Genomic DNA, 144,179 nt, shown 5'->3' with positions numbered 1-144,179 from the left:
GAAATTGCAGAACAAATTGTATGGTGGGTTTTCTCTTTTTATATTTTGGAAATGTGTAAATTTTGGTGCTAAATGAACGTATAAGGGAACAATATGACCATTCTAAATTTCACCTCCATTTTGATTCAATTACTATGAAGATCTCAAGGGGTTAACAATCTTCGTAAAAGCTGTTTCTGATAGCTTGAGGGGTGCAGATTTGAAAATGGGTTGGTTATATAGGGGGTTTTGATGCTAAATATGTAAAATTTCATTCAAAACTGTATTTATCCCCAAAATAGTCAATTCTGAAAATCCGGAAAAGCGATATTCTATTTGCAAGCCGCGTGACGTCAAAATAAATTATCCAGATATTTCAGAAATTATGAAAATGTAAAGTAGACAAATGGGAAATGTTATTCAGCAACTTATTTAGCTGGTAAATCTATCTGCCTGAAAACGTGATGATTTAGAATTTCAAAAATGGCAAATTTTTCAAAAAATTCATCACATTTTCTTTTTTTTGTAAATAAACGCAAAACTTATCTGCCAAAATTTACCACTAAAATGAAGTACAACATGTGGGGAAAAAACAATCTCAGAATCGTTTTGATAAGTAACAGTGTTCAAAAGTTATAACCATATAAAGCGAAGCAAGTCAGAATCCAAAAAATCGGGCTGAGCCTTAAGCTGTAAAATGGCTGCGTCCTTAAGGGGTTAATCATAGTTTTTAATGAAGTATTTATTTTGGGTGGGTTAACTTAAATAGCATCTTTAAAGATAGCAACAACTCAGGAGATGAGCAGACACCAAAGCCACTGGTCATGACTATTAGAAAAAAGTTTTAAAGTATTATATTAAAAATTATACATAAAGTGATACAAATAGAAATATAATAGGGCATTCACGTACATTGCAATAAACTCCCCATAACAAATATTCCCCATAATTTTCTGCAAGGTCATGTATCAGTAATTGAAGAGGAAAGCATGGACCTCGAAAAGTGTGCTAGATATCATCTGATAACTCAGATAATGTTGATAAGATGATGACTCAACCCAATGGCTACGTGACTAGTACCACATGTACAGGAAATTATAAACTATTGCGTAGGAATCATGCTGGGGCAGGAGTCCAGGAACAATGCCTTCAGGGCCTGGGCTGGTCTTAGCTTATATGACTCTGTGTATACAAATGTTTTATAGTGCCCAGGAGAAAGTAAAATAAAGGGAAAAGTAAATAAAAATATTGTTTTTATAGCCTTTTTAAGAGGCTGTACCAAGTACATTTAACTGTCACTTTTCAGACAGTCACCCTGTTTCATTCTACTCCTCGTCCTGAGGCCTTTTCTTACCTCAACACATAGTGGAGGAGGGGGGAATTAATCACAACTGGGCTGATGGCTAGTTGAGATACTCTCTACCCTGTCAGAATCAGGGGTAGTGGATCTTTTGTACCACCGCAGACAATGACATAAGCCGACACCTGGGACCGGAGTCTAAGTGGTACCCAGTTTTCACCAGCGCCCGCCATAAAGCAGGTTGGGTGTGTTGCGGTGCAGTAGCACAAGGTCGTTCCACAGGCGCAACTTTGTCTGCGGTGTCGGCCAAGGCGAAGTACATAATCATGGGCAAACTCGTGGTTGGGGACAGGCAGAAGGTCGAGACAGGCAGCACAGGATTGGAGTTGGGGATGTAGTGGTAGGTCAGGACAGGCAGCACGAGATCAGAGTCAGGAACAGAACCGGGGTCAAAACACATGGAATAGCTTTCTCAGTGGCACTTGTCACAAAGATCCAGCGGGGAATGCTGGGAAAAGCAGGCTTTTATCAGTTTCCTGGAAATGACCAGCACCAATTAGTGGTGCACTGGCCCTTTAAATCCCCAAGTGCCAGTGCGTGTGTGCCCTAGGAGACGGCAACGCACGTGCCTGGCTGCCAGAGCAGGAACGTGGACAGGTAAGGCACGGAGGGGAGCCGGGGGCAGAGAGGAGACACGGGTGTGCTTGCACAGAGAGAGGCATGGGTGTGCCTGCGACTCAGAACCAGTGACAGTACCCCCCCCCCCCTTTGGCCTCCCCCTCTTCTTGGTTTGGAGGAACCTTTACAGGAGGCCACGGTCCAGAATGTTATCATCAGGCACCCATGATCTCTCTTCAGGCCCTCTTCATGTCCAGAACCTCCTTTACCACAAACACATCAGTGGAATCAGAAGGAGTTTGGGATGCCCATAGTCGGAGGAAGGCGGAGTTTATATGCAACAGGGTTTATGTGCTTTACCATCACGAAAGACCCCAGAAAACGTAGTCCAAGCTTGTAGCTGGGGAATTTCAGCTGGATGTATCTGGATGAAAGCCACACCTTGTCACCCGGACAGATGTCTTCTCTGTCCGGGTGACAAGGTATGGCTTTCATCAAGATCTGTCTGGCTGAAATTCCCCGGGAGACCTGCGTTTCTCATCGGCCTGGGTTTTGGTGTGGGCAGACGCCCCCGGAGTAGAGATCGACGAGTCTGTTCCCAGATTGATCTGAGGTCCTGCACCAACTCTTCTACCGCAGGAACATCCAAGGGAACGGACAGAGGAAGAGGTGGGCGTGGAATTCGTCCGTAGACGCCAGTGAGATGGCTTATTACAAGCACAGGAAGTGCAGGAGCCCACAAAATCCCATGTCGTGGACCAGATCTGGCCACCAATAGTAATGGGAAATGAGGGCTACAGAGCACTGCACCCCAGGATGCCCAGCCACACAAAAGCTATGTCCTCAAGTAAAATTCTTCTTCCGAAGGGCTGGTGGGACATTGGTCTTGCCAGGTGGGAGCTGCCTGAGGTCCAATGGAGTGGCCACAATCATAGTGGCCGAGGAGCCGGTTCTTCCCCAATAACATCAGAGGCACAAGAGAGAGCATCTGCCTTTATGTTCTTCCCAGCAGGACAAAAATGGATCAAAAATTGAAATGTGAAAAGAAAAGGGACCAACGGGCTTGTCGTGGATTGAGATGCTGAGCTGAGCAGGTACAGGAGATTCTTGTGGTCAGAATATACGATGACCGGGTGATGAGCTCATTCTAGAAGATAGCGCCAATCTTCCAAGGCAAGTTTAATGGCCAGGAGTTCCCGATCTCCTACGGAATAATTCCTCTCAGCCGCAGAGAAGGTTTTAGAGAAAAACCCACAGGTAGGTGTACAGCCTTTTGGCTGTGAGAACAGCTCCAGCACCTACCAAGGAGGTGTCAACCTCAAGCTGGAACGGTTTCTCCAAATCTGGCCGTGTCAGAACAGGAGCAGAAGAAAAGGCAGACTTTAGTTTAGAGAATGCTTCCTCAGCCACTGGAGGCCAGAGTCTGGGATCAGCGCCTTTTCTTGTTAAGGCCACAATGGGAGATACGAGAGAAGAGAAGTGTGAAATCAATTGCCGGTTATAATTTGCAAAGCCCAGGAATCTCTGTATGGCATGAAGTCCTGCAGGGCGAGGCCACTGAAGTACCGCAGACAACTTGGTTGGATCCATCTGTAGGCCTTTATTGGAGAGGATGTATCTGAGAAACGAAAGGCTCTTTTGATGAAACTGGCACTTCTCCAATTTGGCATTTGAGACGATTGGCCCTTAGGCGCCTAAGAGCTTGTCGTACGTGGACTTTATGAGACTCCAGGTCAGAGAGAACACCAAGATGTTGTCTAAGTAGAGTACGACAAAGGTGTATAGCAAGTCTATGAAAATATCATTAACAAATTTCTCAAATACCGCAGGCACCACGGAGGTGGTCAAAGAGTTCCGTGATCAAGGGCAGTGGATACCGGTTCTTTACTGTCACTTTCTGCATACTCTCCTTGATATAGGCCGACATGGCTGCAGTTTTGGGCACGGACAGCGGGTGAACTCAACCTCGTGGAGTACAATGCGGTGGTAGGGTCTCCACTTGCTTTTCAGAGAAGACATCAGCATAGTCCAGATAAGCAGCGGGAAGACCCTCCAGAGACTTGAGAGACGAGGAGGAGGGCATAGTAGAGACTGGATGGAGAGCCATGAGACAAAAAAGACTGGCATTCAGGATCCCAGTGAAGAACCTCCCCAGTCTGCCAGTCGAGGACAGGTGCGTGTTGCTGTAACCACAGAAGTCCCAATAGGACGGAGGATGTGGAACGGGGAAGTACATAGAAGGACAGTCTCTCTCTCTATGCAAGGCACCAACTTGCAGACATAGGACTGGGTCACAGATTATCTAGCTGCAGCGTCTTCTCTAGACGAACCACTAGGAAACGGTGCTGGGAGACCAGAGCAGCGTCCATGAAATTCCCTGCAAAGCCGGAGTCCAGGAAGGCCGAGACTTGAATCAAACCACTGGTTCCAAAACTGAGCAGAACAGAAATATGAAGGCGTGAAGATGCTTTGCTCTCACCTAGGGACACTTCTCCCAAGAACCCTAGGTGAGTGCGTCTCTCTGGACGCGAAGGATGGGCTGGACAAGTCTGCAGAAAGTGTTCTGGACTGGTGCAATAGAGTCAGAGATTCTCCAGACCTCGTCTTGTCCGGTCTTGATGAGTCTGTCGTGTTCTATCCACCTGCATGAAATAGAGGTGGACTTTGAAAAACCAGGGCCAGGCGAGGAAGGCATCGGGACTTGACTGGCACTTTTAGGCGCTCAGAGAACTGGATGTCTATCACAGTAACCAAGGAGGTAAGCTCACTCATGGAAGACAGCAGGTCTTGTGCAGACAAGGCGTCTTTGATCAGTCCGGAAAGTCCTTTTTTAAAGGTAGCAAGTAAGGCTGCTCTATTCCTGTCCAGCGCGGATACTAAGGTACAGAATCGAACCGCGTAGTTACCAACAGAAAAGTCCCCTTGGCGTAAGTTCAGCAGGGCAGTCTCAGCAGATGACGCCTGGTTTGGTTCCTCAAAACCGTAGATAAGAAGAAAAAATTGTTTCAACGGCTCGCCTGCTTCAGCCTCGTGCTCAAGAGTGCGTCCGGACTCCGACTTTTGCACTGATAGTATTTGAAAACTTAATTCACTCTGGCACTGAGGATCTTAAGCTTCAAATCTTTATTGTTTCATAATCATGATAAAAACAGACATCCAAAGTAGTATCACCACGTGTTCTAGAAGGACCCAAGCTTTCACGTTTGTGAAAACAATCTTAATCATGCCATGATCGGAATTCTGTGAGGAACGTGGTGAAGTCAACCGAGACCGAGTCTCTTCTGTCCTAGAGAGGAGTAGCCCATGCCAGAGTTTTCCCAGATAGAAGGCTGATTATGAAGGCCACCTTCGACCTCTCTGTGATGAACTGCGTGGGCATAAGCTCGATGTGCAGTGGGCACTGCGTGATGAACCCCCTGCACAACTTGGGATCACCATCGTATTTGGATGGCATGGATAGACCCAGTCTAGGTTCTGCAGAGGCCAATATGGCTGCAGTAGCGGAGGGTACCGCAGGAACCGGATGCTACTGCTGCTGCTGAGATGACAATAGCTACTGTAGCATAGCGGAGACTTGTCCGAGTTGCTGACCTTGCACGGCAACTTGCTGGGTCTGCTGAGCCACGATGGTGGTAAGATCAGCCAGAACATGTAGCGGAACCTCGGCGGGATCCATGGCCGGATCTTACTGTCAAGATCAGTAGTGTATCCTTTGTACCACTGCGGACGATGACATAAGCCGACACCTGGGAGCAGAGTCTAAGTGGTACCCGGTTTTCACCAGAGCCCACCGCAAAGCAGGTTGGACTTGTTGCAGTGTGGTACCACCAGGCACGACTTTGTGTGCACTGGTGGCCAAGGTTAAGTACAGAATCGTCAGGCAAACTTGTGGTCATAGACAGACAGGAGGTCAAGAAAGGCAGCACAGGATCGAGTTGGGGACGTAGTGGTAGGTCAGGACAGGCAGCACGGTGGCACTAGGCACAAAGATCTGGCGGGGAATGCTGGGAGAGGCCGGCTGGTTTCCTGGAAATGGCCAGCATCAATAAGCGGTATGCTGGCCCTTTAAACCCTTGATTGCTGCCACGCACGCGCCCTAGGAGATGGGGACGGAACACGGACAGGTAAGGCATGGAGGGGAGCCAGGGGCCGCATGGAAACACAGGTGTGCACCTGCACAGAAAGGGGCACAGGTGTGCTTGTGACCCGGAACGTGGGTCACCCGTGACATACCGACCAATGTGGCAGATTTATTCTGTGCTAGGATTGGCAGGGAGTATAATTGCTCTTTAACCTGCACCAGGAAACTATAGTTTATAGTTTGTCAGTCTGATGCGTCCCTGCCCACTTGGCGTGAGGGTGGTATGGGGGTAAGTCTCATTTTCTTGTCAAGTATCACTTGGTAATTTGAAACCTTGCCAGACATGCTTGGGGGACAACTGCAACTCCTGAATGCTCTTATCACATCCCTGGTAAAAAGAAAACTAGACAAAAGGAATCAGAACAATCAAAAGCTTTTTTATTTGAAACCATAACTAATCACTGTGCAGCTTTTTAAATATGTACCACACATGAAATAAGAGCTGGACAATAATTGGTAGCTACAGGTAAAAAAAAAACACAATTATGTAAGTAGGAAACTGCTTGCACGTGTATTTATGAAGTGTTTCCGCCAGTATTGTGTTGTGGCTGCACTATGCACACCGCAACACAATACAGGTGGTCCCTTCCTTAAGTCCCCCGACTTACAGATAACCCCTAGCTACAGACGGACCTCTCTGCCCACTGTGACCTCTGGTGAAGCTCTCTGGAAGCTTTAATTTAGTCCCAGGCTGCAATGATCATCTGTAAGGTGTCTGTAATGAAGCCCTTGGGCTTTAAATTGGCTGCATTCAGCACGATAATAAGTGTGGGTCACTATGTCACTCATGGGCACAATTTTCACTTTCACAGGTAAAAATCAAGTCCTAAGACATGTATACAGTGGGTATGGAAAGTATTCAGACCCCTTTACATTTTTAAAAAATGTTTTCACACAGCCGCAGCCGATAATGAGGTAGGAGCAGTTTACGTAAGTCTTTGCTAGACACAACACTGGGTATTTCTCCCCCAGTATAAAATACAGTTACAATATCACTATTATTACCTGTACATACACAATTAGAGATACAAAACTGTCAGCGCTGACCCATTGATAGTATAATGCATTTTTTTGGATACACAGACTGTAGCGTGCTGCAATATAGATTAAATCCTAAGTATATCTCAGGAGAATGATGCTCAATCCCTCAGAAATACCGGCTAATAGCTGCTAATGAAGTTCCTATTGTACAGTTTAAAAGACAGCACAGAGAAAACCCCACCTAAATCACAAAACAAAGAGTATTCAACTAGTGGTCCTAACATTCCGTAGGATGTTACATGCATAAATCACATATGAGTAGTATCCAAAGAAGAAACAGACAATTAGTTTTACCTTTCTGCGTCGATGAACCATGCTCACAGTATCCTTGTGCTGGGTATCTGTTTGGTATGCGTTATAGGGGAGCCTGTCCTCTCGTAATCTTTGTTGCTGGAGTTATTGTGCTTGTGGGCCTTTTAAAATGCTACTTGTTTCTCATCAGATAGAGTAATATAAAATATGATAAAATCCATAGAGGAAAAAGCTATAGACTACAACACAAGGGCCGTTTCGGCAGGTAGCTATGCCTTGGGGAAGCTGTTCGAGTGTCGTCACTGGAGTATGGGTAGTTAGGATAATCAAAAAGACTCCTGCGTGTTTCAAAAGCTAATGCTGGGTGCCCACCTGAGTGAAGGTGGCCCCCCCACCTTGTTCAAATCAAACAAAATTGGTGTCAAACGTTTGTGCTGGTTTGTGCAGCAGAAATTTTCGTTTGTGCCGCTATCGTTTTTAAGATTTTAATGAAAGTTTCCAGAGGTCATCAGAGGTCAACCAGCCCCCCCACATTGCCCAAATCAAACAAAACTGGTGCCGAACAATTCTGCTACGTTTGTGCTGGTTTGTGCTGCGCAAATTTTTGTTTGTGCTGCTTTTGTTTTGAATTTATGAACAAAAAATTAAAGTTCAAAAGTTCAAGCAGCCCCCCCACATTAACCGAATCAAACAAAACTGGTGTCAAACATTAGTGCTACGTTTGTGCTGGTTTGTGCAGCAAAAAATTTCGTTTGTGCCGCTATCACTTTTAATATATTCATACTTTTTTGCAGAGGTCATCAGAGTTCATTTCTTCCAAAGTACAATGTGTTTGCTAGCTCCCCCTGGTGATCAAACCAGGGAAGTGTCACTAGGTTTGTTTTTTACCAGTTCATCCTAAACACCTCAAACACCTGAACATACCTTAAAAACTATAGCGGCACAAACAAAAATTTTTGCTGCACAAACCAGCACAAACGTAGCACTAATGCTGGAAACTTTCATTAAAATCTCGAAAACGATGGCAGCACAAACAGAAATTTCTGCTGCACAAACCAGCACAAACGTAGCACAAACGTTTGACACCAATTTTGTTTGATTTGAACAAGGTGGGGGGGCCAACTTCACTCAGGTTGGGTGCTCTATGCCGGAATACTGGTGCAGACTGCTGGGTAAATGAGAAAAATTAGACAACTTAGATTACAACAACAAAAAAAAAAATAGATATACTTTACAGAAGCCACATGGACCATCCAACATTTATTGACTATGGAACTAGCTCTCTGGTCAGTGATAAGGGGTTGGGGATGTAAATAAGCTGTGATTATCACTGTCCAGTTTCTGGCTATTGTCAGTGATGATGATAATAAAAGAACTGCTAGAAAGGGATTAGCACAACAAGAACCATTGGAAGTAAGGCTAAGTTCACACAAGGTTCAAATCTCTGTTAAAAAAAAAGTTAAAGAACCAAGGCTAGGTTTAACATATAAGTTACAAATCCCTCTGACATCAATGTAAATTATTGTCATCTGTTCAATTAGGCTGTTATCTGTTATCCATGTATTTTTTTTTCAAACAGAGGAAAAGTTTCTTCAGCCACCTTCATTTAAAAAAAAAAATGCATTGATAAAGGAAGCCTGCATAAACGGAATATAATTGATGACACAAAATCAATCAATGTCAATAGGATTTTTAATTGATACGTTAAACTGGAACGTTGACTTAGCCTAAGGAATTCTTTTAAATAACGTGAAAAGAATAAAAAATTCTTTAATAATATGTTTGTATTGTCAATGATATCTTAACAAATTTGCATGAATAAATAGAAGTCAATTGGGTTGACCACCTCTCCACTATACCATTCTTTAACTTCTTATCGACATGTGACGCACTACTACGTCACATGCCGGCTGCGGGTGTATGGTATATTGCTGGCACCGATAGTGGGTGCTTACCATGTAAATGCCTCTAGCAAAGCTACCAGAGGGCACTGCCACCTTGGAGGTGATTGCGGCCTCTGTGAGGTCAGGTAATGACATTGTAATAAATGATGAAGAAAATCCCCATATACAGTAGTATGGTAGTTTATGGTAGGATCAAGCAGACAACCTAGGGTTAAAGTACCCTAGGAGGTCAAAATAATAGTAAATAAAAATAATTATATTTAAAAAAAAACCTCAAATACAAATTCCCCTTTCCCTAGAAAGTAAAATAAACATAAAAATCATAAACATGTTAGATATTGCTGCATCCCAAATTGTCCAATCTATCAAAATATAACGGAAAAAAAGCTGAAAAAATACCACTTTTTGCCATTTTGAAAAATATTAAAAATGCTATAAAAAGTGATCAAAATGTTGTACAGTGCTAAAAATAGAAGCATTGAAAACTTCATCAAAAATCTCAAAAATGACACCTCATACAGCTCCATGCACCGTTGTATGAAAAAGTTATTAGCGCCAGAAGATGGCGAAATGAAGATTTTTTTTTTTGTACAGGATGTTTAAATTTTTCTAAATGTATGAAAACATTATAAAACCTGTACACATTTGTTATCCCTGTGATCTCACCAACCCAAAGAATGAAGTAGACATGTCATTTGGGTGCACAGTGAAAGACGTAAAATCCAAGCTCCTTGAGAAAATGGCGCTTCCCAGTACATGGCATGGAATATTAAATACAAGGCCTCATACGGCATTTTACATGGAAAAATAAAAAAGTTATAGATTTTTGAAGGTGGGGAGCAAAAAATGGAAACACAAAAACAAAAAAGGGCCTTGGTGTTAAGTCTGAAGATGCCTTCATTTCACCACCACTGTGGGATCTCCCTGATTCCACCACTTCAAAATAATTGTAATGTTTTAGGATTCTATCATATTTTGTTAAAAATATGTAAAAAAATAAACTTATTACAAATGGCAAAAAAGAGTTAAGTAGGAAGAGCCCCATGCATGCGTCTCTGTTTATACATATTTGCCAAACTGTTACTTATTGCATTGTAAAAAATATAAGAAAAACATCAATCACCTTGAGATTCTATAATGACCTGAGAGGTATTTTGGCTACATGCTACATGTTTTTTCCCCAAACTAAACCTGTTTGTGTTTTATAGAGGTCATTACACGTTCTCTGATAAATGAAGATAAGGAGTAAACTTGGCCAGGACTCTCTAGCACCTTGTCCTTTTTCAAGGAAAAGAGGGTATTAAAGAATTCTATCAATGATGAATCAAGAATGGGTTAAAAGGCACATCATAAGACATACAAAATAATAACTAAAAAGGTAAATGTAAAACATCTGCCAGATTCTCACTAGCTTGACCAAAACCACCTCACCCCAATAAACAAGCACCCAGCATTGAAATTTCCCTCAATGTGGGGAAGGGAGTAAGATGCTTTCAGACATGTCTGTACAGGTTTAGCCCTACGAAAAACAAAGCACTAGGCATCTGAAAGAGAAAGCTGCTTATCACCCCCCGAACAAATTAGACAGGTGGTTAAAATGGGTATATATAACTATTACAGAAATCACCTTTATCTGGTCCACCTGGAGACCCTTGTCCGACACCACAGGGCACATTTACTTACCCAGTCCCTCAGAGTTTCCAAAAGTGCATTGTCCATACCTCCCAACCGTCCCGTTTTTGACGTGACAGTCCCGTTTTTTGGGCTCTGTACACGCGTCACAGGCGGTTGGGAGAATGTCACGGCCCCCCCTCTCCCCTGCTTTGTCCCGCCTCCTCCTGGCCCCGTAGATAAGAGCTGCAGAGCAGCGGAAGCATCGGAGCCAGGAGGAGGCGGGACCAGCCCCTGGTACCTCCTCACATGATGAAGTCATGTGAGACAGTAGCTCCGCCCCCGGCTGGCCCCGCCCCCTCCGCGAGTCAAGTCGGAGCCCGGGAGAAGGAGATAAGAACCTGAGGGGACAGGGGGCCACAGGAAGAGGGGGCCAGGAGGAGGATACAGGACAGGGAGAGCTGGAGGACACAGGTGAAGGCTGCAGGGCACTGTTGAAGGCTTCTGGGGGACAGGAGGAGGCTACTGGGGGCAGTGAAGGCTGCTGGGGGACAGGAGGAGGCTACTGGGGGACAGGAGGAGGCTACTGGGGGACAGGAGGAGGCTACTGGGGGCAGTGAAGGCTGCTGGGGGACAGGAGGAGGCTACTGGGGGACAGGAGGAGGCTACTGGGGGGCAGTGAAGGCTGCTGGGGGACAGGAGGAGGCTACTGGGGGACAGGAGGAGGCTACTGGGGGGCAGTGAAGGCTGCTGGGGGACAGGAGGAGGCTACTGGGGGACAGGAGGAGGCTACTGGGGGGCAGTGAAGGCTGCTGGGGGACAGGAGGAGGCTGCTGGGGGACAGGAGGAGGCTACTGGGGGACAGTGGAGGCTACTGGGGGACAGGAGGAGGCTGCTGGGGGACTGGAGGAGGCTACTGGGGGACAGGAGGAGGCTGCTGGGGGACAGGAGGAGGCTGCTGGGGGACAGGAGGAGGCTACTGGGGGACAGGAGGAGGCTGCTGGGGGACAGGAGGAGGCTGCTGGGGGACAGGAGGAGGCTGCTGGGGGACAGGAGGAGGCTGCTGGGGGACAGGAGGAGGCTGCTGCGGGACAGGAGGAGGCTGCTGGGGGACAGGAGGAGGCTGCTGGGGGACAGTGAAGGCTGCTGGGGGACAGGAGGAGGCTAATGGGGGGGACAGGTGAAGGCTGCTGGGGGACACCGGAGGAGGCTGCTGGAGGACACCGGAAGAGGCTGGAAGACAGGAGCTACAGGAGGAGGATGGAGGTCACAGGAGGAGGATGGCGGTCACAGGAGGAGGATGGAGGATACTGGAGAAGGATGGAGGACAGGAGGCCACAGGAGGAGGATGGATAACAGGAGGCCACAGAATGAGGAGGATATAGAACTGGGACCACACCATGTGAGGAGGGGTGGGGGTAGGGGTACAGATAGGATTATGTATAAATTTGGGAGATTTAATAAAAGTGGAAAACCAAATATAAAGGGAGGATAAAATTAAAGAGGTGTTTTATATGTTGCAGAGTTGCATTAAGTGTAATTATAAGGGTCCACGGGGGGTGGGGGGCAAAGTAAGGGGCATTGTTCTATGTGGGGACCATCAAGGTCAATATTATATTATGCTTGTGGGTGTGGCAATGGGCGTGGTTTAGAAAAAGGGGAGGGGCTTTTTGTCCCTCTTTCTCTCGCCCAAAAGTTGGGAGGTATGGCATTGTCCAACGACAATGCACTGTGCAGCAATTCACCAAGATCGTGCACCCGATATCCTGCATGTGTTCGGCGGGTCCCGAGGGAAGAAGAAGTTTGCGGACCGGCGCTTCTGTTTCCAATGATATAACGCACAACTATATGCGTTTAAGTAAAAATCTTTTATTCATAAAACTCGCGACGCGTTTCTGCTCCGGACTGGAGCCTTCGTCAGGCATAAAATGACAGACATAAAATGACAGGCCTGTCATTTTATGTCTGTCATTTTATGCCTGACGAAGGCTCCAGTCCGGAGCAGAAACGCGTCGCGAGTTTTATGAATAAAAGATTTTTACTTAAACGCATATAGTTGTGCGTTATATCATTGGAAACAGAAGCGCCGGTCCGCAAACTTCTTCTTCCCTCGGGACCCGCCGAACACTATTGTATACACGCTCCCAGGATCCTGGTCCTGTCTAGGAACGTGGTTCATCAGGACCGGCTGCTCTGCTTTTGTACATGCTATATCTAAGCAACCACCAGGTGAGAGTCTGCTGATACGTTAATGCACAAATTCAATTACAGTAACTGTATCACACGAGGTTGCGCTCCTCCGCTTTTTCTTTTCTCTCCTCCCACTCTCCCCCTAACGGGGTCACCCGGAGCTTTTTTAAGCCCCCCTTCCCAGGCCATTTGATATCCTGCATGTGTCGCTTCCCCACTCAGGTACACCGGAGTTCACCTTCTTCTTCGTGGTGCATGTAAGTGCATTGGTTGTGACCCAATTTTAATCTTAAATCCCGCGCTCAGTCCGAATCAGTCGGATCGTCCGATGGCTCGCCCACCAACTTCTGTTCCATGAAAGCCGGTGCTGCTGCGCCAAAATCTGATGACGTGTGACACAATCCCCTACTAAATCTCTGTCCCAGCGTTGCAAATCCCGAAAACCATGAACAGTCCAATGGAAATGTGAGGGTCAGACTTTCCAACGTTTTCGGGTTTTGCATGGCTGTGACAGGTATTTAATAGGGGTCTAAGCTGGCATTGTGTTGCACGTGAACGGATTTTGGCACAGCTGCGCTGGCTTTCACATGACAGAAATCGAGGGGCATGCCGTCCGACTGATTCGGACTGTGCGCAGGATTTCACTTTCAAATTGTGTCGCAAGACAATGCACTTACATGCACCAGGAAGAAGAAGGTGAACTCCGGCGGACCTGAGCGGGGAAGCGACACATGCAGGATATCGGGCGTACAATCTTAGTGAATCGTGGCACAGTGCATTATAGTTGGACAATGCACTTTCAGTGAACTCCATGGACCGGGTAAGTAAATGTGCCACAATGGGGCTTATTCACTAAGGGTCGCGCTGCTCACTTTCGTCAGACTTTGCTCTGTTTTCAGGTTTTGTGCGGCTTTGAAAGGTATTTAACAGGGGTCTGCTCTCGGATTGTGTCACATGCAATCTTTTTTTGGAGCAGATGCTCTAGGTTTCATGCGTAAGAAATTGGGGGGCATGCCATTGGATGATCCAACTGATTCGGACTGAGGGCGGGATTTAACTTTCAAATTGTGTCACACTTACATGCACCAGGAAGAAGAAGGTGAACTCGGATCTGAGCGGGGAAGCAACACATGCAGGATATCGGGCGCAAAATCTTTTTTGAAACATGGCAGAGTGCATTATCATCCAACAATGCACTTTTTGTGATCTCCTCGGACTGGGTAAGTATGTGCCCCAATGCCAGAATTCTGGAGTAATTTTTACCTGAAGTATAAAAGGAAATTAACCACATGGATTTAGTGGTTTTAACCCCAGCATACTTACAATGGGCAGACCCATAAATTATTTCACTCTTTATTTCATTGCCACCAATTGGTAAAAATGTTCTTTTTTCGCTCATTAATGTACACTCTCCACACCATATTGACAGAAAAAAATCTGCTCCAATTAAGTCTTCTCAAATGTACAATTTTTAAGTTTGGCAAACACATTATTACTCCTTAGCTGTGATATGTCTGCAGCGTGTCATCAAAGGTGAGAAGATCAAGATGTCAAGGACCCACACATAGGTGTACGGGTCCACAAATACTTTGTTTCAGGTCCTCTGGGAACACAGCTGGGGCATTTCACAGACCTAAGTTTTCCACTAGATACTTTTATGGATACAGAAGAAGATCCAGCTTTGTGAAGAATTGGCTAGGAGGGAGTGGGAGAGATGAATACATCTTGTCTAAGAAGAAGAAGAATCCTGCTCTGTCTGGAGAAATAGACAACATACACAAACTGTGTACCAGCTCCGGTAAGAATTTTGCCCTGAATGAATATATCTCTATCTAAATCCATTATTGGCACATTTATCTGAGCTCCTTAATGACCTGTGGTGTACCAAAACTCTTGCCTGTTAAAAAACGAGTCTTATATATTGCATAGCATTCCAAGTGGATGGGCTAGTAAATTTGACAATTTAATAAGACAAAAAAGTCACTTTATTTTGGTATAATAAAAGTGACTATTTTTCTTGTTACACTGGCGTTTTGACAACCCATTCCGTTTGGCTTGGGATAGATATTGGGTTAAATTGTTTTGTGGCTAATTACTCATGGTAGTTGATATTTTTAGGGTATTCATCAGAAAGGTTTAACATATATTCCTTCTGTATGTAACGTTTGTTGCGACCATACTATTGATCCCTTTTGGCTTTTCCAACATTGGGAGTGTAGCTAGATATAATGTGGATATTAGCTGCGCTCGAAGATTACCTGGTAGGCGGAGTAAGGTGGCTACTGGGGCGTGGAGTAGCCGCGACTAGTAGCCTCATGTCCGGCTACTCCATGCCCCAGTAGCCGCATAAAAAAATTTACATATGCCTGCAATAAAGTTTTCTAAAAGACACCCGGGACGTGAGGATTAGCCCAAAAAAGGGCTATCCTCACGTCCCATTCATCCACCTACCACCCCTTCTACCTTTATAGGTAGAATCGGGTGGTAGGTGCCCTTTAAGGGGTGTAGTTTTAATAATGGGGTCATTTATGGGGTTTTACTTTTATTTAGGCCTCTTAAAGTGACTTGAAAAAGGTCCTGCAAAAGCGTGATTTTGTGTTTTTTATGAAAATGTGAGAAATTGCACCTAAAGTTCAAAGCCCCATAACATCTTACAAAAATGAGAGTATGCATAAAAAACCATGGATACATAAAGCAGACATTCGGTTAATGTTAGTTATCAAGTTTTTTGATGTTATGACTATGTATGGAAAAAGTAGTACATTTTCAATTTCAAAAATCGAGATTTTTTCCAAATTTACACCAAATATCTGGGTTTTTTTAAAAATAAACGCAACACATACCACCTAAATTTTTCAACTAACATGAAGTACAATGTGTCACGAAAAAAACAATTTCAAAATCACTTGGATATGTTAAAGCGTTCCAAAGTTATAACCACTTATAGTCACACAGGGCAGATTTGAAAAAATGGGCCGTGCCAGGGAGGTGAAAAGTGGCTTCAGCGTTAAGGGGTTAAAAACACTCATATACAGAACAGTAATTCTGGAACAGCCACTGTTGAGTTCCTGCAATAGAAAATTAGCATGAGAACATTACTTACATGTGCTTTAAACATGGTTTTTACACCTTATTATAAAAGTAAAGCACACCAAACTTGCACAGAATTCTGAAGAAAAACACAGGGATCCACAAAAGCCTTCATATTACAATAAGGAAATGTGGCTAATGTTCTACAAAATAGTTTTTTTTTCTCTGGACTGAACTGCAGTAAAAATTTACAAATATTGAGTTGATGTAGGAATGATACAGGATATAGATGCACTCGGCACAGACCTGCTACTGGTATCAGGCATCATTGCTTTTTATCTAACAAACAGTGACCTCTGCAGTATTTCAGCTGCTACTGCAGGAGGCATTGCTGTAATTCACAGTAACATAATAAAATAAAATCCCATTCAAAAGCCTTGGAAGTGTCCAATGCCAATATACACCTTTCTCCCGGATTGGATGGTACAAACTGCCAATTAAAATACACTCTGGGGATACTTTGTGCAAATTGGCACAATATGGGTCAGATGTATGAGATTAAATTCTAGGTGACGTGTGTTCTTTTATGTGTCTGATTTTGTATACGACAGTGCCACCATTCACCTGAAGTCTTTAAAACAAGCTGTGATTAAAACCTTTGCATATAATCCTTTCACCACTAACACCAATCAAACTGAAAAATATATGACCTATTGCATATGTATGTAACTGTTTTATGCTCTCCAGGATGGAATATGGGCTTCAAAGCGGAGTATCCAGATTGAGATCCAGAAAGCTGTACACAAAATATATCAGCAACTTTCTGCCACTCTAGACCGGGCTCTGCAGACAAACAAACACCATGTGGGTGAGTTCTTTCAGGGTCCTTGAGAATGTAAGCTCCTCTGTACCACTGAGGAATATACAGGCGGTCCCCTACTTAAGAACACCCGACTTACAGACGACCCCTAGTTACAAACGGACCTCTGGATATTGTTAAATTACTGTACTTTATCCTTAGGCTACAATAAACAGCTATAACTGTTATCACAGGTGTCTGTAATAAAGATTTATTATTAATCCTGGTTCTTATGACAACCCAACATTTTTAAAATCCAATTGTCACAGAGACCAAAAAAATTCTGGCTCGGGTTACAATTATAAAATATACAGTTCCGACTTACATACAAATTCAACTTAAAAACAAACCTACAGACCCTATCTTGTATGTAACGCGGGGACTGCCTGTATTTACAATTGAGATCACAGTAAGGTTTCACAACCCTGTTCATGAACATGTGTATGTCACGGCTTCAAATAACAGGCTTGTAGTCTGTTGTTTGTGGTCCATGTATCATCAGTGTGTAGGATTCACTCACATTCCAGTGACCCCAATCAGGGTCGACTCCAGGTTTCAGTAGGCCCCTGGATGACAGCAGGGGTGTAACTAGGAGAGTCAGGGCCCCATAGCAGGCATCTGAATGGGGCCCCCCTTCCCACTAAAAAAGTATACATATCTGTATACTCACACATGTTACAATCACACATTTATAATGTCATACACACACATGGGGCATGTACAGACACATACAGTGATATATACTAATTTACAGCCTATATACACACATACAGTACATATACACATACAGCATATGCACATCATGGACACACCATATATACATCACATACAGTATATGTTATATGCATATTATTCTTTACAATCTGCAGAATAATATGTATGTATTGGTGTACATCCTACGTTATTTAGTGTGTCAGGTCAGATGACGGGGCCCCTTGACACTGTGGGCCCCATAGCAGCTGCTATGGCTGCTACCTCTGTAGTTACGCCCCTGGATGACAGAGTCTTTCCTGTTCATTAGTTTATCATACCAACAGCCCCCCCCCCCCCATGGTTATTTTGTATAAAGACCCACTCAGCACCTATGGATTAATTAGATACAGCTCCCCTTACCACCATGAATTCCTTGTATACATAACAAAACCCCGATGAAAAACCTAGAATCGGGGCCCCCATATACCTAAACCCTCACTGCGCGCCCCATATATACATGTCCCACAGACATATGCACACATGCATGCATCACATCTATACATCTATCTATATATAAACACATCACATCTATATATAAACATAACACAGTGTATACTCTACACACAATGGGGCAGATTTATCAAGCTGCCTGAAAGTCAGAATATTCCTGGTTGCCCATGGCAACCAATCACAGCTCAGCTTTAAATTTTCATGAGCACTGGTAAAATGAAAACTGCGCTGTAATTGGTTGCTTTCAGAGAGCTTGATAAATCTGCCCCAATATGTATACAGTACAGATACAACAACAGCATATATAATAAACACTGAATTAAAGATGTACATAAATTAAATACAGGATTCATTATTCCCCCCACTCCCTATTATTATATACAGGCGCCATTATTTCCTCCACACCCTCCATTATTATATACAATAGCCACTATCCCCCCATCCACTTATTATATACAGGAGCCATTATTCCCCCCACATCCACATTATACACAGAAGTCATTATTCGATTATCCCCCCCATACCCCCCTTTTCAGCTCAGCCACAGTGATCTTGGGGTTTTTCTTTACCTCAATCACCAATGCTTAGTTTGCTTAGTTTGGCTGTATGGCCAGTTTGAGGAGGATTTGAGGCTGTCCCAAACTTCTCACATTTAGGGATTATGGATTATTAAATAAATGTTCACGGAGCCTGTGATGTGGTTCAGTGTAACCAACATGCAAGTACCAAGACTTGTTTAAAAATAACAATTTTTGTATACTTGAACCTCCTAAACCTTGTGTTGGAGCTTAAACAGTCTCTGGACCGATCCAGATGTACCAGTAGCACAGCTGGTGAGAGCCTTTGTCAAAAATCCAACGATACCTCCTCATGCTGCTGGTTTCTTCCTATCCTGAGGTATAGGGCTAATAGATATATGAGGCTATCTGTAAAACACTCTCGGCTTCTCTTGAAGGGGGCGGACTTCCTGATTGTGGCATCAGCTATGGGCAATAATGCCAATAGCACTCAGGGTATTGATGTGAACATGCACAAACAGCTCAGCCAATCAGGATACAGAATCTGTTTCCCCCCTTGTACAGAGATCTAGTGCAGAGCAAGGCAGGGAAGACACAGATCACTGGAGCTCTGCATTATACAGTTATCTACTGCATCAAAAGAAAATTACGGTATCTATATGTTAAGGGTGTGTTCACACGTGTAATTAACGCATACCTTTCAAAAGAACAGCTGAAAAGAGATTTGCCTGATTACATAGCTGTTAACATTGTTTTAATAAAATGCATGCGTTATCGCATGTATATTAACACCTATGCAAAAGTTTTTATACTTTATGGTTTTGCTTTAAGATTCTCTTCTATATTTTAAAAAAATATTTACGTTATTACACCCATTTAGGGATAACCAAATGTAGTCTCTCGCCTTAGGGTGGCATCAACTACAGGAAAGGGGATGGGCATTATCAGGGGCACAGTTGGCTGCTTCAGCCTCCAGGAGAAAGCTCAGTGGAGTCTGGAAAAGCACTGCGGTTTTTAAAGGCAGTATGATTTAGGTGCTCAGGAGGACAAAATGGCGAATCTGAAAGAATTTTTATTTATTTTTACATTTAAACTGTCTATTTTCAAAATAAAAGAAGGCAAGCTAAAATATATCTATTTCCCTACTTATTTTGTAAAGTGTTTTATTTTAAACACTGTACATAAATAGCCCATTTCCAGGAGCAGCTGAGGGAGACAAGCTAGGTTTGCTAATAATACCGAAAATTTGAGACAATTATAACAAGCTTTGGATTAATGGTAACTATGGAGAAAGACACACACTATGACCAGCACACTAAGAACTCACACCGAGTCTTCTTTTATTGATATAAAGCAGTGGTGGCGAACCTATGGCACGGGTGCCAGAGGTGGCACTCAGAGCCCTCTCTGTGGGCACCAAGACCATCACCCAGCACAAAGGTCACCATTCAGGACTCCTCCTCTTGCAGTCACAGGCAGTCCAGAACGTGCCGTGTTCAGCACTATTTTAAAGTGACTTGAAGAGTAAGGGAGGAGTAAGGAGGTGTGGACAGAGATGGATTATCATTGAAGCCCCTTCTCAGGGCCTGTGATTCATCCTGTTAAGGTGACCTTAGAGGGAAGCTACAATAATAATCCAAATTTCTCCATCTTTCTGCTGTATTGGTGTCTGCGGATGCCAATACGTCCGTTCGAATCTGTGGCACAGCAGGGAGCAATAAGTTACATTAAATTGGCATTTGGCACTTTGTGAAAAATATGTGGCTTTCGGTTGTAGTTTGGGCACTCAGTAGCTAAAAGGTTCGCCATCACCGATATAAAGTATTCATGCAGCCTAGCATAACAAATATCAACAAGTTTTGTTTGCATCATGAATACTACACGTCAAAATGCATTGATCTTTGGACACTATTATGCTAGGCTGCACGAAGATTTTATATCACTAAAAGAAAACTCATTCACCATACCCAGTGTGAGTTCTTAGACCCCTTCCACACTTGCGTTGCAGATCACGTCAGAGTTTGATCAGGGTGCGATCAGGGTTTGGTCAGTGAAAAACGCACATTTTGCATCAGAGTGCAATCAGTTTTCAGTCAGAGTTTGTTCAGTGTCTCAGTTTTTCACGCGCGTTATCAATGCAATTTCAATGCGTTTTTCACGCGCAGATAATGGGGCAGATTTATCAAGTGTCTGAAAGTCAGAATATTTCTAGTTGCCCATGGCAACCAATCATAGCTCAGCTTTCATTTTACCAGTGCTCATGAATATTTTAAAGGGGAGCCGTTATTGGTTGCCATGGGCAACTTGAAATATTCTGACTTTCAGACACTTGATAAATCTGCCCCAATGTGTCTCAGAGTGCAATGCGTTTTTGATGCGTCTCCATAGACTTGTATGGTTTGTTTTTCAAGCGCGTGACTTGCAAAAGTAGAGAATGCTGAGATTTAAACGCGCGTTAAAAGACAGAAAAAAATTGCAAGTCTGAAAAAGCCCATTGATTACAATGGGTCAGAGAGCAATGCAAGTTCTGCACGTCAAAAGCACGCACAGAACACGCGCGTGAAAAACGCAAGTGTAAAAGGGGCCTCAGTTTTGTCAGAGTTTGTTAGGTGTCTCAGTTTTTCACTCGCATTTTCAATGTGTTTTTCACGCGTAGATAATGCGCATGAAAAGGACTCAGGACTGAGCTCTATCTATTCTATGGCAATTGCTGCGTGAAAAACGCATTGCACTTGCATGTGTCTCAGAGTGCAATGCGTTTTTGATGCATCTCCATGGACTTGTATGGTGCGTTTTTCACACGAGTGACTTGCAAAAGTAGAGCATGCCGAGATTTAAACGCGTTAAAAAAAAAAATGCAAGTCTGAAAAGACCCATTGATTACAATGGGTCAGACTGCAATGCAAGTTCTGTGCGTCAAAAAGCATGCGCAGAAAACACGTGTGAAAAACGCAAGTGTGAAAGGGGCCTTAGTGTTCCAGACATAAATTACAAAGTGGACTGACCGCTGGCAGTTGTACTACACTATGGACTGACCGCTGGGCAGTTGTAGTACACCATGGACTGACGGCTGGCAGTTGTACTACACTGCGGACTGACCGCTGGGCAGTTGTAGTACACCATGGACTGACTGCTGGCAGTTATACTACACTGCGGACTGACCGGTGGCAGTTGAACTACACCGTGGATTGACCAGTGGCAGTTATACTACTCCATGGACTGACCGCTGGCAGTTATACTACTCCGTGGACTGACCGGTGGCAATTGTACTACACTGCAGACTGACCGGTGGCAGTTGTACTACACTGCGGACTGATCGCTGGCAGTTATACTACACTGTGGACTCATCGCTGGCAGTTGTACTACACTGCGGACTGATCGCTGGCAGTTATACTACACTGCGGACTGACTGCTGGCAGTTGTAGTACACCGCGGACTGACCGCTGGCAGTTGTACTACACTGCGGACTGACCTCTGGCAGTTGTACTACACTGTGGACTGACCGCTGGCAGTTGTACTACACCGCGGACTGACCGCTGGCAGTTGTACTACACTGCGGACTGACTGCTGGCAGTTGTACTACACCGCGGACTGACTGCTGGCAGTTGTACTACACTGCGGACTGACTGCTGGCAGTTGTAGTACACTGCGGACTGACCGGTGGCAGTTATACTACACTGCGGACTGACCGCTAGCAGTTATACTACACTGCGGACTGACCCCTGGCAATTATACTACACTGCAGACTGACTGCTAGCAGTTGTGCTACACCGCGGACTGACCGCTGGTAGTTATACTACACCACGGACTGACCGCTGGCAGTTGTACTACACCACGCACTGACCGCTGGCAGTTGTACTACACCACGGACTGACCGATGGCAGTTGTACTACACCACGGACTGACCGCTGGCAGTTGTACTACACCACGGACTGACCGCTGGCAGTTGTACTACACCACGGACTGACCGCTGGCAGTTGTACTACACCACAGACTGACCGCTGGCAGTTATACTACACTGCGGACTGACCGCTGCCAGTTGTACTACACCACGGACTGACCGGTGGCAGTTATACTACACCACGGACTGACTGCTGGCAGTAATACTACTCTGTGGCCTGACCAGTGTTAGTTATACTACTGTAGTCCCAGTACAGACTGAATGGGGGAAGGCCCACCAGCCCTGATGCGGCCATGACGGTGAGGCAGAGGTATAATAACATTTCTATACTACAGGTGACTCTAGGTACAGACATCCCGCGCCGCCCCGCAAGGCAGTGACTGCTTAGTACAGAGACAGTGCGCAGGCGCAGGAACAGCTCCCGCATCCAGTCAGGTACAGCGCACAGTTACCATAACAACCACCAGGCTGGACGCAGTGGGGGCAGTGATATGAACTTGCGTCAGAAGGCCACGCCTTCATGTTGCTATGGTGGAAAAAGTCCCGGTTTACTGTGCTTTGTCTTAACCTCTTGTGTTCCTCCGCACCGCCATGGAGTGCCCGCACCTTACTGCAAGTGTCTGCATTGCCCCGGACTCTGCTGCTTTCCCTAGTGGCTGCCCCTCCTCGTGGTGCTGCAGTGGTGAGTTGTGTTACTCCTCCCTGGGCTCCACCCGCGGGAGATGCAGCGCCGCCTGGCTGTAGAGCTCAGGAAAGTCCCCGGCTCCGCGCACGGCCTAGTGTGGCTTTCACCATTGTGTAAAGAAAGAGGAGGCGAGGAGTCCATAGAATACAGTGTACAGAGGGTAACTCCAGTGCCCGGGAGGGAATGGCGACAGTAGTGACAGACACCGCACATGGAGGCTGTCGGTAATAATAATAATCCTGTGCATCACCTGCCCGGCCAGGAGCACAGGACCCCCTGATGTTACGTCATTATCTGGACACCCCCTCCCCCGACATGATATTATTATGTGACTCCCTCCTGACATTACAATATTATGTGGACTCCCCACTCCTGACATTACAATATTATGTGTCCCCCCCCCCTCCTGACATTACAATATTATGTGTGTCCCCCCCTCCTGACATTACAATATTATGTGTGTCCCCCCCTCCTGACATTACAATATTATGTGTGTCCCCCCCTCCTGACATTACAATATTATGTGTGTCCCCCCCTCCTGACATTACAATATTATGTGTGTCCCCCCCCTCCTGACATTACAATATTATGTGTGTCCCCCCCTCCTGACATTACAATATTATGTGTCCCCCCCCTCCTGACATTACAATATTATGTGGACCCCACTCCTGACATTACAATATTGTGTGTGTCCCCCCCCCTCCTGACATTACAATATTATGTGGACCCCCCCCTCCTGACATTACAATATTATGTGGACCCCACTCCTGACATTACAATATTATGTGGACTCCCCCTCCTGACATTACAATATTATGTGGACTCCCCCTCCTGACATTACAATATTATGTGGACCCCCCCTCCTGACATTACAATATTATGTGGACTCCCCCCTCCTGACATTACAATATTATGTGGACTCCCCCCTCCTGACATTACAATATTATGTGGACCCCACTCCTGACATTACAATATTATGTGGACCCCACTCCTGACATTACAATATTGTGTGTGTCCCCCCCCCCTCCTGACATTACAATATTATCTGGACCCCCCCCCCTCCTGACATTACAATATTATGTGGACCCCACTCCTGACATTACAATATTATGTGGACTCCCCCCTCCTGACATTACAATATTATGTGGACCCCCCCCTCCTGACATTAAAATATTATGTGGACTCCCCATTCCTGACATTACAATATTATGTGTCCCCCCCTCCTGACATTACAATATTATGTGGACTCCCCCTCCTGACATTACAATATTATGTGGACCCCCCCTCCTGACATTACAATATTATGTGGACCCCCCTAATTCATTATTTGCATAGACAAGTTTTCACAATAGGACTGAATTCATGAATTGCAAAAGTTTTGGTACAAATTGTTGCCAGTCCCCACTCTGGTCTATGTGCTGCGACTTTTGTTAGAATTTTGCACCTTTTTATGTGACTGTTGCATACACCCCACATGGTATAAGACACTTCCAGCAGAATTATCAAGGGGCAAAGATACTTTAATGAATCTGAAGGCAGCAGAACTGTCACAATAAGCTGCCTAATGATAAACCACCACCAGTGCGTCTATGAAATGGTATTACTTGATCAGATGGTGACTTCTCACCTCCTTCCAGACTGTGGCATATGGGCACTATTCATATCTCTGCCCGTGCACATATAAGGTGGAATGTGTTGCAGACAGTGGTCCTGGGCTTTCTTTAGAGAAAGTTCTTTGTTATGTGCTGGGGCTAGTAGAAGGAAATCCCTAGGTGGGGGTCTGACTACAGAGAGGACATGTGAACACGTTCTTATTGTTAGAAGCCGTGCACTGCAGTGCTTGCGGTTCCTGAATCCTGATTTCCTTGGGCGAGGCTGCTTGTAGTAAGATTGCAGAATGCATTGTGGTAACCCTTCCTTATGTTTTGTACTTGCTTCTTGAGATTATGCGTGGTTCCTTGTACAAGCTAGTGTAGTAGCAGATTTATTAGTCTTCTGCTTCTTCTATTAAATTTGCAGAACAGATCTATTACTCAATTAACCAGCAGTCTCCCTGGCAGATCCTCTAGCTGCAATTCAACAGGATGAGGTTTTCCTGCCCACACTTTATCTCTTGAAGCAATGCATGGAAGAGTTGTGTTTGTGTTGAGCTATGATTTCATCTTGTACGGATGGGCCTGACTCTGGACTCATGTCCCTATATTGTACACTCAACAGTAGTACAGAAACAGATGCATAGCACTTTGTTACTGCAGCCCAGGAATAAAAATCTGTCTGCCAAGGTGGCAGCTCTTTAACCCATTGCTGATGCTGTACAACAACAAGTCCTAACACCAAAGGTGCACAATGATTTTTGGAGTCAGAATTCTCTTGACAACATGGCACCCAGACCTGCACAGAGACTGCTGCGCTCGCCATCTGTTAGCATACAATAACAAGGAGAGGGGTTGGCATCTGATCCACTCATACTCTGTGATAGGAGACACCCTCATTTCTAACTTTTTATTTTTTGTGTTTTTTTTTTTTTTAGTTTGTCGTTCTAATAAAAGCCCATGGGTCTGTCTTACTTGCTCCAGCGTCCACTGTGGACGGTAAGTACCTTAAATTGTATATATATTCAGCAATGAAACCTATTAAGGACTATTAAATATTCAGCCACTGAACAGATGTTGTGAAGCTTTAGCTCACACACGAAAGCTCAGCAACCAGAACTGAACTCACATACTGAGTTCAGTTTTGGCTGCTGGGCGTTCGGGCCAGTTGTTCCAGCCAGCACACGATGTGAGTTAGACGCATCCAACTCGCTGGTGTGTAAGCGCCTTTAATAAAGTAAGTTTTGTCCTTGGCTATCCTAGTCACTCCCATACTGCTCCCCCATGTGACTGCATATCACATTCTACACTATGGCTGGGTGATTTAGCCCCAAATGAAAATCTATTTTTCTTGCTTCAAACTGAAGCTCTGTTTCTGATTTTAACATACATTTCTTTTTGACTAAATCTTTTTCTGCCCCATCTCTTTTTCTGTTCTATTTATATGGCTATATTTCCTCTCGTGTTGCTATGGCTCCTATGACCCTGGTGGTGGAGCTAATACAGACGACTGAAGTTGGTCTATGAATCGCAGACCTAATGGTTTCCAGGTTTCATGGACCGGCCACAGTACCGGGGAGGGCACTCCAAGCATCATAGTGATATGTGATAGAAGTAACCTCATCTCTCCATAACAGCAACACTGAACTATAATTATATTACAGAGCTGCTGTTCTTAGAGACCCTTCCTCTGTACTGTGTTTGGTCTGTGATTCATGGTAGTCTACAACAAATCTTACTTCTATGTGGGATATAAGAGCAGATGATGACTGCAACTCCTGGCTCCAATGGTGGGCATTGCTTATATTTATTTCATGATACCGATAAAAAATTCAGAATATTAGTGAACTGAATAGCTAAATTAATAACCCAACCCAACTCCTCTGTGCCTCAGCATAGCATTACATGACCAGGGAGAGATTCAACCACCCGTGCTAGCTGGGAGTGGGCGGCCATTATCCGCTCCATCGCCTATAACAATACAGTCAGGAAGGCTGAACTATAAACTTCTTAAACTGTGTGACCCACTGTTATTATCTGTGATGGGTGTCTCTGCCCATGTAAAATAGTCCATGCAATTTTTAAAATGCTATAAGATTTAATGTCTATATGATGCATATACTTAGGTTTAAAGGGATTAGTTACTTAACCTCATGTCGTTTGTGTGGTGCCAGGATATTAGCTAATTTACCAATATACATCTATTTTTACCTCATCAGTCTGACATTCCTGACCACAAAATGGCCGCAGATGGAGGGTCATGTGATCTCTAACTGTCCATGTACAATTGTCCTGGGACCTTATGATGGTATTCATGAATATAAAATCAAGGTATTGGCAGGCCAGTTGTTCAGGGACAATTAGAAATCACATGATTCTCGATCTGCAACCATTTTATGCACAGGAAGGTCTGGTTGATGACGTAAAAGACTAAGGAGGCTTCACTTTAAGATATCAAGAAGCGGTGCACAACTTTTCATAGCATTGATAAATTATCTAATACCTTGCCCCACACACTAAGACGCATGTTACAAAAACATGAGGTAAAGTGGCCGTTAATTTACCAGGAGCTCTATAGACTGTGAGCACAGATAGATTCACTGCTCCTAACCTGATATATAGGGTTAGAAACAGGTAAACACTTATGCATTTTGCATCTGTATATGTAAGCCCTAACCACAAGGAGGCTTAAAACACAAAAAGATGGATAAATCTTCTGATACTTTCTTGATGAAAAAAAAGGCAAATACTGTTGTGAAATTGGCCATTGACCGTAGGTACATGCAACCTGCCATTGTGTGTGAAATTTCTACTGTGGATAATATGTTACTAATGTTAAGAAAGTGCTGCATATACATATATGGCATGTATACTTTAAAGTTGGCCTCTTTATTGTTGGTGAAACCTTTTCTGATTATTTCCATGTGATAAACAGATATGTGAATGGCCATGCAAAGAAACATTACGAGGAAGCACAAGCACCCCTTCCCAACCACAAACAACAGGAAAAGTCAGAGAAAGAGAAAACCCAGCACACGGTGTGTATGGACTGCAGCAGCTACAGCACATACTGGTAAGTCTTATAACCTTAGACTCGGCCTTCCATGAAGGACTTTGGACATCTTTGACCAGGAAACAATGATATCCTGGTCAGAGGTGTTCTAACCAACTAAAACAGATGTATTTTGGTGATGTTTGGGAATCTATCCACAATTTACCTACCCAATGTAACTTCTATGACATGTAGTGCTGTGCCCACACGTGCACCATGTTATTGCTATTATTTGACTGCTCATTCCTTGCCAAAACCTCACTTCAGAAATATGTTAATTGGGCTGAAGTGCTTTGGGGGGTGTTAACAGACCACCTCAAGTCTCCAGCTTCACAGCAAAAACAACACCCGCTACTACACTTCCACTACCCAGCACCTTCTCTCTTTCCCCTTTTAAGATGTGTCATCCCAGGGTCCAGCAAGATGTGTAGCTGGAGCCCTGTGGTGTTCTGCCAAAGCTCTTGAGCCTAATTTGGGTGGAAGGGAAGGACATAGCCCAACATAACATGTCACATAGCTCAGGTGAATCGTGGTCATGGGTTCCCCTTGTCTTTTCTCCGATCACAGAATATGTCTCGATCTACTCCATTTGGAAAAATAGTATTGCTAAATTTGCTGCAAACAGGGAATATAATACAATGTAAAAGTGAAATTTTATTTGTTGTTGAATAAGAATGATGCACAATTATTGTTAAAACTAATACAAAGACTCGTAACTCATAAAAGTGTGTCTTTCTGTTTCTTGCTTTCAGTTACCGCTGTGATGATTTTGTGGTTAATGACACAAAGTTATGTTTAGTGCAGAAAGTTCGGGAACACTTGCAGAACTTGGAAAAGTGAGTAGAAAAGTAAAACTTTCCCTCTTCTCTCTGGCACTTTATTTAATAGATTAGATTGGAAAGTCTGACTCAAGACCAAAACCCATGATTTTTATGGTGTGGATATGACATTTGTTTCTTTTGTTAGCTCTGCTTTCACAGTGGAAAGGCACAGAAAAAGAAAATTCTCAGACAACTCTTCATTGAATAAGAAAATGCTGAAAATAAATGTAAGTATTTAGCATTTCTAGACCATCATAATTCACTTTACGCAGCTTTTTAGTTGTCAAGTGCAGACAGTATCATTCAACAGATGCATTAGAAAAAAAATAGATTTCTTTCATATGGTTTCTGGAAGGTGTGTAACTCTCAGGTTAAGGCAGCACATACAACATTTGCAGCGATTACTGAGAGTAAGAAGCCTGTATAACATGCAGATTTTGCTCTGGGCGTACCACATATTTTTTCCCTCTATATAAAACTGCAAAAATCTGCTATATTTTCTGTCTGCAACTATCTCTCTGTAGTTTGTAGAGTAAGCCTCTGCACGCTAGTGATGGGTTGTTCACGAACGAGCCTGCTCTTCTGTGTGAATGACAGGAATCGGCTCACTTAACCCCGCCACTAATTCGGTAACCTTGCCCCCTCAACCCTTTAAAAATCATGTTAAATGTGGTGTGTAGAGGGGTGACTGGCTGGACTGAGACTCATTATTATACTTTAGTAGGAGACAGAAGAGCTGTCTCTTCTAGGTGAGATGGTATTGTAATGCAGGGGCGGACAGGAGGCCGAGAGCACTGCAGTGTGCAGACAGGAGACGCTATTCCTGTGGAGAATCCAACCATAGTCACAAGATTTACGGTTGTGTACACCAGGACTGATCGACAGGTTGGAATTATATCTGTGAAATGCTGTATTTTTCTTAATAACAGTGGATTAGAGAATGGGTTATTTTGTTATTCTGAGTATATTTAAGGGTCTTGCCTTCCTGGGAATACCGCTTGAAATAATTCTGAAGCAATTTTTTTGCATAGCCTGTGTTGGGCTGTATCCCAATTATTGCCTTTGAATATTTATGAGTAGACAACTGGTTAGGCACCATTTCTGTTGGTTTTTTCTTATTCGAGGAGAGATGCAGCGCTTTTTTTTGTCACAAATAACAGAAGTTAACAGACACTACTGGAATCCATAAAAGTCATTGAAATCAATTGCCATACTAATGGATCCTTTAGACTGTTATCATTCTAGTGAAAGAAGATAACAGTGGTCTGAACGCAGGTCTGAAATGTGTCTTTCGAGGGGTGACGGGTGTTGTACATGTATGTAAAGTTTCCACATAGCATTTCTACATATTCATTTTTCCTTTCTTTAAGGGAAGTACCTCTGCTATTTGTGCCACTGGTTTGCGAAATCTGGGGAATACCTGTTTCATGAATGCTATACTTCAGTCACTCAGGTAAAGACATATCTATGCTACATGGGACCTTTGAAGCATGTATACAAATTATGTGTGTGTGTATATATATATATATATATATATATATATATATATATATATATATATATATATATATATATATATAATGTCAATTTGTTTGGGATTCTAAAACTCTACTTCACAGTTTGTGGAAGCTGCAGTTGGCCTTCTTTCCCAAGATGCAGCATTGAATGCCAGCCATGCAAATGAATGGCTGACTTGGTGTGAATGTTACAGGCCAGGCAGATCAATAGACATTCTATTTATATTCTGAAGAGGTTGCACAGTGTTGTCCACTAAGGTGCCCCCTATTGATAGGGCATTTGGAAAGGAGCAAAAAACACATTTTTCTTCTGTTCTTGTTTTGTACATGATGGTTGGCATTATAAATTACATGGTTGGTTATTTTCCTTTCTCCCTATCTTTTATGTATTCATACAGTAACATTCAACAGTTCAGCTGTTATTTTAAAGAGCTCCCGGCAGTAGAGTTGAGGAATGGTAAAACAGCTGGCCGACGGACTTACCACACAAGGAGCCAAGGAGAAGTAAATGTGTGAGTTCTGTCTGAAAGAACAAATTCTCACTATTGTTTTTGGTCACTAGTGATATTAAATTTTGTCAATTCAGTGATTCTGAGGGGAACCTCTGAAAATAATGCCTCATCTTGCTGAACCACTAATTCTGCGGCTTCTTCTTTTTGAACATGGCTCAATAAGCCTTTGGATTGCTGAGGATACTGGTTTTGAAACTCTTGATTTGGGCCATGGGTTGACCAAGTCGTCATAATAGAATCTGTCTGTGCTGGATCATGTTGTTCAATTTTTTTTTTTTTTTTTTTTACAGGGTACTACAAGTCTATTTTTGTTCTTTTACACTCAAGTGAATTGTATTGTATATTGTAGTTTTTATAAAATTTAATACTTTGTCGTTTAGGTCATTGGTTGAAGAGTTTAGAAAGACTTTGTGTTCATTGTGTCAGGGTAACCAAACTGCATTCAGTCCGGAATCATTATTCTACGTTGTTTGGAAAATCATGCCAAGCTTCAGGTAATTGTGTTTAATTTATAATAAATATGTTTTGATTAACCTCTATTATCAAGATAGAAGTGTGTTTGACCCACATCTATAAAACATTTTTGCATATCTTATGGATATGTCCTATGAGAAAATCCCTTTTATGTGAATAGTGGAAGAACAATTAAAGGGGCTGGCCAATTTACATCAGGTTTTCTGTAATGTAGGGGGAATGTTGGATATTATGTAATTTACCAATATCCATCTATAAAAGAGTTCTTCACTGCTCTCTTGAAATGTAAAGTTAAGCCCTTGGTTCAGAAATATCCTTCCCTCATCAGCCAGACATTCCTGTCTATAAAATGGCTACAAATTGAGGGTAAAGTGATCTCTAACTGTCCATGACTAATCTACCTTTCAGGACCAAATATTGTATTGACAAATACCATCATAAGGTCCTGGCAGGGCTATTGCTCATGGACATTTAGAGATCACATGACCCTCCATCTGCAGCCATTTTATGGACAGGAATGTCTGGCTGAGGAGGTAAAATACAGGAGGCTTCCCTTTACATATTGAGAAAGCGGAGCAGAGCTTTTAATATATGTACAGGCGGTCCCCTACTTAAGAACACCCGACTTGCATACGACCCCTAGTTACAAACGGACCTCTGGATGTTAGTAATTTATTGTACATTAGTCCTAGGCTACAATAAACAGCTATAACAGTTATCAAATGTGTCTGTAATGAAGCTTTAGTGTTAATCCTGGTTCTAATGACAACCCAACATTTTTAAAATCCAATTGTCATAGAGACCAAAAAAGTTCTGGCTGGGATTACAATGATAAAATATACAGTTCCGACTTACATACAAATTCAACTTAAGAACAAACCTACAGACCCTATCTTGTATGTAACCCGGGGACTGCCTGTATATTGGTAAGTTGCCTAATATCCTGCACCCTTCGCATTACAAAAATAACTAGATGTAAGATGCCCAATCCCTTTTATTCTAGTGAAATTGTCTTCATACTGAGTCTTTAAAGAAAGAACAGTGTATACCAGTCTAAATCTTCACCAACCCTGTATGATCGGATTCTAGTAATCTAGCTAATGTAATTACGGTAGCTTGCAGGGAATTAGATTTTCATGACCCTATTATCCAGCTAATTATTGGGGTCAAGAATTCCTAGGTGTGGTTGTACCTGAAAAGTGGCCCATGCAAAAGTGGAAGAGATCACATTAAAAACAAACAAATGGCAAAAAATGCTAACTTTTCACCCAGTGTTAATCTGTGAGTTCCATCATGTATACTATTGTTTGCTGCATTTAATCACCAGGAAAGTCAAATAATTATTCCTTTATCCTGCCATTCTCCCTCTAGGCTTATAAATGGGGATGACACTTGCTACTTGTGTATAGATTTTACATTACAGACGGGAGACACTTCTGTAGAAAACACCAAGAAATCGTTATCTTCATTGATGTCACTGGCTACTTACTCCTCCTATGTACACACCGCATGTCTAGAAAACTCTTCATAAGCCTCCATAGTGGAGATTTATCAAGCTTTCTGTGCCAGTATTCTGGACAGTGATAAAACTTTCTGAAACCGCTTTCTCCACATTCGTTAAGGGTTTTACATGGTTTTTAGGCACTCTGATTATTAATGTGAAAAGGGAGGTGTTCTATTTAAAAAGGGGGCAAACCTAAAAGTCTTTGCTCCAAGAAACACCAAAACAATTGTGCTGTGAACTAGACCAACTAATAGACAATAGGCAATGTCAACTTTGACAGTCATAAACCTTTTGTCATTTTTTTGTTTGTTTTTTTTCATGGTACGAGACGTTCAATTGATCAAATCATTTTAATAATAATCCTTTTTTGTTATAATTTGCAGACAAATAACTAAAACTGTGAAAAAAGATTTTTTATTTTTATTTTATTCCCTTAATTTATTTTTTATAATAACCAGATAAATTGTATAAACCTTTACCAAAATATGATATATATATATATATATATATATATATATATATATATACAGTCAATACATCACCATTTCCCAGGTACAGAAGCAGAAGGTACATCCGTCTGCACTTTGCCTTCAGATAACAGGCCGGAGGGGGCTCACTTAAACCGTCCTCCAGAACTGTGGCATGAAAATTTTGGCCATGGCAAGAGGTGATTTCAGCCTGAGCGCCTCCAGCTCATTTACAAAAGAAAACTAAAGAAACAAGCATGTCATGCTGGACATCTACCACCAGTCATTTTCTATAATATTTGCCCAATTTAATTAAAAATAATAAAATAAAAAATGTAGAGAATTATTATTAGGAACGTCTATGGAAAGGAGGGCTTCAGTAATGGCGTTGTATTTTTCTCTATAGTTAAAATGCCCTGAAAATTACTATTTGAAGATAAAAATGTTTTGAAATGTTAAAATTTTTTAATTTAATTCCTGCTCTTTGCTTATCGTCACCCTGTTTTTAGGGGCTACCAGCAGCAAGATGCCCATGAGTTCATGCGATATTTATTGGACCATTTGCATCTAGAACTTCAGGGGGACTCTGATGGTTCTAGACAATCTCATATGTCCCAGGAAACCTCCAACAGATCCTCCGGCAGCAAGTGTTGTATGTAAGTGTTTTTCTGAGCAGCTGTAGAGCATTACATTCTATATACTTCCAGTAATCTAATGTGGACTGGCTCTAGTTACAACCTGAACAGACCCGGAACGGTCACACCTTTTGTTTGCTGTGTCCTTTATCGGATAGTATTACATTTCAGCAAATGTCTTGTTCTACACTCCACCTTAGAGGTGGAGGTTTCCCGCTGTATACATGTTTATCTCCTGGTACACCACTCTATTTCCTCATTATTCATCTGTAGTCACTTCCTTCTGGAAAATATTTTTTTTATATATTTATGGTTATTACATGAAGGTTGCTAGTTTGTATTGTATTCTATATTTCAGCAATGGAGCAAACACGGTGGTAACATCTGTATTTGGGGGTATTCTGCAGAATGAAGTCAACTGCTTAATTTGTGGAACAGAATCTAGAAAATTTGACCCATTTCTGGGTATGTTTTCTTATGTTATCCAATGAAAAAGTACTTGAAATTTTGTTGAATTCATGCAGTATTGTTAAATAAAGTGGTGGCATAAAGAAACAGAAAGCCTAAAGCTGCCTGTACACATACTGTAGAAAAGATGACATGGCAAAGATTGCTTGCTGGTCGGAATATTGGTATGACCAAGGGATAATACAAAATGCTGTCCTGTTGGCTGCAACCTTTAAATTTAGTCTCCATTTTCTCTAGATGAAACTTATTTATACAGTTTGGTTAAAAATCCAATTTCTGTCTTAGCCAGGATCATATTCTGTTTAGACAAACAGCAGAACACCACATAGTAGACCTTGTGATAATAGTCATGCTGGACCACGTCATTAAGGTGCTTTGTTATAGACTCTGTAGCCTCTGCTTGATTTGTCATATTTGTGGCCACTGTTTCTCTTGCTCCAAACTAACATTAATGATGTATTGTGTGGATATTGAGAAGGACTCTGCTGTGTATTTATGCACTTTTTGGGGTCTATTTAGCATTTTTGATACAGAAACTATGATAATTGGTTTCTGTACTGTCAGAGGGGTGGGCCTAAGCTGAAACTGACAGCCTGACAGTAGACAGCCGAAAATATTGAAACTCTTCTTTCTAGCCCCCAAGGTTTGAGAGAGAATTCTAACCTCGATGCCTATTACATTGAATGCTGAAGATGGTGTATGCATTGCTTGGAGACTTTCATTTATCTTGATCGTTACTTCTTTTTGCAGATCTTTCTTTAGACATTCCCAGTCAGTTCCGTAACAAACGTAAGAACCAAGATAATGGACCAACCTGCAGTCTTAAAGGTGTGGATTGAAGTCAGAAAATTATGTATACATATTTCATCTTTCCAGTCTAGACATTATCATAAATGTTATAGGGATTTATAGTTGCTTGTAAACACTTTCGCACAACTATCATACATCCAATTTTATGGAGTGCTTTACAATCCACCCAAAACAACTACTAATTAAGATATCCGAAAGCCGTCCTTGTTCTGGAACCTGTTTGGGGCTTCATCAGAGGCTTAGTCCAGCAATGGGAGAACCACAATCCCCACTGGTCAGAGAGTTTCCTTTCACTTGTCCTTCCCATTAAAAAATATTGAAATGGAGTAGTGCAAGCACAAAGTATGAGGAGCCTTATTTCATTGCTGTATGGCACAATACTAGATAAACTGTTGGGTGACCAAATGAACACAACGCGCAGGAAATGGGACCTCGAGGTAGGAGAACTACCAGATGATGAATGGGAAGAGATTCTGGAGTTTACAAGTAAATTGTCCCTAAATGTAGCGCAAAGGCGTTCCCAATTATTTTTACTACATAGGGCATATAGGACTCCGGTGGTATTGCATAAAATGCGATTGAGGGAAGATACATGTTGGCCAAGATGCCGGGCTGAGGGGGCTGACATATTACACGTGTTCTGGATTTGCCCGAGGTTAAAAGGGTTGTGGAGTAAGGTTCAGCGCTTAATACAGGAAGTGTTTGGAGTTCAAATTCAGCAAGATCCCAAAATCTGTGTGTTAGGATATGTGGGTGGAATAGATGTCACTAGGGCAGAACAAATGGCAGTGGCAAAATTACTGTACCAGGCACGAAAGACCATCGCGAGGCATTGGTTAGATGTAGACCCGCCGAGAATATCAGAAATTAAAAGACTACTAAATAACACCATTAAGATGGAGTTGGGGGTATATCTAAAGAGAAATGCACTCAAAAAATTTGAGAAGCAGTGGATTAAATGGCTTGAGTGTCCAGATGTAGGGGCTGATGATGTGATACGTAGGTGGCAGAGGGTCCGTCCTGAGGGATGGCCAGAAATATGAGGGGAGAGGAGATAGGCGCTGGGAATGATGATTCTGGGGATACTGGAACGAGAGGCAATCTTTGGGAATCGTGAAACAGCCAGACCTAAGGGGGGGGGGGGGGAGGTTTATATTGTATAATGCTTCAAATTAATTGTACATTACACAGAAGTGTTTTTGATTTCTATATGATAATACTGTGAAGTTTATATGCTTAAATAAAAGTTACCTGATTTAAAAAAAAAAAAAATTGACATGCTGACATTTTGGTTTAACTTGCCGTTTAATTTATGTCATCTCTTTTCCCATTTAAGACTGTCTTCGCAGCTTCACAGACCTTGAAGAGTTGGATGAAACCGAGCTCTACATGTGCCTGAAATGTAAAAAGAAACAGAAATCCACCAAAAAATTTTGGATCCAGAAACTACCAAAGGTACAATGTTAGAATTCTGCTACGTCTGAGGCTGCCTGGTCAATGTTGTTGCGATTCCTCTTTATTGTCCATGATTGCCATGTTGTGAAACAATAGCAAGTAACTAGAAAATATTTCTGATTTTAAATAGTTGTGAAGCCCTCAGCCCACAATAGGCAGAATTTAGATTCTCAACCTTGCAGTTTCACTTCTTGCCGTGCCTAAATTATAGTGACTGTGGTCTTGTATAAGGTGACCCACTTATTATGCACACAGAAAATCTAGTCTTTGTCACAGATGATTCTATAATTATATTGGCATTTTAAATTTTTTTCTTGGAAAAATATAATGCTGCATTGTTATGAATACACAATTAGAGGGAGAGTATTTGCTTTGAAAGGGGTGTTGTATTGATAACTTTAGTGTTTCTAGCCATCAATAGCTTCTAAACAAAACTATATGCACATTTAAACTATGACCTCCACAGTTGACCAAGATAGAAGCCTATGTAAAACTGAGTTATCAACAGAAGTTGATCACAATCTCTCTCCATTAGGGGGTGGTATAGAAAGGGAATAATATCACATAATATGGAAATTTATCACATACTATAATTTGGTAAAAATTATGGCAATGCAGAATCCAGAAAAACAAAATTTCCCCAGGGGTATGGTTAGTAATTGTACACCTTGCTGCTTTAATTTGGGGATCCCATCTGACTATTCTCACGCATCCTTATTAAACCAAATGTCTCGAGTGAACTGCATTGGACCTAAGTGCAAAATGTGTTTCCAACTGGCCCCCATGCAGTGCCTGGTCACTCCAATATTATTTATGCCTTACCTTACCTTTAATGAAACTGGAACTCGACGAGACACCTATAACATTAGATCTTTTATTGTTCTATCGTGCTACTCATCATGATACTGGTTTTGGCTTCAAAAACTGCTGTAACAAAACTTGTTAGTGTGACTGCTGCTAAAATAGAATATTTAAAATTGAGTGTCTTGAAACCAGTCCTTCCTTTCCTTGACCATTCTCCTCGCTTGTACATCTGCAGGTGCTTTGCTTACATTTGAAAAGATTCCATTGGACTGCTTACCTTAGAAATAAGGTGGACACATACGTAGAGTTTCCACTCCGTGAATTGGACATGAAGTGCTTTCTACTGGAGGTAATGCATCTGACATAAGATTATTATCTGGGCAGCTAAACATACCAAGCATTATGTCCTTCTTTTATTTTCTTCTTCACAGCCGGAAAATATGGGCCCAGAAAGCTGCCTTTATGATCTTGCAGCTGTTGTAGTCCATCATGGTTCAGGGTAAGTGAAAAGTTTGTTTATCCATGTGTTGTCAGAGACAGTTGTCATTGCAGATGCATTGCACACTTGTTTCTTCACCTTACTAATGTGATTGTCTGAAAGCTGACACATGCTACATCTTCTAATATATCTTAAGTGCCAGATGCAGTTCTTTTTTTCTTTTACATTTTAAAATATCCAAACACAACAACATATTGTTGTGCTTTCTCTTCCTGACTCTGGATCCAGGATCAGAACTATGGTAGCTGAATATTAAGTGCTGCTCCCTGCATATTCTGATTTGCCAGCGCCGGACTGGCCTGCACATATTAGGGCAGATGGTTCATTTTTTGCAGGACTGAGATTTATTCACAGTCTGTAATTTTCGGTGGGGGGGTGGGGACCTGAGATTTTTATTAATTGATCACCTATTCTCAGACGATTAGGCATTTCTAACACCTCCTACTATCAGAAGTTTGAAGTGTTCATACCTGCAATACTTACATACCTGCCCCTGCAAAAAAAAATAATGAAATGTTTTTTTCCAGTCCCCTGCTAAATATTTGATAAATCCTCTTTTATGACAGCAATATTATGAAATAAATATATTGAACATAATATATTAACAAAATAAGACATTACAGGTAATACACTCGTCATCTGGTGAAATGCTAGGAATGATTGCTGCACAATCTATGAGAATGATATTAACCTTCATATTTGTCTTAATTTTTGGACAGTGTTGGCTCAGGCCACTACACAGCCTACGCAACCCATGAAGGACGCTGGTTCCATTTCAACGACAGTACAGTAACCCTGACAGAAGAGGAGACTGTGATGAAAGCAAAAGCTTATATTTTGTTCTATGTGGAGCGGCCAGTCCCTGCCACTCCAGAGAAACTTTAAATACCTCCTTTCATTCCCTGAAACGCCACACATGCCCATCCCACACTAATACTTGATTGAAAAAAAATGTTTGGTTTAATTCATGCACTTTCACAGCTCTTTGTTTGGCTGTCATTGATGGAATAAGCTGTACTGACAGAACTTGATTGACCCCCCCCCTTCCCTTTGATGCTGCCAAAGAGGCCTGCAGTTCTTGTGTTCCAGTGTAGAAGTCCTCTAAAACGACGATTAAAGATGAAATCACTATATGCACAGACATTTCAATTAGGCAAAAATCTGAAGTATTCAGTCTAATTACATAGAGCTTGAGATGTTTTAATTCTAAATCTTTGCTGGTATTTGGCAAGGCCCCAGTTTTCCTTTTTGGGAAAAATCTTCATAGACCCTTTAACTTTTAAAGTGACTTTTTAATACATGGCTGGTAACCTTCTAATCAATGTTTTGTATGATATTGGCTTTTGAGCTCTGTCAACTGCACTCGCAGCATGATGACCTCCCCCCACATACCTCCAACCAGCTGTAATGGGGTGGCCAAGACTACAGAGCAGTCAGACTTTGTAGTCTGGACCTCCCCCAATTGCCTCCTACCAGCTGTAATGGGACGATCCAGACTACAAAGCCTGACTGCTCAGCAACAGATGAGTCAATTGACATAGCTCTGAAGCTAATGCTGATTTTTGGATAGAATGACATCTGTAATAGAAAGTGATGTTTTGTAGGTGTCTGCACCAATTGTAGGCGATAAAGGATGTTTTGTACAGTGTTCTATTAAGGTTTGGCAGATTTATGTGTGTGTAGAACACTGTGAAGAAGTGGGTTAACACCTTCCTGCCTGGATCCTGGATGATTGTCTCTCCATTAGATTGGTGTGTCTACTGATCAGGAGCCTATGATCCCAGAGGTGCCTTTTCTTTGAGGTGCCTGAACAAGAAGTTTGATAGTTTTCCGTTCTTCTCTTATCTCACCCTGTAGATGTCTTTATACACATTCATTTGAATGATTTCTATATTAAAATGGTGTCCATTGCATTCTATTTCAGAACTACCATCACATTCCTTTTATTAAGCTTTTCAATTGTAGATGGTATATTGTTTAATTGAAGAATCATGCTGTGTTATTCAGCGGTTAATATACAACTGGATACAGCAGCATCCGTGTCTCTGGTCTTATTACTGCGTTTTCCTATGTGTTGCACAACACACATCCCAGGGGGCATCACAGGACCCCATACATAAGTGTATCAATCATCTTACTACATTGTTGTATCATGGGATGACTCACTTAAAGGGAACCTGTCACCACATTTGCACATATACAGCCAGATAGGCTCCTATAGAGCTTTGTTAACTGACTGACCCCCTTCTTTCAGCTAAAAATTGTTTCGCTTACTTCCCCATAAATCACCTTTAATCTTATATTACCTGGCATCAGAGGGGGCGTGTAAGCCAGGCTTACATACATCGCCGCATCTCGGAGAGCCGTCAGCTTCCGGCTTCTCCTACAGGTCTCCGCAGACAGGGGGCGTGGAGGGGGCGTGGAGGGGGTGTGTTGGCTGACCCCCTAATGAATAAGCCGACTCCCTGGACTCAAGATAGGAGAATCCGACCTCTTATTTAGTAAGAGGTCGGATCGCTTTAAAGCAATTTAACACAAATAAATTTAAAAAAAAAAATGTCTGGGGAGAAAGGGGCTGGGGTGAGGAGTATGGGGGGGGCACATTTTTGGGGGGTGACAGGTCCTCTTTAAAGGGAACCTACCACCACGAATCTACCTATAAAGGTAGATCGGGTGGTAGGTGGATGTAAGGGACGTGAGGATAGCTCTTTTTAGAGCTAATCCTCACGTCCCCGCTAACTTTAGGTACACTTTATTCCCCTAATATGTAGATTTCGTTATGCGGCTACTGGGGCGTGGAGTAGCCGGCACGAGGCTACACAGCGCGGCTACTCCACGCCCCAGTAGCCACATTACTCCTCCTACCCGGTTGCTTGCAGCGCGCAGCTCCTCGTAGCTGCGCGCCCTCGTCCGACAAGCCGGCTACTGCGCATGCGCAGTAGCTCCGGCCTCGGAGCTGGGCCTGCTCAGCCGTCGGCCGGCGTTCTGCGCATGCGCAGAACGCCATCATGACGGACGAGGGCGCGCAGCTACGAGGAGCTGCGCGCCGCACGCAACCGGGTAGGAGGAGTAATGTGGCTACTGGGGCGTGGAGTAGCCGCGCTGTGTAGCCTCGTGCCGGCTACTCCACGCCCCAGTAGCCGCATAACGAAATTTACATATTAGGGGAATAAAGTCTACATAAAGTTAGCGGGGACGTGAGGATTAGCTCTAAAAAGAGCTATCCTCATGTCCCTTACATCCACCTACCACCCGATCTACCTTTATAGGTAGATTCGTGGTGGTAGGTTCTCTTTAAGTAGTGACATTCCGGTGGTAATACAATGGACCTTCTTCAGACATGGTTTGCAGGGAATAAGACCGAAAAGGTTGCGTATAGCAATGTATAGCGCTATTGGAAGATGAATGGTGGTGCTTTCTTACAGGGCATCTACCACTAGGATGAAGGACTGTATGCAAATGAGTCTAAGGGGCTCCAGGCTTCACAGGTGTTAATGGAGCCTGGAGCCCCTCAGACTTTGCATACAGTCTTTCATATTCAGACTTTGCATACAGTCTTTCATCCTGGTGCCTGATGTCCTTTAAACAGAAAACTTTTTAAGTCCCTGTATATCTGAATATAGAGATGTAAAGGCTATATTTTGTTGCTGTAAGTCAAATTGTGTACAGGTAGTAAAGTTCTGCCACCAAACATCACATATTCGCATAAAAGGTGACGCTTATAGCTTTCCCTGGAGTGTTCAATCTGTGGACAGTCTCCCCTGCTGCTCTGTGTACTTCTCATCTACGTATATATTGTTCATGATGTTCAACTCTCAGTGGAATGTATCATTTGTGTCACATCTTTTTCCATCCCTTCATTGTTTAACCCCTTAACGCTGAAGCCACTTTTCACCTTCCTGACACGGCCCATTTTTTCAAATCTGCCCTGTGTCACTATAAGTGGTTATAACTTCAGAACGCTTTAACATATCCAAGTGATTTTAAAATTGTTTTCTCGTGACACATCGTACTTCAGGTTATTTGAAAAATTTTGGTGGTATGTTTTGCATTTATTTATGAGAAAATCAGATATTTGGTGAAAATTTGGAAAAATTTTAGATTTTTGAACTTCAAAATGTTCTACTTTTTCCATACATAGTCATAACCGCAAAAAAACGTAATAACTAACATTCACTAAATGTCTAATTTATGTGGACATGGTTTTTTATGCATACTCTTATTTTTGTAGGATGTTATGGGCCTTTGAACGTTAGGTGCGATTTTTCACATTTTCATAAAAAACGCAAAATCCTGCTATTCAGGGACCTGCTCTGGTTTCAAATCACTTTGAGAGACCTAAATAAAAGTAAACCCCATAAATTACCCCATTATAGAAACTACGCCCCTCAACGTATGTGAAACAACTTTTATGAAGTTTGTTAACCCTTTAATTGTTTTACGGGGGTTAAAACTAAATCAGATGCAATTTTGAAAGTAAAATTTTTTTGGGTAAATTAATATGTTTTTCAAAAAATGTACAAATTGTCATTGGATAAAATACCAAAACGCTCCACAAAATTTGATACCCAATCTCTTTCGTGTATAATAATACCCCATATGTGGTGGTAACCTGCTGTATGGGCACACGCCAGGGCGTCGAAGGGAAGCTGCGCCATTCAGAGCAGATTATGCATTGTCAATTTTTATTGGCTATACAATCTTTATTTTTTTGGCAATTTGGACATATAAGGGCTTATTTTCTGCGACATGAGATGCACTTTACAAATACTTCATTTTAGTGGGTCATTAGCTTATTGATGAGATTTTATTAACTCTTGAATGTATGGGTGAAAAGAAAATTGTCAATTTTGGTTTACTTTCTTTTCGTATTTTTTGGGGGTCGTACACCGCACACTAAAAATATTATATTATCTTCATTCTATAGGTCACTACGATTACGGTGATACCTCATTTGTATAGTTTTTCATTTAGTTTTACAATTTTACTGGATAAAAACTAATATAGAGGAAATCTCATTTGTTTTTGCATCGCCATCTTTTCGGAGACGTAACTTTAATATTTTTTGGTTGACAGAGCTAGTTTAGGGCTTATTTTTTACGTGTTGAGTTGTTCTTTTCAGTGGTACCATTTTTGCGCACATAACTTTTTTTGATCACTTTTTAGAACATTTTTGTATAGAGATTTTATGAAAAATTTACATTTTTGGCGTGTTTTTCGGGTTTTGTTTTTACGGCGTTCACCGAGCGGGTCCAATAATGTTTCTGAGTTATTGTACGGATTGTTACGGACGCGGCGATACCAAATATGTGGGTTTTTTTGGCGATTTTGTGTTTTTTTCACTTTATTGCATGTGTATAGGGAATATTTGTGTTTAGGGGACTCTAAGTTTATTTAATTAATTATTTTTATTAAAAAATTATTTTATGTAGTGTTTTTAACATTTTTATTAACTTTTACAGGTTAGCTTGAACAAGTGATCCACTGATCACTTGTTCAAGCTCTTCTTCACATTACACAGTGTAATACAGATGTATTACACTGTGTAATGTAACACACTGAGCATGCTGCGCATGCTCAGTGTGTTACAGCCGGGTCCTGTCAGAAGGCAGGACCCGGCTCCCGGCAGGAGGATCGCGCAGCCCCGGGCACCGGCAGTCCCGGGGCTGCGTTCGGAGCAGCGGACCCCCCCGGTAAGCGCCGCGGGGGGGTCCGATTCTTCTGAAATGCCCCTTGCACGCCGCGGTCAGCGCGACCGCGGCGTGTCAGGGGTTAACACCCGCAATCGGAGAAATCTCCGATCGCGGGTGTTAGAGGCAGGTGTCAGCTATAATATATAGCTGACACCTGCAGCTTCTGGCGCCGGCTCCGTTCAGGAGCCGGTGCCAGAAGCATGACGTAATAGTACTGCATTTTGCGGGAACGCACCTCCCGCGATGCAGTACTATTACGTCAAATGTCGGGAAGGGGTTAACACTATTAGCTAGCGAGTAGTCTAGACTGGTATGAACCTGTTGCTGTCCTAATAAGAGCAGAAACTTGATGTTAGTGAAAACTTACTTCAGTTATGAAATCAGCATGACTATTGAACTCTAAAACAGCACAACAATTCAATAGGAATTGAGTTTGAGCTATGGGGAGGAGTAGAAGTCCATGGAATCACGCTGTGATTTCAGGTGATCACATACATACTGTACATGGGCTAGACATTGCAAATCTTACTGGGTAAAGAACCTTAGATGACATGACATGCTGAGAAGAGGCATGGGACATGAAGAGGAGTAGATGGGAGGGGGCCGGCCAAGCAGGGCTCATCCCCACTGATGCCAGGTACCATAACAAAGTTGATTTATGGGAATGTACGGGATGCAATTTTTAGCTAAAAGAAGGGTGTCAGTTAACAGGGCATTATGGGAACCTGCTGTATTTGCAAAAATGTGACAGGTTCCCTTTAAAGTGGTATTCCCATGAAGACAAGAATCTTAAATAAACTCAGGATAACAAAATAACACAGTTTCTAATTCAATGTTAATAACAAAAATACAGCACCTCGTTTCAACCTTTAACCTTCTGACTTCAGGGTGAGCAGAAATATTGCTCTCCTGTCTGATGCTGCACTGATCTTCTCTCTGCCAATAGCCCTCACCCATTGCATTCCAGGACGAGCTCACACACACTTCCTGGAGAGTAAATCTACAAGCTACAGGCTAGTGAGCTGGCTCATTAGGCTCCGTCCTCAGTCTTGTGGTTCTGGAACAGCTCCCTATGACATGTATAACATGTATGATAGGGAGCTGCAGTCACCCCATTGCACACCACTTTTAACCCAATTGTATTGGGTTTAACGGGGCCTGGTGAGACGGTTAGGAGAAGAGTAGTTTTAAACCCGGCTCATTTGTGAATGACACATCACTACTACAGGCAGATGAAGGTCTTTATCCAGGGTAGGGGAGGGAGGTATATAGAAGAACTTGACAGTATATGTATTGGCTCTTCTTGCAGAGCTGAGAATGTCATGTGTAATATGGATCTCATTTCTGATCTGTCTCATCTCTCTTTCTATGTGTCAGATACTAGTGAATGTTCAGAAGCTAAATGTAAGTGTATATCAAGTGTTCCCTGATAATCTAACCACACTGCCAGCTCACAGAGGTAGGTGGATCATGAGGTGTCTGCTTAGAGAGGCCCCTCCCACACCCTGGGATTTTGCATTGACCAGCCTAGGGAGTGATAGGAGCTAAAACAGCAATAAAACAGAGTAAAATTGTAAGGGGTTAAAATGATCTTTATTGTGTTAACATTCAAGGGAATGAAATTTGAGAGTTTTCTTTAATGAGCAACTATGGTAAGGTAACTATGATAACTGGTGTACTCCTCAAGTTCTATATCAGATGCAGCAATTACACAATGCCTAGTTCTCAGTTTATTAGATTAATAGATTTTTTTAAGAGGAATAGGAGACACAGTGCAACATAACCATTAGACAAGATGTTCCTGAAAGTTATAACATTAGAGAATTTAAGTGTTTGTTTTTTTGTTTTTTTAATGAAAATAGACATGTCCGTTGTGACCAGGTCCTCTTTGATCTACATTAAGGTAGTATTCACACACAAGATACACTGCAAAAAATGTCAGAATATTCTGATTACAATAAGTTATACAACAGAAATTGTGTGGCATTTTTACAAAAGGTGTCAAAAAATATTACATGGAGTCTTAAACTGTTCCACGCCAGATTTAACTTTGCTTATTCTATTTTTTGGCTATTTTATAACAAGTATGGTCGTCACCTATAAACTTTTCTATGGGTCCTACCTAATATAAACACAGAAAATGTCTTATCTGGTCGTTGAAGAAAAGCAACTGTGCCATGTATCAGACTAGTTTAAAGAGCCATATCTGGGTCTATATATAACCTAGTGACAGCTGTGGTCCTTGCTCCCGGCCATATATGTCCTTAGTAAATCTGACACAGGAAAGATCTAGGATTTCTTTTATCGTTACACAGACTATGCAGAGGATCCTATGGAAAGTTCCTGCAGTTCATTGCAGAAACTAATCTGAATTTCAGTGACTGCACCTAAAAAAGCCATTCAAGACTGGAATTATCTAAGAGCCTGCAAAGGTATTTATAGCAGAATGAATCTACAGTATCAGAAAAGTGTAGGACAAGCTGGGCAGCCAGGCTGTGTTTTTATGTGCTACTTGTTCACTGATATTGTACTGAACTGGGAAGCTACAGTTGCTCTTTCTTGTAGGTTTTGTATGGATTTTCAATTTGTGGTGCAAATGATAACTCCTTTTATTCTTTGAGTTTTTATGTTTAATAACTACAGATAGGCTGACATTTTCATTGATACTATTTTTAAAATTTTCCAACCTTTTCATACTTTGATGCCTTTTTCGTGTTTTACAGAGTAGTATTAGGGATTATTAGCTGCAAGACAAATTGTCCTTCCTAGTGTCCGTATTTAATATTCCATACTATGCACTGGGAAGCTGGGAAAATTTTTCAAGTGTAGCAAAATTCAAAAAATAAAATATGGTTTTAGGAGTGATACATGTCCCTCTTGGACATTAAAAAAAAAAAGACTGTATATTCAGGTGGCATGATATTTATGTGGGCACAGCAGAATCAGTTGTGTTTTTAGGAGAATGCACTTTTTAGGAGCACAGATATCCAGGGGACACTATACTGCAAGTCAAAGTGGTATATTTAGGGGCGCTGTGTGGAGGTGTAATGCAACAAGGCAACAACATCTGCAGGCAAATTCAGGAAGTCAGATACAAATTGCTAGATGCCACGTCTTGCGTTTGATCAGTACTGTAGTGACTGAACAACTGTCTTTTGTGTATTATAATCATAAGTATGTGATATGGTACACAATGGTAAGCTCTTATATATGCTGGATGCGCACTAAATTTACAGTATATTAACATACAATTCTCACAGATATTGCATGTCACACAGATAGTGAGAGAGTCACAACAAGGCAAGGGGTCACCTGTATCTACATCAAGTAGAAATTTTGTCTACATACATTTATTTAGTTTCTTTTCCTGGTTTCATACAGATATGATTAGTCCAAAGCTGCATTCACATGAACGTGGCTCACACCTCCTCTCTCCATAGAAAATAGTGCCACACAGCTGTTCTTACGGCCAAAAGATAGGATGCTCTATCTTTTATGCAGCCACGAGTGCCCACCGTACCGACCATAGGCAATGTAACAGTCTATGGGGGACGTATGTCAGATAGCAAATTATACTTTAGCCCCATTCAGACGACTATTGGGGGCAAAGAAACACAATCCATCTGCTCTCCTCATTAACACACATCCTTGATACCATTAGGATAAGGTGTCCTGTCTGTGGAGAACATTAGCTGCACACATCCGTGATATACAGATCTGAGGGGGCCACAACAGACTTCTAGCAGCCTTCAAAAGACCAATGGTGCTGGTGGGAGCTAATGCATACAAATGGAGTTCTATGTTCTGGGATCTATGTTAGCATCTGGAGTAGGACATGTGTTGCCAATGAGCGAGTTTGGGTCTAGAAACTTGCTCCATGCACTTGTGGGATTTCCTGGAGAAAAATGAACTCAGCATGTCTGTTTATATCAGTGAATTGAGGTTAAGGTCATGATTTAATGTCCCAAACACAGTCAGTTCTTTAGTTATACATTTGGGCAGGTAATTCCTACATGGAGTTTCGATTATTTTGAAAGGCTCCACCCCCAACCAAACTTTTAATTTAACATTCCGTTTCAAGCTTGTTTAATAAATGCTCAGGAGTGTTAGCTCTGCGTGTAATCAGGGTTGGAGCCTTTCAATTGCGTTTCAAAACGCAATTGAAACGTCATGTGTGAACGTGGCCTCACACACACAAGGAGAGTCCTCGCCCATTAAGCCGGCAGCACACGTGGCGTTTTGAACCAGTTTTTAAGCAGCCCATTAAAAAACGCATCTGTTTTTGACCAGTCTTAATTAAGATAATTGGTAAAACCTGTCAAAAACAGATGCGTTTTTCAAAAACACAAGCGTTGAACGGACTGCTTAAAAAAGGCCCAGAAACGGGTACAAAATGCCACGTGTGCCGCTGGCTTTATGCAGTTTCGGGCTCTTTCACAATAAAGAGACTGGTGCACATCAGCAAAGATCCCATCTTTTGGTATGGTAATACACCTCTGTTCTCCAGAAGCATTTGCACACAGATGACATAATTGCTCTGTACATTTCTTGCGGATCCATGGACTAATGTGGAAGGCTCTGATCTTCATTTTAGGCGAAAAAAAAGCAGATCAGAGGAAAAGGAATCAGAGTCAGAATACTATTTTAGCGGTGAAAGTCACAAATCCTCTGCATTAATCCTCTGCAATCAGGAGCTTGTTATTGGTGCTTCATTTTCATCAATAACTGACATATCCTAATGTACACACCAAGGATCTGTATCTAATACAATGTGATCTTTCTACAGACCTCTTCTTGGCCCAAATAAAGAAAGACTCCCGGACCTGAGAAGCAGTTGTCAGTTTTACCATGCCTGGAGTTCTCACAATGAACATCACAGATCTAAACCGCGAATGTCTTCTCCACTTGTTCTCATTCCTAGATAAAGACAACAGGAAAAACTTATCTCAGACCTGTCACAAACTGCAGGATGTTTTCCTGGATCCATCTCTCTGGACTTTATTGAATTTTAGCTCTCCTCCAGAACTTACGAAAAAAAACTTCATTTTAGGTCCCGCTTTGAAATCACTGTCAATTTGCTGGTATTCAAGCAGGGTCAAAATCTGCAATATTGAGGACTGGGCAAAAACAGATCTCCAAAAATCCATGTGCAGCCCTCATCTGAACACAGTCAGTGACTTCCTTCAAGAAGTTTGTGAAAGGTAATACAGCTAATACTGGTACAATGGTACATTTATTAAATGTACCATCTACTTACATGTTAGGCATTTTTTTTTATTGCAGATTTTGCAAGTTTTTCTTAGACAAAGCTAAAAGTGGGTTAGCATTTGATAAAAAAAACAAGGAAAATCTTATACAACTCCTTCACTCAAACTACAGAACAATCTGCTTTTAGCCTAAAGAAGTAATATTTAGCTAATTTCTGTCTTGTAGTTATAGTAACAAGAGACATATAAGGGCCCATTCACATCAGTGATTTTCACCTGTGCGTTCTGCACGTGTTATTTGCAGGAATTTCATTGGACTCTCACGCATCATATTCAGTATTTTGATGCAGGTGAAATTGCAAAAACGCAAGATAATTCTAGTAGAAAATAATTAGAGCCGAAGGCTGTACCTCTAATGGATTTAACTATTGAACTACAGCTGCTTTCTGAATAATGCATTGAGTTTCATGCCTTCTTGTGGCCGGCAGCTGTCACGCAATACTCAACAATTGTCAAGATACAACAAGCTGCAGTGTAGCCATGACCTTACAGACACAAAATGACACTGGTTTTAATATTTATGTCAACTATTTTTCCTGATTAGCTAGAGTTATTCTCATGTGTAGAAATACAGCGCTATAACAACAATTCCATTCATCTTAAGCATTGATGACATTCCCACAGTATATGTCCTAAGCATGATAGATGAGGGTCACCCACATTTATCTCCCCCTCCTCCTCTCCTGTGTGCCGATGTGTGCATGGCGCTTTAACCTCTTGGCGCAAATTGACGTACCTGTACATCCAAGGCTGCAGTGTGTTGCCACTTTCGGATGGACAGTTACGTCCACTGATCACACAGGTACAGAAGATGTGCCCAGTCCTACAGCCGGACAATGACTGGGAAGGTCTGTCTCCTGCTGAAAGGAGAAGGGAGGACTCTTCTCCCAAACCATGAGCACCCTCAGTGGTTGTTATCGCAGCTCAGAGAGGACCCTGGGGCTGCCATGAACTAATGACTATAAGGATTTGCCAATGCATTATAGAAGTGTTGAAAGGATCGCAATATGAGTTTTTTGTCCATCCTCTCATAAAAACAGTTAATAAAAGTTATTCAATAAAAATATTCGACAAATATGATGCAATTCAAAAACACAACTGATCCTGCAAAAAACAACCCCTCATACAGTGACGGCAAAAGAAAAATTAAATGGTTATGGGCTTTGGAAGATAATGAAAAATTGAATGAAATGCTGTCACTAAGGTGAAAAAGAGTCAAGGGGTTAAATCTACCATACTCCGACTATAAAAGATGTTAAGTTCCATTAGGATTACATTCAGGGAGCAGCAAAAACTAATTACAGATGCAGTCTTATCTTAGTACAATACAATGTCTATACTTATTACATACATATTGTGATTGCCTGATAAGATCTAATTTTTACGGGAAGATTCTTAACTGTACATTTTTTTTCTCCTCATGCACTTTCTTAGATGCCCAAATCTCCGGACATTGACCCTCTCTGGTTGTGCCCATATCGGTGATGAAAATCTCCTCCACATCTTAAGACATTGTCCTCTCCTTGAAAGTATTAAGCTTGAGAATTGCTCTGCAGTGACAGACCGGACACTGGCAGTGGTTCCCCTTCTATCTAACAGACTTCACACCCTCCATGTAAACTTCTGTAGAAATATAACACAGAAGGGCCTCTCCCTGGTGCGGCAGGGGTGTCCGGGGATCATCCTGCAGGCAGACAGGAGCGCAGATATGATCGCTGACAGAAAGCCCAACGATATCATTTCTCTTCAGCGAAAATTGATACTAAGATGACAACAGCTAAATGCCTTCTGTTCTACTTCAGGAAAATCTACTTTCACTATCTTTAACATAGATCTATTATGGCAGCATCTGTAATACTATCACACAACTGGGAATCCTGGGGGAAGAAATGTATTTTCAGGTATATTTTACATCTGAAAAAGTAATAGAACAGGTATGTCAATATCAAGGAGCAAGTATCCCACATACATAATTTTATAGTGAAATATAAAACCAAATAAGGAGATGCAAGTGTAAATGCTGTATAGACAGGAGCCTTTCTCCGGCACTGGGTGACGAAAATGTAGAATGAAAGAAGCAGATGAACTATATAGATATATGATCAGGCCGGCGTGCCTCAGCTAACAGCAGTATTGTGTTGGGGCTTTTTATTTGGGTATATTTACACACATTGCGCCAAATTTACTCTCTAAAAAATGTTTTTTAAAAAGCCATGAAAAAGGACGAAATGACTCATAAAAAAGGCCAAAAAATAAAAAAAATGGTGCATTTTTTTCATGCAGTAAGCAGAATATGGAAAAAGAACCAGCTACTGTGTTCTATAAAATAGGTTTATACCAGGAGCACAATTACGGTTTGTAAAGTTAAATATTACATTATCCTAAATACAGGCCATATTAAAGGAAACCTACCACTTTAAAATGACCCTTCTGACCCACAAATACCTTAAGCTAGCTCAGGATGAGCTGATGCCGGACCATATTTTCAATTAAACCAGAAACCGCTGTATTTGTAGAAAAATTATTTTCTTGTGGTAGTAAAATCTCTCTTCGGCGCTTCTGTAAGCGTCATGCGGCGCGCACCCCGGACCCTGCTCCGCGGTCACGCTCTCGTCAGCGCCGCTCCCGTCACTAATTTTGCTGTGCCCGAGAGCCGGTGACGTCACCGAGCTCTCGGGCACACTAGCGCATGCGCACCACCTCCTCCCGGCGCGTCGCGGCCGGATCCCATTGCGCGAAGTCCCGAAGCCTCGTAGTATCGTGAGGCTTCGGAGAGAAGACCGAGAAGACCACCTCCACTATGCTCGCTGCTATACTTCGCCCATGCGCAATGGGATCCGGCCGCGACGCGCCAGGAGGAGGTGGTGCGCATGCGCTAGTGTGCCCGAGAGCTCGGTGACGTCACCGGCTCTCGGGCACAGCAAAATTAGTGACGGGAGCGGCGCTGACGAGAGCGTGACCGCGGAGCAGGGTCCGGGGTGCGCGCCGCATGACGCTTACAGAAGCGCCGAAGAGAGATTTTACTACCACAAGAAAATAATTTTTCTACAAATACAGCGGTTTCTGGTTTAATTGAAAATATGGTCCGGCATCAGCTCATCCTGAGCTAGCTTAAGGTATTTGTGGGTCAGAAGGGTCATTTTAAAGTGGTAGGTTTCCTTTAAAAATGTTACTGAAGCTGCGGTTACTTTTATCTTTCAGATTTTTCTTTTAAAAATGCAAAATAAAAGAACCATATGTAGAATTAGAGCAGGTCAGTAAAGCCATTCAAGAAATCTCCTAGTATGATGAGGATAATAAAGGGATGACGTGGCCCAGTATGTACAGCAAAGCTCTAGAGTGACCTACAAAGGGCAGTCTGTTTTACCTACCCTAGCGCCCAATGTGAAATCTGAACATACATGTGTGCATTTATGTGGGTTGTGACATTAAAAAAAAATAATGACATCTGATTGAAATAAAGCCATTTACTGAAGAAACCTTTAATGTGCTTAGCAGTAAAAACCAGTAATTGATTCCTTCCAACAATTGCAATTACAGGCGGTCCCCTACTTAAGAACACCTGACTTACAGACGACCCCTAGTTACAAACGGACCTCTGGATAGTGTTAATTTACTGTACTTTATCCTTAGGCTTCAATGATCAGCTGTAACAGTTATCAAAGGCGTCTGCAATTAAGCTTTAGTGTTAATCCTGGTTCATATGACAGCCCAAGATTTTTAAAATCCAATTGTCACAGAGACCAAAAAAATTTTGGTTGAGGTTACAATGATAAAATATACAGTTCCAACTTACATACATATTCAACTTAAGAACAAACCTACAGAACCTATCTTGTATGTAACCCGGGGACTGCCTGTACTAAATTCCCAAAAGGAAACAGTAAATTTATCATGGAGAAATGAACTCCTTGAAAGGCAATTAAAAAGGGAAGGCGGCCTTTTTTAAATATTCATTTACCACTTCATTAATGGCCATTTTTGGGGTTTTCTGTCATCATGTGCCCTTACTTTGTAATGGTATGAGGGCTTGGTTCTGGTTGTAACATTTTGGGGTACATATAAACTTTAATTGTGCTGCTTTCCATGATGCATAACTTTTATATTTTTTCTGTCAATAGCAGTGTGTGAGGGCTTTTTATTTTTGATATTGTTACTGTGTATAAAGTAAGAAATGTGTTCACATGCCGTCCTTTTGGTTTTGTATACACAAACAAAACCTCATAACCCTGCAATTTTGGATGCCATGTGACACTGCCAACCCACTAACAGGAAAGCATATACGTTGACACATTTTAGAGTCATCTTCTCCAGGTAAATACTTGAATGTCCGGTTCTACAAAGGCTTATACACTGAAAGATGTAATGGATCTTTCTATCGAGCTTTTCAGCAGTAACTGCTTAAGTATCTCTTCCATGGGACGGAATTAGTCATCACTGCTCATGGGCATCAATGTACCCTGTGTGCCCCAGACTGTGTTGCTGATTTACCACATGTTCTTGGCAACCTGTGTCAACTCTAACAAAAGTGAAATCTTTAAGAAGGAACCACACAACAACCGCCAGCACTTAAACCTTCTGTTGGGTTTATTATTTTTCCTGCATAACTAATCCTGCACAGGCAACTTCCAAATTAAAACAAAATAAATAGGAATAATCATGTAAAACTGTTCTTGGGGTGAACAATAAGTGCACCAATGTACAATATTCAAGTACAGCACTGACCGGGTCACCTTGGAATATATTACCAAGTCCCTGGGCCATTTACCCTGTCCCTCAAGAGAAAGTCTGCTCTCCATGCAACTCATACTCAGCGAGTGAGGGAAGGGCCAGTTCACTTCACCTTAATTTACAAAGGACACAGGGAGAAATTAAATTAAAACAAGTTTTTTCTGTTATTAAAAAGAAAAAAAAATTGCAGTTGTTGTAAAATGCCTGGTGGAACTTCACGCCTTCACTTCTGGAGGGTGGGTATTCTAATATGGAACTTAGTAGTCTGTGTCTGATCCTTCAGTATTATCCACATTACGGGATAACATATAATTGTCCATGTCAATAGATCGGCAGTTGTTGATTGCATAGCGCAGGCGTTCGGCCATCACTGGCTGACTTGTGTAAGGAGGGAGTCGGAGTTGAAAAAAGCATGTCTGTGAGGTAGGCAGACTGTCATGAGGCTGTAGATGGAAGACAAGTAAATAGTGACTGTGTATGGTCAAAGCAGAACCACGAGTGAATCAAGTGATATACAGGGTATATACTCACCCTATCAACCTTCATGATCTGGAAGCGCTGTGAAATGTCTGCTGTATTCGCTGGAAGTCGGGACCTGCCAGAAACAAACCTCATAAACAAGACTCGCTCCTCATTAGAAAATTCGTCCAGCGTCTGCCAGAACCACTGCACCAGCTGGTGTTGTTCATCGACCTCTCGGTATCGCACGACTTTCTTCAGAACTTCCACCGAGATCTCTGGCATCCCGCACACCATTTGTTCTAGTTGCCTGGCAGTGAGAAGCGAGAGGAGGGGAACTGGCACAATCCAAGACATTCCCTCTCGCACTGCTGCCACCTGTCACATAAAATAATGGAATATTTTTTGTACATGTAGAAATGAGGGCTTCATGTACAGCTCACATGATGGTGTAGTAGTATTTATCAAGGAGCAATTATTGGAACAAAATACGTTGCAGTATCGGAGAGAGATGCCCATTATTATGTAAAGTCATGAAAGATCTATAGAAAATGTCATTATCTCTAGTCCCACGTAATAGGGTGTCTCACCTGCCGGTCCATTTCATGCAGCCTGTAATCGATTGCTCGCTCTACATATTCCTTGCGGTTAGAAAAGGTCAGGGGTATGCTGTTCCCTCCAGGGATAATGGGCACCATTTTTCCATCAGCGCTTTGACCCACAAAGGAATCGAGGGGTATCATCTACAATGACAATATGGATGCCAATTAACTAAAGCAACTTATAACTTAAATGGATGATCCTTAATTTAAGCAAAGCTTTTGATATATGTGTATTGGATATATGTGGTTGAATGAAAGAACTGTATAGTTTTATTTTTGCATTGTAAGTATAGAGGTTTTCTGCTGTAGTGCAATGGTATTTTTTTCTTAGTGGGAATGTAGTACCTCGTGGAAGGTCTCCTCAGTGATGCCGCTGTCTTCAATGTGAAGAATGCTATTAAGAGTCTGCACATATAGCAGATCGACCTCCTCAAGGTCCTCTAGGGTTAGTGGGATACAGCACAGCTGTTTCCATACCAGGGGGGCCAGGTGTAGATCAAGCGGTTTTTTTGTGCGGATAGCCACACCCATAAGGATACCAAGGAACTTGAACTGCATAAGGTGCTCATCCAATCCAGCAGATGGGTTAAACAAGAACCTGTGTAAGGAAGACAGGGGTGAATTCATCTTCCAGAATGTGCAGCACTTAAATGTAAAATCAAGACTACAAGAATACTACATTATTTTAGCATATAGTATAGAAAATGAGAAGTATTTATTTACTTTTAGACAATACAGTTTTTACAGTGATGCAGGACAATTATTTTTACAAACAGCAGCCCCCATCCCCAGTAGATAATTCCACTATTGATTGTGTCCGATATATTCCAAGGTCTATGGCCCAAAAGTGGAAGATCATATTAAACAGAATCAGGTGACAGCAGTGAGGTTAGGCTTTATTCACAGAGGTATAAATAAGACTGGTGCTCCCAATGTATAAGCCCCAATGCACCAAGCATAGACAAAGAGAGTCATGTTGGCATAACTTTTTACACTGTATAGCAAAATGTAGTTTACCAGGCTTTACTATGCAGAAGGCTACAGTCAAGTGAACACCCTTGCATATAACTCTAAGGCTCAAATTATGTAGTCCACAAATAAACTCAAAATGATGATCTTATCACAGACTTGTGTATAAATTGCATCTGAATGAGCACATGACCTATAAAAGGTCAAGGATGCTAAAAATAAATAATAGACTGAGACCAGGAGAATCAAACACCAAAATGAAAGCCATCACAAAGTCAGTTTTCCACTATTATGAAAGTAGTAAGAGAAATATTACCTGTCTCTGTTATAACCCACTTCAGCAGTTGCATTAGGTGAAGGAATAAGAAGATCGACTACTCCAGTTTCCAGCTCCTACCAAAAGCACAATACAAAATATATGAAATGATTTATATGCGAAGCCAAAATATTATATTTAACATAAGTGAAATATAAGTGCAGTAATATTAGCCAATGGGATAAAACCCCTTACCTGGCACATTTCAGTTATTGTATCATCAAATACTCCCCCTGCATCATCTGCCCCCTCTCCCACCAACTTCACTTTCCAGGCCCGAGATGGGAGACGCAAGTCTGATGCATTCAACTTCACGACCTGCCGGGCAATCTGCACAAATATGGGTTTACATTTTCTACCCCTGAGAGGTGAAAAGATTAAAATTAGAAGATGTTTAATGAATGTCTGTAGGATACAAACAAGTCAAGCAGTGACAGAACAAACCTGGTGGAGATCCTCTTTACAGTGATTTGAGGTCCATAGTTCTTTCCCTGGACCATAGTTTTTCCAATAGATCGGACCATGGGAAGCGTATACACTCTGGGAGCCAACAGTGGCCTAAGCTGGCCCTGTACTATACCCCATGTCCCGGCATTGTAATGGGATGTACTACTCTGTAAAGATAAACAAAATTGTATTAACCACTTAAGGACGGAGGGTTTTACTCATTTCTCGCTCTCAAACTTAAAAAATCCATAATGTTTGCATTTTTCCGTGTATAGAGCCGTATGAGGGCTTTTTGCGTAACAAATTTTACTTCACAGTGCCATTATTATTTTATGCCGTGTACTGGGAAGCTGGAAAATAATTCCAAACTTTCACTATGTGCTCCAAATTACACCTCTGCTTTCTTCTTTGGTTTGTTACAATCAGGGCGATAACACATTTATAAAGGTTTTATTGTGTTTTAATACATTTTCAAAAATTAAACAAATCTTCTGACGCCAATACCTTTTTCATACTATGGTGTACGGAGCTTTGTGAGGTGTCATTTTTTGCAAAATGAGCTGACGTTTTCATTGCTACCATTTTGAGGACTGTGTAACCTTTTGATCATTGTGGGGTTCACCACTGAGAATAACCGGTTTCCTATTTTGATAGATCGAGCATTTTGAGACGTGGTGATACCCAGTGTGTGTGTTATTTGTTACTTTTTATAACAGTTCTAGGGAAAGGCCGGTGATTTGAACTTAACCCTAAATACAGTAGTATTGCAGTATGTGGCATTTTTGCAAAATATTTATTACAATGAGCCACTGAATCATTGTAACGAATCTGCAGAAACCAGACACCAAAGACCCAAGGCTGTTATGGCAAATCAATTGGCACCCCGATGATGTTCAGGGAAGCAACGATCAGAACCAGGATGGTGCCGCTCACGCCCCGCCGTCTTTTAAATCCCGCTGCTGGCATCGGAAGGGTTAATACCCGCAATATGCATTAAACCCCACCTGTGTATGAAGAGGGCTCAGCCTGTGAGCCATCTTCATACACCCCCTGCACCTCTGTGTTGTACATGTACAGCGTAGACCGTGAAGGGGTTCATATATACAATGAAAAATGTGATATAGAAGTATACATCTTAACAATAACTAAAGTTTAATATGTGGAAGCAATAACCATAAAGTGCATTTAGTTAAGAACCAGTGAAGAAGTATTTTATGAAATGATCTATCTTTCTTGAATAGTTATTGGCGGAGTAAATCGGCAACAGTCACTTAATAAATGTCAGCATTTTCCACAACAATTTCTTTTCATCATTAGAAGGAAAATACTAAGCGAGATTACCTGGTTATTTGGGCTAAGATTCAATAACCTCCAAGATGAGTACATAAGATCAGAGAAATGATACAATAGCCGCAATCTTGCCCTAACTGTGTGGGTACAGATATCTTTCAGGGAACTGTATTGTGGTGGGATAACATCAGGGAGACCCAACTGCAAGGGCACGGACACACCTAAAAGTACAATGGAAGGCAAATTGTCAAAAGTGCAAGAAGCTATGAGTCACGTTGTCTGTACATCTACTTAAGGAGTTTTCCACAGGATAGGACCTTACTTGCTGTTCGGTGGAGGTTCCGCTCATCTAGGGTACATCAGACCCCATCGGACCCATCGTTCTAGTGATCTCTGGCATTCCTGATTACCAAGACACCCCGATAGGGCCTAACTTGTTTTGTGGGAAAACCCCTTTAAGGGTTAAGAATCTAGCCATTCTATTATTAGAGGAATACATACAAAAAAAGTGAAACTGGTTACCTGGGGCACGTGGCGGTACAGGAGTAGCCGTCCATGCCGCACTGTGACATCTTCCTGCTGAAATTTGACGAATGTTTTTTCCTTGTAATGCTGTAACCAAAGTGGGCTCTCGCACATGATTTGTGTGGCCAAGGCCAAGCTAAAAGGCAAAAGTAGGAAGAGGTCAAATACATAGTAATAGGATTGAGTTAAGGGAGTGATACAATTCAACACCTAATAAACTATAGTGAGTTCATGTGAGTTGGACAACACTCACTGGGGGAGTCTCATGGAGGTGCGACAAAAATCTATTCTAAATCTAAATCCAAAAAAATCACCCACAGTCCGCCAAAAAATTGGAATTTACTGGAGCCACCAATAACACCCCATTGCTAGAAAGAAGATATGTGGTGTCTCACTGACCATTTCCAATCTGAAGATGCTGAGGTACTAGGTTTTCATTTGAGTAAAGATGGGCACTGTACAGAGTACAAACAACCATGTGCTATAACTATCGCAGTTATTCTACGCAAAATGTCTTTCTCTAGCATCTCTTTGACAATTGTTAAACTTTTCCATTTGAATGCAGAGTAAGCCAAAGGTTAAATATGTGGAGTAATTGTAGGTTTTGTGGGATAATGTTTCATGTTATTAACATACTAAACCAACATTTTAAAGGGGTTTTCCCACGAAGGAAAGTTAGGCCCTATGCACAGAATAGGGCCTAACTTGCTGATCAGTGGGGTCTCAGTGCTGAGACCCCTGCAGATTGCGAAAACGGGTCCATCTGACTCCTCGTCGCCCCTCAGAATAATGGAGCAGACAGCCTAACTTTCCTTCATGGGAAAACTCCTTTAAGCATAAATACAGACAAAGAAAAGAAAAATAAATGTATATGTAGAGAGCTCATCGCTTACCTGCCCCTCTGAGTTACTACCCCAAGCATACGCTTCCCCAGCAGCTGAGAGGGCTAATGTGTGCTCTGCTCCCACTGCTATGTCTTCAATGAAGATGCCCAGGAGACCTGGAACCAGCTGGGGCCTATTGTGATTCCGAGCCCGACCTTCTGGCAATCCAATAAGACGGTCTGGGGAATAATCACAAGGTGGTACATGATTATGTGTAAGTAAAGTTTAAGGAACGGTTGGTCATATATAAATCTCTAGAGCAGTGATGGCGAACCTTTTACAGGCCGAGTGCCCAAACTACATCCAAAATCCACTTATTTACCGTGAAGTGCCAGCATGGAATTTTATACCTTAACTTACTGCTACTTGTTCTTCCACATCTTTCAATTGTAGCGGTCGCCTGAGGCCACCAATATAGTTGACAGAAGGAAGGCAAATTCAAGCTATCATTATAGCTTCTTTCCAGGGTCTCTCTGTACAGGAACAAATGGTGGGTCCCGCCGGATGACCTCCAAAGATAGTTCAGTTCTGTCAACACCTTATTACTTTCCCTGCAGTTCCAAACACCCAATAAAGTGTCACTTTAAAATAGCGCTGAAAACAGCATCTCTTAAGTTGAAGATTCAGTGTTTGGTGAACTCTTTCCTTGGACAATGGCCTGAGTGCCCGCAGAAAGGGCTCCGAGTGCCACCTCTGGCACCCGTGCCATAGGTTCGCCATCACTGCTCTAGAAAGTGAATTTGGAATATAAAGGAATATCCCCCTGATGCTATGAAATAAAAATATAAACATTAAATAAAATTTCCCTTTCCAAGGTTATGCCAATGCTCTAGGGCAGTGGTGGCGAACCTATGGCACGGGTGCCAGAGGTGGCACTTGGAGCCCTTTCTGTGGGCACGCAGGCCTTCACCTTAGAACAGAATTTGCTAGACATGACTCAAGGTTTCCTCCTGCAGTCCAAAACTATTTTAAAGCAACACCTCCTTGGCTGCCAAGACTACAAGAGAAGCAAGAAGGTATGGACAGAGATGGATTATGGTCAGAGTTCCTGCTCTGGGTCCCCTGATTCTTCCTATTCAGGGGACCCTGGAAGGAAGCTACAATACAAATTTTCTTTCTATTGTATTGGTGTCCTCAGAATGCCAATATGATTAAGACTGCTTAAATTGTCATCTTCGCACTTTGTAACATAAAAGTAGGTTTTGGTTGTAGTTTGGGCACTCTGTGTGCAAAAGGTTCGCCATCACTGCTCTAGGGTACTCCCAGCCTATGTTTACAAGCAGCCAATCAATGTCACCTACGGTACTAATGCCAGTAGCACATGGCAGGAGTGGCATCAGCCGCTGAATACCAAGGCCAGTTGAAAGAGACTATAGATTTAATGACCGTGGTGGGCATTTAATATATATTTAATATATATTTATATTAAATATAAAACACTCACCTTGACCAAAAGTGTACACGTGTCCATCTTTAGTCAGTGCAACAGAGAACTGTGTTCCACATGCCACCTTCTTAATGCCAATCCCACAAAGAATGTCCACTTTCTAAAACAGAAACTAACTATTAGGTACATCATGTAATCTAAAAACAAAACTTATTTTGTTTATTCCATTATGTATCTTGGTAATAGACATTGACTGAAGAGTCTAAAAATCTTGCATGGTAAAATTTTAAGTTACCAGGATAAAAGGTCACCTGTGGTGAAGACTTTGCGGTTGAATTTCCCAAACCAAGTTTTCCATAATCTCCATCTCCAAAAGCCCAGACCAACAATCCATCAGCAGAGACGGCTAATGTATGGTTCAGCCCGCAGGCCACCTAAAATTAGGAAACAATAGATTTAAAAACACATTTGCACCAACTGATCAGCATACGGCCTGTGGTGAGGATTTACCCCACTGAGACAGAGCCAACAGTGTCAGAGGGCAGGCCTATGCCCATTGCCCGATGTAGCAACAAGAAACATATTTTACAGCAAGTACAAAAATCCAAATGTATGTATTGTCTCATGTATAAGTTAGGTCTGATAGTCACGTTACCTGTCCAATGTGAAATCCTTCAAGTGCAGTCACACGCTCTGGAAGTTTCTTGTTGGATGTATTTCCCAAACCTAATCGACCATAATCTCCATTTCCAAATGTGAAAAGTTTCCCATCTGCTGTCACTACTGCTGAGTGTTTGAAGCCACATGACATCTGGAATGGAGTTAAGAGTAGACATGAGCACATTTCATTTTGGCACTTGCTTTAGATCAATCTTGTTCTTGCTTTTTACCAGCAAAAAAGGCAACAGACCCAGTTCAAGCAGATCCACTAATAATAGAAGTCATGATATAATGTGAACAAAGCCCATAAGAATACTGGAAGCACCATGATACTTACGCTATGAAACTTGTTTTAGATGTTTATGTACTTGAGAAAATGTTTTTTGCACTGGATTTCATACTTGAATTTGTCAATGCAGGTCTGTACCAGAAATGATTGAACTGCAATGATCGGACTTTACCTGAACAACCTCCTCCCCTTGTAGAGCTTCAATCTGTCTTGGTCGCCTCTGTCTGTCGCTATTTCCATGTCCCAGTTTGCCATAATCTCCATCCCCCCAGCTGAACACTTCGCCACTTTCAGTCAGAGCCATAGAGTGTCCATCTGATCCACAAGAGGTCACCAGCTGTGTCACCACAAAACCTAAAAGGAGAAGCACAAATTTATGTACAAAAGAATCAACATGCAAACTACTACATCAGTTTCAGGTGCAGGTTGTAGTTTTATAGTACTTGATAAAGATTAATAATTGGTAGATTTGCAACATAAGAAAGAAAATGAAATCCAATCTTTTTGTATTAAGTAGTGGTTGTCTTCTGGCACATTACTATAAAACATTTTCCGATAAATTTGTTTTTAAGGTGTAGAAAGTTTGCATATTGAAATGCATGGTATTTTAAGTTATGTCTGTACTCTGGTGTGACTTACCTTGAAGAGCGGAGATGACAGTGAGCACATGAAGGTCATCTGAATTACCTTGACCAAGACGACCGTAACTACCCTCTCCACAAGCCAACACTGTGCCATTAGCTTGGATGACAAAAGTGCAGTTTTGACCACAGATAACCTGGAAACAAATGTATACAAATAATTTAAATGACAATGAAAGCTACAATGTATTCAATTCTAAGACATTTATTCAAACTCCTCTGATAGAAAGGACAACTGTGTGTCAAGGTTAGTTTACTGGGAAACACAATAATGTTCCCCCTCTCAATAATCTCTTCCAGCATTCACCACAAGATACCTGCTGTGCCTGAGAGAAAGAGGTTGCTGCAGATGGAATCATCACATTTCTTCCGGCCTCTGCTAGTTGTCCATGCCGTCCAGCGCCCCACAGATATACATCACACTTGCCTCCAAGATGCCAATCCTGCCATTAGAAAGATGATTTTACTACTGCCGTACAGAAAACAACTGTTTATGATCATTTACAAAACACATGACAAGTCACATGATTACAATGTTTACCTATGAGATAATTCTAGTGATCATGGAAGCCTTTAAATTGATCATTTCACACACATTTTTCTTATAAAAAAGGTTTCTTTATGGAGTTTTAGGAAGCCACCATTTAACCCCCCACAAGTCAAAAAATCTAATCAGATCCATTGATGACTGTCAGTTAGCTTGTTGTTCCACCACTGCCTGCTCTGCTATTTGAGACTTGGCTCGTTGATGTCTCATCAACTTGGCTATCTAACAGATGATAATGGATAGGCTCTAATGGGAATAAGTTTATCATCAGGGTTTACATAGGTTTAAGAGTAGGCAAACAGTGTATGGATATACTCACCTCTGGCCTGGAGATGGCCCAGGACATTATTTGTTCATCTGTCCCACTGATCCACTTGCTGTTATCCTGTGGACAGATCAACCAGAATGAGCAAATAATCGTCATACCACAAGCCACATCTTTCTTCTATTACAAAAAACATAATTCTGAAGATGTTTGTATACAAGGTTGTTTCTGCAGCATCTGCATGAATTATTGTCTGCTACAATCTAAACCAAAGAATATTTAACTCCGTGTTTAAACATGATTTGTTGCGAGAACACATTCCACTAAGGCAGTCAAGTTTTATCTACTGAAATGTAGAATTTTTCTTACCATTAAAAGTCTTAATTCATCCTCTGGAACGGGTTCCAGATCAGGGACAGCAAAGGATTCTGGGAACTGTGCTCCCCTGGCAAGAGCCTCAGCAGCTTTTATGGTGGTAGAGAAACACTCTAACCATGCCCATTCTGCGGGGTTCCATGAAGCGGGCTCTGGTGGGGCTAAGCGGTGGTGTGGAGGGATAGGCGGATTGCACAGAAGCTGGTCCAGGTTCAGTCCCACAGCCAGTGATGCCAGGCACTGCATGTAGGGGCTATGCACCAACTGCTCCCCGCACACAACATGAGGCTACAAAATGAAGCAACAGTAATAAAATATAAGGTTAACAGCAATACACACAAGTATATGATATACAGAATAAAATTAAATAAATAAGAGAGATGTAACTGACTGGCTAAGTAACATTTCATGTTTTGAGGGCCAGGAAATAGTAACAAGACTTTGACCTGGGTAGAATCAGAATTCTAGAGACATAGCATAGGCAAACCTGCCAGACAAATAAAGCTGCATGCAATACCTTTTCATACGCATACTGTTCCTGAAGCATGATGGGAAGGCGCTCTAAGAAGGTTTGCATACATGGTGCCATGTTCAATCCTGAAATCCCTTGGTGCTTCAATGCTGTTCTGCAGGTAGCCAAAACATGATTGGAGGACACCCATTCCGGTGTACAATTTACCACCAGAACATCCTGCAAATATACAGACATCAATAACTCTTGTATGTGCAGAGATAGAGCTTTGCTACAAAATGTAGAAGTACAGGCGGTTCCCTACTTAAGAACACCTGACTTACAGACGACCCGTAGTTACAAACGGACCTCTGGATGTTGGTAATTTACTGTACTTTAGCCCTAGGCTACAATAACCATCTGTAACAGTTATCAAATGTATGTGTAATGAAGCTTTATTGTTGATCTTGGTTCTTATGACAACCCAACATTTTTAAAATACAATTGTCACCGAGACCAAAAAAATTCTGGCTGGGATTACAATTATAAAATATATGGTTCCGACTTGCATACAAATTCAACTTAAGAACAAACCTACAGAACCTATCTTGTGCATAACCCGGGGACTGCCTGTGTGTCCTAATAAAGTATAGGCAAACATTTCAATACTTACGTGAAAACCATAAAAAAAAAAAAACACAGGAGCTAACCCAAAATCTATTAAAAATGGTAAATATGCAAATAATCTTATTCCAGGATGGGACAAGGAAAACATTGCCTCTAAGCTACCTTGTAAGGCAGCCCCCCTACCATCAAGCATGGCTTTCAGGAATCCTAATTTCATTTTTTTTTGGGGGGGGGGGGGGGAAGGTGAGGGGGATTTACTGAAAAATCTTAATTGCCTCCCAAAATCTTAAAAATAAAAAGGAAAAACCATAACCCATCAATAAATGAAGAATGGGATACTTACCTTTGAACGATTAGAGCAGGCGGCTACTCCTACGTCAGGGATCCAAGCTGTGGTTGTCACAGCTCCAGAACCAGTTACCACAGACTGTAAAATTGAACCATCCTAAAAAGCAGATGAGTAGAATATAAGGTTCACCTTACTTATAACATTCATTTTTAAATAGATTACAACTTTTGACACACCCACAGACGAAGGCTGTCTATCAGCCGAAACGCGCGTCAGGGTTGCTGCTATCTCGGGCAACGATCACATCAATATGGGTAAGCTTTACATATTATGTATTCTGTTTAGGTAATATGACCCGATAGTTCCCACGCTTCCCAACAGCACCATTTTACATCTATACATGGCCACTGATGTCTATATTTGTTTACATTTAGCATTGAATGTTTTGATCTGTTGCCTGTGATGCAACTCTTGCTTGTGTCCCCTTTTGAGTGGGATCATTTTTAACCAGTGTGTTATCTTTTGACTTAATAAAATTTGCATTTGGTACTATTTATTATGTTTCTTTGCAGTTTTTCTTGGTTTTTCATCCCTCTTTATTGAGGGTTGAACAATAGGTTATATATAAAACTTTTGACACATTACAAACACTTCATATTAGGTCTTACCTTTAAAGACCAAATATTTAATAGACCTCCAAGTCCTCCAGACACCAAGGCTAGGCCATCATGACTGAAAGCCACGGTACGAACAGGAGTAATGTGACCTTTTAACTTGTATGCACAGCGAATGTCCTCAGGTTTCCTGCAAAACTCCTAACAAAGAAAAAAAAACACTTATTCACAGTCATTGGAACACTTTATAGACCTATTCATCATCAACACATTTGTTCAGAAACAAACCACTATCATTTGTACTGGTAGTCTGTTAGTGTCAGAGTCCCCCTACAGGAGTGGACCCAGGTGCGTTTAAGTGTGTATTTTTCATTACAGCTCAAATAGTAGTGATATAATGCTATTTGGGACACTACACCGCCAGTCCCGTAGGGACCTGGAGTTCGTTAAGTGTCCCAAATCATCAGATTCATTTCAATAAGGTTTTATCAATAATGACATTAGGAAATTGCCCCTTAATACTTTTAACATGCAGTAGATATCAGTGGCATGCATGTCACATTGTAGGCACCCAACGCATATCTAAGTGCCTCAAACAAAATACTAAAATATGGAAACTTTTTGTGCATTAGAACAAAAAAACTAGTTAAGCCCCATCCCCTTGGTCTCTGCACAAGATGTAGCCCCTGTTCTCACTGCAGAATTTGTAGGTAGGCAGATCAGAGTTTAGTTCCTAAAGGCTCTGGAACATGACCACAATAGAGGTGTGTGGCAACTGGCAATAGCGTGATGAGCACACAGTGTCTCACTGCACTGAAAAATTTAAGACATTTCCTATATTTGGCCGGATTACGCCAGGATCACAGCCCTTGTGAGCACACTGGCATGTACACGGGGCCTTAAGTGACTCTTTTTTTTATATATTACTTTAAGCACAAACCACGGACCTTGCTGGACATTTGTTCCTTCAATTCTTCTGTAGTTACGGACTTAGCCCGAAATGCACCCAGAGGGGTCTGTGGAACGATCCACACACACACCAGACCATTTTGGCATCCCCTGCAATGACAAGCACTCAATTACTAACAAGCTCTTCATTATAAAACAGAACTAAAAATGTAAAAAGCAGATAAAGCCTTTGCCCAGATTTGTATCAATAGTTATTGATACAAATCTGGGCAAAGGCTTTATCTGCTTTTTACAATTTTTAGTTCTGTTTTATAACAGGGTAAACACTTACGTTGCTAGCATGATCTGTGGGCTGTCAGTCTTTCCCATTAGTCCACACCAAGTTACTGTATTAACATAGGATGGATGTGTCAGAAAATACTGGGTTTTCCAGCTGCCATCCATGTTGGCCCATAACTTTACAGTGTCTTCCTTAGCACACGTAAGCAGCATTTGGCCAGTTGGATCCCATTTCAGAGTAACAAACATTTCCTGAAAAACACACATTTTAGTTTTTCGATAAGAAGCATCAATTCATCAGCAATTGAAAATGAGAATTGCAACGCACCTTATGGGAATCAATGAGAATGACTTCTCTTTTATCAGTGGGCTCTTTATTCGCTATCAATAACTTTCCATCAGCATATCCTACTGCAAAAGGATGATCTTCGCTATACCAAGCAATGCAGGTAACAGCTACTGCCAGAAACAAAAGGAAAAGTGATGCAAAAAGCGTGCAGATCCTCCCAATGACCACGACCCCAAAGAGGCTTGATGGAGTTAAAGCAGATTCGTAGTACAGGTCATACGACAAGGTAAGTGACTATTTTTACAGGAGTTTGGTGAGATTCAAGAACTCTGTAATATAACAGCCGTAAAGCCTCATTGATAATTTTGCTCTGGAAAGATGGTGTATACCATTTGTGTGATCAATTTATATGAATGTGTATTCAACAATTACAACATTTCATTGCATTTCAGCTCTGAAATGCATTAAAAATGTGGACCCTGCTTTGGCCAATCCATTTTGTAGGATTTTATCCACTTAAAGTGGTACTGGAGAAGGCAATAAAATGCTCTGATGTTTTACACATCTAAAAACCTGCATAAACATTCTTATAAGGCAAATGTATAGTTATAAGGCGGTAACAGCCCAGTCCTATTAAAAAACATGATGACAACACATCTGGCTAAACATGCATAATGTTAGGATTCAACACGACATTCAACAACAAAGTTGCCATTAAATTGTCAAAAGATTGTGTAATAAAGATTGTGTAATAAAGATTGTGTAATAAGTGGAATTGATAAATAAATTAGTGGAAATACAAACCTTCCTTTCGATAACAATGTTCCAATTCCAAGCGCTGCATACTAGTAGCATCAGTCACTTCGATGAGGGCCAAAGACCCATCCATGCGACCAACCAACAGAGATTCTGGTAGGTCACTTGGCCATGCACCTCCTGGACAATGTTCAGGCCAAGCAATTGAGGAAACCCAATGAGGCTGAACATCCACAAGGCCTTTACCCCCTATTTGAAACAGGATTACAAGAGTCCAATAAGACAAAATGTTTTTTTGCAGGACATTCAGCTACTTACAATTTACTACAATATTACCTAACTCTTCCCATACATACTAAAAGCTTCTTTAAAAATGACATACCATTTAGCTGCCAGATGTTGATGGTTTTTTCTAGGGCACCAGCCAAATATCGGCCACTAACACTCCAGCAGACCGGAGACAGAGCAGGATCAGCTTCTTCTGGTGTTCCCTCCCTATTGCAATAAAAAAAAAGAAAACAAACAAGTCCCGTGAACACAGAACTATTTCTAAGTCTAGTTTTTAGGACCTTGAAAACAGCAGCCAAGTACTACATAGATATGTGATATAAAATAACTAAAACCTATATTTTAAATTGATAGATATAAACATATCCACATCGATCTATACTGGGTCATAGAACACTTGATCAGCTCTGTTCACCCTGGGAACACACAGATTTTGCAGCATCCCAAAAACAAAAAAAAAACAAAAAACAAAACAAAAAAAGGAAATCCATCTTAAATCATGTTCATATTCCTAAAACACCAGCATACCAACCTGTCACCTTCTCCAGGTACTCCAGTACCCCCCCCCCCCAGTTTTTATTTACATCTCTAGTGCACAGGTAAGGTGCTGGATTTACAGGCCAAGTAGCTCTATAATGGGCGTCAAGATCCCAGAAACAAGAAACCTGACTACTGCACTAAATAATAGGCTGCAGATACTTGGAGAATCAATGGTAACATCCGGTCCGCAATGAAAAAGGTAGACAGTTATTTTCTTTTCTTGAAGAAAATTTAGAACCTGACTCAGCTGTTTGTCCATTTGTTCGATACACGCACACGTTCACAAGTTGAGGCTGAGATTTAGCATCAAAGACGGCAGCTATGTGGCTGTGTCACACCGCATGGTGTCTGGGCAATGCTGCATAAGACAGAGAAGGAAAACTCATCCTTCCCCTCTCCAACTGGCTTGCGGCTCACGGCATACGTCTGCTGATGCAGATGTGTGCATGAAGCCTTGCCTAGTGTTACTGGAAGGTAACTGACAATAAAGCGTACCTGTGAAGCAATAGTGATTTTACCAAATGATATGCGTTTCCCCTTTTCTTTCAAAAGTTCTGGCATTTTCTGTACTTAAAAGCGTTTGACAAAAATCTCTCACTAGATGTGAAGAGGGCACGGACTAGTATCTGTCTGTCTATGCCCTCAGGCCGAGGCCAGTTAGTTTGTCCATAGTTTGTTCGTTCTCAAAGTAATTTAGCAGTAAATCCATTTAGTTTCCCACAAGTAAATCCGCTGAACACTACACAGTGCATATACAGGATGTATATGGTAACAGCCTGGCAGCTTCCATCACATGGACGAGCAGGGAACATGTAATAAGTGGTAGAAATCATAAGTAACCCAGTTACATGCAGTCTATAGCCTTAGCTGTGTGACCACTAAGGGTTAATATCTCATCTGCACAGAGCCAATACTGCAGATGATGTGGGGGAAGGGAGCAGGATGAGGTGCAGAGACAGACATAGGGAACAGGGGAGATCTTGTACCTCACTATTCTGTGTAGGATACATCTATATCCACAGTCCTGGAACATATCCAGCTTTGCTACATACACAGAGAAAGCTGTCACATGACCTCCCCCTCCATGAGCAGAAGCCCCTCCCCTTCCCGGAGTCTGTAGTTTTGTTTATAATACAGCACAGGCAGAGGAAGTAGAGATGGGAATTAGCTCTTCTGGCTCCCTCTTAAATATATAATAGGGCGACGCAGGCCAATCACCCTACACCACTCTTAACCAGATTGTATCGGGTTAAAGGGGGCATGGTGAGCCAGTTAGGGGCGGTGTTTAGTGAGCCATCGGCTCACTGATGAGAGTCTGCTCCATTTGTTCACGAACAAGAGCTGGTTGTTAAAGCCGGCTCGTTCGCAAACGACACATCATTAAAAGGAAGCAGCCACTGCGGCACTCAGATAATCTGAGGGCTATAGGAAAGAAACTGCTGGATTTAGTCAACTAAGATAATAGAAAACATTGTTTTATATGCCAAGAGCTATTGCTTTGGGGAAAAAAAACCCTTTACAGTTACTCTTTAAAGTCCTCTGTATAACGCGTTCTGGCGGAAAATACTTACGGCTTCTGGAAAACAAAAGTTTGCTGTAGAAAATACTGATTTCTAGACACATTCCACACTCTGACAGTTCCATCGGAGCCACTTGTGGCCAACAGAGCCTTCTTGTTGCACCAAACAGAGGTAATGACCTAAAAAAAGTGATATTTAAACATTAACTTATTGATTAAATCTATATCTTGTTACTTTCCCCAATTATTGTGTAAGCGTCTTATAAGACACTGTGGCGCTGCTCTGGTTAGAACATGGCGGCCTCATCGCACTGCGACCATGCATAATAGAAATCAAAAGCTGCAATTTGTGTTTGGCTAGCTCAGGGCTGCATGCATGGAGTCTAACTGATAGCCTGGCATTATAAATTCAGACTATTTAAATATACACATTATGGAAAAATGGTGAATATTTTTTAAATTGCCATAGAAGACTTACTCTGTTCTGATGTGCTTCCAGCTTAGTAAAGGAACATTTTCTCAAATCTCCAGCCATATCAGCAAGAGTCTGGGGGGCAGCCTGATTATCTCGATCATGGGCAGCCAATGTTCGCACTAACTGCTGAGCTGCCCACTGCCGATGCTGTGAGGATAGCCGGGAAGACAGGCAGCAGGCAGCTAATGCATTAGCCAGTTCCAATGGACCTGAATCATAAAGGTAACAGAAAAATGAACAACCACAATAATAAATGTATTTAAAAAACACAGACAGGTATAGCATGGCTTGTACCTCTTTTCTCCATCTCTGCTTTATCGTAGTTTGGACGCAATTTAGCTCCCTTATCTGCAAGTAGAGCTACCAGTGCTTGCGTCACTACAAAGTTAGGAGAGGTGACCAACTTGTTTTCCTCAGCAATACCCCGTAGAAAACTTGGTAGAAATTTCCTTTGCACAGGGTCGTCTACCGTAGTTAGGTTCACACCAGTTGCAGCAGATATCAAATTCTGTGAAAACAGGATGCAGACAGGTTTTTAGTTAGCGACAATACAATATTGCTACACATACACAAACCCAGACCTCAGATTGTAACTTTTAAGATTCTTACATTTCTAATTTTTTTGCCCTTGATAAGTAGAAACGTTATATGTACAAAATACATATAACATATAATATATATAATCTGATGTCTGTACAGATTAATACACATTATAAAAGTAGTGTAATTGCAGCTGCACTAAATGGGATAGGGAAAAAAAACTAACCTGGGTACAAAGCTGGACAAGAAGTCGAGCAGCACTGGGTGTGCTGGATGCCAAGCAACCTACTGCTGTACTCAGGTATGCGAGACAGGAGATGGGTTTGCTGGTTTTGCTATGTAAACCACGTGAGCGGTCTGCAGTATTGGACACGGTGTTCGAGGGGCTGGTGGAGAGACCTGCTCTACCTGCTGCAGCCAAGCACATGAGGCGAACCAGAGTGCGAATATCTGTAAGACCCAAAGACTCCAAACCCGCAGCCAAACTGCAGCTAGATCCACTGCAGCAAAAATGAAAAATTATATTGGTTATAGAATGAAACAGTATAAAAAAAAATTCCATTATTTACAATACACACATGCAAAGCAAACAAATATAACATACCTAACAGAAAGCAGTGAAAGAGCCCGCATCACCATAGTACGTGCCAGCAAGACTTGGGCAGCAGCTATTACTCTGCGTAGGGCCATCACACGGTCATGAGGGTTTACCAGAGCTGCTGCCTGCTCTCCCAGGGTAATTCTGCCCGATGAGCTCTTCTCCAGTGCACCTTGGCAGCCTTAAGGAGAATCCCAATACAGTGATTAAATATTTTACACAAGCACACAAATAGATATGTAACAAAACATTAACCCCTTAAAGACAGAGCCCTTTTAAGTTTTTGCTTTAACTCCCCACATTCAAAATATCCAACTTTATAACATTCACTTTTATGTAGCAGAACAGATACCTATACAAAGGAAGAAATTTAAAATCGCATCTCAATGTACCAATATCACGACATAAAATTCACATACATTCCCACTCCCAAATACCTATTTGCATTAGTGTTTCCTCCATGCTGTTGGTGGCGGTTACCATGGCTACAGAAGCACCCAAGGGATCACTGTCTGGAAACTGAACTGGCTCAGGAACAATCCTACGATCATTAAGGCCAAGAGGTCCAGCAAGCAGCTCAAATTCTTCTTCTCCAGTCAGCTTATCATCTTCATCAACATCCAACATGTCCCAGTCTTCTGTTATCAATTATCAACACATATTCTCATTTATATTAACCTTGATAAATGTTGAACACTAATATAATTTCAGAAAGTAGATGTTTTTTTTACCTTCATAAACACTGTCTTGTTTGCCGATTAAGTCAGGTGCATGTCCTTTATACCTGAAGCACAGAATGGTTTATAGGCTTTTTTGTTGCATCTCATATTCATAAAGTACAGTCAAGATATGTGTATGCCAGTTAGTCATCTTGGTGGTTATTGAAAAAGCACGGTTACCAGTTGCACCTCTGCCTAAGGCAACAAATGTCCCAAAACTGGACGGCAGCGCTCATGTCCACCAATCATTGACTATGTAATGTAAAGGACATCTGCGACACATCTGCAGCGGGGGACACTATGGTGTCCTGTACATTGCATAGATTGTTTTTTTCTAATGTTGTGCTTTCTTTCCTTTATGTGTGCACAATGTTAAAAGTGTAGTAAATGTAGCGGCAAAGTCTTACTTCTCAGATGCAGTTGCTTTGCGCTTGCTTTTCAGACTCAGATACTTTTCACGGCAGCTGCCACACAACAGGTAGTATGGATTCCCGCTGCCACATTCCCCTCCAAACCAGCCATCCACATAGGAACCATTACTTCGGTATCCCTGGCGGTTGGCACTGTGCCCACATCCTGGATGACACCGTTTCATGTGTTGGTTGAAGCTCAGGACACTTGCCTCACACAACTCACAGATGACTACCTCTTCCCTCTCATCTGTTTCACAGACATGCTGGAAAAGAAACAACTTTTTTTAATTGTCATAATGCCCGTCAATGATGGCTTCAAATCAAATAAGGCAGAACTGAGCACAACATGCATCAGCTATATTGTCATAGGAAGCAACAATTGCCACATATAATGCATAAGGATAAGCAAACAGCTGAATTAATCGGCATGCGGGTGGTGATTGATAACAAGGACAGCTCTAGAATCCTAATGCCATATGCTTATAGTATATTAGAAAGAAAAGTATTGTTTAATCATGGAGGTAACATGTGATGTATCCTGGCTAAATTCAGATTGCAACTTGGAAATAAGGGTTAGACCAACTGATTAAAAGTGAGCCAAACTAATTATTCAATGTGCATGAGACAAGTAGGTGTAGCCAACTGAAGAAAAACAATACAGGATTGGGCATGTTGAATTTCAGCATACCCCATCTGAGAGGGAAAATCCATAGACAGAGAAGTACAGTAAAAGCAACTCTGGCTAGCTGAAACTCCAAAAACATATTTTTCAGTTCATATTTTTAGACATAATGTATAAACTCGTGTATAAGCCGAGTTTTTCAGCACAAAAAATGTTCTGAAAAACGTCCCCTCGGCTTATACACGAATCAATGTAAACTGTGTAAACTGTAAAAAATACTTAAAAAAAAAAAAATAAACTTATATACTCACCTTCCGGTGGCCCCGACGTGTAGCACTGCTCCCCCGATGTCCGTGCCGCTTGTCTTCAGGGTTCCGCGCCCGTCTTCTTTCTTCTGCTGGGCGCTGCCATGTTTTCCCCCTGGCAGCGCCTAGTATGACGTCAGCAGCGGCGTGTCATACTAGGCGTCGGCCGGGAGAGAGCAATGGCGGCGCCCGGCAGAAGAAAGAATGCGGATGCCTGAAGACAAGCAGCGCAGACATCGGGGGAGCAGCGCTGCACGTCGGGGCCACCGGAGGGTGAGTATATAAGTTTATTTTTTTTTAATGCTGGGGCAGTGCTGTATACCGCTGGGGGCAGTGCTGTATACCGCTGGGGGCAGTGCTGTATACTACTGGGGGCAGGCTGGGCTGGCTGTATACTATAGCGGCTGGTTGGCTATATACTGGGGGGGGGCGGTGACCAATGCATTTCCCACCCTCGGCTTATACTCGAGTCAATAGTTTTTCCCAGTTTTGGTGGTAAAATTAGGGGTCTCGGCTTATACTCGGGTCGGCTTATACTCGAGTATATACGGTATAATAAAATGTATTGTTTGTTCAATTGATGTGTGAATGTGCCATTCAGTAATATGCCAGCTGTATAAATAGTAAGGGCCACAAACTGAAAATTATATATTCTGCCATGTCTTCAACATATAAATCAATTCTATAAATTTACAAATGTTTAAAAATAGCAAATGCCACAAAATGTATTCTTGTAATCTAAAAACGGGGCATCATTTTTCTATAAAAGGAATGTAAGATGCTGTAGCTGGACGCTGCATGCATCAATGCTCTTGGTCTCATGCTAGGGTATAAAGCAAGGGGTGAGGGATTAGAGCAGAGATGAGAGCAGCTCCTGCTGCGGTCACACACCCATGTTGGCCAGTCCAGTACCTCTGGGATCCACATTCCCAGAATATCATTATCGCTTGCTAGGTCTTGTCCAAACATTGCCTCCATGGCCTCATCATCAAGGTCAATTTCTAGTTCCTCATCCAGGTTGAGGTCATACAGAGCTCCAGGTTCCTGCTGCAAGGATACACCATCTCTCCGACCCTGGTTACGGTGAGCCTGAACAGTACGATACAATCCAGCTGCCAACAAGATGCCAACAAGAGAGAAAGGCAATTTTATAAAATTGTCAACATTTTATTATTTAATGGACTACAAAAAAAACAGCATATATTGCTTATTACAATTAAGAAGATATTGAACATTTTCAATCAATGCTACAGTACAATCTGATCCCAGCATTTACAGATGACAGCTTAGGCCCAATTCACACCTGCATTTTGACCTCTGCTAATATCTCCCATCACTTAAATTGATAATAATGGAAATTTAATGGACATCTTAAATGTATGTTAATATCATTTTAATGATGGAAGATATTAACATTGATCCAAATGCAAGTGTGAACAGGGTCCAATATTTACAGTACATTGAAAATGGAAAGGGTCACTAATATAGTGGAGAAGTTGCCATTCTATACAATCCAGCACACCCATTATACAAAGAACTGCAAAGGCTGAAGAGTTCCATAAGTGGTGGGTTTATTCCTAAAAACTTTGCAGTGAACGTTTTAAAGGAAACCTACCACTTGTAGTGGCAGGTTTCCGCTGAAAATACCGGGCACCAGCTCAGGGTGAGCTGGTGCCGGAGCTGATTTTAGTTAGTGTTTTAAACCGCGGTATCGCGGTTTAAAACACTTTTTAAACTTTATAGCCGGCGCAGGCAGGTACACGCTCGGCGCTTACCGTGCACGCGGCTCTCATTCACTTCCTATGTAGCCGCGTGCACGGTAAGCGCCGAGCGCGTACCTGCCTGCACCGGCTATAACGTTTAAAAAGTGTTTTAAACCGCGATACCGCGGTTTAAAACACTAACTAAAATAAGCTCCGGCACCAGCTCACCCTGAGCTGGTGCCCGGTATTGCCATCGGAAACCTGCCACTACAAGTGGTAGGTTTCCTTTAATAAGTCTTTTCTGCCAACCACAATTTTTCATTTAAATAATAAGGCCGTGGGGGGGGGGGATGAGGAAGCACAATTTAGTAAAAATGTGTATGATGGTGCCCCCTTTATTGTTTACTGAGTAAGGTGGTGTGGAGGTTGTAGCCATAGAGGCTTACCCCACTGTCTTATATACTTGTGAAGCTTTTTACATTTTTTTTATGTATTAAATAAAGCATTTGCACTTTCAAAACATTCCTTGACTGATGGTGTGCATTTATAGGTTATATCTTTTTTCTTATGCTGTTTAAATACAATTAACCTTACAGCACCCTCATTAAATATCTTCTATATGGTGCTTGCCCCTCTTTGTTTTTATAGGACTGCAAATACAAACAATTTCTGTTGCTTAGTGTAAAATCCCATTGATGAAAACTTTAGGTGTAGCCGTTATCGCTAGGTGAAGAAGTTTTATTTTTATTTACTTATTTTTACTATTTTCTCTTACATTTATTTTCATATGTTGCTCCTATACATAACCAAAGTAACAGACTACAATCAAACCATGTAGTCCAATTCTGTAGTTCCTCTGCTTTTCATAACCCCACTTCTACTATAGTCTTTGTATTCTGACTTCTCTGCTCCTGTTTAACCAGAGGAAGGAATCTGCTGTTCTTGTCCAGTAGCCAGGATAGCCATGGCTATGAGAGAATTGCAGGAGTTAAATTGAAGGAGTTAAAGTAAAATGACAACAGCTTGGAGTGGGTAGGGGGGCGCCCTGTGCAGTTGCATAGCTTTAAGGCTGGTGCTGAAAATCATCAGGAATTCTACTGGGTACTAGATTTCTTTTGACTTACAGGTTTCTGGAAATTAAAGGGGTTGTCCGAGTTTAAAAAAAAAAATATATGTGGCCGGGAGCGGGGTTACTAAAACAATAAAGCTGTACTTACCTCCCGGTGCCCTCCCGTATCCAGCGCTGCTGTCGCTCCGGTCCGGGGGCCATGTAAACAAACATGGCCGCCGGAGCAGCGCTGGACTCAGCTTCCGGCCGGCCGTGGCCGGGTACGCCTATCCGTCCCTATACACTGCATTGTGTATGGGGACCGGAAGGTTGTCGCATCCGGCCGGAAGCTGAAACCAGCGCTGCTCCGGCGGCCATGTTTGTTTACATGGCCCCGGACCGGAGCGACAGCAGCGCTGGATACGGGAGGGCACCGGGAGGTAAGTACAGCTTTATTGTTTTAGTAACCCCACTCCCGGCCACATATATTTTTTTTTTTAAACTCGGACAACCCCTTTAAGCTTCAGCAAATCGTATTCAAATATAAAATAATTGGGAGTCATTCAATTTAGGGGAGGGGAGGGGGTATAATCAGGGGCCAAAGCAACAGACTGAAAGGGGTTGATAACATTTTTTATGGTGTTGTAAGAAAAGGAATATTTACTTCTGCCCCTTCCTCGAGTCCAGCATGGACCCTCCCAATATACAGTCACATGGACAAAACGCACCCGCTACAGGCTTTAGTCAATGTGATCTCACCACTTGGGATGACACATGGGCTGTGCTGGACCAGACCATACACCAAAAGATACCTTTATGTGGTTAGCCTTGTGCAGGCCAACAAAATACTACAATTTTCAAAATATAATTTTCCTCTCCACACATATTTGATACATTTGATTTCTGAGGTATCAGTACCTTGTTACATATGTATTACAATACATGACCGGTGTCCAAGGTAAAAATAGTTATTCATTGGATAACATACCAGCCCTCGCTAGCAGTGTTCTTGCTGCCAGATCAAACTTCTGCCTCCTGGTTACAGTGGATCTGCCTCTGGTTTGCTGCCCACTACTTGCTCCAGCATTTTCTGCTTGTTCCATGCTGTCTGGACTACAAGGCATAAGATGGTTACAATTAGATTTGACAAGTTCGCTTCTACACAGAGTTGTTGTCTTAAACGCACGTTTAAATAAAAAAAAAAAAAGATAAAATATAAATAGTCAGTGAGATGAATTGAGAAGAGGTTGATCTCCACAAACACACTTGGTGGTCAAGGGTCCCTTTCAAGCTTAGTTGAATCCCAGACTTGAATACTGACCAACGTTGCACTCTATCCCCCTAAAGTTTTACAACACACAGGCCCACATTTATAGAAAACAGCGCAAACTGCACTGTGCCTGTGGAGTGTGCAGGGGGCGCCAGATTCATGAATTGTGTCACCCCGTTCTTCATGAATCTGACATGAGTGCACCAACTTTTTTTTGGTGCACCTTTAAATAGAGCTTTGGGCACTGCATGATAAATGTGGTGCACGGTCCGACTGTGCACCAGAACGCCCCTTTCAGTGCACAAATGTCTTGTGGACAATTTATAAATACAAGTGCAAGCAGTTTGCACTGAAAAGAACATGCAAAGTCAGACAACAAAAAACTGGTGCAGGGGCTTTAATAAATGTGGGTTACAGTCTTCTTCCATCCAATTTACCCCATATCTAAGAGTTTCAATTATTTAGGCTCCATCAGAAAATGTCTGCCAAGCTTCGGTTGTACCTTCTAAGAGTGCCTGCACATGAACATGCTTGTTCTGTGGAAACGGACCAATGTTCTAGTCAGTTCCCACAGAGTTTCAGTGCTGTTTGGCCTGCAGACATGGAGCACCTGGAATCATATATATCATTATGACACAAGGATTCCAGTCACTGCAGTGTTCCAGGTCCGAGGGATCTCACCAGAACATGGGTCTGATTATATAATCCACTGATTTTCAACCAGTGTGCCGCGACACATGGTCGGGTGTGCCGCGGAGAAAGTTCCCCAAACTATGGTGCCCCCTGTGTTTTGTTTCCCGGCAATGCGCAGTCACGGCTTCTTACAATGTAGGAGACGTGTACAATAACACATGGGCAAGCTTTGAACCTTGCGCGACAAAATGATGTCACCGAGGCCGGCGCATCATCCTGAGAGCGGAGAGACTCTGACATTTGCCCACCGGCAAGGTAATGCCCACCAATAATGCTGACTATATGAGCTTTTGCCTGAGTATATGAACTGTTGGCAGAATACTCAGCATATGAGCTGGTACTTTTAGTACTCCAGCAGTATACTGCATATAACAATGAGAAATGTAAAATGAGAAATACTATAGTCATAAGGCTGGAGTACTACAAGTACCAGCTCATATGCTGAGTATATGAGCTGGCACTTGTACTCTGGCCTCATGGCCATAGTACCCCTTTATATTGCAGTATATGAGCCACATAATAATCAGCACCATATACTAAAAACAGGGAGAAAGTGAGAACTGTTCATAGTAGTAGTATATAAGGCTGGAAGGAGACGCAAGTCCATCAAGTCCAACCTTCAAGAATTAAATAAATGTTTTATCCCCATAACCCGTGATATTTTTTCTCTCCAGAAAGGCATCCAGGCCTCTCTTGAACATGTACATAGAGTCGGCCATAACAACCTCCTGCGGCAGAGAGTTCCACAGTCTCACTGCTCTTACAGTAAAGAACCTTTGTCTATGGTGATGGTAAAATCGCCTCTCCTCTAGGCGTAGAGGATGCCCCCTTGTCCTGGTCACAGGCCTAGGTATAAAAAGATCTTTGGAGAGATCCTTGTACTGTCCGTTCAGGTATTTGTATATTGTAATGAGGTCTCCCCTCAGTCGTCTTTTTTCTAAACTGAATAATCCCAAATTTTGTAATCTGTCAGTGTATTCTAATCCCCCCATTCCCCTAATAATCCTGGTTGCTCTCCTCTGCACCCGTTCCAGCTCTATTATATCCTTTTTATACACTGGTGCCCAAAACTGTACACAATATTCCATGTGTGGTCTGACCAGGGATTTGTATAAGGGCAAAACTATGTCTTTATCATGAGAATCTATTCCTCTCTTGATACATCCCATTATTTTATTTGCTTTAGCAGCAGCCGCCTGGCTCTGGTCACTAAAATTAAGTTTACCATCCACCAATACGCCCAAGTCCTTTTCAGCTTCAGTTTTACTAAGTAATTGACCGTTTAGAACATAATTATACTTTTTGTTTCTATGGCCCAAGTGCATAACTTTACATTTATTTACATTAAACCTCATCAACCATTTCTCTGCCCATCCCTCAAGCTTCCACAAATCCCTCTGTAATGCTAAACTATCGACCTCAGTATTTATTACTTTACACAGCTTAGTATCATCTGCAAATATTGAAACTTGACTGTGTAAACCCACTACAAGGTCATTAATAAAAATATTAAAAAGAAGTGGCCCCAATACTGACCCCTGTGGCACTCCACTGGTAACATCAACCCAATCTGAGAATGTGCCATTAATGACCACCCTCTGTTTTCTATCACTAAGCCAATTACTTACCCAGATACACAGATTTTCTCCTATTCCCAGCAGTCTCATTTTATATACCAACCTTTTATGTGGCACGGTGTCAAATGCCTTTGAGAAGTCCAGATATACAACATCCACAGCGTCCCCCAGATCCAGTCTTGAACTTACCTCCTCGTAGAAACCAATCAGATTAGTCTGACAGGACCGATCTCTCATAAACCCATGCTGACGCTGGGTTATAAGGTTGTGCACAGTGAGATACTCCAGGATAGCATCTCTAATAAACCCCTCAAATATTTTCCCCACCACAGCAGTTAGACTTACGGGTCTGTAGTTTCCAGGATCGCTATTTGATCCTTTTTTGTATATTGGTACCACATTTGCTATGCGCCAGTCCTGTGGAACATAACCAGTCCTCAGTGAATCTTCAAATATTAAAAATAACGGTCTGTCTATCACCGTACATAATTCATGCAGAACCCGGGGGTGTATGCCATCTGGCCCCGGTGATTTATCTATCTTAGTGGTTGCGAGGCGGCGCCGTACCTCTTCCTGGGTTAAACTGTTGACATTATAAAAAGAATTAACATTATTCCTCATTTGTGTGTGTCTTTCCACCATTCCTGCCAGGATATCGAAACAGGCCCAGGTTTTACACTGAGTGAGTAAAATAAATTTAGAATCTATATTATTAACTATATGTATAATATGACTGTATTAGTGTCATTTTGTGCTATTTTGGTTGGTGGTGTGTCCCAGGATACTTATATAAAGTGTGCCGCAGCTCAAAAAAGGTTGAAAATCACTGATATAATCAACCAATTTGGTCTCGGGAGGATCGTTGCTAGGCATCTTTTGTGTATGGTAGGGAGTAAAGCAGTCTGGTGTGCAGACTATTACTAGCTCTTCCTCTATTTGTGTTTCCTTCTTTTACCTCCTCTCGCGTACACTGCAATATAGTTTTTTTTCCCTAACTAAAATAAACACAGTAAAAACCAAAAGCTGATAACATTTGAACAAAATATTTCTGCCTGCAGCATGCAGCTTCCCACTATCATGAAAAAAAGCTGTGATAAAAGGCATCATACATACATACAAAGATTGCATTCATTCAACATGTTTAATATGTCCACAACTAACCTCTCACAGAAACATTCTTCCAATTCTGGAGCATCCGAGGAGGGAATGTCTCCTGTGAAAACATCACTAGATTTACCCCCTGTAACTGAACTAGCACCACCTTGGCACTGTTCATTGGTTCTGCCAGAGTATCTTTCTTCATCGTCTGGATGTTCTATCATCCACATTGCCAACACAGTGATATTTTGGGGATCAGCCTCTCGAGCGCCTAAAAGAACAACCAAGAAATCTAGGCATATACATTGAAGTATTGGGAAATATAGTTTTATTTTAAGATGCTAATCCTTCTATAGAGTTTCAGCCATTTAGGTTCAACATTAAAAAAAAAAAACGCTTTAAATTTTCTACACTTAGAACACAGAACATGCACTACACATACATAATACTATGCATACTAAACTTTCTTAAATGAACATGCTCCCCCCTAGTGGTGCCCCAACGTTTACAAGAGTAAACTGCAGCAAGAACAATGGATAAAGTCAGACAATTTATTATTTTCTCAAAGAACAATTGAAAGAGTCAAAAACATTAAAAAGGAATGTGTAGACAATATTCATCTTAAAGGAAGTTAAAAACAGATAAGAAAACTTTAGCTTTACATTAGCCTCAAGGCCATGGGCAGCAATAGTTTGGAGATGACTCGTTGAGGTCTATAGAGAGTTTTCTGCAAAATTGTGATTTTTGTACTCACAGTAAAACATGTTTTTCTTGCTAAATTGGGGAACAAATTACCACGAGTATAGGCTTGGTCGCCAGGAGGCTGACACTAGGTAGAAAAAAGGTGGGGGATACCCTCACCAGAGGTCCTATGCTGATCAGTTCGTGCAACAGCAGTAAAAACAAGAAAAATCTAAAATCAAAAGAAAAGAAAAAATGAGCCCGGAAAAAAGACCTCCCAGATCGAATGAGTGGTGATCTGCACCCACCTAGATGGGCAAAAAGAAGGCAGGACGATGTCCTCTTTGAGATGAAATGTAGTCGACATTGTTAAAAGAAAGGTACAGGGCACAAGACAACCTTGTCCCTATAAAGTACCAGAGAGGCAGAACGACAAGAAAGAGTGCTAGGTAAGAAGGAAAGAAGCCTGGAAGGGGAAGAGACCCACGCGTCTCGCACCAGCAGAAGTGGACCTTTCAAGTCTAATGGAAGACCTTGGAGAACTGAGAACCTTAATCAGCATAAGGCCTCTGGTGAGAGTAAAGGCCACCAAGGCAGATCAAACACCCTTTTTTCTATGTAGTTCCAGCCTCCTAGAGGAGAGTCCTAGACCCATGGTGCTATGTCCATGGTGCAGTGTCCCCCCAAATGTTAAAACGAGAAACATTATTTTCCTTGTCTAGGCTTTTAGGAGTATGGACATTGAGTTATAACACACTATGCTAGGCTGCAATATTAATAGGATTAATATGGATACAATGACAAAAAATACAGGTTCAGTAACGTTTAGGATGGCACAAAACATACTGACCAGTGGCTTCCATAGCCTTCTTGATCTGTCTGATGGAGAAGCCCATTTCTAGTAAAGGAACAACCACAGCAGGGGGAGGGGGAGATGTTGAGAGGCGACTACTGGGATCTGACAGAGCTGTGAAAAGAAATAAAAAATTAGAGTCTACCCTAACTACAACAGTGTGAAAGGCATTTCTGTACTGTCCAACAACAAAAAGGCGGAGAGTTGTCCATTAATCAATAGTATCAAAAGCCAACACACTAAATATTGAATTGAACCAAAAAGCACTGACCCCTGAGGAAGTCACGGATTTTCAACGTAACGCGTGGGGTGCCTCCGGCCACAGGTCTGTGACCATGCATTCTCCACTAAGCAGCCTTAGGTGCATGGTTTCTGTTTTGGCTTGAACACTGGTGATTCCCCTTATGAGCATACTCACTTTGGCATTGGTTATTATTTTTGTCATTTGGGAACCCATTGACCTCATATACAGGCTCCATTTTTGAGGGTTTTGGATAAGACTTCATACGTGTTTTCCGGGACTGTACCAGGCTATTGCTTTTATTGTGTAATGTTTACCCATTTGAGGAGATAGTGTTCATATACCTTTTTGTGCTGACTTGTGGCCGTGTGTGGTCCTTGGTGATTGGCTTTGAACCACAAGGTTTTGTTGATGTAATTGTACATCTTTTAAGGGTTTATAACCTCTGTGTGACAATGTTTTTCATTTTTTGTATATTGCAATAAAGTCTTTGATTTTTCAGCCTATACACACTAGCCTTTCCTTGCTTTTTGGTTCATTTCTGTACTGTCCATTGCTCCAACACAAAAAAAAACACATCAATCAAATTGCCAAAAACTATGCATAAGAGAGGGACCAGCTAAAGTCAGAGACTGCCATTTGTATTTTTTGATCTGAGAACCAGTGAGGAGACACTTTTTACTCTACATATCAAATAAACACGTTTTATGCACTTGATTGGAATAAGTATTTATTTTTATTTTAACTATTCTTTTGATGCTCAAAGTGCACCTCAGTTATCTTCTGTGTCTGTGTTATAAGCAGAGTAGGTTTTTTATGGCTCTGTCTACATATGTTTCACATCCTGCCTGGTGACTGTGTAAGGCAATAAGATGAAATGGCTATTACTTTAACCCCTTCCTGCCGCAGCCCTTTTTCATTTGTGCGTTTTCATTTTTCACTCCCCACCTTCAAAAATCTATAACTTTTTTATTTTTCCATGTAAAGAGCTGTGTGATGGCCTATTTCCTGCGTAACAAATTGCACTTCAAAATGGTGGTATGTAGTATTCCATGCTGTAAACTGGGAAGCAAGAAAAATATTCCAAATGCAGTGAAAATGGTGAAAAAACTCTTTTGCATCATTTCCTGTGGGCTTGGATTTTACACCTTTCATTGTCCGCCCCAAATGACATGTCTACTTTATTCTCTGGGTCGGTACGATCATGGGGATACCAAATTTGTATAGGTTTTATAATGTTTTCATACATTTACAAAAATTAACACCAAAAAAATGTTTGCCATCTTCTGCCGCTAATAACTTTTTCATACTTCAGTATATGGAGCTGTGGTTGTGACTTCTGTTTTTATTGCTACCATTTTAAAGACTAAACAACCTTTTGATCACTTTTTATTGAAATTTTAATATTTTTCAAAATGGCAAAAAAATGACTTTGGGCACCATTTTCCGTTGCGCTGTTAAACGCAGTGACAAACCGTTTTTATATTTTGATAGATCAGGCATTTTCGGACGCAGCGATACCTAATGTGTTTATGATTTTTACTGTTAATCTTTTATCAGTTCTATGGAAAGGGGGGCGATAAGAATTTTTATGGTTTTAATTATAATTTTTTATTTTTAATATTTTTCAGACTCCCTAGGGTACTTTAACCCTAAGTTGTCTGAACGATCCTATCATATACTACCATACTACGGATACCACATTGTAATGAATGGGTTAAACAGAGACCCGAGGCTGTCATGGCTATGGATCGCTGCTTCCCGAAGACGTCAAGGGTAGCGACGATTCTCGGCAAGATGGTGGCGCCGCCGCAATTTTTTTAAAGCCACTGGCAGCTTTGCCTGCAGCGATCAGCCGGTTAACACCCGCGATTGGTGCTAGCATCGACCGCAGGTTTTACCGGTAAGCCTTTTCTGCAATATGCAGCAAAGACTTACCGGCTATGGAGAGGGCTCAGCCAATGATCCCTCTCCATGGACCTGCACCTGGCATGTGACATACTATTACGTCACATGTCGGTAAGGGATTAAAAAGTATAAAGTGTTGTGGAATATTTTATATGATCCAACTCAACAGAAATACATCTGCATTCTGTTGTAGCAATTTAAAGATTTTTGCAGTGAGCATGAAAAACAACTAGTTATTGCAAAATAAACTATTTACACACTCACCTGTCCGGTTGGTGTGCCTTGATGGCTGAGAGTCAGGGGATGTTAGACTTTGCCTCCTTCCTACTTCATCAGTGGGCGATGTGGGCAGTGATGTGATTGGAGGGGTTTGTGCACGGCGGGTGGGTAGCACTGTTGTTGTTGGGTAGCTTGAAAACATTTGCCTAAAAGAACACATGGAGGATGCTACAGGAGGGTCAAAGATAAAAAGATTCCCTACAATAGGTCAGTGCTGGAACTTCGATGTCAACCTTAGCAGGGCATGAATCTAGGTGAAAACTGTTCTTCCTGCATTTGTAGATACAGACAGTCCTCCCAGTTATGTACAGGATAGGTTCTTTAGGTTTGTTCTGAAGTTTAATCAGTTTGCAAGTGATAACAGTTATATTTTCTAAGTGTACCTCCAGCCAAATTTTTTTGTCCCTGTGACATTGAGATTTAAAAAATTTTGGGTTGCCATGGAAACAATTAACAATAAAGCTTTGTTGTTGTAACTAGGGGTCGTCTAAGTCAGATGACGTATGTACAGCTGCAAGTTTGCACGGAGCGATACGGTGCCGCACACATGTACACTCTACATTGTTGGTGCATACATGTGTTTCTCTATGTGGAGACAGGAATAAGCCACTACCAGACACACTGACAATGGTACGTTTTTCTGAGAATAAAGCTAAAAATCAAGCAAACATTCTCAGCCCTCATTTCCTGTGATATCGAGCACTGGTAAAAGATTTGAAACTAATCAAATACATTTTAGATCGTAAGACTGGTCCCTATTTTTCTTTAGGCATGCTGCATGAAGAAACGGGACAAAAACAGATGAACCATTTATTAGCCAAGTACCTCAGCAAGCTAAGAGGCATGACCCCAGGAGACTCAGAAGCCGGGACTGTTTCAGTGTCAGTCACGGGAGTGGTAGCGGTTGTTGTGTCCTCAAGCGAGCTGCTCATGAAAGACGTGGTGCTGGAGGCTGAAGGGCTGGTAGTGACCGGTGTTTGAGCCTGATGCACTTGGTCATTATCTTCTGCTTGTTGCTCCATATCTGGAAGGAGGACAAATATAATGCAAACAGAAAGAGCAGAAACATTTTTCACTGTGCAGATTTAAAGGACATCTGCCACAAGGATGAAGGATTGTAAACCAAGCCCATTGACATACTGATGTGTGCCCCCTTTTGCAGGATCTGCTATTCTTTAAGCTTTCTAAGCCCTAGTTTTCTACAAGCAAAGGCATAAGAAGCTAAAAAGAAGAGCTGATTGTGCCGGTGGGGGCACACACCAGTATGTCAGTGTGCTTGGTTTACAATCCTTCATCCTGGTGGTAGATATCCTTCAACATCCTCATCATGAGGATCCAGATCCACAGTATGTTAGAGGGTCTACCATGCAAATTTATAAATGCTACTAAAAATGGAACACAAGATTTCTAGTCACTTCTATGTGAACATTTTTGTTTAACTGCAGATATAAAAGATCACCCTTGGTGATCACTTGACAGTACTTTCTTAGACTATAAAATCCTCTAACTATTAAATAGATGAAAGTTAAGAGTCCTCAGTTGTTGATGCCCTTTATTGGCTAGCTAAAAAAAGAAAACTTGTAATTGTCATCAGAGACTACTCAGGTCTCTTCATCAGGCATCGTATAAGACCATTCCTTATGGAGACCCGAGTAGTCTCAAAAGAATGCAATTGTCATAATCCTTTCAGCTAATCCTCTCAGCTTTCACCTATTTAACTACTGGCTAACACGGTACTAAGAAACTTTTAAGTAACTATTAAAATGTGAGGAAATGAACTATAAAATGTGATCAACATCACAGCATACTGTGGGATACAGGCTGAATGGCTTTATATTGGGATATTAAATTGTATGCATTTGATATAATGTAGCACTGGAATCAAATAACCACCTAAATGTATTAAAATATGAAACCACTTGTGCTTGGGAGATGTGAGGGAACAATCATACACGTATGTACCATTATACCATACCTTGCCTTATCCTGCTGCCAAATTGCTCTTCCAGCAGTCCATGAACCACCAGTTTGTATATCATGGCCTGTGCTCTTTCCAAATCGGCCAGTCCCAATGCCCTCTTTATGGGTGATCTCATAACAGCCCTCTTCACCATGTGACGCATCAGAAATTGCAGGGCAGCCCTCATTTCAACATCCTCGTGCACAACAGGGGAGCTGGCGCAATCTGAATTGTGCCCATTTTCTGCTAGCACCTTTGGGATAAGTAGTAGCTCGGCATATTTACTGCAGCTCAGGAGCGCTCCCAAGGATTTCATGGCTCCTAGGTTTATGTAGGATAACTGGACTGCCCTTATTTCAGACTGGGCAACATCGTGACTTCGGGAGATATGGTCGTGACTCTTACGCTTCCCATCTACAGAGTGATGTTGCTGGTCAGCGGCTGGAGCTTCGCCAAGAAGTGTAATAGATTCATTTTCGGATTTAGAAGCTATGTTGCCAATGATTTTGTCCTCCGTTACTCGTTCTGTAGATTCACAGTCCGCCTTCTGCTCTGGGTCAGCTTTTTCCTCAGACTCATGTCTGTGTTTCTTTTCATGGCGTTTTGCGCCAGACTTGCTAGGATCTTCATGGATGCCTGTCAGGTATGTAAGGTCAAGTAGTGTAGAGGCATTCAGCCCACGGAAACGAGCCACATCGAAAGGAGGGGGGTCACAGGGCTCCAGATTGTAGAGAGGAGTGTCACTAGGCGACCAAAAAGTTGGGAAGCTTTTGTTGAGAAAAAAATCAGAACGACACAGGAAAAGGCAAGTGAGGGACAGACGAGAGGAGAGTACTAGAAATTATGCTGATAATCGGCAAGTAATTGACAGCACGCATTTATGTATAATCATAGGTTCTTATTTAGGAAAACTAATAGAGAGTTGTCCATCAACAAACACAGAGTTACTGTTCCAGCTGGAAAAGACCTAGAATATAGAATACTGGATGCTATGGACGCAACTTTTACTTGTCTCAAGAAAAGTTTTCATAAATAAGAGCTTTTACCACTCAGAAATAAGGTCCAGTTCAAACCTGCATTTGGACCTCTGTTAAAATTGTGTAGTGACAGAAAATAAGAGAAGTCAACAAATCTGTTAACATGCCTATTAATTTCAACGGACTATTAATGACTGCTGCTGGTGTCCTTTTGCACCACTTCCATCAGGCTTCTGTTAGTTGTGCAAAAGGACAATAATGGAAACCATTAAAAGAACGGTTTACTGGATTCATTAAACTTCCATTATTATTGTTATAGTGACAGAAGAGAATAACTGAGGTCTGAACACAGGTGGGATCTGGGCCCAAAAACAATACCGTAAAACACAGGACAGACTAAAAAGTGTGACATACAAGGATAAAGGAAGGGCACATATGGAACACAGGTACTGAGGGCATGTGGGGTTGGAAAACTAGATTATGAAGTCAGCTTTGAATATATCACACACACATGATAACAAACTTTTATAAGTGAAGAGGTTTATCTATCCTACATCTACCAGCATCATGCGATTCCCTTTCCTATGGTGTTCCTCTCTAATCCTTTTATTGCTGAAAAGTAAAGTCATAAATCTTTTAAAACCGTAGACTGCCGCATGCAGTTTTACTCTTGCTCTGTGGTCAGGGAGCAGCTATCAAGTCATCGCATTGAATCAAAGTCTGTGATAGCAGAGATGTGTGACAGTCGCCTGATGCCCTCCATAACTGCCAGTCAACTCTTGCAAGACTCGCCACCATGAGTACATGACTAGCTGCAGCCTTTGTGACCAGGTAAGCTAAATTTGTATATACAGTATAAGGTTTTAAAAGCTTGGGAGGGACGAAATAGCAAAGTCATAACTTGATTTGGAATATCCTGGATGAGTTTATTTTCAAAGGAAACCTACCACCACGGATCTACCTTTTAAGGTAGATCCGGTGGTAGGTTCCTCTAATGTATATAAGGATATCCCTTGTAAGAGCTAATCCTTTAGTCCCCCCCTTTTTTTTTTAATCTTTAATTGTGGTAATATGCTAATTTACCAAAGAGGCTACTGGGGCGTGGTGTAGCTGGAGCTGAGGCTACACGGTGCGGCTACTCCACGCCCCAGTAGCCTCCTTGATCCTCCTACCCAGATATCTACCCTCGTCCACAATGCCTGTGTTCTGCGCATGCACAGTTTCACCGGCTTCGTACCAGAGACCACGCAGCCAGTGGCCTGCACATGCGTAGAACACAGGCTTTGCGGACAACGGCTACTCCACGCCCCAGTAGCATCTTTGGTAAATTAGCATATTACCACAATTAAAGATTAAAAAAGATAAAGGGGACTAAAGGATTATCCCTTACAAGGGCTATCCTTACATACATTGAGGCACCTACCAACAGATCTACATTAATAGGTAGATCCGTGGTGGTAGGTTTCCTTTAAGTGGGGTAGGACGACTTAAGAAGGTTCCAAGGCATTATATGGCAGGCAGAATAAAGTGTCCAAAATCTCCTCCTTCACACAGAAGAAACAAAATTCAAAGGTGTAAAACATTTTCAAGTCAACTGTATAAATGCATAATCTGTAATGTTCTCTCCACACAGGCTTAGTGCTTTTTAGTATAGTATATAGTGCATTTTTGGATCTGGTATATAGAGGACTAGGAGAGAGCATAGCACATAGGCTCCTATTAGATCTGTGTATGACCAGCAGTGCAGGCAGTACCTAGGCAAACTCCATCTCCAGTTTATAATGCCGAGAATCCTCGTTTCCTTACCATCTTTCTATTCCCCGTTATTTAATCCATGATCTTTTAATCTTTGTTTTGGTAGAGGGACACACAGTTTTGGTGGTGTTTATGTATTAAATATGCTACACCGATTTTAAAATGCCTTTGTCAGCATTCTGAATCATTTCAGTAGTTTATACAAGTTTAATCCACGTTACCTGGCTCTTTGCCAGCAGCATGTGGCGAGTCCTGGGGAAGAAGGGGAAGGGGGGGCCGCTGCAGCCTGTGCATCAGGAGACACAGGCCCACCCAGACTGCAGCTTCCCTTGGGTTGAGTTTCTAAAATCTCTATCAATTAGGTGCAAGGGGGAAGTTGCTGCTGGAAATTCATTTATGTAGTCTGTGGAAGGCCCATATCCTTTTATTAACATTGTTCCTTTTGAAATAAATGTATACTTTATTTCCTTCAAAATACATGCTGACAACTTCCCCTTTTTATTACACATGATCACACGGTGCCTCAAGAGTGGGGCGTCATGTGATCATCTTATAACCTAATAGAAAAGGGATTTAAACCTTTTAAACAAATTGGAAAGTTGATGCGGGTGTCTTAAATTATAAGGTATAACAATATTCATACCTGATCGTGATTTCTGCCTCGTCCCACTGAACTTTGGCTGAAGTGCTGCCCTCTTTCACAACACCTAACAGAGTTGCATGACGACCCGTCTGCTTATGGACACACCTGCCACCCACTCTAAGTCCTGTGTCAACTCCTCCAATGACTGCCAAGACAGGCCAAACTTCCACACACAGGGTCTTCAGTTGGGTTTCCCCCAGTTCTGCCAACCCATGTCTTGCATGCTTCCCCTTCTCTTCCTCTTCACGGGTTTCATGCTCTTCCCTACTTTGGACCGACCGACTCTTCTTTAATTTGGCACCGGCTTCTCGTAGGCAACCTTTGATTTTCTGCAGACGTTCCACCATTTTTTTATTAATACAGTGAGTCCAACGTTCAGTGCGATGAAGTATTCGGAGAAGCTGTACACTTGACTCAGCCAAAACAGTCGATACAGGACTGCAGATGGGATCTCCTGGTAATAAATCTCTGGGAGTGCCCCTCATTTGCATATCACAAATCTTTACCTAAAACACAAAAACCCACATCAATGACCCAGTTTTACCTTAAACGGTCTGTGTGGAGTAAACAAAGTACATGGGATTATTTACCTTCTCTCCAGGATTACTACTATAAAACATCACACAAGGGTATAGCTCTGCTGCATCAATATCTTCAAATGCCAGTTTGGGCTCCTGCAATGGGAAGAAAAAACAACTGCATAATATTTGTAACCATTCACAAACTATACAGAAAAAGAACTTGAGCCACATTTGGGGAAAGCCACAGATCATTTAACACAAAAGCAGCTTCATCTTACCTCTCCATTTTTACCAAATGACACTGTACGGGCTTCCATGTCAAGGACACAGGTGATAAAGTCTCCCTGAGTAAAGCTGGGTAGGGTCAGTGTCTGCTCTCCATTGTGATACAAGTTGCCACTATATGCCCGGTATAGCCACATATCCGAGGTGGTTCTGTGATTGAAGTCATGCACAGGCCACCGGGAAACACCAACACAAGTACCCTCATTGCCACGATTTTCTTTTACGATATAAAACTAATTGAAAAAGAAAAAAAGGGAGAGACGCCAGTAAGATATTGTATCTATCGTCACAAGATATCAACAGCAATTTTATTATATGTTTCGGCACTATAACCAGAAGAGGGTGAAATTACATATTGCTGCTTGTAATTGTGTGAAAATAAAAATAAATTAAAAAATAAATCAATCAGAAATCCATTACTCCACCATGATCGCCAAGGCTGAAAATACTAGGAACCATAACAGTAGGTACAATTCCATGAGAGTTACCAATATATCCCTACTTGAAAATGGCTACATTGAGATAGCTGAAACCTTGTATTTTCCCACTGGTGAAATAAACACTAGTTTTCACTGAGTGCTGCTTCCCTGTTTTGGATTTTGGATTATATCCCTAGCCTATAACTGTGACCCTTTGATCAGACTACTGGACACATTGGCCATAGATTAGAGAAGGGACAGAAAATCAGAAGAATGGCACCAAAAAACAATGCACTAGTTATTATAAAATGATGGACTACTGATAGTGATCATCTGTCCCTAGAATAGTTGATCAATACCAGGGATCTGAAACCTAGCAACCCCATAGCAGTATAATGAGTTAATGGCACTCCACTAAATGGCAATAAGCAGAATTGGGAAAGATCACTGTACACAATGAGTGTCAAATCACTGTACAATGAGTGTCACTGTGCTTGGAAAGAAGCGAAAAAGGCTGCAGCACTTGTCTTGACATTGCTGTCTCTTCAAACCGCTGATCTGTTGGAAAGGGGTGTGTGTGTGGCAATCAATTAAAAAAAAGGCCTGTTTGTTGAAAAATACAGAAAGTTAAATATTCATACCTTCCACTGATAGCAACCTGATGTAACCCCAGTAGATGCCAGGCCGTACCCTTTGCCCCCACTGCCATGAGTTAGAATTTGTCCATTTTCCACAAGGCAACACTGGGTTTTCTCTGGATCAAATGAAACTTCCTGAATAGGAAGATCTTCCTCCTCCTCTTCCACTTCCCCTTGCTTCTGTAAGGAAAGCAATAATTTGACTGATGCTTTTTAAATATATTTCAGATTAATTTAAAAATTTGCTTTTTATTCTTAAATGTAATCAGAATTACCTGCAGTCTTGATTCTTGCTCTTTCTCCTTCAATTGATGAGAATGCTTAGCCTGAGCAATGGGCGTTTCCCACATACAGTCTGAAAGAAGAGAGAAGAGTCGCTCTACCACCTGGAAGTGTAAAACAAGATGTTAATGCAGGCTGCACAAATCCATATTCTTTTCTTTATGCTTCACATACAACTTTGTGGTTGCAAAAAGCCAGTTAACATGCACAGGATGTGAATTGTCCATAGATCCAAGTGAAATTTCACCATGTGAACATAGCTTAACATCTTTCCCAATTCTTTACATTTTGAATTAGATGGTTTTATATTATTTGCACATTATTATTTACAACACAATCGTAAAGCGTTGATAAAGTTAAAGGTATATTTCAGGAATATGAATGCTTGATACAAAAACCCATAATGCTATAAAAAATGAATACAACAAGGTCATTAAATCTCAAAAAGGAATTTTAATAGTTTGATTTTAAGAGTCACAAAATGTTATGGGCTTTTTTAAAGTACGCAGAGTTGTCTCCGAGATGGCCACCACTCTATACTACAACTCCAATGATCCCTCAGTTTTCAGTAACAGCTCCACCTTCTCATATTCTGCTCCCAGTGATGATTTAACAAACTGTCCTGCTCTGTTACCATAGAAATGGTGTGTGTAACTGTAATCACCTCACTGAGATGACTAGAACACCGGTCATACTGGATGCACTGCAAGCAACTGACTACAGTCAAACATAGTGGTGATCACATGACCTGCCCAGGCAGGTGCAGGACATGTGATGTGGACATGTGACCAACGGCCATCTTCTGTCCTGTGTCTCCTCCATAGGGACAAAATCAATGGACTGATTAAAGAGTCAATAGCATTTTAATTCTTCTTTAAAGTGTAATTCCACAACATTTTAGCTCATATTTTAATGAACCCTTTGAATACCAATTATTGGACTCTCTCTCGGAACTTATACAGGCAGTCCCCGGGTTACGTACAAGATAGGGTCCGGAGTTTTGTTCTTAAGTTGAATTTGTATGTAAGTCGAAACTGTATATTTTATAATTGTAGATCCAGATAAAAAAAATGTTTGCCCCAGTGACAATTGGAGTTTAAACATTTTTTGCTGTAATGGGACCAAGGATTATCAATAAAGCTTCATTACAGACACCTTACAGCTGATTATTGCCGCCTGGGACTATAGTAAAGCATTCAGAAAGCTTCACCAGAGGTCAGAGGGGTCTGTCTGTAACTATGGGTTGTCTGTAAGTCGGGTGTCCTTAAGTAGGGGACCGCCTGTACACCCAGATGAAGGACATTAGCCACGAGTTAAATGCGAATGATTGTTATACATTGCATAATGGACATTTCACCTACCAAGCAGGGGTAGGGATGTGGGTGGGGGGTTGGTGTTTGGGTTTTTTAGTTTATTGTTTATGCTGTTTAAATGTAAAAAATGGAAAACTATTGTATGGTTTTCAATGAAAACTTTATTTGATAAAAAAAAAAAAGAATACCAATTATGCTTATTCCTGGAATACCACCTTAAACAATCCTTATCTAGAGTTTCTTATTTTTTTTTTTACTGGAGTGGCCAAATCAAATGAAAATGGTAAACTGTATTTTATCTTTGAAATAAATTGTGATACCTGCGCCAACAATAATTAAAATAAATATACTCGGAATGTGCATAGGATAACGCAGCATTATCCCATATACATTCCGAGTATATTAATTTTAATTATTGTTGGCACAGGTATCACAATTTATTTTATTGTTTCCGGTGGTTCCCTTTATAAGTGATCCATATTGTAGATTGGGTGCAGGTCACCATCTATTGTTACCAGCGACATCATCAATTTTTATACTCTACATAAAACCTTTCCATACACCTGTGCCAAATCCAAACATTTTCTTGTATTTTATCTTTGGACTCTGGGGTAAATAATGTTGCTATATTAGAGCGATGCCTGTGCAGCCTATGGTGACTTCTTATTGTTCCTCACCAACAGGCTGTAACCATACCTGAGCCATCTGGTCATCATCCACGCTGGACTCACATGCAGGGAGGACAGCTTCAAGGACATGAAGTGCCAAAAGCCTTGTCCTCAGATTCCCTACAAGTGGGACACCTGCAAAACAAGATTCAAGATTATGATGAAACAAATTCAAAACACTAAACATTTCTTGGAAAACAACCACCTAGTACAAGACATGTTAGATATCACACCTGAGCTGCACTTTTGAGATGCAATATTTAATAAAACTTCTGTCCATTTGGGCGATGCCATCTTCGACTGAATAGCCTTGGAAGATACTACTCTGCGTAAGAAGACTAAAAAGTCCCCAAGATGAAGCTCTGCTGTGCGCTGCTTCCTGAGTGTAGCTGGAAGAAAAGAAATGGATTAGGCCACTTGTTCCCTGATGCAACAAAAAACACATTGCAGACACTGCTACATTGTATAGCACCACACTTTCCACAAAGCTGACCATTCACATTTACCAATAGTTAGAGGAAGAGAGAAAATACAAATTAAATTTGTAATATTGGAACCTAGCATACAACCTAATATTAGGAAGATATTGAAAAAACGGACTAATACTGAACACATGTATTATGACTGGGCCATGAAGAAACATTCAGGGCTAGTTAAAGGGGTATTCTCATTTTGGCAAATTAATGTTTTGTTTGCATGATGAAATTGGTCCATTTTTTCAAATATACTTTCTGTATTAATTCCTCACAGGTTTCTGTATCTGGAAAAATGAAAAATTGTATGGCTTCTCCTTATTCAAACAATACCATTTATTTGCTGAAGTGGGAATACCCCTTTAAGCTTTTGTAGCAGGTCATCCAGAAACTTCCTCCTTCCACTGCCCCCCCCCCGCCACCAGGAAAGAGGATCATTTTGATTCATGTATTTCTTTTAAGTCAAAAGACCCATCAAAAAATAATATATTAAAAAAAAAAAAAAAATCAAGTCAATTTATTGCGATTCATTTAGATCCATACATCTTAACAGATGCAAAAAAAGTGCACACTGACAAAAAACAAACAAACAACTGTAAAAAGTTCCTATTTTATATCTCGGCTACTTGGACATGATTTTACTCTCATGCCCTGACATACTATCAATTTTCTCATAAACCATTTAATTCACATCTAAAAGAAGGAAACAGGAATCTATAGGAATTCTGCAGGGTGGTCTGGTGGCTTGTGCACATCGATAGGTGGCCAGAAGATGCAGAGACATGAACAAAACTGAGCAGGAATGACCGCTATACCATGTCTGGGGTACAAATAGTGGCACTAAACCATGTCACATTAATAAAATAAAATAATAGGTAATGCCCTATTTATGTGCAGTTGTTACCTCTAAAGTCCTTTCTTTCACTCTCTCCTAGAAGCTCCAATTTCTTCTCTTCTTCATTTTCACCAAAGGTAGGTATAACTCCAGCCTGAGAAAGCAGGTTCTTCAGCTGGCTACAGAGCAGGTCCAGAAGAGACTGCACCACTTTAGAGCTCAGTTTATCAGCATATGTCCTATCAAGAAACATCAATTTATGTATAAATTGGTCCTCGATTGGTACATAAAATACAACAGCTCTATTGTACTGGGATCAGACAATAAGGGAAAACTTTAAAACAGAGAAAAGGCTTCCTGCGACTATTTATTGGTTGATCAATCTAGACCTGATCATCATAAAAACAGATTATTCAGAAGACAAGCCCTTTGACAGTGAATGGCATTCTGCAGTTTGCTATTTACTGTGATCGAAATGCAGAAGTCATAAACTGCATTAAGTTTTATAAAACCCAATTATGAAAATAACGGTCAGCAAAATTATAGGCAATTCAGTTTAAAAAAAAAAAAAAAAAAGGCATCCATAGTCTGAAAAAGTACTGTATTTACTTGTGTATAAAGCCAAGTTTTTCAGCACAAAAGTAAATAAACTACATAATAAAATACTTGAGTCAATAAACTTAATACCCACCCTCAGACGCCATATCATTGGTGCGGTTTCCGATCCTCGTCGCGGCTCCCAGCGGCTACTTTCCTTTCTTCTCTAGCCAGCAGAGTCGCGTCCATGCAATCTCCCGGCCGGCGCACACTATGATACTGCCGCATCATAGTGTGCGCCCGCCGGCTGATCGCATGGACGTGCCTCTGCCGGCTATTAGAGCAAGAGAAGAAAGAAGAGGAGTCGCGCCGAGCATCGTAGGTGAGTATCGCCGGAGGGTGAGTATTAAGTATTAAGGTGGCATACAGGGGGCTGGCCGGCCGTTTACTACAGGTGACTTGCTGTATACTACACCCTCGGCTTATATTCAAGTCAATAGGTTTTCCCAGGTTTGGTGGTAAACTTAGGAGTCGCGGCTTATACTCGGGTCGGCTTATACTCGAGTATACACGGTAGGAAGGTAATAGTTTTACTATTGTGAAGAACGTGTTATAAAGAATACTCACCCTGTAGTAATTGCCAGGATTTGGAGCAGTCTAGTACTCGCTACTTTCAGGGCAGTGCTGAGCTGAGACACTCCAGATTTGGGAAGCAGTTGGAGAGGTTGCCCGAGCATAGTCTCTGTGCCACAGAGTTGTGACAAAACACTAAGCAGGCCAGTGGAAATTGCAAGAGAAACATCCACAGGCTGATACCGAACACTGAGGGCAAAAACTGTCACCAATAGGAGGCGTTGCTGAGCTTCTGAAATAAGAAAAAACATCTTATAAATATGGTAGAAACTTAAAGAATGATCCACTATTTTACTGAATATGTCACTTGTTGAAACAATCTAGTTTTATGGGCAAAGATTCAGAATAAGATGGAATTTTAGATTAAAAGGAGAAGTTTATCTTAATATGCCTTGTTTTTCAATCCCCTCCGCTCGTTGAAATCATTACACAGAAACACATCTTTAAAACACCCATAGGCAAATCAAACATATCTAATACCCAGATAATTTGCAACAATAACAATCAGTTCACTGTGTAGAGTTTAATGTGTAGAGAGTGGACTAATATGGTTAGAATATTGCAAACAATCTACAGCTAAATATTTAAAAATCTGGGTTAAAATGGAAGCTTAGTATTCCAGGCTAGTAGTTAATTTTGATTTCTTCCTTCTAAATAAAAAAATCTTTATGTGAAATAAAAGTAGTCAGCAAAGTTGCTAGATAAGTCCTGGAATTCTGTACAGGCAGTCCCCGGGTTACATACAAGATAGGGTCTGTAGGTTTGTTCTTAAGTTGAATTTGTATGCAAGTCAGAACTGTATATTTTATCATTGTAATCCCACCCGGAACTTTTTTGGTCTCTGTGGCAATTGGATTTTAAAAATGTTGGGTTGTCATAAGAATCAGGATTAACACTAAAGCTTCATTGCAGACACCGTTGATAACTGTTACAGCTGATCATTGTAGCCTAGGACTAAAGTACAATAAATTACCAATATCCAGGTGTCCGTTTGTAACTAGGGGTCGTATGTAAGTCGAGTGTTCTTAAGTAGGGGACCGCCTGTATATTCCTCAGTGGTACAGAGGAGCTTACATTCTCAAGGACCCTGAAAGAACTCACCCACATGGTGTTTGTTTGTCTGCAGAGCCCGGTCTAGAGTGGCAGAAAGTTGCTGATATATTTTGTGTACAGCTTTCTGGATCTCGATCTGGATACTCCGCTTTGAAGCCCATATTCCATCCTGGAGAGCATAAAACAGTTACATACATATGCAATAGGTCATATATTTTTCAGTTTGATTGGTGTTAGTGGTGAAAGGATTATATGCAAAGGTTTTAATCACAGGTTGTTTTAAAGACTTCAGGTGATTGGTGGCACTGTCGTATACAAAATCAGACACATAAAAGAACACACGTCACCTAGAACTTAATCTCATACATCTGACCCATATTGTGCCAATTTGCACAAAGTATCCCCAGAGTGTATTTTAATTGGCAGTTTGTACCATCCAATCTGGGAGAAAGGTGTATATTGGCATTGGACACTTCCAAGGCTTTTGAATGGGATTTTATTGGGCAACACTAGTGAGAATGGGCTTTGGAGAGAAATATGTGTCATGGGTAATATTATTATACAATGAGCCAGTGGCTAGAGTATTAATAAATGGGGAAATTACTGATTGTATAAAATTAGAAAGAGCTACCCAAGAAGGTTGCCCATTGTTACCATTGTTGTTTGCAATAGCTATAGAGACATTGGCTGAGAAAATTAGGCAGGACAAAAAAATTATAGGTTTTTTTACAAGGTGATAATGAACAGAAAATATCATTATATGCTGCTGATGGTTTACATCCATCGATAGATAAGGTTATATTGGTATTTAAGGAATCTGGACAAATGTCTGGTCTATGTATTAACTGGCAAAAATCAGCCTCCCTACCCATTGATCCCTGAGGAGATACAAAGCCAGAAGTAGTAAAAAGATATGGAGGCTGAGGGGATTATTAGATATTTAGGGAAAGATATTTCAGTAAATAAATCAGATTTTTCAAGGTTAAATATTTTACCTCTAATTAAAGAAATAAGAAATAATACAATAGCTGGAAAAATCTACCATTACATTTTCAGGGATATTGTTCGGAGGGGGAAACAACCCAGGATGAAGCTGGAGAACCTTATGTATCCAAGTGATCAAGGAGGGTTAGCCCTACCAGATATAAGATCGTATTATTTAGCAGCCCAGATTAAACAATTGACACTATGGAATAAATGGCCATTTATACAAAATATCAAGGAAAGATGTAAAATTTCCATATAATATTTTGCAAATACATGAATTAGAAGTGTTCAAGAAAAGTAAAGAGAATGGGAGACTGCATATACTACTACATCAAGCCCAGTATTGTTGGAGGGAAGTAAAAAGAGGTTCCTTCTTCATTTTGGGGGTGGTGTATTGAGAGGGAAAATAGAAAACATCCATAAAAAAAGGATATAGACTGCTAAAGATGTACAAGCATAATTTAAGTAAGGTGCTAGTTTATTGTATAGTAATTGTAATAAGTCTGTTAATAAAAAAAAAAAAATAGTTTCCCAATTTGCTACTTTCACATAGTGGTCCGGTGTATGCAAAGAGAAACACTCTGGGGAACCTGTCCCTGCTCCCCTTTGATTTGAAGGTAAAGGACACCTGTCATCAGTTCTCTGTAACTAATTCTGTCACCACCACCTGTTGGGGCAGCTCACAAAGTTTCCACCCCAGCCTTTATCTAGTTAATACATTAAAGGGGTTCTCCCATCGGGGCATTTACATTTAATTGAATTCATTTGCCATATATAAACATTTCTTCAATTAGATGTTATTGAAAAAATGTTCCTGTGTGAAGATAATTTCTCATAAATGTAGTCATGTTGTCCCTTAGAAACGAGACTGTGTCCTTGGATACGGCCACCTCAGCTGGAGGGATTGCACAAGAAAAACAAAATGTTTTTGTATATGAAATGTCCAGGAGTTACTGTAGGTCTCACAGCCGTCCTGTGGTAATGATCGCTGCAGTCAGGTGGTCAGGCAGAGCTCAATAGCGAATGTCTGGCCACGGCTGCCAAAATGTGAGGTCGTATCCGAGGAAGCTGATCTCGTTTCTAAGGGACAACATGACCATATTTATGAGAAATTATATTCACACAGGAACATTTTTTTTAATAACATCCAATTGAAGAAATGTTTACATATGGCAAATGAATTAAATTAAATGTAACTGCCCAGATGGGAATACCCCTTTATCGTTGTAAAATCATATTTTCTTAATTACTGTATATAAATAAGGCTGGGCACATGGAGAGAGAAAGTTATGTCATCCTGTTACCCCTCCCCCTGCTTATGTCTGTGTGTAATGTATAGTAAAGCTTTGCTAGTGCTTGCGTGAGAGACGCATACATCAGCTACACTACACAAGTAGTGTATAGGAGTAACAGCATGTCAGGATGCAGCCATGTGTATAGAAGTATCTCATACACACAGGCTGCTGGGGGTGCCTGAACCAGGAAGCAAATGGAGGAGCCAACACCAGGAGTGTCACATCATTATACAGGCTGTCAGTCATGTGTATAGAAATATCTCATACACACAGGCTGCAGGGGGCGCCAGACCCAGGAAGAACATAGAAGAGCCAACACCAGGAGTGTTACACCATTGTACAGGCTGTAAGTCAAGCAGTGGGGGTGTGGCTATGACTCCCACTCATGAATAAGCTGGACAGCTGAATATGATAATGACTAATTGGACCTCTCTTAGGTCATTTGCATACAGCTTTAGGACCTCATTGCTTAAGTTTGCAGGGATGTAGAGGGACAATGACTGGATAGGGGCGATGCTTTCTAATGGCAGTTTATGAAAATATATTTAGTTTTGGGTGGTTAAGGAGGATATTTAGAAAATGTGCTTTGTTGTTCGCAGGTTTCCTTTAAAGGGAGTCTCCAGAATTTAAAAGGGTTTTCCAGGCAAAAAACTAAATTAACACACATTACTCATGTGTCTTCTGTTGTAATTCTGCCTGTCTAGCTGTTCAAGTGACCTGTTCATGTGACTCCAATTTTACCGCTTCCTTTAATGTCTTTGCCATAACGAGAGACCTAGCTCAAAAAGATGGAGTAGGGTAGAGGGAGCAGTCAGCTCCTCTTTGGAGGAATACAGTTGCAGACATCACAGGCTGGGCAAGCCTTGAGCAAAAGGAAGTTTGATGCAGCTTAGCTTCGAGTCATGTGAACACCAAGACCAGTGATTTTCTTCAGTACTTCTTGTAGTTAAAAACTCAATATAGACTGAAAGGACACCAGATTTAAACAAGAGTCTAGTTGGAGATCTGGAGATGTATACCCTGTGTATTTTTGTTCTTGCCATATTCTACCTTTTTATGTTGTGCAAATAAAATATCTTACAGATTTTATACAATAGTTATAAATACCTCCTTTACCTGGTAATGATGAAGATGGACACTTTCCCCTTTAGTGCCTGTATGGCCTACAGTACCTAGTCCAAAACACCCTGCAAGAAATTGCAGTCTGACAGATGTAAGTAGAGATGAGGACTGAAAGGCAGCGAGTGACTGGTGACTGCCCAAGATTTCAGCATTCCCTTTTTCCTCCATCCCTGACAGGAGAACAAGGATCTGGTGTAAGGCCTCCAAGCGCAACTAGAAGAATAAAACAATATTCCCTGAGAACATGATAGTTTTTCACACTTAAATTTTGTGCAGTATAAAACAATGTATTCCAACTCTGCACAGTCTTACTTTGAAACACTGTTGATAAATCTGTCCCACAAGGTCTTTAAGTGTCTTAAGTTCATAAACACCCCAAGTTAAATTCCATGTCAAAAGATCTTCATGTTACAATAAACACGACTATTTATACACTACAAAAATGAGAGTGGTGGAAAACAAAGTACTACCTCAGCACGGAGTTGTTGCTGTTCCATTGCAATTATAGACGCCTGGGGAGAGCTGGACATTCCTTCTTCTGGCTCTTTAAACCCTGGAGAATTCCCTACATCACCACTTACAAAGCTCAGGACATTGTCAATCAGAGTGTGCACACCAAGAGATTTGCTAGGTTCTGTATCTGTGTCAAAGCCACAAGATAAACCATACAACCAGTCACGATTGTGCTTCAGTCGGGCCCAAGAATCATTGGCAGGATGTTCAGATGGGGACACTGCAGAAAAATTGAAATGAAAACTAAGGGAGGTCGGAATATTTAGAACTTATGGGTTTTGAGGCTTTCAAATATAATGATACTGAGTATGTTTGTCTCATCTACAAATCGGGTTCCTGAAATAAAAGCGCCTACCATAGAAAATAATGGTAGAAAGATGCTTTTACAAACAATTTAGGGATCATGTAAAATAATTGGCTTCTTCCAAGCCATTCTGCGACACCACCGGAATGTACATACTCATTATCCTTATACTATGTGGCTTTGTTTTTTGTCCCCTGCTCAGCACAGATGCTTCCAGAGCATGTGCTTATGAAGCAAATGATAAATGGAAGCTTCTTTTTTGCAGGCCAAAGCACAGTGACTTCATACAATGAATAAATCAAAACTTAAATATGAATGGCAATAGCTAGCTTGAAGGAAGCCAAATATACAAGGTTAAAAGGAGAACATGCCGTTAAGTACTTGCTTGGCGATCTTCTTTTTCCGAGGGCTCAACAGGCCAAAGGGGGGCAAGTGGACTAAGGGCCCGGTATCAGCAGAGAAAACAACATGTGTTTATAAAGGAGACACAGGGAGGAAACGAAAGGATGCCCAGTGTACCCTTGTTAGTTTCTAAAGCAGTGACAGTAACCTGGTTCATTTATTTCTGGCCAGTACTATCTGGTATCCCAGACTACAAATATGTCACCTTGTAGCTTGTAATTCCTAACAAGAACATTTCTACCTACTGTAAATGTGAAACTACATTTAAAAGCATTGGGAAAAAAACCTCTACATTTAATAAATGTTACTTCTAAAATTACATTGTGATCTCAAATATGCTTTTTTGACCTCAGACCTGCACATGTATGTGGTATATATTGTAGACAAAATATATACCCAGTAATCTAACCAGGTTAAACAAGGACTCAATTCTGTATTATGTGTGCCAATAGGAATGCGGGCAACAAAACATACAGAAAACCATGCGTTTTTAACATTTAGAGAAATCTCACCTCGTTTTCTATGGGATGAGAGGTCAGAGTCTGTGTTCTGTCTTCCACTCTGTAATTAAAAGGTTAAAAAAAAAAGGTAAAAACTTTATAAAACTTTAATTCACTATGAACTTATCAGGCCTCATTCAGGAGGCTGTATTTTGGGGAATGTACTGCCCTGTTTTCTGTGGCTTTAACAGAGTAGTACAATAAATTTAATTCAAAATCTTTTCTTTTTAAAACATTTTTTAAGACAATTTTGAAAAATTTTCACACATCACTATCAATGTAAGAAACAAAGGAAAATGCCACTAATTATCCCCTCTTAGGAGTCCCCTTCCTGCCTGCCTGCTAAGCTGCTCAGTTCAAGCATAATCTTTATTAAATTGACTTTATATGTGTAAAGACGGAGGGTTCTTTACACATTTAGCAGATTCTAAGTTTATAGTAATATTCAAGCAGGTTTTAGCTGAACTGAGCAGTACAGATGTGACTAATGCTCTGATGAAACACATATGCTACCAATATCTGTGTCAGGACCTCTGTCTTGGTTTATATACTCCTGACTCCTCACCTAAGCAGTGAACGGTTTCCCTGTTCTGGGAGGGGGTTACTATTACTTGATACCTCCCATAATTTTCATCCTCTTTCCTTTGCCACCAAGGTAGATTTCAATTTCTTATGTCTATAACCGTTATGCATTATAAAACAAAAAGGTGCACCTAGAAAGAGTAAAATATGGTAAGTCTCAAAAATATCCCACTCACCATGGCATATCCTTCCTCATCCGATTCAGGCTGGGAAAGGTCAGATTCACTTCTAGATTTGATAAGTCTGTAGTTGGGATGTGAATGGACAGACCTTCTTTCTGCTGTTAAACTTTCACTCCTGAAAATGTAATCAGGAGGGAACAATAAAGAGGATTAAAACCAGAAAAACTACACAAAGCTCACAATATTTATGTACATTCAGTTGCTTGGTAAATGTGCAGCATTTACCATCAAAAATTGATTAGATATATATCAGTTCATATTCAAAACTGCTACCTTGTCATGGCGGCTGCAGCTTCATGGGTGGTCACTGATGGAACTTGCTGCTGTCCATCCTCTGTTGGTGCATCCAGCTGGTCAATAACAGGACTGACGCCAAGTAAAAGAAGGGCACATCGGTGGATGACGGAATTACAAGCGGCAGTATACAGGTCCTGACCTTCTGTTAGATGCCCACTGTCCCTTCTTCCCTCCAGCAGCTGCTGCGGCTCCTCTTCTCTAGTACCTGGGCCAGTGATTCCAGCTGAGCCAATGCTCATTCTGTCCCGTTCTCGGCTGCGTGCCACCTCGCGGGCTGATAGGAAACATTGAAATATTTCTGTAAGATGTAACACAAGAGAGACAGGAGGGGAGCTTAGGACAGGAGAGCAGTAATGTTGTTGGACTGGAGTGATATCACCATCACAAGTACCATTTTTAATTGCATATATAAATACAGTCGAGATTTAACTCCTGTCAAAACTTAGCTCCCCTAGATAAAAAGAATATAAATTTAAAAACATGTTCTACATTTTCACATCTCGGTAACCACCTCAAGGACCAACTCTCAGCCATGGGTGGGTTAAACCATTACTAAAAGGATTAATTTATGGATTTTCTTTTTATGTCTACAAAAAAATTTATGAAATGTAGTCAGCATTTCTAAATATACTGCTACATTACAAAACAACAGAGATACAAAGCACAGCAACTGTAAAATATAATGGACCCATCAAATGAAAGCTTTAATGTATCTGGGTAACACATTATGGGATGATTTATCACCATGTTGGTCTGGCTTGTAGTATTTGGAGAGTTAGTCTTAGGTGAGACAAAAGAGTTTAAACCGAGACAATAAAATGTCTCAAAAAGTAGTACAGAGCAAGAAGTCAGCCACATTGTGATAATTCCCCCGCACTAATAAGTGTATGCTTGCACAAAGATTTCACTGGAAGTTCAGCAAATAGCCTACCATTTTAATGGAAGGAAGATTTTTTTCAGCTCGCATTCCACTAATGGTCAAGATAACAGAAGTCCTAAATCACGCGAAAGTTCAAAAACAGACAACACATGGCTCTTTTTCCCTAAATTTAATATGTTACTGTATCAATTAACACGACCATTTATTTTAAAGTGTGTGTACCTTACGTTAGGTGTCTGAATGTCCAATCAGAAAAAAACCCCTAATTCGCTCCTTTTCAACACTAATAAAAAAAATGGGATAAAAAGTGATCAACGGGTCATATAGTCCCCAGGAGGGTAGCAATATAACAAATGTCAGCTTTCTGTATAAAGCTGTACACAGCCGTCTGGGGGGGTGTATATATGGCTGCAAATTTGTCAGCAAAAAGACGGCAATGGCGACAGTAAGGTGCCACACATGTGTTGCACCGTTCCACGCCATACACAGGGGAAAAGATAGAACATGCTCTATCTTTCCCTGTGTTTGTGTGGCCATGCCCTGCTTTTCTCTATGGAGGGGGGAGGGGTCACCTCCTCCTCCTCTCAAGCACACAGCGGTATGCCCGCCTGGCCGTACAACTGTGTGAATGTACCCTTACTCAGGTCTGTACATAGAAGTATTGAAAATATATGGATGTCAGAATATGGAAAAGCTATTTTTTTTTCAAAATATTAAAATTTTGTTTTAAAAAAGGTATTGAAAGGGGTATTCCCAGGAAATTATTATTATTGTTTGTATGGTTATACAATTTCCAATATACTTTCTGTATCAATTCCTCATGGTTTTCTAAATCTCCACTTGCTGTCATTCCATAGAAAGCTTCTATGTTTACATCCAGTGGACAGAAGTCTGACCATGGTCACACAGGTGCACAGCTCGTTAGTATCGCAGAGAGTAATCAGAGCTGTGTGTTATAACGAGTCGTGCACCTGTGTGACCTGTCCACTGGAAGTAAACATAGAAGCTTTCTATGGAATGACAGCAAGCAGAGATCTAGAAAACCATGAGGAATTGATACAGAAAGTAGATTGTAGTAGGAAAGTTGTATAACTTTTTATCATACTAACAATAACATTAATTTGTTGTAATAGGGATATCCCTTTAAGCAAAGCTGATTGGTCGGTTCTGTAACATAAATGTATAGGTTTATGTTTTAAGGGAACCTGTCACCACATTTTTCACAAATTTAGCTAAAACATTTTCCCTCAGATCCCTTTAAAATCAACTTTATAAGTGTTAACCTACCTAGAGGGCTTTGACTTTGTCCACTTAAGGACATTGATAGATTACACACATGTATGCTTATTACCACTCCCACCTCTAGCGACCACCTATACTGATCTTGTACTAACTCGATTCTCAGGTTAATCCAACCCCCCCCCCCCCAACCCTTTGCCCTCCCCCATTCACTTGTTCAGTTTGTTGGTTATGCAATACTCTAAAATCACTTCTATGAGATCCCCCTGTGAGGGGCATTTGTTACGCCATGACCTATTGTAAGGCACGGTTATGTTTTTAATTCAATAAAATCTCGTTGAAACTAAAATTAACTTTAGAACCTTGCTTTGCATATAGCAGATCTAGAATGAGTCGGGTTGGGGGACGCCTCCTCAGCCCAAATCCAGCAACAACTCCCTATGTCTTCTCAGGATTCAGCAAGTAAGGTCATGTGACCAGGGTGACATCATCTTTAGTTCCTTTAGCCTCCTAACATTAGCAAACTTCTATATACCCCATGTATATATCTGATCACATGAAATCATTGCATGCCTCCATGGAGATCAGACCTAAAGGACCTTAAGATGATGCTATCCTGGTCACAAGACCTAACTTGCCGAATGCTGAGAAGGAACCGGGGGGGGATTGCTGGATTTAGCCTAGCCAGAGGAGGATGCGCCCCATCTGACTCGCTCTAGATCCGCTATATGCAAAGCTAGGTTATAAAATTGATTTATAGGGATCTGAGGGAAACTATTTATATCTAAAGAAGGGTGTCAGTTAATAGGTCTCTATGGGAATTTGTCACTAGCTAAATAGCGAAAAAATGTGATAACGCTTCTTTCTTCTGCGCTATGCAGTGGAGAAAAGTGAAGGCAGGACCCGGTCCTGCTAATGAGATTAGAATGGGAGACTGAGAAACAAAAGTCGCTCTAGTTTTAGGACCTGCACGGCTTGTTGTCAAATGACAGTGGGCAGTCAGGATTGAGTTAATACTTTCACAATTCAGTTAGATCTAAACTAAAAATTAGACTTTATGAAAAGTACACAATCTTATAAAAGATACTCACTGCCAGCAGTAAGAAGCTCATGTTCACGGTCTTCCTCCTCTTCTTCCTGTTCAGGATGTCCCTCTTCTCTTTCTCTCTCTGCTTGTTCCTCCAGTTCAGCTTCTTCATCTATTGTCCTCGTAAAGGAGTTTTCTTGTGAGCCTAAATCACCCGATTCCTGGTTATCTGATGCCTGAAAAGAGTATTGAAATTAAAAATATGTACAGCATAAGGAATATATACATATATTAACCCTGTAAATACATTTTAGTAACTGCTAGATAGTCACAGTAAGAACATGTATGGCAGAAAGAACATGGCGGCTACATTGTTCTACCAATTCAATCTTCCCTCTCCCATATTAGGAGCAATGATTGGGAATGGCATGCAGAATAGAATTTTTTTTTTCTGGTTTACTCTTAAAAAAATTCCAAGAGGTAATAATAATGAATTCATAATGATTTGTTTTAATTTCAAATGTACAAAAAGGTATTCTGTATGATGGACTAGCACAGACCCCACAACATACCCATCTCTCTCTGGATGAAGAGTGAGTTTGGATCAGTTCCATGTTCTTACAGGCAAGCAAACGACTTCGGACCTTGTATACACATCGAAATACCTCAGCTAGAGATTTCCCTGGTTGGTATCTAGTAAAAAGATAAAAAATGAACCATAATACATTAAAACTACACAAAATCAGAATAACTATTCAAAGCTATTCTACCATCTAACTAAACAGTTTAACAGCCGGTGAAACTTCAGCACGGAGGGTCTCTGGTAACACGCCCAGAGTCCTTCTGGCTCATCAGTATAATTTTAAAGTTTAAAGTGCGCCTGTCACCAGGAATGCCATTTTTAGCTGGTGACAGGTTCCTTTAGCCTATGCTATGCAGATTTAAAAAATTCCTTTGTCAGCATCCTGAATCTTTTAGGACTTTAACATGATATAACTATAATAGTTTATTTTACATTACCTGGCACCTTGCCAACAGTGTGTTGCGAGTCCCCGGGAGGAGCAGTTTCTGCCTGTGTGTCAGTCTCCTCTCCTCCGCACTCATACAGCTTCCTCGCCCCTCCCACTTCCTGCCATATACATTGAGCAGGAGGGGGATGCATGAGGAGACATCGGCACACCCTGGCCGCAGCTGCTCCCCTCAGGATTCACCACACCGGTGGCAGAGAGCCAGGTAATGTGAATTTAACTTATATGAACTACTAAAATGATTCAGAATGCTGACTAGGGCACTTTCAAAATCAGCATTGCATAGACTATTGGAACCTGTCACCAGTTAAAAATGACATTCCTAGTGACAGTGACAGTCCCTGGATCTATGAGTAATAGTCCCTGGTTTATCATGCTTAGTAGTGGTAGTTTTCCTACAAAACTTGCATTAAACTCTTTCATTAGAATCCAGTTTTCCCTTCCCAATTTACTCTTATAAGTTAATACAAAAATTGTGATTGCTAGTACTGGAAGATGTACAGGCAGTCCCCGGGTTACGTACAAGATAGGTTCTGTAGGTTTGTTCTTAAGTTAAATTTGTATGTAAGTCGGAACTGTATGTTTTATCATTGTAATCCCAGCCAGAATTTGTTTGGTCTCTGAGACAATTGGATTTTAAAGAGAACCCGTCAGGCAAAATAACCCCCCTAAACTAAATATATTTTCATAAACTGCCATTAGAGAGCATTGCATCTATCCCTTCATTGTCCCTCTACATGCCTGTAAACTTGAGCAATGAGGCCCTAAAGCTGTATGCAAATGACCTGTGAAATGTCCAATGAAGCATTAGCATATTCAAGCTGTCCACTTTATTCATGAGTGGGAGGTACAGGCACACCCCCAGTGCTTGACTGACAGCCTCTACAATAATGTGAGGCTGTATAATGTTGTGCTTCCTGGTGCTGGCGGCCCCTGCAGTCTGTGTGTGTATAGGAGAGATACAGCAGCTCCAGGCTGCAGCCATGTTATAGCAGAACATGTCAGATACTTGTGTAGCTGATGTCTGTGTCTCTGTGTATTGGGAGGATGCAGAATGTCAGCAGATGCAGCACACACACTAGCCATGCTTTACTATACATTACACACAGACATGAGCAGGGGGAGGAGAGGGGAGGGGGAACAGGGGTGACATCACTGCCTCTGACCATGTGACTAGCCTCATTTACATAATAAAAATTGATTATTTTATAATGATTAATGTATGAAATAACTAGATAAAGGCTGGGATGGGATCCTTGTGAGCTGCTCCAACAGGTAGAGGTGACAGGACTAGTGGCAGAGACCTGATGACAGGTGTCCTTTAAAAATGTTGGATTGTCATAAGAACCAGGCTTAACAATAAAGCTTAGTTGCAGACATCTTTGATAACTGTTAAAGTTGTTTATTATAGCCCAACGATAAAGTACAGTAATTTAACAATATCCAGAGGTCCGTTTGTAACTAGGGGTCGTCTGTAAGTTGGGTGTTCTTAAGTAGGGGACCCCATGTATTAACATGTTTATGAACACTGACCTGCTTTCACCAGAGGCTTGTGCCAAAAGCCCTGTATGCTTTAGTAGTGCAGCAAGAACAAACCGTGATACAGTATCCAACAGCGATTCATTACTAACTGAAGCACTGTCCCAATCTGCCAAAAAAACATTAATTTATTATGTTATTTACCAACACATACAGTATCATGTTATATAGTTACAGAGTGTCTGAGCACTGGAGGACTGAACAACGATCACAATAATCACAATTTTGAAGTTCTGGTCTGCTCTTTAACCTATTCTGCTGTTCTTGAACCTGATGACAGAGAACCTGTCAGCAGAAATTGACCTATTAAACCACTAACAGTATGTTATTAAGCAGTCGAACACCGTCCAGATCATGTTTCTTTCATGACCCAGTGTGGTGGCATCATCCAGAAAATCTACTTTGAAGTGAGATGTAAGTTGGTTGTATAAAGTCAAGGAGGCGGAGATTTTAACACTGAAGTCAAGATCTCTCTTCCTCAAAAAGTTCCCTGCAGTGTAACGGATGGTTCTACATCCAGAGACATCACTAACCAGATCCCCGGAAGTCCAATGCATGATGTCAATCACAGAGTAGGAGGCATTCAGAGCTCCCTGCCTTGACTTCAGTGCTAAACTCTCCTCCTCCTTGACTTTATACAACCAGTTTACAGCTCACTTCAAAGTTCATTTTCTGGATGATGACACCACACTGGACCCTGAAAGAAACAATAACTAGAAGGTGTTATGCTGACAGTATTCTGGTTGTGGTTTTTTAAGGTCAATTCCCGAAGCCAGGTTCCATTTCGTGTTATAGGAGCTGTGTCAGCCCATGTTTGAATACCCTGCAATAGATCAGTGCTTTAAAATCATAAAGAGCGAGTTGGGACACTAAAACACCGGTCCATAAAGACCAGTGGGTGGTTTAGTGTCCCAAGGCGCCCTAACAGGTTCCCTTAAAACCCTTTACTGTCAAGTATAAAAACCAAGTGTTAGAGTTATAGTGTTATACTGACAGACAGCGGCCTCCTATTTGCCTCCGTCTGCTCAGTATACATCCCATCCAGCACTGGCTGCTGCTGATAGCTCCTCCTACCATTTATCACACTGTATGTGCTTCTAGTGAAATACGCTGCTGCCCTCTGTAATAAGGATAGGTCTGGAATCCTCCAGACATATCCTTACAGAAAAAAAAAAAATACCAAACAAGAGAAAACAAGAGGAAAGGACAAGGCTTCAATGTAACAACATAAAAGTGAAAATCTTTATTAGTGAACAAACAATAAAAATATATAAAATAGACTGAGAAGCATCTCAGAATGGATACAAGAAAGGGGGTGCACGCCAGGTAATATCATGTCCTCTGTTTGGTCACATTAGCTTCCACTTAGTTTGTACTATTGATATGTGTTTATCACTGTTTATGATTTAGCTTCTGTGACCCCTGATATTTTTACAGGTTACTTGTCAGTTACATAAGGGCTCTACACCATTATTATTTGATAGCTACTTCTGTCTAGTACTGTTTACTACATTTCTGGGTCTCTGTATATTGGATATTTATTTCATGTATCTTAGGATGTATTACCTGGCGCGCTTTCTTGTATCCATTCTGAGATGCTTCTCAGTCTATTTTATATATTTTTATTGTTGTTCACTAATAAAGATTTTCACTTTTATGTTGTTGCATTGAAGCCTTGTCCTTTCCTCTTGTTTTCTCTTGTTTGGTATTTTGTTGTTCCTTATTAAGAGGCCTTCTGTTGGCTACATTGGTCGATATTACTGTCACTAGATTCTACTACTGTTACACTGTGCTTTTTTTGTATATCTTTACAGAAGAGGGGGAAAAACAAACAAAACAAAAAAAAAAAGATATGCTTATAGTTCATGTACCTTTACTAATGGCATAATCCTGCATACTCATCCACAAGCTGCGTGCTGGCTCCTTTGTGGATCCGACTGCTAAATCAACCAAGATTGAAACATCTGGTTGTAACTTATAATCAAAAGTTTTCTGTTCCTCATTTGCAGATAATGACTCTTCCAGCAATGCACTCATGCACTTGTCTAGAAAAGATAAAATGATCAATAATTTTTCTGTATTTATGAAGGTTACGATAAAATCAATAATACTTTACAGGCTCATTTATTAGCCATCTAATTCAAGGTTACAATACATTTTGCTAGCTATGCACCAAGCCTTACTTACCCAAATGGGAAACATCCATCTCAATTCCATTCCCAAATAGGGGTGTCTTTAACCAGTAAGCAGTGTCCTGTTCCTCTGGCGATGTGGGTGATCCCTGGAGCATACCCCCTAAACAGCGTCCAATCAGCAAGGTAACTGTTCTTTCCAAGTCTACAAGCCAGACCCAAGACTGTGCTGGTGCCGGCAACACTACTCCTGCAGGGTCAACCTGATCCAGTCCTCCTGAATGTAACATTAAGAACACTTCAGATTATTAATGTTCACCAGGTCTGAGTGCTACTGTGAACGTAATTGGTCCTATAAAAACACTGCAGTGCTGTGAACATTGTCATCTTAGTGATTAAACTAAATGTACACTCAATAGCAATTTCTATAACTTCCAATATCACACAGAATTTTTAGAAATAAAAATACTGAAAAGCCATCAACAATCCCATACCATGAAGAGGCCATTGTAACTCTTGATCCTCTAGAAGTACAGCTGCAGGCAGCAATCGATTGAGACAGTCCAGTGGCGGCAGTAGGTCCAGCAGGTAACTTAGCAAAGGTCTAGCCACCCATACTGGCAGCAACAGCAAGGCATTAATAAGCTGGCACAACATGCTGCCAGCTGCAGATACATAGACAACATCTATAAAAAAAAAAAGGGTTTAGAAATTTAATTTTGAATTCTATGAACATTATAATTTATGTTCCTTTCAGGTGAAAAATCAAATACACTGTGAAAGAAAATTAGGAAAGAAAGAAGATTGCTGCTTCCTGTGTCCTCTGAGGAGTTTCTTAAACAATTATTCATGAAGTTGCAAAGTAGATTAAGACTGAAGTCATGTACATCAAATATCTGCAAATAAGGTGACAAGCACACAAACATTGTTTTTTGCTTGTGTGTGTGTTTTGGGGTGGAAAACAGAAACATGCACACAAATTGGTTTTCCATGAATTGGTTTTAAAGGCTGCAGAAAACTCTGAGCAAATCCTGATCCTGGCCTAGTCTGTGGCCTGTACCTTCCCATATAAGTCAGAGATGTGAAAAATACAGATGTCACTGCATGTTGTCTGTATTTGCAGATTTTTAATACTAATTGCCATGTAGTACTTATGTACATCATCCATTTGCATGTTGTATAAAATCCTTTACTTAATTAGGAGAAAAAGTCAACTGGGGGAAGGATCCGAAAGACCCATGTAAAAGACCTTAACAATAAAATGGCAAACCATAGTATACATGAGATAAAGGCATAGAGCACTAAAGTACAATCTCAATGCTTATTAATGTAGTTAAAATAGAAAGTTTAGGGTTCTGTATGTTGATAAAAAGAAAAAAAATGTTGACTATATAATATATGTAATACACATGATACTAGTAAAGCATATAAAAGCATGTGTTCACTATGCCAGTTTTTACTGACTTATACACATACCGCGCAGTTTTTCCCCCACACTGCCATTGCATGGGCTTTCCCTTAATAGTCTAGCAGAACGGGAGTAGATGTCTGTTGCATGAGGAAGGAGGAGCTGTAGATGTTTATGCAGCAAAGCAACACTGCTGGAGCTCTGAAACAACAAAAATAATAGTTGTAAATAAGATGAAACAGAAGCACAGAGAATGAGGACCATATAAAAGTACATAAAACTAACAGAAGGCGTGCAGAGCATATATTAACTTTCCCTTTTTTATGCCTATCCTTTCCACCTTACTCCCTTTTCCCTTATTAGCTCTGTCTAGGACAACTTTTATAAAAGGGGTATTCTGGGAATATGATCGTCTGATACAAAAACCCATGATGCCTTAAATAAATGAATATATCAAAACTCTATGTCATTAGTCACAAATTGGAGTTTAAATAGTTTGATTTTAGGATTCACTAAATTTTATGGCTTCTCTAAAGTAGGCACAGTTATCACCAAGATGGCCGCCACTGGAAACGACAAGTCCCAAGATCCTTTAGTTCTTAGTAACTCCTCCTCCCTCTTATTTTCTGCCCCAGTGATGATTTAATAGGCTGTCCTGCTCTGTTACCATAGTAATGATGTATTACTGCCATCATGGCACATCACCACAACACTGGCCATTCTGGATGCACTGCAACAAACCAACTACAGCCAAATATAGCTGTGATCACCTAGGCAGGTGCAGGACATGTGATGTGGACATGTGACAGCAGTCATCATCTGTCCTGTGATTTCTCCGCGCAGAGGAAATTAACGGACTGATTAAAGGGCCAGTAGCAAATTAATTCTTCCTTACAGTGTATGTCAGCAGCATTTTGCCGCTAAGGGGAGCAAAATTTTAAATAACTAATTACATATTAGCCTTTATTTTAAGGACCCATTTGTATATGAATTATGCTGATTCCTGGAATGCCCCTTTAATTCCCCTCTGTTACCCTATGAGCGCACCTGCAGGATGAACTTACAGCATGCGAACGCTGACTCCCATTGTGAAACTGTGATTGTTCAGTCGGTGTCTTGATCAGACCTTGCGCATGCGCGATTCCACCCGGGGACTGCCAACATTCTAATATTTATGTCTATTGGCCCAATTACTTACAAGCAATCATAGCCACACCCATGTCACCCATGATTGGCCAGCCATTTAGTTAAACACTTTCTGATGCACACCTAACATTAACGCCTCCGGTGGAGACACAGAGGAAACATGCATCAGGGTGTACACAAGGATTTCATCAATTTTCACAAATTCAGGGCAAGATAAGGACTACTGACACCTCCTGGCATAGTGTGTTTTTTTCCTTTTTTGAAAGTATTATTATTGTTTTAATTGTGTTACAATAAAGAGATTGTTTCTATAAAACTAGGTTCTTACATGCCATTTTTGAGGTTTATACCCACTATTTTGGGAATTATTTTGTATTAATTTGGGATACCTCTATACATATAGTCATATTTTGGATCATTCCATGTATTGGATAGCATTAATAATGTGCTCTATTTTCTAAACCTACAATCTATTTGTGCATTTTGTTAAAGACAAGAAAATCTGAAAAAGCTGGGCTTATATTAGAGAGCTACCAGAAGCAAAAGTGAGTTGCCCAATAGGGTACAGAGGAAAAGATTTTAATTATTAATAAAAGCTATCAATTAATAAAAGCTTTTGTCCTATACCCTTTCTGACAACAGAATAGTCATCTTGGTAGAACTCTAATCTATATATACAGCCATTTGACAGTATGGGGTCGCCTCAGCCCCCACGTTAAGGTTGGAGACGTTACATACCTCACTTATGCTGTTAGTATGACAATACGCTAGTAACTGTTTCTGTAAAGAGCAAAGCAGCTCATGAAGATGGGCAGGTTGGCTATTTTCTGATGACGAGGCTCCAACACTTAGCTTATCGCTGTTTTTCTCCAATTCTCCGAATGCTTGGTCCTATAAACACAGAAAAAGTTAATACAGTATTTTTCGGACTATAAGGCGCACCATCAATAAATGCCTGCTAAAATGTCTAGGTTCATATATAAGGCGCACCTGTTTATAAGGATGTATGACCAGCAGGTGGCAGACCTGTGCACAGTTCAAGGCAGCTGTTGTCTGTCAGAACGGTTCATATATAAGGCGCACCTTTGATTTCTGAGAAAATCAAAGGATTTTCTGTGCGCCTTATAGTATACGGTAGAAATCAGTAGACCCAGTTTTCACATAATGCAGTGAAGTACCTGAACTTACAATCGCACATAAGTAGTCCGGTATTTATTTTGAACAGTTCGACTCCTGTTACAACAGTTATGTATAATGTTTCTAGAAGAGCCCTGGATAGCACAGAAGATATGACCTAGACTTATAGTACTTTTAATTTGAAATACGTTGGTATAATGTAAGTATAACAAAATGGGGACACTTATGCCATACCCAAAAGGAAAATTCAGCAGCAGGTTTTTAGGGAAGCTGCAATAAAAACTAATTGTTTTGGAGTGGAATACCTGTGTGAAGTGTAGTGGGTCTCTGAGGGCGAGTTCACACGTGGCGTCAACAAATGCATTTTCAAACGCATCATAACAGCAGAGAAGAGGAGATTTGTCTGATTACATTTCTGACAACATGCGGTTTACAAAATGCAGGAGTTTGCTAACACAGTGTTAATATATGCCTTAATATTATGTTGCATTTTGTAAACACAATGTTGTAATCATGGAATTCTCCTATTCCCAGCTGTTGTAATGCGTTTCAAAAGGCCACATGTAAAAGCACCCTCACTGCTTTTAACATCTGCATCAAAAACCCCAGCTATAAGAAAGAGGCAAGTATTGCCTTAATTGTTTAACTAGCAGAAAGTATTACAGATCTGTATTTTCTGTCTATACTGAATGCGGCCGAGCGGGTATATGGCTGTGTGAATGTACCCTAAATTAGGCCCAGAGGGCCTAATGCAGAAGGTTAATGCAAGGTCTTCCATTAATTTGTATTTTTTCTGCTATAAATAACCGAAGGGCACGACAGAAGCTGCTGAAAGCCTCCATATGTTCTCACCGTGTAGAAGCCTAGGTTTCTGAGAAGTGTCTTCATCAGGATCTCAGCCAGGTGAGTGTCTGGATGGCTGGTCTGAGCAATGTAGCTGGGGTCAGAGCTTGAGCCATACGAAAGAGGCAAAGATGAGGTGTCAGAAGAATCAGAGGGCGAGCTATATCCCAGTAATGACGCCACATGAGTATGATCCTGCAGGCTTGTGAGTATGATGTCTAGCTGCATTCTCTATAGCAAAGAGAAGAAGTTAAATGCTTCACAAATATCTAAAATCCTTGAATTCAGCTAAATCACTTCCATTTAGGTTACAATTCACATTTAAAAGGCAATATAACCCTTAAAACCTATAATTTACTGTACAATAGTAAAGGTGGAACATGGGCTAAAAAGGAAATTTGGAACTGGTAGATTTAGGATAGATGAAATAAAAATCTAAGATTGCAGCTCCCATATCTATTTTAGGAACGCGAGCGATGTGTGCATTCTTGGTTTTATCCTTTTTTTTTTTTTTTTTTTTTTTTTTTTTTTTAAGGTGCCTCCCCATTCAAGCAATGTGATTGGAATACCCCACGAGGACAAAAACATTTAAAGCTTCTTTCAAAGTTTGGGCCACATGTGCTAAAGCTTTGTGCTATACCACTTCAGCACTTATCCATTTTCTTCTGCCCAGAAAAGACTAACAGATAAATTGTCTATAGTCTGTATTCAAAAATTTATATGTCACTATAGTACTGTATATACTTGAGTATAAGCAGAGTTTTCAGCACAATGAATGTGCTGAAAAATTCCCACTTGGCTTATACGCAAGGGCATATTTTATACTTGCCTCCGGCGCTCACTCCCGGGGTCCTTTTCTCCTTGTGCATCCCTTGTGGCTCCCGAGTTCTTTCTGGCGGTGCAGGCAGAGGAATGTCTATGTACTCTACCCACACACATACTAGGACACAGCAATGTCGCTCCCAGATGTCCAGGCAGTGTGCGGGCAGAGAACATGGGGAGAAGCCAGGAGCCATGAGGAAAATGCAAAGAGAAGAGGACACCAGGGGGGAACGTCTGAGGCATGTATTAGGATTATTATATTTAAGGGGTCTGCTTAAGGACATTTTATTACCTGTGTGTGTGGGGGTGCTGCATTGGGCCCATCATTAGTGAGGGGAGGCTACTGAGCATTTCATTTCTTGGGGAGGTTGTGGCCAATGCATCTCTCTCCCTAAGCTTATACTAGAGTCAATGAGTTTTTCCAGTAATGTGGTAATCTACAGCCTATACTCAAATATATATCGTATTTCTAAATCAGCACTTTAACCTACTGAGTGATTCATTAGGGAGTGATTTGCTCTATACATTGCAGTGTGTCAGCAGTTTAAAGGGGTTATCCCGGTGTTAAAATTTACTTATGGCCGGGCAGGGGTGGGCTATTTAAAAATAATTAATATCTACTTACCTCGTCCGGCGCTGCTGATGTCCCACGCCACGGTCCGTCTCCTCTGTGTGCTCCGGTTTGATTACAGGGGCGCACAGGGAGCTCCCATCCGACACCATCTCCCAGCTCTTACAACGCTGAGAGATAGGGACGGATGGGAGGAGCCGGCCACATCGCCGTCCGGAAGCTCCCTGTGCGCAGCTTCTGTGCCCCTGTAAACAAACTGGCACGGATCAAACAGGCCGCGGCGCGGGGCATTAGCGGCGCCGGATGAGGCAAGTAGATATTTATTATTTTCAAATAGCTCGCCCCAGTCCGGCCCAAAGTAATTTCTTATAACCGGATAACCCCTTTAAAAAAATAAATTATGTAATATTTGGTTCTGGCACAATCAAGCCTGTTAACTAAATATACGGTTAATTTGATTAAAAAATATTTTAAAGAAATTGTATTTATAAGGCTACATGTCCTATCTCTCTACGTGATATGGCGCCGTGCGCCGCATATGCCTATGGGGTAGGGGTGAGCTGAGCTTATCCCCTGCTCCTCTCGGCAGCGCCGATGTATGCCCACCGTACTACGGTACGGCAGGCATACATCGTCTGAATGTAGCCTAAGGCCTTATGCACACAAAAATATGCTCGCCCAGGCTATTCATCCGGGTGCAGAAAGGAGGAAAGATTAAAGTAGAGAGACTGCGCTATTTTGTGGTGCTGCTGCCTGGCTTGGTCACGGTGCAGTGAGACAATGGGGCAGATTTATCAAGTTGTCTGAAAGTCAGAATATTTCTAGTTGCCCATGGCAACCAATCACAGCCCCCCTTTTAAAAAATATATATGAGCACTGGTAAAATGAAAGCTGAGCTGTGATTGGTTGCCATGGGCAACTAGAAATATTCTGACTTTCAGACAGCTTGATAAATCCCCCCAATGTGTGTTCACTGCACTGTGGCTGGGTGCCGAGATGCAACCGCAAATTGTGCAGCCATATCACTGACCCCCATGCAGTCGGGTAAAAGGGGCCTAAGATATCATAAATAAAACACAATGAATATACAAAACTATCTTTATAGTAAACCAGGCCGGAATTTCATATAGATTGAGGCAAAGTAGGTAATAAAATATGGAGTGAACCTGGGTCCTGGCTTATTTTCTATATGACCCACCAATTTTGCATCAAATTTTACATTTTTGGTGAAATCAGTCTTGTCCAGTTTATAACCAAAGCTCAAGAAGGGAATGTGGGTTTTGTGATATCATGCAAAAAAGGCCTGGTCCTTAATGGGTATAAAACAGTGTGTTGTGCCATTTCATTGTTATTACTTAGAGTATGAACAGCTTGATAAATCATATATGATGCGTCTAATCCGTGTAGGCAGTGCAGTTTTTCACCTCTGTATGCTTTTCATAATTTCAAAGCCTGCTCCACATAATAAAAAAAATAACAAAAAAAATAGACAGGTTAACGGATAGGTCCTCTTTTAAATATAAGGATGTTATTAATGCTGAAAAAAAGAAGATTACATTTAAAAAAAACCCCACAGAGCAAAAAATGTATATACCTGGCCCTTTGAGAGACTCTCCCATCTATCAGGTCCCTGAGGCAACAGAGAATGTAGCAACTCCATCCTTTCTCGTAAAGGAGGCAGCAGCATGGTTGCTCCAACTGAAAGTGTCTCAATCACAACCTAATTATGCAAAAATAATCAAAGAGAAAAAATTGTAGTAATTCAGTCATCTCTAATAACCAATGCCATCTACGGAACCATATTATAATCTAACTACCTCTTGAATCTCATCTGGCACACTTGCATCCATTAGTCGAAACAGTAAGTTGCGAAGGGGGCCTGCTTGACGACCCAAGATGCTGGTAGCAACTCCACCCGCTAAAGCAAGGGCTAGATGGTTTGAGAGCATTTTCAAGCACAACTTTAGGAAGTGATGATGTTCTCTTCAAGAAACAAAGGTTAACGTGTAAGAAATGTGACAGTAATTGAGGCAATAACACAATTGTGTGCAGTATAATCATTAAGTATTGACAATAACCTTGATAACCTATTCTAATCAAATACTAACTTTAGAATGAAGATAAGGCAAAAAAAATACCTTAATGCAAAATCAATTAAAATGCAATGTTTCCAGGACAGGCCATAAATACCTGGAAGATGGGAATGGTGAAGGTGGGACATCACTGTTTATCTTCTCACAGTATCTTTCCAAAAAGGATCGCAAATGGAAGAAGGTACTCTCTTCTAGATCTACACAGTAGGGACGATGCCATGCAACCACTTGCCTAAAAGGGAGAAGAGGTGCTGGATGGCTGAGCAAGTTTAGAGCATCATGAATAAAACATTATCAAGGGCTGCCCTGTTCATCTCTATGTAGCTGACAAAGATTGCAATCTCTGTCAGCTCCATGGAGATGAACATGGGCTATCTGTGCATGCGCGAATGGCTGTCCCAGTCATCTCTGGGTGCGACTGGTGTACATCGGACCCCCATTTTGAGATCAGTGGTGGTCCCATCATTAAGACCCCCAGTGCTAAACAAGTTAGGCCCCATCGACAGGATACAGCCCAACTTGCTTTTTGGGACAACCCTTTTAACGAGTAGTAGTAGGATGTAGCAAATTCAGCACTGTAGAATCACTTCTAGACTATCCTCACTCCTCCTCTAAGTCCATGTGTCCCTGTATTTACTAGCCCAACCCCAATGCTGTATTCCTAACAATGGTCTCATTCTTCCTCCATCAGCTTCGTTCCCCATAAAATATCTAAAGGTGTCATTCTGTACTCTTGAACAGCTCAAACTTTATTTTAAATTAAAAACTTTGAATTAGAATATGTGGTGAGGAGCAATAGAACATTCAGTAAATAGTCACAAAGAAATCATAGAAAAAAAAAACAAACATTTGTGTTTACCTATCCCGAGGCAGAGCTGTCCATGCTAGGCTATGGGATGTACCCGCCGAGATCTGCTGTATTGCCACGCCATCAAGTCCACTCACTTTTTTTGGCTTAGTAATGGGGCCAGTTGAATTACCCTGTCCACATTGTCCCATGGAATTATTGCCCCAGGCATAAACTTCATTATCTAAAGAAGAAAAAAAAGGTTTTATGAAATGAAGTTAATACTTATTTAAATTTACTTTGACCTAACCAATATTTCAAGCAAACTCTCCTTTTTAAAGTAAAAATAAAATACTTCAATTTTAATGTTACTGTAAATGTACCATGTGAAAGTGCAAGACAGTGACTGTCTCCTATAGAAATGTCCACTATTCGTGTAGCAGCTAGCTCTTCAATGAGCTTGGGACGCAAGGCAGTTGCTTCTGAAGATCCACACCCAAGACAAGCTCCACAGCCCCAGGCATAAACCTGAAAAACAAGGAGACAAAATGTATGAATTTATACGAATTATAAAGAGAGAAACTAAGAAATATACTTTGCTTTTGGTAAAAATTAGAGTACCTGTCCAGTTGAGGTTAGTGCTAGGGAGGACTGGCTGCCTGCACACACTTTCCGTGTGAACATTCCCTGCAGCGCTTCCACAACCTTTGGTTTGTAGACCCTGTTAGTGTCACCATGACCCAACTTTCCTGGGGAAAAAAACCCAGATGAAACCATGTTAAAACCAATTTAGATGGACATGAGTGGCCTACAAATGTTTTCTTAAAAAGGGTTATACCACCTCCCAACTCTCACACGTACTTAAAGCATTGTGTAAATCACTTAAAAGACATGCATTTTTTTTGTTTCTCAGTGATCTGTTATTTAAAGGTAACCTGTCACCAGGGACCTCATTTTTCACTAAAGACAGATTGTAAAAGCCCATGACACCTGCAGTGCAAACATGCCTTTCTGCCTTTTCTAAGCATTTGCATTACAATATAATTGTGTGTTATAACTTACTCTTGCATCCTGGCAAAATCATGGGGTAGTCCCAGGGGCTGGACTTTGGTTTGCATGCATTTCAAAAAACAACATGTGACCTGTCTGAGCTGCAGGCTGTCTCCATGTTTGTGCTCCTGTACAGCTTGTCCCTCCCCCACTGTTGTCAGGCTGACCAGACTGTGACCTCTGAGAAGAAGCAGGAGGTGGAGGTAGACAGGAGCACAAAGGTGGGGGCCAAGCTCTGAGGAGTGAGTAACACAGACAAGCCACATGTTGTTTTTTGAAATGCATCCAAACCAAAGTCCAGCCCCTGTGACTACCCCAGGATTTTGTCAGGGAGCAAGGCAGGTTATAACACACAATTATATTGTAAGTCAGAAAGGCAGATTTGCACTGCTGGTGTGAAGGGCCTCTGCAACCTGTCTTTAGTGAAAATGAGGTCCCTGGTGACAGGTTCCCCTTAAGATTCTATTTCCAGATGCAAATTAAATTCTTGGTGCACCATTGACAGAACCATTCCTGTTGGTGTTTCTTCCTTCTTTGCTTCCCAAAAACATCCCCTTCCCTATATGAACAAGGATTGACAGATTTTTAAGAAATTAGGTGCAGAAAGAAAAAACAGGCAGCACACAGATCATTTTCATAAAAGAATGCACACTTTTCTCAAATTAAAGATTGCTGGGGAAATGGAAAGGTATAGGAAGCTTATAAAGTGCCCTATACAATGCTGCTTTTGAGCTGGGTTAGCAGAGGAGATGGTAGACGCTATAAGGACTGCAACTATATATCTAAATATACCATTATCTCCTCCTCCAAAAGACCAGACAGTTCTTCCATCTTTAGACAAGGCAATTGTGTGAGAACTTCCACAGGATACTTCGCCAACATTACTGATATCCTTTACAAGAGTTGGGATGTTCCGGCTATTGCTGTCTCCATGACCTTAAGTTAAAAACCAAACAAAAAACATGCACTTAATTCATGAGTCATATGCCTTCGTCTTGTCATCAGTGCTACAACTACATGTACAGATACAAGCAGGGTGCAACAGAATGGCAATAGATGAGCAATTCAAAAAAGGGGAAGAATACTTATTTTGTTATTTTACAACATTCTCTTGTCCCAATTTTTGCTGCTCTTGAAACAACCTCTGTTTTATAACACAAAATATGGAAGGATTACCTAATCTTCCAAAATCTCCTTCTCCCCACGTATAGAGCTCTCCGTCTTCTGTGACAGCAGCACTGTGCCTGTATCCAGCTGAGACACAAACTACAACCTTACAAGAAAAATGAAACCGTTATAAAGCAGAAATTCTCAGCCTCGCTGCAATGTTCATTTTTGGATTGACGGCTATATAATACCTTTCCTTGTAGAGTTCCTTGAATAAGCTTTGGATATTTTTGTGTTGAGCTGTTACCATGGCCCAGTTTCCCATAGTCACCATCTCCCCAGCTGAATACCTCCCCTTCACTGGTGAAAGCTAGGGTATGGCCATCAGATCCTTTAGAGGACGAAACTTTTTTGATTGACCGGTGGGGTTCAAAGGTAAGTTTCTTCAAGGTGGACTGATTATTGGAATCCCCGAGACCAAGTCTTCCATAGCTTCCTTTCCCACAGGCCCTTACTGAACCATCAGTGGCTATAACAAAAGTACAGTACTGTCCAGCTTCGATCTGCAGAAAGAAAAAAAAGGGTAATACTCTATAGAAACTAAATAATAAACTAGTGGCAATATAAAATACATTCTAAACCGTAAAATAATAATTTAAGTATACATTATTCCCAATGGTAATTGTTTATATTTATCTAATGTAAAATGTAAAAAAAATTCAAAACCCCCACAATAAACACTATGCTTCTGTTTGTATACAAAGTTGTGTATTTTCAATACATCATACAATTTATGTCATTATATATACATAATCCAGCAGAACACTTACTGTCTGTGCATCTGAGAAACAGGGAGCTAACTTTGGTTGTAATATTTTCTCTTGTGTCCCCTCCACTAGTTGGTGGCTGCTATTACTTCCCCATACATATACTTCACATGTCTCTGATACCACCGGATTTTCTCCAGTCTGAATGCTGTCTGGGCTAGCACAGGTTCTTGAGTAGTCCGAGGCCATTTGGCACACCTAAATGAGCAGAAAATAAAACATGGGTAAGGTGAAAGTTGATAATGACTAGACACAAAAAGAAATCACTTCACTAAAGTTGGTGGAATCATTGCAGGTGAACAACTTAAAGGGGTTTGACCATGAAAGGAAATTCTTAAATTTCAATCCCCTAGTGATGTTTACAGAATAAAGATAATGTTTAACCCTTTACTTTACAATTTTACTCAGTTTTATTGCTGTTTTAGCTCCTATCACACAAATTACAGGGTCTAAGCAGACACATTGGGGCAGATTTATCAAGTTGTCTGAAAATCAGAATATTCTTAGTTGCCCATGGTAACCAATCACAGCTCCCCTTTAAAATATTCATGAGTACTGGTAAAATGAAAGCTGAGCTGTGATTGGTTGTCATGGGCAACTGGGAATATTCTGACTTTCAGACAGCTTGATAAATCTGCCCCATTATGCTCCATCTACTTCAGTATGCTGAAAATGTGATTATCAGAGTTTAATATACACTTTTATTTATCTTCTGAACATCCACTAGTATCTGACACATAGAGAGATGAGACAGATCAGAGAGGAGTTCCATGATATGGACATAGCACACAATGAGATTCTCTTGCTACATGTCATCTACAAACACTCAGATCAGATCTGCTGTGCCTATCTTCCCCTCGCCTGTAGTTCTCCTCACACTGTGTACATGCTGGCAGGAAGTTGGTGTGTGTATCAGTGAGAGCTCATCCTTGGAACGCAGGGGGGAGGGGTCCCTGCAGGAAGCAGAGGGAGTGAGAAGCTCGTGAAGCCTCAGACAAGATGGCTGCCGACCCTAAAGTCAGAAGATCCAGTGTCATGTCCAGGGGCAACTGAAATATTGTACACCGGGACTGATAGAAATAGGTTAGAATTATAACTGTGAAATGCTGTATTTTTGTTAATAACAGTGAATTAGAGAATGTATTATTTTCTTATCCTGAGTACATCCAAGAAACTTGTCTTTGTGAGAATACCCCTTTAAAGACATATATTTATAAGAGTGCATTGAGATGGTGAAGTTTTTGATGTAGTTTGTTATAGTTTGCTATAGTTATATTATTGGTGAACAAACAAGAACTAATAATGTTTTACCTGTAACATGAATTTAATTTTTTTTAACTGCACCATCTTGATTTACCTTAAAGAACATCTACCACCAGGATGAAGGACTGCAAACCAAGCAAACTGACACACTGGTGTGCGCACCCTCTGGTAGGATCCGCTCTTTGTTTAGCTTCTTATTCCCTGGTTTTTACACAAAATGGCTTTTAAAACTATGCAAATGAGCCCAAAGGGCCCCAAGCTCTATAGGAGTTAATAAAGCCTGGAGCCCCTCAGTCTCATTTGCATAATTTTAAAGCCTTTTTTCCTTAAAAACAAGTACATAGGAAGAGCAGATCCTGACACATGAGTCACACACCAGTATGTCAGTGTGCTTGATTTACAATCCTTGATCTTGGTGGTAAATTTCCTTTAAATACTATAGAAATCTTTCGGCAATAGAATTTAATAAACATACATTATACCTAGTTGCTGTAGTTAAATATGATGCACTTTTTGCCCTGTGCTTTTCATGCATTCAGAAATCATTATTTCTTCTTCATCTTTTCTTATCTCTTCTTCATCAGACTTTTGTCTGGGATGTTCCAGCACTAGTCACATGTTCTCTGATTCTCTTACATATACACAATCCTACTCTGCTCTGATCCCCTTCCCTTATCCATTCACAATGCAGAGCTACTAGCAGATTCTATCCTCTCCCCTGTGTTATACTCATATGCAGAGACTAAGAGAGATTTATCACAATTACTACTGACCTGGCACTGCTAGACATGTAAGAGGAGAGTGAGCAGTGAGTGAATGTTACACATGGAGGGGATGCAGCAGGAATGAGTTGTGTTAGGTGGAGTTGTCTACAATAAAATATAAGGGACATGGCTAATGGAGGGATTGAGCTGTATCACACTGAGCTGTCTGCTATGAGATAAGAAGACAGGAGGCAAGGATGAGCGAAAGGGCATAGCTGAGGGAGGGATGGAGCTGTAACAGACAGATGTCTGCAGCAAGATGAGAGGAAGCATGTATATAATGTATATAATGAGAGCAAGCTCCTATATAATCTAGCACATCAGTGAGCTTCAGTCTTTTTTGCTCACAAGACTAAAATTCAGCAGAGGTTTTATAGATAAATGCAGACAAGAATGAGGGAGGATGATAAGAGCCATAGTAAATTGAGAAAGAGGTTTGTTCTGATATATTACATTGTTTTTTGTATTCACCGAATACATTATAAAAATAAATATATATATATATATATATATATATATATATATATATATATATATATATATATATGTGTGTAAAACAAATAAATAAACACAATAACATTAAAACATTTATGTCCGTACCATTCCAGTACATGTGTGGTTACAGTAAATTATGAATTGGAAGAAATTAACAATGCAGCAACAGAGGGTAAAATTTAACACAGAGAAACAAAAGAATAATACTCTCTAGCTGTTAAAGTTACCATACCTCCTCAAAGAGACACATGGCAGCTTCATAGAGAGAACAAAGGCCATCTGCTGTTCTGGTGGGCTCTCTCCATTGACTTCTGTCTGCTGAAGATCCCTAGAAAACAGTAAAAGGTATTTGGTTGTATCCCATGTAAAAACTGAAACCAGTAGCAATGGTTGAGATTGTAGTCCTCACACATACCAGGGACCTCCTCATTTGCTGAAGGATGCTAATAAAGCAGTCGCAGCTGATCATGCCTTCCTGTGTTGTAAGCATCTTGTTCTTGTCTGCTTCACTAACCAAAGCAGAAGCAGCCAGAGCCATTTCAATCCATTCCAAGAGGTAGCGGAGGGAGCCACGCTGAGAGGCTAGGCCAAGAAGCAGTTCTGAAACCAAACGTCTACCCAATGTGTCTGCTCCAGAATTGGGAACAGTAACCCCTTTCAGAAAGGTGGTGACCTGTGCCAGGCAGTCCAATCCCATAGGTGGTATTTTGCTCTCATTGGCAAGGGAGAGAGGGGGTAGGGAATTCACCACATCAATGGCTGTTCTTATAACATCATTACATAGATTCAGACCAGATCCAGCAGTAGGCAGCATCCAGCTCTGCCTCAGTAGGGCAAAAAGCAAGCTCAGACCAGTCCTCACACCCATTTCAATAAGAGCGTCAGTACTTGAGCGTGGCCGCTCACTAACAGACAGGGTGTCGGCAGAGCCAGAGCTACTCTCAGGTGAGTGCTGCTGCTGTTTAACTTTGCCTTTGTCATGATACTTGTTAGAAAGAGCATAGAAAACCCTTTGAAGAACCAGCAGTCTCTTCCGCAAAGCACCAGCAAAAGGAGAGTCAGAACACACCACCTTGGCCAGTGCCAGCTGGCTGCTGAGTAAAGCATCCAAGTAGTGATCCTGCTCATCGCATGATAAAGACTCTCTCTCAAAATCTGGCAGCTGGGGACCTTTGAGGCATAAGACCTGCTGTGGAAGAGGAACCACCTCTTTGTTGCTGACCAGCTTGGCATACAGGATGGAGACACCTTCCCGGGTAGCGATAGATTCACTATCTTCTGTTATCCAGGAGCTGTTCAGGTGCTCCAGCCATTTTAACTTCACAGGGGGCATCATGCCAGTCATCATTATTCACTCTACTGCCATGAGTAATCCTGTAGATGGGCAGAAAGTCACATTAAAATAATTCCACCAGAAGTTCAGAAGACAAAGGCAATTACCCATTATTATGTGTTGTCAACAGATTGACAAAATAATCTTTTATATTTCCTGTTCTTTAGACAATGAATCTCATAAGTTAATTGTCGGGAACAACACTTCCTATGGACAGTAGTTCCCAATAGTTTCTTCAATTACTGGGTCATGTGAAAAATAGCCTTGAAGGATTTACACTTTCCCTGAACTTAAAAAAACAGCATATTTTTCTCTGCAATGCCGTCTATGTATCTCCCATTTACCTCTACGAGAACAACGCAGAACAGCTACATAACACATGATGATAAGTCAGGAGAAGCATCTGCGTATATCCATCCCAGCCAATTTTGGCTGAGATGGGAATATCCATTTAGGTGCAACCAGCCAATATACAAAAATAGAAAATCTGTAAACCGTAGCTGATGGTGCCTTACTTTTCACACTTCAAGGTTGTTGGAGTCTCTTCCACAGACCTCAGACGCCAGCACGTTGAAACACTGCAACCTCCATTGTAATGTAGTGCCAGCATGTGCTATGAATGTGTTAACTTCTGCAGAGATAAGAGAAAATTTTATGAACTGAAAAGGGAAAGAATAAAAAGCTTGATGAATAAAGGACTGTCCAGATGAATGGATACGTTTTTATTATTCAGTAAAGTCTCATTCTGTTTGTATGTGTATCCAATGCCCTGTAAAGCATTGCACAATATGATGGCTCTACATAAAGATTTATTTTATTTTATCATTTTATTGTACATAATTTCATTTCTGGGCAGCACGAAGGGGTGTTGTAAAACAAGAAACCTGAAACAAGAATGCCCGTGTCTTTCTGGCTCCAGTCATTGGCTGTATACAGAGTCAGCAGAGAGAAGTCATGTAGATGGCATGTGGCCAGTGTCCTGCTACTGCGGCTTCATGCCATTACCAATTTGATGCCTCTGTATACTAGCAGAGACTGGCAGGAGTTTATTTTATACCTACTGGAATCCAACATGGCATGGCTATAACAATTATTAGAACTGTTCTACAAATGCTTTACACCTCTAACACAACGTTTCTAGAATTCTCCAACTCACCACATAAAATGATTTTTCCAGGCAGTTTAACCAGTGATGACCAATCCATGGGGTAGGTCATCACAAGCTCATTGTTGGAGATGTGGAAAAAGGCCACCTGAAGACCAGCTGCAAGCAGTGCCCAGAGCGTGCCACTAACTTACGGACAGATTTAGAAGCAGGTAGCTTCATCCGTGGGCTTAGTTCTCATAGAAGTGAACAAGAGATGTGCCCGTAGTTATACTACCAATGCACAGGAGGAGTATGTTCACACTGTGACCATGGTGCATCGGTAAGAATAAAAAACTTGATACTCTTTCTTTAGCTTGAAAGTGTTTTTAAGGACTGCTTGCCCTACTTGAGCAGCCTATTGACTCCAAGTGGAGTGACGTGCAGTACTATCATTAATATTACCTGATGTATCAGTGGCCTGGCCCTGCTGAATGCAGCTGCCCCCCTGCTGCCAAAAAAAAACCACACAAAAACGTACTCTATCCCCTTAAGATTAAGGTTATTTGTAGTAACCCAGAAAAATCATGTACATGCAAGGGCGATTCAGGGGTAGCTTTCTCCACTGAAAACTAGATATCAGCATTTTTCTGATGACCAGTTCAATTTAAGCCCCATTAAAGGGGTTTTCCAGGAGTTACTATTGCCTATCGAGTGCAGTGGAGTCTGTGCCCTGTATCAGCCGGAAGCTTCAAAGGAAGTCACAGTTGTAGTGACGGCACAAGGCCATACCAGACACACAGATAGGCCAACAATTATCATTCCGGGAAAACCCCTTTAATATACACCATGAATGCAGCAATGTAATTATTGATCAATACTTCTAAAAACTTAACAGTGAGTATGAAGTATGGAGCCTTAGGCACCCTATACAGTTATCCTTAGTAGACATATAAAATAACATTTTTATATGCTTTGAAAACAATAATTTCACAAGTTTTCTGGCAAAAAGTTCAACAAACTGGCATCAGAGCTCGCCGAAGAAGCGCCGACAGTGCAGACATTTTCTTGTTTACACTACAATACAATTTGGTCGGTGAGAACTCATCTCCAAGATCACACAGCAGCTGATTTACAGAAACCTGCCGCTGGTGCCAAGCACTTTAGGCGTCTATAAATTATGTCTGTCTATAAAAATTATCACGGACTGGCCAATAAAAGAGACAAAATTGGTACCAAAGATGATGTAACCATTTACTAATAGGAATTCAAGGCAAACAACAAGCAATGAGAAACCTTCAGTTTTGTAAACATGGCTGGAGTAGATCTAGCCATGATCCAGAGTGACACTGCATCCTACTTATCTCTGTAACCTTATTCAACCCTCTCCTGTATCATACAGCAGACACTGACCAGAGATACAACTGGAGGTGAAATCCTGAAGAATCCACACACGCTACAAGAGCTTAGGAATTGCAGAGATGATTGAATATACTCATGTTGCACTTAAAGCGGTACTCCCACAAAGACAAGATTCTTAAATATACTCAGAATAAAATAACACATTCTCTAATTCACTGTTATTACAGAATTACACTGCTATAATTCTAACTGGTGTCCATCAGTCCGGGTTTATACAATTTTGGTTGCCACTAGACCCAACCGCAAATCTTCAGGCAGGTCAGATTTTTCTCATGAATAGCTTCTTCTGTCTGCAGGATGAAGCGTGATCTCTGCCCCTCCCCCTCCATTACAAGCTGAGCTCACACACAGATACACACAGACACTTCCTGCTAGCAAGCAGCCCCGTAGAGACTTACTCTACAAGCTACAGGGGTTATAATTTAAGAACTTTCTTTCATGGACAAACCCAATATACCAACACGTTTACTGATGGTAGATGTCCAAACTTAACTGCGCATCATTTATTCTAGGGCAAGAAAATTTCGTTATTATCTTCAGGGACCTCCAAAATTAGGGTAGGAAACATCTTTAAAAAAATATTGGGGATCATGCAAGAGCAATAAATCCACTGGGGCAGTGGATCTTTAGAAACTTCAGTGTGTTTCTTCATAAGATAAATAAGGTAAAACAACGCTTTTCGGCAGTGAACAACTCCCTTGGTGGTATTTGGTAGATGGTATAATATGAACAACATGGGAGAACTGTTTTATATATACAGACAGATCCTTCATTTCATAGCCTAAACCAGGCTAAGTGAACCCAAATCAATGAAAAATATATGTAGACAGAGTGAATAATTAAAAAAAAAACAGAATCCACATTAAAATGAATATAGAAAAATTAAGCATCGGCTGGACATGTCGATAGGGAGTACAATTGGGAGTTCCAAAATGTATTACGTCTGAGGTTCTACGGAAGCCACAAGTGATCATACCTCTCTCGGATGGAATGTCAGGGTTGCTGTATTGTGACCATCCTTCTACCAGAATGGCAAAATAAATATATGTATAAAGTCTGCATGCAAGGGCCCCATTGTAGAGATATTTATCTTCAGGGGTTGTATGGGCAACATAAGAGTTGTCCGATTGTTCTGTGTATTTGTGTATGTGTAGGTTATAATCTTAAAAGAGTCATATACATAATTTAATAAAAAAAGGATGATAACCTTCACATACAAAATTAATGGATTAAATTTGTTTAATCCATTCTGCACTGCCTGCACATACAGTATTGTGCCCACCTCCACAGTGCCCAGAGACATACCGTATATACTCGAGTACAAGCCGAGGCCCCTAATTTTACCACAAAAAATGGGAAAATCTATTGACTCGAGTATAAGCCGGGGGTGGGAAAGGCATTGGTCACAGCCTCCCCAGTATATAGCCTGCCAGCCCCTGCCCCAGTGTATATAGCCTGATAGGCCCTGCCCCAGTGTATATAACCCCCCCCCCATTGTGCAGCACAACAATACCATTGTAGCGGATGGATCCCACAGAAGATCTATGGGGGCCGCCGGAAAGGTGAGTTTTGATTTATTTTTTTGACTCAAGTATAAGCCGAGTTTGGGTTTTCAGCACATTTTTTGTGCTGAAAACCTAGGCTTATACTCGAGTATATAAGGTAATATTATTTAGTCCAAAGCATGTAATTGGTGTGGCGAGTTACACCATCATTACTGCAATATCTCAATCCAAAGAAAGCGCAAGAGTGAACAATGGTTCTTACAAATCGAATCCTACAAAGAGGTTCCTTAAAATATTCCATTCTTTATTGAGAATTAATATTTAAAATAGACAAACAATTTACAACATTTGTGAATATCTACAAATTATTAGTTTGGATCGTTCTTGAAGGTCCAAAAAAGGCCATCACTACAATACCAATGTTTGTAATTACATGAGACACATACTTGTGTATACACTGCGATAACTGCCAGTATTATGTCAAATGCAAAAAAAATGCCAATGTAAATTATCGCTCAACCCAGAAGGAGAAAGTGCCCATGCATGAAAAAAAAGGAGTCTATATATACAGATGGGTACAGTAAAGGTGCCAAGTTGCAATAATTATATGTCAAAAAGAAATCAGAAGTAAATCCGCTTACCCATGGTATATATGGTATGTAGAATGGAAAACCCCGACGCGCGTTTCGCGTGCCACCGCTTCCTCAATATGTATGCACAGTAATGAATTTCTTGTATACCGTATTTTCCGGGCCATTAGGCGCACCGGAATATAAGGCGCATTAGTCCGATGCGCCTTATATATTTAATAATTCCATATATAAGGCGCATCGGACTATAAGGCGCAGGGTCGGGGGCGTGGCGGAGGTCCGGGGGCGGAGCGGAGACCCGACGGGACGCGACGCGGAGAAGAGACGCGGCGACGCGGGGAAGGTGAGCGGGGAAGGTGAGGGGGAGGTGGAGGATAGCAGCGGACCATACTTACATAGGTCCCCGCTACCGGAGACAGCAGATCTCCAGCGGGAACTGCAGACCACGCGGTAGAAGTTGTTCGTGCCGCGTGGTCTGCAGTTCCCGCTGGAGATCTGCTGTCTCCGGTCTCCGGTAGCGGGGACCTATGTAAGTATGGTCCGCTGCCCTGTGCCATACATAGGGCGCACCGGACTATAAGGCGCACTTTGGATTTCCATGGAAATCCAAGGCTTTTAAGTGCGCCTTATAGTCCGGAATATACGGTAATCTGTAGTCTAGTAACATTTACACCCATGAGTTATTTGTATTAGTGAAAATATAATACTGTACTTCTCTTACCATTTTTAAAGTAGTATTTTTTTTTTCGAAGGAGGAGTGATATTACTCTTCTGTACAAAATTTAGTGCTACCTCTGGTTGAAAGTAGATTTTTTTGTCCCCATGGGAATAAGGAATAACAATGAAGATTTTTCAGTTTTTCAGATGTAGTTTTTTTTATGTCCAAACCAGGGGAGTGGATTGAAAACAGATTCCACTGCTTTTGGCTTCAAAAACCTTAGGGTGATACCACACATGGCGTTTGTGGTCCATTTTTAATCATGCGATTCAGTCCGTTTAAAAAAGCATCCGTTTTTTACCATTTACCATGCGTTTTGTACCTGTATCTTAATAGATATACAGGTTCAAAGTAGGCAAACACATGGTAAGCAGTAAAAAAAACAGATGTTTAATTAGGCAAATCTCGCTTCAGCTGTTACAATAGTTTTTAAATGCATGCCTTAGACACGACGTGTGACTGCACCCTCTGATCATTACAGCCTGGGGCTAAAATTCGGTAAATTACTAGAATTCAGAGAGTTTCACCAGAGGTCATAGTAGGCACAAGAGTTTGTAGCGAGTAGTTGTCTGTAAGTCGGAAACTGCAGAGTACAGTACTATTAGACTGAAAGAGTCTGCAGTCAAACATGACAGTATAAGACTAGTATAAGGTGTTATATTGCTTTTACAGAAGCTGCTGACAGCAAAGTATTTTCCAAAGCTTAGACTATTTAACAGTGGCCTTGCCGATCCTACACTTTTTCAATAGAAGTCACTAAGGAATCGAACAACATGGCCTCCAGCCACTAATAAATGCGTTCACATTCCTACTGTCAAACAATGTACATATATATTATTAATGCTATTTTGAGTAACATACAACACCAGATGAAAAATTGATTTCTTAATTAATAAAATCAGCCCAAATGTTTTCTTCAGCAAATTCCGAATTGTATCTATGAAACAAACATTGTCTCAATACTGATTTTGACTGGTTCCCTATTCACTTACTGCTACCCTTCTTTTAGCTAAAAATAGTTTCGCTTACATCCACAGAAATCACCTTTTATCTTATATTACCTGGCATCAGAGGGGGGGGGGGAGCATTTCCTGCTCGATTGGCCCCTCCCATCTCATCCTCCCCATGCCTTATGCCTTCTTACTGTCACAGTTCATGTCATGTGACCAGAGTGACTTCATCTCAGGTACTTTAATCTCTTAATCATAGCAAACTATACCCCATGCATGTATCTGACCACATGAAGTCACAGCAGCCTCCATGGACTTCTACTCCTCCTCATTCTCCATGGAGGCTGCTGTGATCTCATGTGATCACATACATAGTATACAGTTTGCTATTCTTAGATGGCTGAAGGGCCTACCCACTGGTCACGTGTCATGAATGTAACACAAGGCTCTGTGTAAAAAGATTGACACAATATTTCCCATCTGTATATAGAGCTTTATATGTCTGTAGCTGAGTATTAGCAGATGGTCCCTAAGTACAAGGAGGCAGAGCAGTGATTTGAAGAGACACAGAGCTGTCAGTCACAATAATGGGGTGTGGTTCACTGGTATCTCTGACTCTTCTCCTCTATCAGGAGAGTCAGAAAAGCTAAATGGCTGTAATTAAGGTATAGGTACGGGTACCCAAAGCTTCTTTTAGGTAATATAGAGAGGACTTTTAACCCTTTATCAGCTGGCATTGTTAGTCAGGGGGGCAAAATCTGGTGACAGGTCCTCTTTAAGAAAGAGCAAGGCCTATAACAAAGAAACAATGTGTCATTCATTTCTGTGTGTGGGTTGAGAGTGCAGAGTTATTTTAACCTCCTTGTTCACATTAATCTGCTCTACAAGGGAGCCTTTCAAGATCTCTAAAACTATAACAACAATGTAAGAAAGCTTTATGAAATATCAATTGGGGAGTGTCTTTTGTGATAACTGTGGATTGTGACATTTCCTATTTTTCTTAGAAATTAATGTATAAATTGAGCGTTTCAGGTCAGGTGCAGAGATTGGTGACGCAGGATACATGACTGTATTAGACTACGTAGGAGCGCAGCCTCCATTTATAGGGCCTGATCTATCACTGAAGACAATCTAATGATGTCCCACATGACTACAGAACAGAGATGACAAAGTCTATACAATTTACACAGCCTTCTGCAGGAAGCTTTTCCCCATGTGTGAGGGTCACTACTTACTCATGTGTATCAGGACCACATAATTCTCACTCATCAGATGGTTTTGTGGAATGAAGAATCTGGAAAGCAGAGATTTATCACAATCTATGCTTTATTCAACCAAGAGCAAAGTCATTGACTGGGGAGCCTGGCAGACTACAGCGGCTTATGTCTAAAGTGAGAGTGTGCTAGAAAGGAGATGAGCATATGCTTAGTATGAGCAATGTATGGTAGACCTCCATTCTGGGACAACTGAGAATCAAAGAAAGCACCTTCAGGGCCTCTGCACAAAGCCGATATTTCACATACGAGGGCGGTTCAATAAGTAGCCATGTTTGACGACAGAGGGCGTTCCTGAGGGAAGTTGGTGTTATCATCGTGTGCTGCCATCTATCAAACGACGGCAAAACAAATTGTAGACTGATTGATAGGTTAGTTTGGATTTGGCAGCCATTTGAATAAGACGTGTTATCGCTGAGATGAAAAAGGGCAGTATCGTTCAGTAATTCGCTTTTTTGTTTTTGGATGGGAAAAAATGTGAGAAGATTAAAGCAAAGTTGGATGCGGTTTATGGGGACACATATTGGTTCAACGAATTTAAATGTGGGCAAACATCCGTTTTTGATAAGGAGCAACCAAGACGCCCGGCAGATGTTGTTACCGAGGAAATCATTCAAAAAGACACATGATACTCACTGATCGATGAACGAAAGAGCGCGAAGTAGCATGATACATGATAAGTTGGACAACAAGCGGATGCGGCTTTTAACTTCGAAGCAGTGTTTGGAGCAGTTTAAGCGAGATCTGAAGGAGTTTTTGTGTCGAGTTGTCACCGTAGATGAAACCTGGATTCATCATTACACACCAGAAACTAAGCAACAATCAAAACAATGGATTTCTCCCAGTGAATCTGCACCTAAGGGTGAAGACACACATGGCGTTTTTGGGCCGTTTTTGGGCCGTTTTTACTAAGTGCGTTTTCAGATCGTTAAAAACGCATGCGTTAAAAAACGCATGCGTTTTGAAAACGCATGCGTTTTTGTCCATTTTTCCGAAATTGCGCAATGAAAAACGGACAAAAACGCATGCGTTTTCAAAAAACGCATGCGTTTTTTAAAAAACGCATGCGTTTTTTAACGCATGCGTTTTTAACGATCTGAAAACGCACTTAGTAAAAACGGCCCAAAAACGGCCCAAAAACGCCATGTGTGTCTTCATCCTAAGGGTGAAGACACACATGGCGTTTTTGGGCCGTTTTTACTAAGTGCGTTTTCAGATCGTAAAAAACGCATCCGTTTTTAAAAAACGCATGCGTTTTTTGAAAACGCATCAGTTTTTGTCCGTTTTTAATTGCGCAAATTCGGAAAACCGGACAAAAACGCATGCGTTTTCAAAAAACGCATGCACTCTTTAAAAACTGATGCGTTTTTTAACGCATGCGTTTTTTACGATCTGAAAACGCACTTAGTAAAAACGGCCCAAAAACGGCCCAAAAACGCCATGTGTGTCTTCACCCAAAGAAGGCAAAGATGGTCCCATTGACCAGAAAGATCATGGCGATTTTTTGGGATATGAACGGCGTCATCCTCATGGATATTTTAGAAAAAGGAAGAACGATCATTGGACAATACTACAGTGAGTTATTGGACCGCTTCGACAAAAAATTGAAGGAGACACATCCGCATTCGACGAAAAAGAAGGTGCTATCTTATCGCGATAATGCATCAGCACATCCATCCGGAGTTGTCGCCGCCAAACTGCATGAATTACTTTATGAATTGCTGCCGCTCCCCCCCTGTTCACCCGATCTGGCTCCCTGCGACTTTTTCTTGTTCCCTAACATGAAGAAATGGCTCACAGGAAAAAAATTTAGCTCAAACGAGGAAGTCATCGCCGAGACAGAGGTGTATTTTGGAGAGTTTGAAAAATCCTATTTTTTGGAGTGGTTATAAAAAATTGCAGGAACGTTGGGAGAAGTGTATCTTTCTAAATGGGGACTATGTTGAAAAATAATTTTTTTTATTTTTTCGAAAAAATGGTGTCTTCATTTCTAACACGGGTACTTATTGAACTGGCCATGTAGAATTGCATGTAGGAAATGTACTGTGGAATACAGAACCTTTGTAAGCAGTGTAATTATAAAGTACTGTGCACATAGTTTGGGTTTTAAAATCAGCAGCATTTCAATTCTCTGCTTAGTGTAACACTGCTGTTCCTTACGGTGATAGCACACATGGCATTTTTAGGCCGTTTTTGGGCAGTGCGTTTTCAGATCGTAAAAAACGCATGCGTTAAAAAAGTCGGGCTTTCTTAAGTAGGGGACCGCCTGCAATGAAATTAAAAATATAGCAGTGCGAACACCACAACTGAAGGACTACTGGGTAGTGAGGGACTGCCGTGAAGTGAAGGTGCTTGGAACAAATGTGCAAAGTGGCAAGGGACAGGCACATAATATTCAGAAATACATCATTCCTAAAACAAAATTATATATTTTTTAATGATATTTTTCCTCTCTGCCTCGTATTAGGTATTCATGTACTCCATAGCATAGCATAATATTCCATAGAAAGTCATTTAGCACATTAACTCTATTAAAGTTATCTTAGGACCGTTTCGATATCTGCATTAAAACAGTATTTCTTCATGTATCATATATCACAGTGCTGTCCGGAGTCCTATCCCCAGCTCTGTAAAACGGACCGACCACAGTTGTCTGAAACAGCCCTAACTACAAATGAAGGCCCCAGTAGTTTATTATTATTATTATTACAAAACCAGCATCGTGAAGACCAAGGAACACACCAGACAGTTCAGGGATAAAGTTGTAGCAAAATGTATTGCCAAGTTAAGTTTTAGAAAAAAAATTGCCCAAGCTCTGAACATCTCACTGCTCAATCCATCATCAGTAAATCTAAGAAGTATGGCAAAACTTATAACCTAGACAAGACATGGTCATTAACAAGGTGACAACCCAGACAAGGAGAGCGGTAATTGGAGAAGCAGCAAGAGCCCAGGTCACAACACTAAATACTATGGGGAGATTTAGCAGCGCTTCTATGCTAGTTTCTGGCGGAGAGGTGCTGCAATAAATGCAATTTCTTGTGCGCTGCAATGCAATTGTATTTGCAACTATGCCACTCCATGCCATGTAGATGGTTGAGGCAGCCGGCAGAGTGGGTGGGCACGGGGCGTTCCTGCCTTGTGCCTGTGCACTTTCCTCCGGCGGTCAACATTATACACATATCACCATCAACACAACATCCCAACCATCAAGCAGGGTGGCGGTAGCGTCATATCATGGAGTTGCTTTGCTTCAGCAGGGAGTAGGCAGAGTGCATGAGAGGATGGATGGAGGAAAATATAGGAAAATCCTCAAAGAAAAGTCTTTTGCAGCCTCTAACAGGTTAAGAAGGACAATGACCCCGAAATGGTTTACATGTAAGTCTAGACCCTTAACACATTGTGAATCTGTGGTTTCCCTTAAACTGCAATACAACAGCTGAGAAGAGGAGTTTTACCTAATTCAATTGCTGTTAACATTTGCGTTTACAATGGTTAACATGACATTACTGTATACATTACCTTTGTTAACACATGTCTTTAAATCATGATAACAGTTTTGTTTTGAAATTTTGTAAACGTAAATGTTAACAACAACATATTTAGACAAATCTCAACTGATGTAATGTGTTTCAAAACGCAAGGTAAATATCCCTAAGGGTAAGGCAAGGCAAAGAGCGCATAAGCAGACTGATATGTACTACAGTAACTTGCTAATCAATGAAAAAGATAGATACTGGTTATCACTGGGACAGAACGCAGAATGTTTCCACACTGATAGGAGCTGTAGATTCATTTGTCTTTCTCTTTTTATTATTGCACATTGAACATAATGACTGAAATGCTACAGTTTCATGTACAATTTATAGCTACAGATACTAAACCTGTTTTCATGGGGAGCCTGAATCATGAGGCATGTCACCTTGTAAACTTGGTCACAAGCCAAACGCAAGGCATTTCATCATCCAGACAACTTATTTTTACTTTGCATCAGGCATGTTTAGTGAGTGATCGAGCAGAGAGCAGCTACAATACAAGATATGGTAGAGCAGGTCACAGACCAGTAATGACAGGACACAGATGCTCCAAACAGGAACGTTCTCATTGATCTGCTCTGTGCTTTCCAGCAGCATCCAAAAGAGACAGCATGGGCAATGTTATATACCAAACACCCATCCACACTAAACAACAACAGTCATAAGACAATAATATCTAGCGCTGGTTAAGAGATTTGCATGAGGACTATTACCGTTATCTCTGGGCTCGGTACTATCTTTAGTAAATCAGGGTACAGTCGTTTGCATCTTGCAGAACAAAGAAGAGAGAAAAGTGATGCATATCCCCACTATAGCATCTGTGATTTCTATGCCTGCACCAGATGTACAATATGGGCAGTTCACTTATACATACAATGTGTCATACATTTGGATAAACCCTTTCCCTCATAAGCTTGATATCAATAAAATAGGTCAATTACAGTAAAATATGAATAAAAAGGGCAAGGAGTTGTGTGCACCCATGATCTCCCTGACATAATATAATGGTCTGGTTTTATGGTAATTTCTAATAGGGTTGCATGCTTCCCTCTGTTATGGGTGAAATTCCACCTACACATTCAATAAGACTTGGCCAATCAACCTGGGCAACAATTTAGCACTTGTGGCAACTACCAACAGTTCCTTGATAGCAAAGGTCTGGAGAAGGAAGTAAAATTGTTCTTTCCATATCCCCACATGCATATACATGGAAAAAACTGCAGTTATGCAATGGTAACTGCACCGACACCTCATTCCTCATAAATTCATAACAGTATTACAGCCAAAAACAAAGCTATACAACAACTAACATGTTATTTCTGAAGATAAATCAAGTTGAAATAAAAGCATCATTTATTATTAGCGCATGAAAGTGCCCACAAAACTGGGTGCTGGTCAGAAATATGATGCAAGGACTCCCTGTCTGCAAGCTGAACAGAATCGCTGACACTATAACAGCTGTTACAGTGCTTGCTATGCAGTTTTTCGGGCAGAGAGGGAGTCCTTGCATCATATTTCTGTCCACTGCACTATGTTCAATCTATGGGATCTGACCAGCACACAGTTTTGACTTGCCAAAACCGTTGGTTTGTACCAAGCCTGAACAAGATAAAATTCCAGTGGGTATGCAGCATTGGGCATCATTCATACAGTTGTACTATGCCTTCCTGCAATCTTCAACGACCCGAAATGGCATCAATAAGCATCTGTTGGGTCCTACTGATATTTGGTATTATTTGTGCTCTGTGTTTCAAGACATTTTTTCATTAAAAAAAAATAGTATGCTTCATCAGAGGTTATAAGGTACTGTGATTATTCCCTAGAAACATTGCTATGTGCAATACATCCCATATTACAGATCATAACATTCATAACACTTAGCATGATTTTAAACGTTTATTTAAGAAGAAAAGTCCCCATGAATAACAAATATAAGATTATCACAGTCACAGTGCCCCTGGTTTATCATACTTGACTTTGATGGTAGATTTCCATTACATAAGGCCGCACCCTATACATGAATACCTTGTGACATGTTAAGGTATAATAGAGAATGGAGCAGACTGATATATTTATATTATATATGGTTTTGCGGGAAATTATTTAGTGTAATTTGTCATTTATCCTCCTGCTCTATAACATGCTGACTGCAGATACTGCACTTTCTGTGTCACAGGCTTTCATGAAACACAAATCTTACATTTTAATACGCAAATGTAGCATACCACAAACCTATACCGAAAAAGATTCTTTTCTTCCCATTTTCCCAACATCCAGCAGTTTCTATTGTAATTATAAAATCCTATGTGAAAAATAACTAGGTGTCCTTATTGTTTTCTACCCTAGCAGAATTTATACCTCTCACACATTTGGGGGTCACCCTTTACATATTTCACACCTGCATGTATCAGTAATATCTGCAGGTAACATTGCATGACTTGTACAATCCATTCCTTGTCCCAAGCAAACAGTGCTCCAGCCAGTAAGGTTGTGACAACTCAGGAAAAGATTGCAGGGTATCAGAGTATTCAATGCAACTACTGGAAGAGAACGTGACACAATGCCAGCAAAGATCCATTATGTATGAAATCCACAAATGCGGCAATGTGTAAGTCACATTACAATCACATTCATTTCTATTGGCAAAGAAATCACTGATACAATGTGATCTTTAGCCATGTGACCTGTTTAGTGGCCAAATTTGGGGTGTAGCCCGGTAAGCCTAAACAATAAACTACATTTCCATAATAGAAGAGAGCATACAATGAATATACCAACACTAACTGATCACTGTGTGGTGTCATCTAAATGATCCCACTCAATACTATAACTTGGGTATCCAGGGACAAGCTATATCCCATACCGAATGCCAGTTGAAGAGTGGTACTAGGACCGATTACCTAATGGAGCTACATTCACTAGGTTTTCGGGGACATTGGATATCCAAACACCCTTTTCATTGTAAATACTACATTTTTCCATGGGAAATGACAGGAACAAATAGAGACAAAGCAGTCCCCCAGCACCAGTGATACCGATCACCACCAGCTAAGAAGAACAAGGCAATGACAGATGTCACAGCGCTGATACAAGTGCGGCCCATACATACAAGTGCGGCCCATACATACGGGTGCGACCATCACACCATATAACATACTGATACGCCTTGTATGATGTATGGTAGCAGTATGTGCGGCATCTCATATGTATATGTTTGGGTAATGTCCCCAGGGAGGAGACAATCTCTATTACACACTGGCAAGATACTGGGTCCCCCAGATGTATGATGAGAGCACCCATATGTGCGGGGCCCCAGATGTATGATGAGTGACATGGGTAGTTGTTTACATAGCTCTAGTATAGCATGGAACCGGTAGTGAAGAGCAATGTCCCCCAGCCCCCGGTACCGTCATGTCTCCCCCACCCCTCAGCACACACCCTGATACCTGCAGATGTGCACCGTTACCGGCAGCCGAGCGATACAGATGTGTGACAGGCCTGGGGTGGCCGCGCTGTAGCCGGAGGAGACGCCTCAGCCTGCGTGTGACATGGCGGATGCCAGCCCGGGGATGCTGACAGGAGACGGAGTCACCGAGGTCCAGGCCGCTGAGTCTGAGCCGCAACGGTTCCACTTGTCAGAAGAAAGGAAAGGGAGGAGACACAGGAGCACACCCAGGAAAGGGAGGGCGGCCCCAGCACCACACAGGCCGCAGCGCTGCGTTACATAACCGTGCACAGTGTGACTGACCGCCTAGTCAGGGAGCAGAGTCTGCGATATTATTACAGGACCCAACATTACCTCAGCTGTGTCGTTACACGTTGTAATATACCACAGCCATATACTTATATGCTGTAATATACACTGCATTACCACAGCAGTATACTTATATGCTGTAATATACCCTGCACTACCACAGTCATATACTTATATGCTGAAATATACACTGCATTACCACAGCCATATACTTATTTTCTGCAATATACCACAGCCATATACTTGTATGCTGTAATATACCCTGCACTACAACAGCTTTATACTTATATGCTGTAATATACCCTGCACTACAACAGCTTTATACTTATATGCTGTAATATACACTGCACTACCACAGCATTATACTTATAAGCTGGAATATACACTGCAGTACCACAACGGTATATTTATATGCTGCAATATACCCTGCACTACCACAGCCATATACTTATATGCAGTAATATACACTGCACTACCACAGCATTATACTTATAAGCTGGAATATACACTGCACTACCACAGCGGTATACTTATATACTATAATATACACTGCATTAACACAGCTTTATACTTATATGCTATAATATACACTGCATTACCACAGCTTTATACTTATATGCTGTAATATACACTGCACTACCGCAGCCATATACTTGTATGCTATAATATACACTGCACTACCACAGCCATATACTTACAGTATATGCTGTAATATACACTGCACTACCACAGCTGTATAATTATATGCTGTAATATACACTGCACTACCACAGCTTTATACTTATATGCTGTAATATACACTGCACTACCACAGCTTTATACTTATATGCTGTAATATACACTGCATTACCACTGCTTTATACTTATATGCTGTAATATACACTGCATTACCACTGCTTTATACTTATATGCTGTAATATACACTGCATTACCACAGCTTTATACCTATATGCTGTAATATACACTGCACTACCACAGCCATATACTTGTATGCTATAATATATACTGGAATATACACTGCACTACCATAACGGTATACTTATAAACTGGAAAATACACATTATTGCCCTGTATACACGGCTTTCCTGGATAGCACTACCACAGCGATATAGTTATACAATATAATACACACACTGCAGTTACTACTGCGTTTTCTGCTGCAGTTACAAAACCCCTCATGCCGTTAGCTTTATAGGATGGGACCTATCTGTGCTGAGCCAAAGATCAGCTAAATGTGCAGCGAAATGGGGAAGGGCCTCTAACCGTTTCAGGACCAGGTTTTTTTTTTTAGGTTTTGCATTTTCTCTCCAAAATCCATATACATTATTTTCCTATTTACATAGCCATACAAGTGTAAAAGAACAAATTACACAGTGCAAGCAGCAGGGGCGTTGCTAGGGTGGTAAAAGATCCGGGGCACGGGCCCCAATGCATGTGTATTGCACTTTCAGTACTGCCCCCTTCTGTACATGACCCCCTCACATGTGGCTGTGCCAATAACAAGGTTACTTCTGGTATATACAGCTACAGAGAACAAAGGAGAAATCCCCATCACCACATCTTATGTTCCTCATTGTCCCTCCATCTTTTTTCCCTGGCAGTGTTATCCTGCTGCCGCCCCTAACAATCTCCCCACATACTGAAAGGCTGCGCTCACACCTTTGTCTTGCATTTAAACAAAATCAGGTGCGTGTTACCCATCACATGTTTATTACTGGAAAATATATGTGATCAAACCAAGGCCTGTCCTAGTGCCATGTGTGAACACGCTCCAAGAAATGTCCCCCACACAAACCCCCCCAGTAAGTAATGTGCCCACACAGCCCCCCTGTAAGTAATGTGCCTCACACACAGCCCCCCTGTAAGTAATGTCCTCACACAGCCCCCCGTAATGTCCCCACACAGC

The 144,179-nt window shown here is 41.2% G+C and overlaps 3 protein-coding genes across 10 annotated transcripts; 2 read left to right on the top strand and 1 right to left on the bottom strand.

Moving 5' to 3' along the window:
- Nucleotides 1–22,900: 22,900 nt before the first annotated feature.
- Nucleotides 22,901–39,760, top strand: USP3 (ubiquitin specific peptidase 3). 3 transcript variants are annotated; one of them, XM_072147754.1, is made up of 15 exons: nucleotides 22,901–22,982; nucleotides 25,763–25,823; nucleotides 27,760–27,897; nucleotides 28,629–28,712; nucleotides 28,843–28,924; nucleotides 30,068–30,150; nucleotides 30,613–30,726; nucleotides 31,107–31,220; nucleotides 33,681–33,827; nucleotides 34,165–34,271; nucleotides 35,025–35,102; nucleotides 36,421–36,539; nucleotides 37,579–37,692; nucleotides 37,775–37,842; nucleotides 38,562–39,760. In XM_072147754.1, the coding sequence occupies exons 3-15, from the start codon at nucleotides 27,869–27,871 to the stop codon at nucleotides 38,725–38,727; spliced, it is 1,305 nt and encodes a 434-aa protein (XP_072003855.1). In that variant the 5' UTR covers nucleotides 22,901–22,982; nucleotides 25,763–25,823; nucleotides 27,760–27,868; the 3' UTR covers nucleotides 38,728–39,760. The 3 variants fall into 3 exon arrangements, with proteins under 3 accessions (XP_072003855.1, XP_072003853.1, XP_072003854.1); XM_072147752.1 differs by lacking the exon at nucleotides 22,901–22,982 and adding an exon at nucleotides 23,001–23,229; XM_072147753.1 differs by lacking the exon at nucleotides 22,901–22,982 and adding an exon at nucleotides 23,320–23,456.
- Nucleotides 39,761–43,662: 3,902 nt separating this feature from the next.
- On the top strand, nucleotides 43,663–51,223 carry FBXL22 (F-box and leucine rich repeat protein 22). The gene is made up of 3 exons (XM_072147751.1): nucleotides 43,663–45,967; nucleotides 48,322–48,736; nucleotides 50,237–51,223. The coding sequence occupies exons 2-3, from the start codon at nucleotides 48,384–48,386 to the stop codon at nucleotides 50,571–50,573; spliced, it is 690 nt and encodes a 229-aa protein (XP_072003852.1). The 5' UTR covers nucleotides 43,663–45,967; nucleotides 48,322–48,383; the 3' UTR covers nucleotides 50,574–51,223.
- A 2,148-nt stretch (nucleotides 51,224–53,371) lies between these two features.
- HERC1 (HECT and RLD domain containing E3 ubiquitin protein ligase family member 1) lies at nucleotides 53,372–142,192 on the bottom strand. 6 transcript variants are annotated; one of them, XM_072147744.1, is made up of 79 exons: nucleotides 141,966–142,192; nucleotides 127,956–128,071; nucleotides 126,523–127,481; nucleotides 126,340–126,435; nucleotides 123,589–123,783; nucleotides 123,010–123,321; nucleotides 122,828–122,924; nucleotides 122,444–122,587; nucleotides 121,223–121,350; nucleotides 120,985–121,129; nucleotides 120,674–120,845; nucleotides 119,912–120,046; nucleotides 119,539–119,704; nucleotides 119,316–119,441; nucleotides 116,338–116,559; nucleotides 115,087–115,239; nucleotides 113,271–113,403; nucleotides 112,289–112,480; nucleotides 111,850–112,071; nucleotides 111,534–111,707; nucleotides 109,657–109,771; nucleotides 107,668–107,788; nucleotides 107,160–107,331; nucleotides 103,926–104,247; nucleotides 103,647–103,767; nucleotides 102,901–102,949; nucleotides 101,640–101,902; nucleotides 101,164–101,382; nucleotides 97,814–97,934; nucleotides 96,707–96,944; nucleotides 95,612–95,781; nucleotides 94,468–94,623; nucleotides 94,263–94,369; nucleotides 92,247–92,357; nucleotides 91,975–92,151; nucleotides 90,908–91,147; nucleotides 90,699–90,782; nucleotides 90,109–90,614; nucleotides 86,749–87,500; nucleotides 85,599–85,797; nucleotides 84,759–84,919; nucleotides 82,343–82,459; nucleotides 80,875–81,082; nucleotides 77,162–77,286; nucleotides 74,314–74,534; nucleotides 72,490–72,758; nucleotides 72,095–72,147; nucleotides 71,801–72,001; nucleotides 71,370–71,544; nucleotides 70,992–71,265; nucleotides 70,520–70,733; nucleotides 70,229–70,434; nucleotides 69,803–69,930; nucleotides 67,786–67,898; nucleotides 67,452–67,652; nucleotides 66,687–66,817; nucleotides 66,411–66,610; nucleotides 66,118–66,229; nucleotides 65,225–65,371; nucleotides 64,611–64,712; nucleotides 63,707–63,880; nucleotides 63,184–63,477; nucleotides 62,869–62,934; nucleotides 62,320–62,445; nucleotides 62,001–62,139; nucleotides 61,534–61,715; nucleotides 61,068–61,223; nucleotides 60,724–60,846; nucleotides 60,470–60,572; nucleotides 59,035–59,204; nucleotides 58,139–58,277; nucleotides 57,668–57,837; nucleotides 56,324–56,493; nucleotides 56,075–56,240; nucleotides 55,880–55,956; nucleotides 54,940–55,192; nucleotides 54,583–54,735; nucleotides 54,065–54,370; nucleotides 53,372–53,976 (listed from the first exon to the last, which is right to left on the bottom strand). In XM_072147744.1, the coding sequence occupies exons 3-79, from the start codon at nucleotides 127,453–127,455 to the stop codon at nucleotides 53,791–53,793; spliced, it is 14,499 nt and encodes a 4,832-aa protein (XP_072003845.1). In that variant the 5' UTR covers nucleotides 127,456–127,481; nucleotides 127,956–128,071; nucleotides 141,966–142,192; the 3' UTR covers nucleotides 53,372–53,790. The 6 variants fall into 6 exon arrangements, with proteins under 6 accessions (XP_072003845.1, XP_072003846.1, XP_072003848.1 ...); XM_072147745.1 differs by having other exon boundaries at nucleotides 66,687–66,814; XM_072147747.1 differs by having other exon boundaries at nucleotides 74,335–74,534.
- Nucleotides 142,193–144,179: the final 1,987 nt, after the last annotated feature.

This window comes from Engystomops pustulosus, chromosome 4, assembly GCF_040894005.1.
Source record: "Engystomops pustulosus chromosome 4, aEngPut4.maternal, whole genome shotgun sequence".
Lineage (NCBI taxonomy): Eukaryota > Metazoa > Chordata > Amphibia > Anura > Leptodactylidae > Engystomops > Engystomops pustulosus.
Note: the sequence above shows the minus strand (reverse complement) of the source record. Positions and strands in the feature narration are given on the sequence as shown.

What these genes read in the sequence shown, in the direction of transcription:
- USP3 (XM_072147752.1), top strand. Translation starts at nt 23,139, where the DNA reads ATGGAGTGCCCGCACCTTACTGCAAGTGTCTGCATTGCCCCGGACTCT. An exon ending in AGCAGCTACAGCACATACTG is followed by an intron (nt 27,898 to 28,628) that starts GTAAGTCTTATA and finishes TCTTGCTTTCAG; the next exon opens with TTACCGCTGTGATGATTTTG. An exon ending in TCCGGCAGCAAGTGTTGTAT is followed by an intron (nt 33,828 to 34,164) that starts GTAAGTGTTTTT and finishes TCTATATTTCAG; the next exon opens with CAATGGAGCAAACACGGTGG.
- FBXL22 (XM_072147751.1), top strand. Translation starts at nt 48,384, where the DNA reads ATGCCTGGAGTTCTCACAATGAACATCACAGATCTAAACCGCGAATGT. An exon ending in CTTCAAGAAGTTTGTGAAAG is followed by an intron (nt 48,737 to 50,236) that starts GTAATACAGCTA and finishes GCACTTTCTTAG; the next exon opens with ATGCCCAAATCTCCGGACAT.
- HERC1 (XM_072147744.1), bottom strand. Translation starts at nt 127,455, where the DNA reads ATGATGACTGGCATGATGCCCCCTGTGAAGTTAAAATGGCTGGAGCAC. An exon ending in TTTTGGAGGAGGAGATAATG is followed by an intron (nt 121,351 to 122,443) that starts GTATATTTAGAT and finishes TTTTTTCCCCAG; the next exon opens with GAAAGTTGGGTCATGGTGAC. An exon ending in TCCATCTTCATCATTACCAG is followed by an intron (nt 97,935 to 101,163) that starts GTAAAGGAGGTA and finishes TATGCTCTCCAG; the next exon opens with GATGGAATATGGGCTTCAAA.